At 55.8% G+C, this 140,954-nt stretch overlaps 1 protein-coding gene across 3 annotated transcripts; it reads right to left on the bottom strand.

Annotated features, from left to right (window-relative positions):
• Positions 1-74,536: 74,536 nt before the first annotated feature.
• Positions 74,537-111,848, bottom strand: OLFM1 (olfactomedin 1). 3 transcript variants are annotated; one of them, XM_033123542.1, is made up of 6 exons: positions 111,485-111,799; positions 97,218-97,367; positions 92,066-92,221; positions 89,945-90,164; positions 82,786-82,892; positions 74,537-75,432 (listed from the first exon to the last, which is right to left on the bottom strand). In XM_033123542.1, exons 1-6 carry the CDS (start codon positions 111,578-111,580, stop codon positions 74,758-74,760), a joined length of 1,404 nt encoding a protein of 467 aa, XP_032979433.1. In that variant the 5' UTR covers positions 111,581-111,799; the 3' UTR covers positions 74,537-74,757. The 3 variants fall into 3 exon arrangements, with proteins under 3 accessions (XP_032979433.1, XP_032979432.1, XP_032979434.1); XM_033123541.1 differs by lacking the exon at positions 111,485-111,799 and adding an exon at positions 99,340-99,579; XM_033123543.1 differs by lacking the exons at positions 74,537-75,432; positions 82,786-82,892; positions 89,945-90,164 and adding an exon at positions 90,353-90,670 and having other exon boundaries at positions 111,485-111,848.
• Between the last annotated feature and the right edge of the window lie 29,106 nt (positions 111,849-140,954).

The raw sequence follows: 140,954 nt of genomic DNA, 5'->3' as shown, positions 1-140,954 counted from the left end.
CTGTCTGCTTTCTGCTGCTCACCACTGTCTGGTGGGGAGCTTGTCCACTCAGCTCAGGAGTTGGGAGAACCCACATGCTAACTGGGCACCACCAAAACCCAGAGCCCTGGCCGAAGGCTTCTTGGTTCTGGTGAGTTGGCGGGGTATGGCAGGGTGCGTCACGGCCTTCCTACAGAAGGGTTCCCTCTCTCCTCCCCACCCTGCTTCTTGGGACAAGATTGTGGAGCTGAGGCTGGAGGTTGCCGGCCCCCCAGGCTGCAGGGCGGGCCGCCTTGATGGGCCACGAGACCCCAAACCCTCATTGCTCCTCCTGATGCTAGATTTCGTGGGCTTCTCCTGTGTGCAGCTCACATGAGGCCACCCTGCTGTTCAGTGCTGTCATTGTCCTGCCCCAGCCCACCACTTCCTCGCCTGGTATGGCAGACAGGAGACACACAGCCCACCTGGTGTGCCCCCCAATTCATATGCTGAAATCTAATCCCCAAGGTGGGGGTGTTAGGAGGTGGGGTCTTTGGGGGTGACTAGGTGGTGTGGTTGGAGCCCCACGGAAGGAGCCCTTATGCTGCGGCTCCAGAGAGGTCCCTGGCGCCCTCCGCCCCGTGAGGACACAGTGAGAACCTGCAGCCTGATCTCGGACTTCCAGCCTCCAGAAATGTGGAGAATCAATTTCTGTTTGTTGATAAGCCACCCAGTTTATGGAGCTTTGTCATAGCAGTGCTAAGATGACACCCTCGGTGACCCACTCTGCGGGCTGGTTCGAGGCCTGTGGAGACAGCTTGACCGTGAAATGCCTCCCTCGGTGCCTGTCGGGCTGGGCTGGTGGCTCGGATTCCACAGGGCAGCAAGGGGCCAGAGGTGGAGGGAGCAGGTTTGGGGTCCTTGCAGCACCCCATCTCCCCTCCCATGGCCTACACACTGCCCCAAATGTGCCCTGGGCCTCCCTGGTGTTTCTGAGCTGCTGTCCCTTCTGGGAGCCGAGCCGTCCAGTTCTCTGTGAGACGCCTCCAGGGACACCTATGGCTGAGAATGGGCCGCTTCGGGGGGATACCGAGGCCAGGGCATGGACTGGTCAGCGTGGATGGTGAGGGAGGGGCTTTCCTGAGGCTCGGGGAGCAAAGAGTACCTGAACGTGACACTGGCCAGCTTTAGTAAGGACATTGGTCGAAGGCAGCCACCAGGGCAGGTCAGAGGGGATGCCTTCTGCAAGGATTGCCGGCCCCCTGAGCAGGAGTCCGTGTCTTTCCACTGGGCTCGGGAGCTGCTGTGGGGTCAACACTGGTTCTGGGTTCGTGGCCTTATGGCTTTGAGGAAGGACTTGCCCTTGTGCCTCAGTTTCTGCATCTGCCAAATGGGGGTAGTTACACCCCTCCTCGTGGGGCAGTGGTGGAGATGGGAGCGCGGATGCTTCAGGGTCCCCCACGTGGGGGCGTCCGGGAGTCTTGCCAGGGCTTTTTTTATCTCTTTTGCTCTAACGTTAGTGACTACACTCCATGATGCCGTGGACTTTGTTCCTGGCAGGGTCCCCGGGTCTCAGGGCAGCGTGGTCTGTGCGCTGGACGCCTGGATGCAGCCTGCGGACTCTGAGGCTGGGCGTCACGTATCTCTCCAAAGCTTTGCTTCTCTACTGTAGAGTGGAGAGAGCAGGGTGTGTCCCTTCAGAAACTGCCAGGCAATGCACAGGTGGGGGCCAGGAGCTTGGGGGAAGCATGGGTACTTTGTCAGCCTCCGCCTCCAAAAGCAAGGTCGTTTCTGTTGCACATCCCCCTCACCCCCATTCTCATGGAGCATCTGTTCTGGTGACCTGGGCCTGGGCCTGGCCACTTCGTCATTCCATCCCATAGCTGGAGGGACTAACAGAGGCTCTGGGGAGTGAGATGCACAGCAGAAAGGGACGCCGTTGTCCCCTGGCACTGGCCCCGCTCCTCTCCCCAAAGCCCCTGTTTCTGGGCTGGGACTCGGTGGTGCCCTCCCCACTCCAGTCCCACCTTTCCGTGTCAGCGCTCACGGCACAAACTCCATCCTCAGACATGACTGGGGCCTCCTGCCCGGCGTCCCCACGGGCTCGCTGCAGCCTCTGTAAGCACCACTCATGGCCTGTGGTGCCCACGTGAGTCCTGTAGGACCGAAGGCGAACGCGGTGGCTTCTGCAGAGGGACAGCTGGCAGGGCAGGGACCCACGGGGACGTCTGTAGTGCCAATGAGTGGCTCTGCACACCAGCGCCTTGGGGTTAATTCCAAACAGTTGGATCTGAAACGTGCCTGAAAGCCTGGTTTGATAAATTTCCGAGACGCCAGCCCCGAATGGAGCAAAGGAGGTTCAAAGGAAACAGACCGACTGATCTATTTATGTTTATTCTCACCATGGTCGGTGGTTAGGGGACAGTGTTTGAAGAGCTGTTACTGCTCCCTTCTTTATTCCTCTTTCCCTCTTCCGTCGTCTTCATCTGATTCCCTGGGAAGCTGCTTCTTGGAAACCAGGAGGGGCGAAGCCAGCAAGCTGTCCTTTGTGTCAGTATGTCCCTGAACCCGAGTCCCAAGGGCCCAGGAAGCTGCCCAGGGCAGCCCGGTTGGCTCTCCCCCAGGAGGTGTGGGGACAAGGCACTGCCCCCCAGGAGGTGTGGGGACAAGGCACTGCCCCCCCAGGAGGTGTGGGGACAAGGCACTGCCCCCCAGGAGGTGTGGGGACAAGGCACTGCCCCCCAGGAGGTGTGGGGACAAGGCACTGCCCCCCAGGAGGTGTGGGGACAAGGCACTGCCCCCCAGGAGGTGTGGGGACAAGGCACTGCCCCCCAGGAGGTGTGGGGACAAGGCACTGCCCCCCCACCAGGAGTCAGGATTGTCCTTGGTGGTGCAGGGCCACCAGCCTGGTTGGTGGTCACTGACGGCACTCAATGGGCCCTGGGCCAGATGCTGGGGACAGCATAACAATGGCTACCGGGTCCCCACACCCAGGGGCTCTCAGAACTGGCAGGAGGTGCTGAGCAAGTCAGGCCTTGGGGTCCAGTCTCCGAGGCCCCCCAGTAACCTGGTCCAGCAGGCAGGACACATTTCAGCACACCTTGAGGTCTTTGCCTGAACTTCCGCCCCCTCCCCTCCCCCGTCCCCTGGGAGTGGGGTGCACGGCCCTGCAGTGCCCCTGGATCCACTTGGCTCTGCTGTCCCGTCCCTTATAGACCAGGACTCTGCGAAATCAAACAAGGCGACCACTCCCCAGTCCCGTCCTTCTTTATATTCCTTCTCTTCTGCTAAGTCTGTTTCAGAACAGGAGACACAACACAAAACAACACAAATAGGCCTGCTAGTAAAAGGCTCTGGGGAGGGCAGGCAGAGGGGGCGGTGGGAAGCCTGAGTGTCCTCAGAGGACGGGAGGGAAGGGCAGAGGAGCACCTGTGAGCGTCCCTGGGGAGGATGCGCTTCCATGAGTCTCCAGGTGCCGAGACTCAGCTCGGGGCCAGGCACCGGCATCCAGGAGCGCTTTCTCCCGCCCCAGGGAAGACCCCCGAGAGCTCATCTCCCCCTCGTCTCCCTCTCTTTCTCTCCTCCTCTCTAGTGTGGCTTTTCTCAGCTTTCAGCCTCTCGGGTCCAGGCCGGCCCTCACCTGCCTCTCGACCCCACTGTGAGTGGAAGGAACTGAGTCAGGTCAACTGGCTTCCAGGGGTCCGTGGCCCATCCGTGGCCCCACCAGCTGCTATGGAGGGAGCGGAGAGGGTGAGCAGAGGAGCCCCTCCAAGGTCTCAGCACCCCGTGTCCACACCCGGAACAGATGTGGGCTGCGCACTGCGGGGCCTTGCCCTTGGTCACTCCTAGTCGGCCCACACGGAGGAGCCCAGCCCCCGTGTGGCCCCCGGCCCCACCCAGGCCCTGTCCTTCGTGGCTGGAGCTCCCACCTTGCAGCCGTGGTACTCTCTGAGTAGCAGTTGCCAGAGAAGCGGGGAGTGGGTCACTCCAAATCGGTCTCGTGGAATCTCGGAGCCTCCCTCCTCCCGTGAGGAGCGCACCATCAGGGAAGTTGGGGACCGGACAGTTGGTTGTGACACTGCTTCCATACCTAGAGCTTCACCCAGATGCCCAGCTCTCTAGCGCCCCTTGCTGGGACTTCCCTAGGGTGCCCAGGAGAGGCGGCCACCTCAGGTCCCACAAGGTCCCGTGACTCAGGGTGAGTGCTCCACGGAACAAGGGCTGAGCTCAAGACCAGGCGGGAGGTGGAGTCCTAGGTTCCCACCTGCTGGAGGGTGAGACAGACATCAGGCGCTGACCGTCAGCGCCAGCACTGAGGTTGCAGTGCGGGACGAAGGCCGAGTCCTGTGTGCAGCCGCTTCTCAGGGCCCCACGTGGGCGCTCAGCCATCGCAGCGCCTGGGGACGGACAGGGCATTCTGCAGACCAGGAGACAGTGGCCAAAGGCGGCCGAGCAACCGGCCTGTGCCCTAGAAAAGCTCCAAAGGTAGCCCAGGGCAGCTCTCGCTGCTGGGCCCTGGCCTAGCGGCCATTAATATGAATGTCACTCATTAATATCGATCACGCCTGGGCTGTACCTCATGTCCTCACATGCAGGGGCCACCCCGAGGGAGGGCCACCCCGTTCCTCACACTAGGAGCTGTGGGCAGAGCTGAGATCCCAACTCCAGCTTGGGTGGCCCCATTGCTGTCGCCGTCCCCTGGACACAGCCCTGCCCCAAGCGAGAGACGCCTCTCGCTTCAGCTCTGCCGGAGACCGGAGAGCCTTTGGTGGCGGCCTGCTGGTGGGCAGGGATTGTGGGCGCCTGGCCTGCTCGCGCTGGGTCGGGGCTCTCTGAAGCTCCAGGCGACCAGCTATCACCTGCCTGCCGGCCAGGAGACGTGCAGGGCCCAGCACGATGGCACTTGCCAGCTACGAGGCTCTGAGCCAGAGAGCAACGCAGGTTCAGATCAGCAACCTGAGTGCAAAGGGCCTGGAGTCAGGCCCGGGATTCGGATGCTTTCTAAAGCCGACAGCTCCTTGAAACCAGTACAATAGTTTCCCCTTAGTTCCAGCAGCTGAGAAACGACAAGGCACGGTGGCTGAATCCTAGAAACTTCCTAAACCACAGAGGGAGCAAAGCCCCACCACCTAAAAGAGCAGCATGTGCCGCTTGGAGCGATGGCGGCGAGTCGTGGCTGCTGGGACGGCTGCACCCTCCCCACCCCCACAGGCGGGGGCTCTCTCTGGCCCTCCTGAGCACAGAGCTGCCTGTGCAGTTCCCCTTGTTTTGCCATCCCAGCTCCCCCCATTTCACGGGGAGCAAAGGCCAGGAGCCCAGGATCATACACTGCTGCTCAAGCCCTCAACACTGCTCACCTGTGAGGCCTGCGGGAGAAATTCCCAGCTGGGGTTGGGAGGGATGACAGCAGGGGCTGCTGGATCCTGGTGTGCCCTGACACCCACAGGGACTCGTGAGCAGTATATGCCAGCTGAAGGAAGGAGGGACCAAGTGACCTCATGAGTGTGGCCAAGTGTAGGGAGCAGGCGGAGGGACGGGGTGTGGAGATGGAGGACTCCAGGTGTTTCGGGGACAAAGTGCGACATCACCGTGGGGGGAGAAGCCACACTCGGCCCGAGTGTCAGGGACATTCAGTGAGCTGGCTGGCCTCGGAGGAACAGCTAAAAGAGGCTGGTGAAGAAAGGCCACCAGGAAGCTGGTGTGGGTGTCGGGAGGAGCTGAGCCAAGGTGTGGCAGGGACACAGCGTGAATGCAGAACTGGGGGCTCCTTGACCTGGGGGGTGGGGGGCCAAGGGCGTCCTAAGAAGGGGAGCAGATTGGCCAGGATGTCGTCAACAGGACATCATGGATTCAGGACGCACACTCAGGAAAGAGGCGAAGGGCTCCCCTTCTTCACGGGGGTTTTATGCCCCCCTCACCCTCACCCCAGTCTCCAAATCTCCGAACTTCTCCCTAAAGCGGCAGGCTTCTCTGCAGAGGCCCAGCAGTGCTGGGCTCCTTGCCCCCTCTGGGCCTCTCCTGCTTGCCCCCTCCCCGTACCCTCCCACCCCCCATCCTGGGCCACCCCGTCTCCCCAGCCCCCCCAGCCCCACGTGCTGCCCGCAGGAGGAGCCATCCAGACGCACACCTCAAACGTGTGCAGCTTGGTGGTGTGCACATGGAGGAGTTCTGCAAAATTCCTGGGCTGGCTCATCTCAGCACCACAAGACGCAAAGAGAGCAGCAGGCCTGGCGTGAGGCCCCCCAGCACGTGTCACTCATCCCGGGCGGGCACGCGGCTGACAGCAATCACGCTTTCCGCTGAGAGTGGCTATTTGCTCTGCGGGAAACAGAAATAAATTAAATTTGTCCTTGAGACTCTTCCCACCCAGAGCTCCAGGGTTGCTCTGCCCTTGGCTGGCTCAGCCGTCAGGGACAGAGCAGACGCTGGCTGTGGCCGGCACCGGCACTGCCCGCTGGCACCCCGGCCAGGCAGACGGGCTTTCCTCGCTGATCAGCACACGGGTGTTGGTTCTGCAGGCCTATTTGGTCGGGACTAATGTATCTGCCACATCTTCAGCTGCATGGGTCTCCTGACTTCCAAAAGAATTACAACTGTCATTTTTCTGTGCGTGGAAAAACTCGCCCAGGACTGAGCTGTCTGCCCTTCTCCCTGCCACCTGCCTTCGTCCCCAGCCTGCCGCCCTTTCCTCCTGCCCAAGGTGTGGGCTGTGCTGCCTGGTGGTAGGCTTGGCTCACCCTGAATGGAGCAGCTGAGCATCACGACACAGAGGGTCTGCCCCAGACACAGGGTGTCCCGTCCGGACGGCACTAAAAGGGAGATTCAAGCACCGATGTATCTGGCTTCAAAATAAACTGGCCTGGAACATCACTGGACACCTCACGAAGCTCGCTCTCTCCCGCGGGGGTTTATTGGGCGCCTCCCATGGGCCAGGCCATGTTTCCTGCAAGTGGTCTCCCCTACGCTGGGGAATTGCTGCCCTGTGTTCAGAGGGACACAGGCTGAACAGCTTGTCCGGGTCGCACGTAAGGGAGAGAAGGGCTTCTCTGGAACCCAGACCCTTTAGATTCTGACGTTTGCGTCCGAGCTCTCTTCACTGTGCTGACGGAGCTATGGAAGAGGTGACCTTGAACATCCTTGGGGCCGGGAAATAAAGGGGAGGATCCAGTAAACCCCAGAGAAGGAGAAACAAGCAGAGAACCCCGGGGCTTTAATATGGTGTCACAGGCCTGGCCACAGATGGTTTCTTCCACGTGCTTCCTCAGTTCTCCAAGTGGCCACATCCACTCAAGGGTCAAACCTTGGACACAGTCGGGACAGGGTGGCCAGGGGGAGTGGCTTTCAGTAGAAGGCTGGTTGGGAGGTTTTCAGCGAGCGCTCCCCTCTGGAACTCCGAGTTGTGAGTTGCGAGGTGGAGGAGGGGTGGCCAGGAGCAGTCTGGCAGACTGAGACGCTTTATATTTAGGGAGGGTAGGTGGCCGCCTACTTGCTGAGATTTCACAGGCTCTGGGGGGCCCCATCTGAGCCCCAAAATACCTCCTCCACCTGCTTCTTGGTGCTGGCAATCTCTCTGATAGGAGAAGAGCTTTCTGTTCCTTCGAAAGAAAGCAACTGGCCCATTTGTGTCAGAGCCAACATTGATCTGGTTAAGTTCTCCATCGGGGAGCAGGTGCCAGAGATTTCCAGGCTGGAAGGGGCACGCGAGGCCTTGTCCAGGAAGGGGAAACATCAGGAGCTAAAGACAGTCGATTCTTAATGGATGCCGAGTCCTGCCCTGAGCCAGGCTTTCTGCCCAACGTGAGAGGTGCCACGGGCACATTGCACACATCCTTGCTGTCCAGAGGGAGAGGTGGATGGACTGACAGTCTCACACACAAACCACAGCACATGGTGACATGCCGAGAGAGAGAGAGAAAGCAATGTGCTACAAGGCACACGACAGGGCACCGCGAGTTTGTTGATCCATCAGAGAAGGGCATTTTACCTGAGGCTTTGTGGGTGAATAGGAGTTCGCTAGGCAATGAGAGGGGAAGAGGTCTCCATGCAGAGGGAACAGCATGTGGGATGGCTCGAGGAAGGAAGGAGCTGGTGTGGTAAAGGACCCCACAGAATCTAAGGGGCCAGAGGATGAGGGGAAAGTTGGAGAGATGAAACCGCCTGAAGTTGTTCCACACACACCACATCGCATCTGATGTCTGGGCACCTTTATGGGTGCAGCTCTCAGGCCCACCCTGGCATCGTGTCTCCAGGTGACCCCAGGTGAGTCCAGTGCACGGCAGAGACTGAGATGTGTCGCTATAGGTGAGGTGGAGGATGGGGACTGGAGCAGGGTGACAGGGTCAGCTTGCTAAGCAGTCATGTACCTGAGCTTTTGTAAACTGTGTTTTACCCCCTCATAATAATAAGAAGCTTCAGCTCCTTAGGACAAAAATGCTCAAAGCAGAACAAAAATTCATTAATCCAGACCTAATTATTTGGGAATCTAGAATAGGAAAGTTCTGAGCGCCTGGTTTGATAAACAAATTTGTAAGGTGAAAACGCGGCAATTTTTAGTTTTCTTGAACACCTGAACAGCTGGTTATCCCACCTGTTAACCCTTTTGTGTGAAATACCATGGTTACAGCAGCAGGAATGTTCTCATTGCAAAGGACTGAGACCCGCTTTTTGGGGTACATGGTCATCTATGGGGTGATGAGAGGTGGGATGGAACCTGGGACGGGGCCCTCAGACCTGGCAACCCTACTTCTGTGGCCTCTGCATGAGAGCTGGTGAAGAAAACGTGACCCTGACACTTGGTAGAGACAACAAGCGGGACTTTCTGTAGAGCTGTGGCGACAGGTGTCAGGACGTTGCAGTAGGTGGGGCACTGAACTCGACTCAGCACGAGGGCCACGGGAACTTCCCGCCGAGGGCAGTGAGGGGTTGGAGGATGGAAATCACTAAGGGGAACTTCGAGGCCTCAGGGTTGGGGGCCTCTGCTCACCTGGCCTCAGGGCTTGCTGACTGCAGGCCTGGATTAGATATCGAGGGGCGCAGTGGGACCTGGTCAGGTAGCACAGGTGGGAGATTCTCGCCAAACGGGCTGGCTGTGCCGGATAGAGGGCCAAGGATGAGGCCTAGAGGAAAAGAGGGCTCAGAGGAGCAGCTCTAATGTCTGGTCAGCAGAGCGTTTGTCAGTGTGGCACGGAGAGCTGGGAGAAGGCAAGGTTTGGTGCTGGCGCGGGGAAACAGGCCATCTGTGCTCAGTGTTGCTATCACACAAGTGGTAAACTAACACGTTTTTATCTGGAAATACTCAGGTAAATACATCTGTAGAGTAAAATTTGGAAGGCTCTTTGCTCTGCTACTTGCTCCAAGTAAAGCACCGTTAACCATTTACCCTTTGGTGTGAGTGTCCCCTTCCAGTCCGTTGTTTCTATGCATTTATAAGTGATGTCTGCTGGCTACCATCATCACCACCACCACCATCACCACCATCACCACCATCACCACCGTCACCATCACCATCATCACCACCATCACCACCATCACCACCATCACCACCGTCACCATCACCATCACCACCATCACCATCACCATCACCACCATCATCACCACCACCACCACCACCATCACCGCCATCACCACCAGCACCGCCATCACCATCATCACCACCACTGTGATTATTTACACATGGGATCACGCTGTGCATATCCCATGGCTGATTGATATGTCTCAGGAGTCTTTCACGTCAGTGTGAATAGATAAGTGAAATTTTTCTTAATGTCTGCATAGTATGTATATTATTGTAGGGAGCAAAGCTTTTGTCTTTTTATAGATTCCATCCCCATATTGATGGACATTCGGGTCATTCAATTTTCTACTTTTGCAAATAATGCTGCAATTAGCATGTTTGAACAATCAGTGTGATAGACAGTAATGGCTCCCCTTCCCAAAGATGTCCACGACCTAATCCCCAGAACCTATGAATATGTTACCTTATATGGCAAAAGGCACTTTGCAGATGTGACGAAGTGAAGGATCTTGAGATGGAGAGATTATCCTGGATTATCTGGTGGGCCCAGTGTAATCCCAAGGGTCCTGATAAGAGCGCTGCCAGCACCTCGACTTTAGACTTCTGAACTTCATAGCCTATCAGAGAATAAATTTGTTCCTTCTTAAGCTACTAGGTTTATAGAGATGTGTATTCAAAGATAGATAGAATACATCTATCTCGGTGGCCAAGTATGACTTTCTACAGTCTAGATTCCTAGAAGTGAATTTGCTCAAAACGTATGCTCATTTTACAGTTTTTATTAACATTGCAAAATTGCCCAATAAATAGACATTACGAATGTGCACACACCTGTGATCTGACTGTGCTCGCTTCTCCACACTGGAGCAACACTCGGTATTGTCACTACTTGAATTTTTTGTCAGTTTAGAGACAAAATATCTCACTACTTTAATCTGAATTTCTTTGAGTGATGTTAAATGCATTTCCCCCCTGTGAGTTGCCTGTTTATGATTTTTGCTTGTTTTTCTATTGGGTTTGTCATACTTTTCTTATTTACTTGTGAGGACTCTTCATGTGTTCTAAATAGTAATCCTTAGTTTATTTTCGGGGTTGCAAATATTTTCTTCCTGTCTGCTACTTGTCTTTTGCATTTTTAAAATCGTGTCTTTGGTCAAAGAGAAGAAGTAAAAAAGTTTTACGAGTAAAACATGCCCATTGTTTTCTCACGACTTCCAGGTTTTGTGTTTTGCTTCACAGGTTTTCCTTTTCCAAAAAAGATGAAAACGAACTTCTCTATTTTCTTCTAAAACTTTTACAGTGTAGCAAAATGCTTAACTCTTTAATTCTGATTTTTGTGCGAATGGTATGAAGTAGGGATCTAATTTCTTTCTTCATATTGATAGCAATTGTGTCAATGCCTTTCGTTGAAAAGATTTTTCCTTTTCCCATCGTATTTACTGCATCTTTTTGTGAAATCTTATGTTTGGTCTGTGTCTGGAATTTCTCTTCTGTCCCATTCATCTGTCTATCTTTATATCAGTACCTCTCTGTCTTGATTACTATAACTAATATAAGTTTTGAAGCGGGGTCATGGAAGTCCACTATATTTGATTTTTCTTTTTCCCCCTGAAATTGTCTTGACTATTCCAGGTTCTTTGTTTTTCCATATACATTTTAGAATATGCTTGCCAATGTCTATGAAAAAAACCTATTGGGATTTTGATTGGGATTGAACTGAATCTATAGATCAATTTGGGGAAAATTGATATCTGAAAAATACTGAGTCTTCCAATTCATAACCATGGTCTGTCTTTAATCTCTGTCAGCAATATTTTGTCATTTTCAGTATACAGGTCTTGAACGTGTTTTGTTAAATTTGTTCCCAAGTATTTTATTAATGTTCTTTTACATGATATTTAAAAGGAAATGTCAATTTTTGATTGTTTGCTGCTAGCATATAGAAATAAAATTGATTGTGCTTCCTTGTGTCCTGTGAAATTGATAAACTGACTTATTAGATGTGGTAGGTTTTTGTATATTCCTTAGGATTTTCTACCTAGACAATCCTGTCTGTGAATAAGAACCATTTACGGTTTCCTTCCCATTCTGTATGCATTTGATTGCTGGTTCCTGCCTCGTTGCACGGAGGCCGAGTGTGAGGACATCAGACCACCCTGCCCGGTTGCAGGTGAGTTGTCCTCATCAGGGAGGCCTGCAGAGCCGGGCAGGCTGGAGGCACAGGGGCACCCTGGGGGTGGGGACAGAGTGGGGAGCCCACCCAGCTCCAGCTGCCTTCCTTTAAATGCACAAAAACTGTGCACGGCCCGGCCGGTTTTTTCAGGGACCCAGTTTCTAATGCAAAGGGAACTTGAGGCCCATTATGCCGCTGCTTATGCAGGAATAACGAGGGGAAAGGCTGTAATGGGCAAGCCTGCGTCTAATAAAGGGAAATTTATTCAGTGCCTTCCAGAGAAGCTGCAGCGCTGACTGGTCTTAAAACAACAGTACTGCGTGCCAGCCTGTTGCCGTGATGCAGGAGGCTGGAGAGACGGCCCCGGGCGGCCGCAGCAGCCTAGGTCTGGCTGCAGCTTCCGGGATCTTCAATTAAGCAGCTTCCCAGGACTGGGGCAAAGGCAGGCCAGCAGCTGGCTGTGGGCTGTGGACAGAGAGCCGCCCCAGAAAAGGCAGGGAGTCAAGGGCAGTCAAGGTCGCTCTTCCTCACAATGGGGGCTTCACAGGGAGGTGGCAGGACCAGAGTTGGCTCAGAGGGTGACATTCTGTCACAGAGTGTGGGTCCTGGGAATGCACCCCGAGTGCGGACCCTACTAGATTAGTTTGCAGCTGTCTCACCAGCCAACAGGGCAGATAAATATTACTCCCCTGCCCACCCCGCCCTCCAAGATTGTCAGGTACAGAGCAGGGCCTCCTCGTTGCTGGCGCCTCCTGGAGCTGTGCCATGCAGCAGCACTGAGCAGGGAGACGACCTGCAGCCTCTCCAGATGCCCCTCTGCTTTTGCCGTGGACTCAGAAAGAGCAATGACATCGAATTCTGCGCACGCTGAGCGCTGAGCACTGGCTGCGGGGCTGACAAAGCCGGAGCATGTGGGAAGGCGTCTGCGGGAGGGTGGGGTCTACCGGGTGCCTGAGGTTCCAGCCTGGACCCACTCCCTGGGAAAGGGCCAGGGAATCCCAATCTGGACAGGCAGCAACCACAGCTGGCATTGTCGGATTCTTAGAGCAGAGCTGGGGTAGAAACCTAAGGATGTTGACAGAGGGCAGCAGAAAGTCCCAAAGCCTGGAGCTCTGCCAGGCGCAAATCTCCCAGGAGGCCTCCCATGGGTGTGGGTGTGGCGGAGGGGTGTGGGTGGGGGGTAGGAGAAGGGCTGTCGGGTGCTGAAGACAGACTGGGTCAGAGCTCGGGCAGAAGCGGCCCTCAGGATGAGCTGGCCCAACTGTCCCCGGTGAGGGATCCTGTCCAGGCACTGAGTCTGGGAGGGTGGGGGCCGGTCCCCCTGGCCCTGGGCAAGTGTCACCATGCCCTGGTGACTCACTTTCCATGAGAAGCCTGTTTCACCGTCGCTGAGTTATAAACCGTCCCCTGGGCTCCACCTCACCCTGGAGAGGCCCAGAGGACCTGCTGGTGTTCCTCACAATGGCTTTCCAGAGAAGCGGCCGCCCGCCTGGAGTCGCCCTCTCCAGGGCAAGTCCTCCTACCCCTTCATCAGTTTGTGCTTTTGTGGTTGGATTGCCGCACTCACCCTGTCATCCGTCTCCTGCCCCCCAGCCCTGCCTCCCCACAGCGCCACGGGAATAATCTTTCTAAATTCACATCTGAGCCGGTTACTGCCCTGCTCCAACACCCTCCGTGGCTCCCCATTACCCTCCGGGTGAAGTTCTGCAGCACGCCCTTCCCTGGCTCCATCCTCGGACGTCCTGCTACTTCTCAGGGCTGCTTTCAGGTGCCGGAGCCTGGACTCCTGGGCACCTGCTGCCTGGAATGACATGTGCTGGCCCATGGTCCCCTGCTGGCCTCTGGCCTCTGGACTCAGGCACTTCCCCACGGGGTGTCCCGCCGGCTCATGCAGTGGAGGCGTGTGGAGCAGATCTGCTGAATGGATGACAAAGCTCATGGAGACACCCTGCTCCCCGATGATGGGAAAGCGGGGCCTCAGCGGCAGGATGAAGATGGACTCTTTCCCTTCCTGCAATTTAGGCTCCGGAGTGGGTGCCCCAGGGAGCCCAGCACCCCCGGAAGCCAGACCCCTGGGTGGAGCTGTTAGCTGCTCCCATTCCTGAGGGAACTGGCACAAGCCTAACTCTGGGATCCAGCCCATGGTGGGTGCAGCCTCGGGATCCAGCAGCCGCCCAGCCTCCCCACCCAGTGCAGTGGCCGGGCTCTGGGCTTCGCCACAGAGTGGCTTGTGCTGTTACCTCAATGTGACTTAATAGAAAGGAAGCTGTGTCAGGGAAGGTTCTGGACATCATGTTCTGCAGCTCCAGGGACAGGGGTGCCCTTCCTGACTCCAATAAAAGGAGGGTCCGTGCTGCCTCTGGACAATAGACAGACGTAGCACGGCTGCTGTTGAGGGTGTGTGTGAGCATAAGGGTATGATATGTGCATGCAGGGGAATGCATGTGTGTGCATGCACGAGTGTGCATGTGTATGCATGGGTGTGTGAATGCATGCATGGGTACGCATGCATGCGTGCATGAGTGTACGTGTGTGGGTGCATGTGCGTGCATGCCTGGGTGTGCGCGTGTGTGTACATATTCTAATTTATTTCTAATACATGACCCCCGTGATCTCACAGAGAGCATAAATGAATATTTACCACCTTGTTTCTTTTTTTCCCCCCAAAAAAAGTGATTTCACTGTCTGGTTTATTAAATCTATCTTTATTGCTACAGAAATGCCTTCCGTCCATTAAAATGAGGGCGCCTGGTGCTTCTGAAAACTGTTTTGGCCTCTGGTGTGCCTCCCTGTTCTGGAGGAGGGGAGGTGGGTCACAGGGCTCCTGGATGCATTTTGGGGGCGCTGACATCCTCTGGCCTTCCCCTGGCATCTGCAGGTTGGTGGGGGTGCTCAGCAGGGCCACCCTGAAACCCTGAAGGCCCCACTGGGCTGAGCTTCCCAGCAGCACAGGAGTTAAATGGTGTCCTGCTTACCTTGGCAAGCCTTACCTGGGAAGGCACCTCAGGCCAGGTGCCAGGACCCAGTGACCTCAGGGGCGCATTCTGCATCTGGGAAGCCCACCCCGGCACTGTTCCCCTGGGCCAGGAGCCTTTTGCAGGAGGTCTGGCCATGGGTGCTCGTGACACTCAGATGGACCTACTGCAGTAGCCTAGATGGTGGCCTTCTCTGCCACCTCCGCTCTTGAGCCAGGTGGTCCCCACATCTTCCCGTGAGCCATTAGCATGTCATGGCCGTCAGCATCTGCCTGGATCACCCAGGGGCCAGGCTCTCGGGGGCGGGGCTCTGGGTCTGACCCTGGGGCAGCCGAGTAAGGCCCAGGACCCAGAGCTCCTCAAGGAGAGGGAGAGCCCAGCCCAGGACGCTGGGCGCACAGCCTGACGCCCACACCCTATTTTGCTCTGGCTCCCGGGCCCTCCTCAGGGGGTTGGGACCCTCATCCCAGGAGGTGTGAGTGGCCTTGGCGTCCAGGTCCCGGCTGGGCAGTGTGTTTGGACAGAACAGTGTTCCTCTTCCGAAGTCCTTCCTGTTTCCGTGCGTGGAATAGCTCATAGCACAAGTCGGTCTCACCTAATTCTTGTAAGTATAGCAGTATTTGTGGAGCAGCCGACCCTGTTTGCATGTATCATGTAATCCTCATAGCAGCCCTAGAGGGGGAACTATTATTATTTGTATTTGTAGATGACCAAGTGGAGGTTCAGAGAGGTTAGGGTCCTGGCCCAAGGTCACACAGCCAGCGAGAGGCAGGGCTGGGATATGAACCCAGGCCACCTGTCTCCAGTCTCTACACTGTCCCTCTGGATATGAACCAATCTCGTACTGACTGGGTCCCTCCCAGGGGGACCTTCAGATGCAGGGTCATGATCTCCAATTAGTGATGGGGACACACGGAGGGTCCACATGTGGCCAAGGCTGCCCGAGGCGCTGTCTTTGGATGCCCACCAGATGTCCTTCCTCCAGGGACTTCTGGTCGTCCTTAGCAGCATAGAGGCCAGACCCCTCAGCTGGCCTCGAGGCCTTGCGGTCTATGCCCCTCTGCCCCACCTGGTTTGGGCCCCCAGGAGGCAGCTTTTGCCATCTGGATCTGAGTTTCCCCAGATCATTTGGGAGGAAGGGCTGGACGTAAGACCAGACTCTGAGTGGACAGGTCTACTCACAGCCTCCCTGCATGGCTGGATTTGACAGCAGGGCCCAGTGCCCCAAGGCCAAGTGGTAGCTCCACCCACGCCACCCCACCCTGAACGGGGTTTACAAGGCCAAAGAACAAGGATAGAGGAAGCTGAGCTAGAGGAGTGAGGACAAACCAGAAAGCCCGATCTCATTTTTGAGTTTGCAAACGTTTGTCTGAAATAGAGTCAGAAAAAAAATCAAAACGTGAAAACCTCCTTCCAGATCCTTTTTTTTTGCCAAAGAGAAGGTATTTTCAGATCTCATCCGGCGTCCGCTTTTCATTACGGCTGTGGTGTAATTAGTGTCCGTGGTGGGGTGGGCTGGCTGAGGGCTATATATAAGATGGTGATCGAAACTTCTGGGTTGCCTGCAAGGTTTCTGGATTTGTTTTTTAGACACTGCCAGTTTTACAAGGGCTCCATGTGCCGCGCGCACCGGCATTGCTGGGCTGTACAAGGAAGAAAGTCATTCCTGTGGGTAGCTGATAACAGGTGACGGGCGCTTCACAAGCCTGGGAACTGAGGGCCCAGCTGTGTTGTGGGAGAACAGGCAGGAGCCGAGTGAGGTGCTTTTGCAAAAAGCCGAGGTTCTGCCAAGAGCATGCTCAGAACACACACTTTGCCTTTTGAACCCAGGACGTCTGGGGAGCTTTTGAGGTTACTGGAAAGGCGAGCCATGCGTGCCAACATTTTCTTACTTGTCATTTATGTGTAGATTTAAGTGTGTCCAATTTTTCAGTGTTTTTTATCTTGGTTGAGAAATGTCACCGGAAAACCAGGCTTGGTGTTTATATAACATTAAAATGCACCTCGTCCCCCACTTCCACACTCTCTTCATACTGTGCCTTCCAGATTTAGCAAAAAAACCCCAAAACAACACAAAATGGGGTGCCCAGTTAAATCTGAATTTCAGAGGAACAACCATAAATCATGTCCCGTGTAACCTGTGGGACATACTTACACTAACAAAATTGTTCATTGCTTGTCTGATGTTCAGATTTAACAGGGTGTCATGCAATTTATCTGGCAGCCAACCCACACCCACCCACGTACACACTGTGATCATATCACGCCAACTACCTCCTTCTGGCGCAGCTGCCACCGACCAGAGCAGTCATGCCCCTCTCCCCCCAAGTCTGCAAATGGAGCTTCCAGCGGCCCAACCAATAAGGTCCTGGAATCAGGGTAGAACCTTGTGTATAGCTCATGTTTTGGGGGTCCAGGGACCAGTTTCAACAGCTTCTGAAAGGGCTCTCCCGCTCCTGAGAGGGGCAGCCACAGAGGGACATGAGGTGACAGGCGTGCACGCTCCCGGGGCTGTCTGGATCTGCCTCCTGGGCTGCTTTGCAGGAGATGCCGGTGGGTGGCACATCCAGCCACCCAAAGTCCTGAAACCCAGCGATGTCCCTGAAGGGGTCTGTGGCATAGGCCAGCAGGTGGGGGGTAGGATGTGTACGTCCGCAGGCCCACGACTACCATTCTAGGTGGGGAAACTGAGGCCAGAGCAGGTGAGGGGCCTGGCACGTGTGTGGGACCAGGACGCTCGCTGCCCAGGTTGTGCGTCTCTAAGTGGGAGCTCCGGCCGAAGAGGGGGCCTGGCGCGGGGCCTGTGCTGGTCTCTGCCGAGGGCTGCGCCATGCTAATGCCTCGGTCGCCGCTTCTCCTCCCTGACCCTCCTGCATCACAGCGCACTTGGACAGACGTGGGCTGTGACCCACGCTTGACGCTGGGCACAAGTGTCTCATCGCCGCTGTGACCAGTTACCACACAGTTAGTAGCTTATTTCTTCTCACTATTATGGCTCTAGAGGTCAGAAATCCAAAATGGGTCTCAGTGAGCCCAAGACACGGTGCGGCCAGGCTGGGTCCTCTGCAGGTGCCCGGGACACTCCACTTCCTCGTCTTTCTGGAGGTGCCGTGGCCTCTGGCCGGTGGTCTCTGCCTCCAACTTCAGAGCCAGCCATGCTGTCAGGTCCTTCCCACATCGCATCGCTCCGACTTCCCCCTGCCTCCCTTGTTCACATTCAAGGACCCTTGTGATTCCCTGGGGCCCCTCTGGATAATCCCAGGTCATCCTCCATCTTAAGGTCAGTGGATCAGCAGCCGTCATTCCATCTGCCACAGGCTCTGGGGATTAGGGCGTGGATGTCGGCAGGTTTTCTACCGACCTCCTGCTTCCAGCAGGTCAGTGTGTAACCTCCTGGCGCTTCAGTTTCCACTTCTGTAAAGCGGGGAGAGACACTCACCTGATAGGATTCCGAGGGCTCTGGGGAACAATAGACGGGAGTCACCACGCGGCTCCTGGCCTGTGAAAGGTGCTCAACGCGGGACAGTCACTCTTCTACTCTAACAGGACGGGAGGGAGCTGTGGCCAGTCCGTGGTCATTGTCTGATGTCCAGACACAGGACAGCAGGTGCCGTGAGGGCAGAGGTCACGAATGTTGACCTCATGGTGCTGTGCACAGAGCCTGGTACTTAGTGAATGAATGAATGAATGGATGGATGAATGAATGAATGAATGAATGGCTTGTCGTTCAAGGGGCAGGTCCAGGGGAGATGAGCATTTGTGTTGGAGGATGAGTGAATGTTTCAGGGTGGAAAAGAGGAATTTGAGTCTCCTGGGGCCCCAAAATCTGTCTGTAATCTCACACTGGGGTGAGGATGGGAGTGGGGGAGCGGCCATGCCCACAGGCCCGGTTCCTCCCCTCCTGGCCCCTCACGCCAGTCACTGAAAAGCCCATTTCTTCCCCACAGAAGATACTTAGCTCTCCAGGGTGGCACCGTGCTCAGCAGCACAGGCTCCCCCACCCAGACTCTGCCAGGAGCAGAGTATACCCCAAGAAGGCAGTGCGCCCTAATCAACCCGCTGACCCCAGCCCCTCTCACAGGGCCGCCTCCTCTGTGCGGCTGCTCGTTCCCCACCAGAAGGGACAGCTCCCTGCAGAAAGTGGGCCCGGGACCCCAAACCCTCCCTGTGTTCCGTGAGACCCGTGGGCCCGTCTGGTGGCCTTCCACTGCAGAGCCTGTATCAGCAGGAGATGCCATCTGTCATTCAACATGCACCGAAAGCTATGTGCTGGGGGGCACGGGGCCAGCACCCACACCCTCAAGGCCCCCCCAGTCTTATTTGTCAGGATGAAACACCCCAAGCTGTGTTTCCCCAAGGACCCCGCGCCCAGAGGTTCTGGGGCAATATTAATAGGTAGCTCACACGCCGGGCGTTCGTGGCCACCCTGGAGAGCCCTAGTGACGGGGTCAGGCTTTTCCTGGGCTTGTAGAGCTGCCTGGACCTTGGAAGTGCAGTGTCCTGGTTAACAGCGCAAACGTGGGAACCCGTGAGCTTGGGACAAATCCTAACAACTCACTCACTACCCGTGTCGCCTTGGTGAGTTTCCAAAATGCTCTGTGCCTCAGTTTCCCCATCTGTAGAACAGGAACAAGCATGTCAGCTGAGGATTTGATGAGGTGGTGCTCAGCGCAGGGCTGGGCCCTCGGAATGCTCAGTGGACAGCCATGGTTCTGAGGCTGCAGCATCTCTGAGTGGGGGCCGTCTGGTCTGCCAATCACCTCCAGGCCCTGGAACTTGCCCTCTTATGAGATGACCAAGGTAAAACCCTTCTGTGTCCACCTGGTACTTGAGGATTCTGGGATAGGTGTCGGAAAGCAAGGAGGTGCCAGGCCTGGCTTTGACTCCCTGACATGTTGGGCAGGCCATGGTCCTTCCCTCTTCCTGGGCCTCAGTTTCCCCATCTGTGAAATGAGAGGGCTGGTTCTAACTTCGCTTTCTGGTTTTGAGATTTCATGATCCTGTGAATTCTGGTCAGAGCTACACTGTTGATCTCATATGGAATTATTTTTTTCTCAGGATTACACATTCTTGAATAAAAATGAAATAGGACCTTCAGAATAACTGATGAAATACTTTTTGACCTAACGTTAATATGCCACATCGAAGGGAGGAAAATGAATCAGTAAGATTAAAGACGGTGGGAGCCCAGGAGTGAAACCACCGGGCCAGCGTGAGCCGGCGGGGAGGGGGTGTGGTTTCCATGTATATTTATTTGCTCTGACATTAGTGTATTAAGCTGGTGCATATGCAATTTCACATAAAAACTAACACCAGGGGACGATTCTTCTGCTCGCATGTGCCACTTTCATCACTGGAGCCCTGTCCCTGACGCTGAGGCGCCACGCTCCCCCAAACCCACCCCAACGGCTTAAACAACAGCACCTTGGAAAGTCTTGTTGGGAGGTGAAGCTGGGCTAGGGAGCTCTGGGAGGGAGATTACTGAGGTGAAAGGAAGGAAACCAGGTGGGGACCAGAAGGGACAAGGCTCAGCTCTGCTCCTCCCCGACTCGACTCCGAAGGCCACCAAGCAGGCCCTGTGCTGCCAGGACGGGGTGGTGGCCAGGACACAGCTCATGGAGGGATGTGAGGGTGGGCGGGGCCTCTGCTTCCAGTGAATCGGCCACTGTCCGTCCCATCACGCAGGACCCTCTTCTGACCTTGGCGATGGCATTGGGGAAGGCGGTAAGGGGCTGGTGGCGGCCCCTGCCATGCCCTGAGCTGCTCCGATTCTGTCCCCCAGGGGCTCAGAGAACTCCCCCCACCTGGCTGGTGCCCAGGGCCTCAGGCGCCGGTGAACCCATCCTGCCTGCAGATGGACCCCCCTCCGCGGTGGGACCAGGGGGCTCCACTGTGCCCACTGGGGTTCCAGGAGCCGGAAAGACAGTGGAGGGGATCCACCTGCCCGGCTGCCCTGCTGTCTTTAAAACGTAGCGCTGAGGGAGCGCAAGCCTACAAGGCCCGTGTTAGACTCACTTCCCTCCGGGAGCTCGCAGTCCTGGCAGCGAAGGCAGAGGGGGCTTGGGAGCAACCAGGAGAGCTGGAACGTGCCCTGAGAGGCCCTGCAGGAGACCGGGGGCGACTGGCTTCGGAAGTTCATTAGGCTGCGCCTTACACGCCCAGCAGGGCAATGGGGATGAGCCTGGATGGTGTGCTTCCAGGGCCAGAGGAGGTGGAGACACGGGTGGAGGGGGCAGGACACGCTCAGAAGTGGGGGACTCAGAGACCATTGCCCCTCGGCCGGGGGCCGGCCCTGGCAGGCCCTTCCCTTGGCTGCGTTAGGGGACAGGGCTGGACTAGAGTGGGCAGGGCAGTGCCAGGGTGTACACGGCCAGGGGGTGCCCACTCTCAGGGTTGGCCCAGAGGCCTCTCCTGCCTCACCGTGGTCCGGACCAGTTCTCAGCACAGGTTCTGAGTAAGAAGTTGGCTTCCATCCCGACCTCGGTGTGTGACCTTGAGGAACTATAAAGCCCCATCTGTAAAGCAGGTTGGCAATGCCCACCGCTGGGGGTGGCAGGCTGCGGGCCCCGCCTGGAAGGACCTGGCACGGAGGCCTTAGTAAGCACTCATCACAGGCAGGGCCACACCTGCTGTTGCTATGGTGACTAGTGCCAGTGTCCCTGCAGGACTAGTTCCGTCCTGAGGACACGGCCTGCCTGCGGGGTGTGGGGGCTGTGGGAAGGGTCTCCCCACAGATGGCAGCATGCTTGGGAGCTGAGCTGATCACGGTGACATTAATGCTTGATAGCCAGGTGCTGCCATGGCGACACGTGTGCGTGGTGCTCTGCTCCAACGTGACTCCACGTTCTGTCAGAGCACTGCAGACATAAAAACACCACCCGCCTACTTTTTATGTGGAAGATGCTGGGCTCGAAAGGCCAACGCAGGAGGCACCTTCTCTGATCAAAGCCAGTCTCTGACCCAGAGGCGTCCCTTGGAGTGTATGTATGTGTGCGTGTGCATGTGCGTGTGCGTGTGTGTGTGTGTGTGTGTGTGTACATGCGCACGCAGACACACTCAAGCTTGGAACCCGAGGCCCCCCCTGCCTAGCTCCTGGGCTGGAATAGAAGGGTTTCTCCTCTCCCCACCTGTTTTGTTCATCAAGAAAAACAATAGATGGCTAAGGTCCCTGCATTCATACACTGGAATACCACACAGCGGCACAGATGTACTCATCAACATGGAACAACCCCAGGGCTATGATTAAGTGACAAAGTGGCACTACAGGAGCAGACACAGAACAGGGCAATTTCTGTAAAGTTTTCGAGCAAATGGAACAAATCTCTACACGGCTTAATGACACTCTCATTTATAGTCACGTTGCGAAGGAACGTACAGCGGACCTAATGCCAAATTCAGGATCACGGTTACGTCTGTGGAGCACGGTCCCTTCCCACTTTGAAATTAAGCAGAAAACAAAACAAAACAGAGTAGTGAAGGGTCAAGGCTTACTAACTGAATTTGCAGTTTTCATAGGGAGCCTGTCAGACCTGCCACAAGCCGTTGAGTCTGGCTGGTAGGGAGACAAAAGTCACCCAGGCTCTGAACCGCTCCTGTCATTGCCTTTTTTTTCTCTCCTTTTAATTAATAGATCCTTTTTTTTTTTTAAAGAGCAGTTTTAGGTTTATAGAAAAGCTGAGCCGATAATACAGTTCTGATACACCCCTCTACCCCCAGTTTCGCTATAGCTTATTAGTATTTGTTTTTAAAGTTTGCTTTGCTGGAACTTTTTTCCCACTTTTTAAAAAATTAGGCTTTATTTTTTAGAGCAGTTTTAGTTCACAGCAAAATTGAGCAGAAGGTACAGAGATCTCCCATATGTCTCCTGCCCCCACATGCACGGCGTCCCCCGTGATCAGCTCCCCCACCAGAGTGGGCGTCGTTACAGCTGACGGACTTACACTGACCGTGATTACCCCCCCGAGTCCACAGCTGACAGGCGGGTGCCCTTGGCGTTGCCCCGTCTGTGCGTTTGGACGGATGTCTAATGACCCAGCCTCACACAGAGTGTCTCTCCGCCCTGTTCCGTTATTGAAGCTTGCATTATGCGCTACATTTGTTACAATTGATGAACATTGTACATTGTAAATATATATTGCCCAGTATGTTGTATATATACAAATCCAAGTCCAATGTAGCTGGCAACTGCAGAAACTTGGTTTTGGAGGTTATATGGTGGAGGGGGCCATAGTGTTAAACTCAGTTTTTATCTTCCCTGTAACCCTCTCAGAGGACGTGGACAGAGTGTTTTAACCACGAAGCACTCCCCCTGATCATAGGAAGAGGAGCGGTTCTGCTATAAATCACCAGAAATGGCGCAGGGCCAGTGCTGGGCCGGGTTCTGTGAAAATACAGGAGGAAAAGGACACGTTGCTCTTGCTCCCGAAGGTCTGCCGGGCTTTGTGGGGAAACGGATCGTGCCCATGGAGCAGGGCCAAAGCCCCCGACTGAACTGTCCGGACCACACGTAGGGGGGGCTACCTCACGAAGCGTGGCTCCCACTCTACGAGATGGGGCTTCATATCACTTTCTCTGATGCCCCTACACCAGAAGTGCACGGCTCCTTTCATTTCCATTGTCAACAGCCCGAGCACTCGCCTAGGCCAGGAGGTCACATGCCGGGGGCCAGGCAGGGGTCACGTGGAGGGGCCAAAGGGGAGGCCGGCTGTCTCCATCTGCTCAGCCCCCACTCTGCTTCTGCTGGTGGCAGTATCCTTGAGCTGCTTCTTCCCTCGGGAACCCATCTTGGTGGGACTGCTGGTCAAGACGTTGCCCCTGGGGTGAGGTGAGCACACGGTCCAGGCTAGGCTGACCACATTCTCCTCCCCGGAGCCTGAGGCTGGAGTGGACAGGTGCAAAAGCTGGCAGTGAATGGAGAGGGTGCCTCGGCAGGGCCCCCTGCCCTGGAGAGTCTGCGTGGCTGGTTCCTGCGCCCGAGGTCCCCGGGGCAGCCCCAGCTCCTGACCTCTCTGAGCCTGGCTCTCCAGCATTCCTCGGATGCTGTGAGCTGCCTGTGTCTTGCCAGCAAATCCATTGTCAATTGTCATTTGAGATGGTGCAGCTTCTGCTGCTGGCAGTTACAGGGCTGTGTGGAGGAGGATTCTGCCGTCCGTCAGCAGGAAGGGGTGGCAGATCACTTAGCGATGTCTGCCCTGGGCACGCGCAGTGCTGGCCTGGGCGTCAGGTATGGCAGTCTTGGCCACCTCCTCCATCTTCACGCCGGACGCTGCCAACTTTCCTGGGAAGCCAGCCAGGAAAGTCTAGCCTTTTAGGGAGGCTGATTACAAAATCTCTTTGTAGTTCAAGACTGGTCTGTTGGAAGCCTTTGGTGATTCATCTATGCCCACACCCAAACAGCTCTCAACAATCAGCCTTCTTGGTCTTGCCAACAGGATCTGCTGGAAGATGATGGAGTTAAGAAGCTGAACTCTCCTGCAGGAACTCCCAGACATGCTAATGATTTCTCAGGGTAATTCTACTGACCCCCAGTTCCCTTCAGTAGTGGGGGAAAAATCCATGGTTCTGGGCTGGGATGCGGGAGGCAGCCCCTCCTGACAGCAGCTGCGCCCTGCAAAGCCAACCACCTGTACTAATTCCTGCATCCCATGGCCCAGCTCAGCTACGGGAACAGCCGTGTTTAGCTCTGCGGACCATGGTGGCCACTCTGGGCTGCACAGAATATCCATTCGTTGGCATGATAAATGCCTCTTTCTGTGGGGCGCTCTTGGTTTTCTGCACGGAAGCCAAGACACATGTAAAAGCCCTTTCAGGACACTGATTTACATGGCAAGTACCCGGATTACAGAAGGTCGTATTTTACCGGCTTTGACAGCAGGCCGGCTATTGGAGACCGCCCCTCTCCAGAACTTCGTGTCATTAATCTCAGGCCAGACGCCGCCGGGCAGATTGCATCTCCTGTCCCCTGACGTGCCCCCCTGCCAGGCTGCAGAGCATCTTATCTGTTTTTTTTTTTTTCATTTTCCTTCTAACAGGTTTAATATTTTTGCAAATCCAAGGCTGGGTAAACGTGAGATGGTTTCCAGGAGACGGGCTGTGCTCTCCATACTTCTGCTGTGGTAATTAATTTAGTGGCCCGTGAGTTATGGACCGCAGTGCCTGCCTCTAGCCCTGCTTTGCTCCTGCCTGGCATTGCCAAGCCTCTGAGTTCCTTTCATCAGGATGGGATGACTTCTTCGGTGGCATGTGGACACAGGCATCTGGGAGTCCAGGGGTTTCTGTGCCAGGGCGTGTACCCTTGGTAGGGGTGTGGCTGCAGGGCCGCCTAGTGACCCAAGCCACACTTATGTGCTTACTGCCTCTGGCATACCAGGGGCGGGGGGTGCTCAGAGGGACGCAGATATGAACCAGATGCTGGCTCCATCCTGGGGAGGTGGGGCAGAGCGGATTACGGCCCCGGACAGATGCTCTGAGGAAGTGGATAGGGACCTAGTTGCAGAGGGTGGGGGACGGCTGGGCCTCAGAGGGCAGGTCTGAGCAGGCCTTGAGGTTGGTTCCTGCTTCACCCCGTTTCTGCATGAAGAAACTGAGGCTTGGAGAGGTGAGGGAGCCTGCCTGGGGCACAGCTGCGAGGGGAGGGGTGCGGGCTCCTACCTACATCACGGTCTTCATGTGCACGCATTTGCTCTGGAAGTCATCCAGGTGGGCCGAGGATGCTTGTTGGGGCTCCCATGACGTTTACAAAGGAGGTAATGAAAGGCAGGAAGAGTAAAACCATTGCAGGAGCATGGGCCTGGCAGCCTGAGGCCGGCGGACCCCAGGAACCTGCAAGGATTTGCTGAGCGAAAAAGTGAGCTGCAGTGTCTGTCGCTAGGAAGGACCAGAGGTGGGCCGGCCCTGCGCTCCCCCCATCTCAGTGCTGCCAGGAGCCGCCACCCTCCACAGCGGGGTCTGTGACCCACATGCCCACCCAGGGAGGGGCGGCCATGCCTCTCAGCCCACAGGCCCAGCTGGCCTCCGTGACGAGATGCCTGTAACCAGGGCCCTGGCCCTGCCTCTCACGTCCCATGATGGGACCCTGATCTGAGTCTAAAAGGACAGCACATGCTCCAGGCAGTGAGCACATCTTCACAGGGTGCGTGCAGAGGGTAAGACAGGTCTCAACAAGCAGAGAGAGAGGGAGGGGGACAAGTACAAGCAGCGCCATCCCCATGTCACAGCCGGGAAACCGAGGCAGCACGAGGTCGCCAGGCAGACCAGAGGAGCCTCCGGGATCTCCCTGCTGCACTCACGGGGTCCCAGAGGGACAGAGGCCTGGGAGATGGCCGGTGGCAGCTGCTGTGTGGGCCCAACGCCCTGTCCTCACCTCACCAGACTGAGCACTTGACCTGTCCCCCGGGAGACAGGACGCACCTGTGTTCTACTCAGTTCCACTTCATGTTAGTCATTAATTTAAAAATTGCCTCCAGGAAACATATAAGCGAGACTCGTTGTCCACAATATTATTTTACTGCTTTCTGTCTTTTCTGGGACATTGGGATGAACTGAAACAATGACAGTCCCCAAATGTCACACTGGGCTAGGAACACATATGAGTAAATATGTAAATCCAAAACGTGAAAACAAGTGGAAATCTGTGTGTGAGGAAAACCAGAAAAGCAACGCCGTGTATTTTCATGTTGGGTGATTGTGTTCCCCTGACATGCTGGGTTTAAATCTTGGAGGAGGACATTTCTCCCCTTTGGAGTCATGAAGAAACAAATGCAGCATTTCCCAAAGTTGCCTCGTGGGCCAGCTCCCTCTCTGGGCACCGGTAAGCCCCGCCCACTGCCTCTGGGTGGGCGTGGCCACACGCCTTGCTCTGGCCAATGAGACACTGGCAGCGGGAAACAGTTACTTCAGGAAGGTCCCATGAAGAGTGGGTGGCCAGGCCCATTTGCCTTGTTCCTGGCCCTCCTGTAGGATGACTGAGGAATGTGAGCAGGGAGGGAGCCTCCGTCCCTGTGGTCCCTGGGGTCTGTGCCACCCACGCTGCACGAGCACGTCCCACAGACAAGCTTTTACTTGTAAAGCCATAGCGATTGGGGGGATGTTTGATACTGTGACATAACCTGGCCCAGCCCGACTCATACAAGGTCTTGCCTACAAGTGACTCTGGCGACGAGGACTTGAGAAACGTCGAGTTACCCAAAGTCCAGCCGGAGTGCAGAGTTTCTTAGGGTCTGCAAGCTAGCTGAGTGTCTGAGAGGAGGCGCTCCCACGTCCCTTCATTATCGAGCGTGCTACGGGAAGTCCTGAGCCCACAGACCCCAGGGCTGCGTGGGGCCCCGGGTCATCTCACCAGACCTCCCCGCTGCCCTGAGGGATAACGGTTGCCATCGATTTACAGAGAAGCAGGTGAGGCCACAGGAGAAGGTTCTTGTCTGGTGCCAGCATCCCGGCCTTGATCCCGATGTCCTCTCCTTAGGCTATGTCACTGGGCTGCTCCTGATTCTGGGATCAAGTTCCCTTCGGTGGCCCCATCACACGATAGGCAGAGGAACCCAAGCGGGTCTGATTTTAGATTCCAGTCCTGGGCTGTCTCGGTGAAAACACACCCGTGAAGTCATCATCGAAAGCAAAATGAAGATGTCCTGATGTGACAGGCCACACTCAGCTGGGCTGAGCCAGGAGGCGGAGAGATCAGATGGATGGGGCAGGACTCCCCTGGCTCAGCGCTCGCCGTTGGGGAGGTGCTGGAGAAAGCAGTCCAGGACCAGCCCCACTAGGCCGGGCAGTGAGCCTCTTCGCTGGAGACACTGATGACAGAGTGTGGTGAGGAGGGCCGGGGAACAGCAGCTGGCACTGGCCGTGTCCCTCTGCCCTGCTTGCACTCCCGACCCTTCTGGGGAGGGCCCCATGTCCCCAGGTAGACACTCATCCTTTTTCAGCACAGGACCCATCCTCGTGGGGCCCCTGCAGGTCTGGAGGAAGCTCTGGCCTCCTCCACCTCTGCCGCCCTGAGAGGACCTTCCCACTGGAAGGGGCTGTGTGGCATAGGTCACTGGGTCCTCCAGCGTCCCGCAGGTGAGCAGTCCTGAGCAGGAGTGGCTGCTGGGCCCCCCGGGGCTGCACAGTGTCTGTGTCACGGATCCAGGAAGGTGCTGCCTCCACCTGAGGACTGTATTTGCGCAAATCCCAGCGTCCTTGAAGCAGGGGGACGATGCTTATTTGTCCCAGGTGACAGGGGACTGAAGGCCACGTGTGGCTAAGTGCAGCTCACTGTGGAGGTGCCGTTTATGGGGCCAAGGAAGGGTCTTCTCTTCACACCCCATGTTTATGTCCAGCAGGACAGAGAGCTCGTGAGGGGCCGCTGTGAAAAGAGTGGGGGTCTGGCCATGCTGACCCCCTCAGAGCTGGCTCTCAGGTCCACGGGCCCAGCACAGCCTGGCACCTCCTTCTCAGTTGCAAATATTGTCATTTGAATAAGATTGGTGACATGCTGAACTGCCTGGAGGACCAGAGAGCCACGTGACAGCCCAGCCTGGCAATTCAGCAGAGTCTCTTGTTTAAGGAGGAAGGCTTGGGGGGTGAAGCCTCCTGCCAGTTGCTTCAGGAATGGGCTGTCAAGACAGAGCTGTTTAGGAGAGTTCTGGCAGCAAGCCAGTCCCCCAAGGACCTTGGCCAGGATTCGAGGACTGGGGCTCTAGGTGTCCGTGCCTCTCTCAGGGGCGGGCGAGCCCTGAGAGCCGCTCAGCCTCTGGGGTGTGGAGTGGGTGGCAGAGGGCGAAACAGTTCGGCAGGGCGGGAAGAGTCCAGACCCTCCACTGTGGTGCGGGTAGCTGCCAGCCATGCTCCTGTGGTCAGTCCAGGTGGGCTGCCCAGAGGCGGTGATGGGCAGAGTGCACTGTGTACGCATGTACATGTTGACACTGTCAACAGGCATGCCATCTGTGCCAGGTGCTGGGGAGCATGGTCACCGGGGTAGGCAAAGGTCCTCCCGCCGTGGAGTTCACGCTCAAAGAGAGATGAGGTGAATGAAAAGCAGTAACTAGCATGTGCTAGTACATCCAGAGCATATGGTACTGGGTGCAAAGGGAGGTGGGAGTGCTGGGAGTGAGGGGGACCTAATGTAAAATCGGGGGTCAGGGCAGATCTCACGGGCTGGGGCATTTGAGCCGAGACTTGTGGAAGTGAGGGAGGGGCTGTGCAGCTGATGGAATGTTTTCAGAGAGAGCAGCACGTGCAAAGGGCCTGTGGTGAGAATGAGCCTGATACGCTGGGGAGTAGCAGAGGTCAGGAACGGGGGGCGAGGGGGTATAGGGGAGAGTGAGGAGTGGGCGAGACGGTCAAGGAGCCAGAGGGGGCAGTTCTTGGGGCCTCAAGGGCAGGACTGTGGCCTGACTCTGAGTGAGACAGAGCCGTTGGTGGATTTAGAGTTAAGCTGGGAAGTGATCTGACTCGTGGTTTAAAAGCTCATCCTGGCTCCTTGTTGCGACAAGGCTGGTGAGCTTCAGTTTCCTCTTATAAAGTGGGGGGAACAACCTCGACGTCCCTGGTGTTGGATCAGTTGAGCTTTCATGTGTAAATATCTGGGTGGAGAGCTTGGGGGAAAGCCGGCTACCATGGACCAGGTGGTGGGAGCTGCCTCAGTTTCCCCAACGTGTTTGTGGTCAGTTCCACGACTGACCACAGCGTCCGTTTGGTATAAGAACCTGGGCCTGTCACTTGGAGAAACTCAAGTCCCACCTGATTCGGCAAGTACCTGCCATCTGTACCACAGTCCGACCTGAAGTCCGTTGAGCCAGTCCTGGCCCTGGCGCCGCCGCTCATGTGAATGGGGACCCCGAGAGAGCCAGGGCTCAGTGGGGACTCGGGTAGGGACTCAAACACCTGGTGCTACCGGCTGCCGAGTCCTTCAAACTGTGCTTCATTTTCTTTCTGGACGCACAGCTGGACCACACTTACTCCTTGTGGTCAGGAGGGGCCACGTGTCCATTTTTTGACCAATGGGATGAGGGCAGAGGTGTCTCAGTTCACAGTTCAGGCCTGCAGCTGGCCGGCCATCAGCTCTCTGTCCCATCAGGGCTGGCTTGAGGGAGTCCGAGGGGCCAGGGCAGATCGGTCGTGGGAAGGGGACCTGTCTGAGCTGCCTCCCCAACCACCCACACTGGCTGGTGTGTGAGAATGAACTTCATTTTGAACCTCTGAGATGTGGGGACGTTTGTCGCAGCAGCTGCCTATCTGACTAATACGTACTCCTTACGGACATGTACAGAGGGCTCCCTGGGACACCAGGGAGGTGGCTGCACCCTCTGAGTGGAGCAGTGGGGGAGCAGCGGCTGAGAGGAGGGTGCGTGGGACAAGGTTCTCTCCAGCTCTCCTGCTTTGGGGACTCACTTGCCTTATTGTCCGCTGACCCCAATGGGTAATGACAATGACATCTGCCTTGGGTGGTGGCAGTGAGGGTGGAGGACACAGAGCCCAGCTGGCCCAGAACAGGCCTCAGCAATGGCCCTTTTTATTCTTAGCGTCAAACCCCCCATCCATGAGGGTGGGTCCCGCAGTGAAGGCCTTGGGGACACGAGCTCCACATGGTCTGCCCTCCAGCCCCACCCTAACCAGTGGGCTGACTTCCTCCATCTCCCTGCCTGCCGTGCAGGCCTGTGGAGGGGTGGGTGCTGGCTCCCAGGCTGAGTCCTCCATCCCAGCCTGGTCTCTCGGCCTGCTCAGATACAGGGGACTTGTTCAGCTCTGTCCCCAAACTTCCTGTCCATTGCCCATGTCACCTTCAGGACAGTGGGGACCTCATGGCACAGGGATTATTGTCTCTTTCAAAGAGATAGAGAAACCGAGGCCCAGGTCACTGAGTGACTCTCTCAAGGTAACACAGCCTGACCTTGTGAGAAGCAGTTCCAGGGCTAGCACTCGCCCCCATGACCCACGTGAGTCCAAGGACCCCATACAGCCGCTGCCCCACTGGCTGCATGAGCTCAGGCCAGCAACCTACATGGCCTGAGCCTCAGTTTGCTCATCTGTAAAACGGGGAGACCATGTAGAAACCAGCCTCCAAGATGGCCCCAGTGACCCCGCCTCCTGGTGTCACACCTTGGGTGGGTCCCCGCCCACACTGCACCAGGGCTGGTCTGAGTGACCAGGAGCAGTCTGCAGAGGGTGTTACTTCACTCCTGAGATTAGGTTACAAAAGGCACTGCAGCTTCTGTCTTGAGAGCCTATCTGTCTCTCTCAGATGTCACGTGCGGGGGCAGACGGGCACCATGTTGTCATAGCAGCCCTATAGAGAACCCCAGGTGGTGAAGGACGGGGACTCCGCGACAGGCACGTGAGCAGCGTGGGAGCGGCTCCTCCAGCCCCACTCAGGCCTTCAGAGGAGGCAGCCCGGCTCCCAGTTTAACTGCTACCTCCTGAGAGACCCTGAGCCAGGACCCCCCAGAAGGGCAATCCCCACTTCCTGACCCACAGAAACGGAGAGAGTTTTTAGTTGTCTCCCGTGGCTAAGATCTCCCTCATTGCAGCAATAGCTAATGAATAGGGTCGGTGTGCAGGTCAGTCGGGAGGGGTGTGGGGGCTTAGCTCCCAGCGGGCCCCAGGGTGGTGGCCATGGCTCCAAGGTGTCTCCTTACCCAGCTAATGGTTATCAACCCAGGAACCCGGGAGCGAGCGTTGCACTCGCTTGGCCAAGGTTTGCATTTCCCTCTTCTACAGTGTAGCTCTCGGGTGATTACTGAGCAGATGCTGAGACGCTGCTAGAAGCCACACTGGGGTGTGTGTTGGGTGCATTTGGGGACTTACCAGCAGCCGGCTGGGGGAGGCGGGCATCCTGCTCCCCGCACTCCAGATCCTGATGCCTTCACCGAGCAGCTCGGCTCTTGAATCTGCTCCCTTCGGAGCCGCCGGAGAAAATTGAATTAGTCTGCACGTTTGGGCCGCTGTTGCTTTTACTCCAAGCCATTTCGATCGCTCATTTTTTAATCTCTTCCTTCCATTTCTAAACAGCTGGCAGTTAAGTGGAGCTCAAATGCACATGCAGGCATCACGTCCAGCCCTTCCAGCCCGATCCCCTCTCTTCAGCTTTCCCCGCAGCCAGTCGGAAGGAGGGCTTGGCCCCACAGAGAGCTGAGTGGAGCCAGCGCCAGAAACTGGAGCCTGAGGAAGACGCGAGGTGGGATGCGTACCGCGCACACATGGGAAATCGTGCGGGCGTCTGGGACCGTCGTGCTCGGCTTCCCGTGTGTCCACCTGTGAGACACACCTGTGAGAGCTTGAGCACTGCTGCTCAGAGTGATTGTGGTGCGAGCTCAGTGCTCTTCCAGCAAACACACACCCACCCCTCACAGCCGCTCCGTGGCCGCAGCACAAAGGAAGCCCTTGGCCCAGGGCCCCTGAGGGTTCAAAAACACTCACTATGATGATTCATAACGGCCGATAAAGGTGAGACCGGCACCCAAAATCCGGGGTCCATCTCTGACCACAATGGTCAGGGCACCTGTGGAAAAAGTGGGGCTGGGCTTAGCTTTCTGCACCCCACCCCCACCCCACCCCTGCCGTGGCCACTGCTCAGACCTCTGGGCTGTCTGGTGTTGTCCCACGGCTTCTGCAGTTCGGGCCTGTGTGGGGCGGTCCCCTCCCCCTGCTGGCACTGCAGTCCTTGGACTCACTGCTGGCGTTGACCTTGGCGTGAGAGATGGCGGTTTCTTCACCAAGAGAATGGCCTACCGGTGCTCAGATCCCAGGGTCAGTCCAAGTGTGTGGCACATATTTGGAACTGGGGCCATTGGCTTTTGAAAGCCATAGACGGTACCTAACAAAAGCCGATTCATTTGGGAAGTCATATTCCTTGACTGAAAAACTGACACATGTCAAGAGATTCTGATTAAAGAGCGAACTGGCACTGCGCCGGCCTGCATGGCTCGGAGGCAGGTTAGGGCATGAGGTGGGGCCACCTGAGTGTGGGGAGGGCAGAGAGTGGTGCTGGTGGGGGGACAGAGGCAAGAGATGCATCCCCCCACCTCCAGCCCCCCTGCATTGCTCACCACGTTTTCACCTTTTAATAGATGGGACTATTTTTAACAAGCCTGTCAACACCTCTGTCGTTTTTTATTCTTCACATTGAAAACTGACAAAGATGTTACATGTGAAGAGAGATAAAGCCTCCTTAACAGCACGGAAGTCTGGGGGAGGGGCTCCTGCCGGAGGAAGAAGACGCATTTCAGAAGGGAATGTCCCAGCCCCACAATGGGTTCTGGAAGACACAGTGAGGCCCTGACTGAATCTGCTGTGTGGCTTTGATGTTTGGGGAGGATGGGTGGGGTCTGATGTCTCATGAGGGAAGCGGTGCCTTCCAGGGGCCATCGCAAGGTTCCAGGGGCTGATGGATTCCCCAGCCCTGGACTCTGCATGGGAAGAGTCGGGGCGCTGAGTTCCTGACACACGTTTCTTCAGGAAGAGAGGCGAGGCGTCATCCTGGCCCTCGGAAGGACGCACCGGGAGTGTCCTCAAGGCCACGTTGCTTCTCTGCTGCCTGACTGTGGCCCAGACAGCCCCTGTGGACCCTGAACCCCATCAGGGCACCCACCGCCGCCTGAAGCCTGGGTTTCGATGCCCTTGCAGGACGTAACACGGAGCGCTCCAGTGGCCCAAAGTGGCCGGGCTGAGCCTGGAGGAGGAGAGCGACCTGTCTCCAGAGGTGCTTGGGAGCTGGCGTAGGCCCTGCTTCTGGAAATACTGTGCCGAGAACCTGAGCATTACAAGGGTTGGGGAGGGTCCGTGCCCTCAAACCCTGCCAGCCCTGGGTGCACACGGGCCCAGGCTGTCGGAACCCTGAGAAGATGAGAAAACAGGAAGAGTAGAGGCCTAAACTCAGACCCCCCAAAACAAACAAACAAACAAACAAACAAAGCAAAAAACGGTCTGTTGCTCGTCTTTCAGCCTGGCTTCAGGGTTCAAGGGCACCGAGCCTTGTGCATACAGCAGGCTGTCCATCAAAGCTTGCAGAAAGACTTGTCACCCTTGATGAACGCAGGTGAGTTTCCGAGCTAGAGAAACCTCACTGTCCCTCCCCACCCACCACAGCGTCTACATAAGACGATGGACGCATCTATAACATGGGCGTTTGTGCCGGTGATAAGGCTGCTCGTAAAAGTCCCGACCTCAGCTGGCGCCTTCTCGGGGAGACGGTACGGAAAATAACCAGATGGCCAGAAAGGGGAAGCCGGGAGGTACTTTTTGCTTCTGACCCCAGCTTGTCCCATGTCCCCAGTGGCTCCGAGTCACCAAACCTGCCAAGAGCTCCCTGAGCCTGCCCTAAACACTGGGGCTGTTGGGAGCCTGGGCTCCAGGATGAAGCAGGTGACATTCGGGGTTCTGCTGGTTCCCTGGGGGTGACCTTCCTTCCTTGGAATCCTGTCCCCCATTTCCAAAGTGCAAAAGCTGGAAGGTTTGGGGTTTCTCCCCCACTATAGCGCGAGAAGGCAAGACCCACATCTTCTTCTCTGTCCCGAAGCCCCAGCCCAACACACAGTAGGGACCCCTGGGGGAATTCAGCTGAGCTGTGTTACCCTGTGCTGACCTTGGTGTCAAGTGCAGGCTCATTTCCCACACTCAGGCTGCTCTGGGGCCAGGCCCCTCTCCAGGGTGACTGTCTTCCCTCTGTAACCCAGCCAGTGGGAGCAACCGCCACCTGGAAAGGCTGCTCCATCTCATTGGCCAGAACTGGTCACATGACCCCCTACCACCTGGGGCTGGTCTTCCACCCCAACCCCAGGCCCCAGAAAGACAGTAAAACCAGATCTGGTGAGCACAGGATCTGTTTCTGCCTCTTACATTTATCAAATGAACAGATAATCGGAAAATTGTCAGAGCCTAGGTGGGTGCCCGTTGGTGGGGTGGGGCAATGCTGAGAAAGCTAAGTGATTACTTACAGGATGCTTAGTTCTAAGAGAGCGCTGTCTTTTAAGCATCTGTTAGTGCCTCTTACACTTCAATTAAGTCCTCGTTTAGGACAGCGTTTAAGGGCATTGCTGAGCGAGTGAGAAGGCACTAGGCTGTGGGGATCTGCTTGATTCTGGTTTCCTGGAGAGAGACGCTGTTTTGTGACGGTGCCTCCCGCCTGGGCCGATAGATTGCTCTGGGAGAGACGGCTGGGCGGGGCCGGGGGCCGGGGTGAGGTTCTGATGATGGGTGACCCAAGGAGCCTGGTTCAATTTCCAGCCCTCACCTGCCAGTCTGGGGTGGTCGTCGGCGGCGCCTGCGCCATTTTCCATGCCCTGTCCATCCATCAGGTAAACATGAGGTCAAAAGTGCTTCTCATGTCATTGTTAGGTGAGATGACACACTGAGGGCCGGAGGCAGGGTGGGTGGGGGGATGTGTGCCCTTCTCAGAAACAGAGATGGGCGTTTGCAAAACGGGAAGAAAGCTCTCATCAGACCCCAGCGTCTGATCCAGGCTGGTTAATTCAGGGTTTTATTTGCTGGTGTCCAGAGGCTGCACCCAGGCCTTGCTGGGCCGTGTCCCAAGGGTGCGTGGATGGCTTATGTAGACGCTCTCCATTGGTGGAGCCCTGCCGCTCAACGAGGATGCTATCTGCAACTGCAGGACAATTGCTCAGTTGGGCAGAACCCACCCCCCGCCCCAGCCAGTCTGCGTGCCTTCCCCAAATTGCTATTCCAAAAAGGGACACTGTGCTTTTACTCCCCACCCACCCTACCCCACTCTGGTAGAGGTGTTGCATTTGTGAGCGTGCTTTAAAGAGTGGGCTGCTGATTTCTCTTTGTTGGCAGATAGCAGACAGGGAGAGCAGAAGGCTGTCCCATATGTTGGTGACAAAGCTGTCTCATCACCGTCAGGGACCAGCACCCTCCCCCACCCATACCCCTCCATCCTGGGCCCCTCCTCTCAGGTCCCATGGTCCTTGCCCCTGGGAAGGGCTTGATCCATCCTGGCAGGGGTGATCCTTGGCCTTTCCGGGTACACTGAGTCCCTTGGGACCAGGAGCTAAGTTTAGTGACTCATGTCAGTCAGCCTGCCACACTCCCCTTCTCCAAGGTGCCAATTGCCAGCCTTAAAATAGCTGTATTGTTTTCTTCTGGTTATAAAACTAATCCATAGTTAATGCAAAAAAAAGTTCAGAAAATCCAGAAAGTTTGAGAAAGAACCCTGCCCCCACTCCCCTAAGCTCCCATCCCGTTTACGTGCAGAAAGATGTGCAAATTTGCACAAGTCGGGTGGGTCTGTGCTCCTACTCGTGTGAACGGCTGTTTTCCACTTAGAGTTCTACGGACATCCGTCCACATCCACAAACGTTGTCATTGGGATCACTTCCTTGGTTACAATGAGTCACTGCTGAGAATCTGGCTGGGCGTGATCGGGGTGAGGCAGGGGCCCCTCCGAGCCTCGGTTTCCCATCCAGAAAGTACGGGTCCTGGGCTATAGAGAGACAATCTCCGCCGAGCGCAGGGATTGGCTCAGACCTTGTGCCCACAGCATCCTCTGCGTGCCCACGCCTGCTGGCCCCGCACTGAGTCCCCAGCACGGACCGACATTCGAGATCAGTGCCACCCACGCTGGTGAAGTGCGATGAGCTGCTTTCAGTTTTCCTCCCGTGCACAGCACAGCAGTGACCATCCTTGCTGTGCAGTCTTCGCTTGTTTGGCTGGTTTAGTTCTAAGATAATTTCCTGAGAGATCTGCTGGGTGCCTGGGTCCCTCCATGCGCAATTTTGAATGTTTGGAAAATAGATCACGCATGTCTGATTTGGCTCTTAGAAAGCATCGCTCAGTGCCCAGGGTTTGTACCTGGGCCAAGCAGCCCCGGCTAGGAGGGGCTGGCCAGGAGGCACTGGGTAGACAGAGCCCCGGCTTCCGCCAGACAACACGGCCCTTCAGAAGTGCAAGGCCAGGAGAGGCAGGCACTGCTCTGGTCACCTCTGATGGTTCCTGGAAACTGGAGTCCAATGGAGCCCATCTTCCGGATGATGAACTGAGACCCGAGGAAGGGCTGCCCAGTGGAGTTGCTGAGAGGGCACACGGCCCATCTGGGCCCGGGATTGGGACACCCGGAGCCCAGGCCTCGCCTCTCCTCTGGGCCTGGCCCACCTGTCCTCTCTGTCCCAGCAAGAACATGGCCAATGGGGACTGAGCCTGTGGAAGGAGCGTCTGATTCTGAAAACACGGCAGCTATCACAGGGTCCTTGCTGCTCCCAACGGGTGTCACCTGCTGTGCTTTTCGCACCAGAGAACTAATTAAAATAAAAGAAAACCTGTCAGCCGCAGCCTTGGGAAATAGCATCAGCTTATCAGGGTGTTCCCTGTAATCCAGTCATTAACCTGCTAGGACCCAGCTCGGGTGCCTCCCTAAACAGTGGACAGCGCTGACCTGTGCCACCAGGGTCGGCATCTTGAACGGAGCCCCCAAGCCCAGCTGGTGCCACCTGGGGCCCTGGGCCTGCTCACACCTGCCCCTGGCTGTCAGCGGGAGCGCCTGGTGCAGGTCGTGCCAGCCCTATGGGAATAGGCTTTGCCCACCCTGTTCCCTGTCGGGTCTGGTGTGGAGCTGATGGAGTTATGGGAGACCCACTATTGACTGTCAGCTTTCAGTGCCACTCGAACCTCCTGCGTCGCGGCTGGTGTCCCCTAGAGCAAGGTCAGTGGGGTCACAGGTAGTTGGTTCTCAGGCGCTGGAGACCAACAGGCAGGTGCGTGTCCAGCCGGGGGGCCGCACTGTCCTACGCCACCCACCTGTCACCGTCCTGTGCTCACTGCCCGTAGCCAAGTCGGGGTGGGGGCATGTGGCTCTCAGATAGGATTCCCTCTTCAGATAGGAATCCTGGAATCGGGCCGACCCTTCCTGACAGGTGGGTCCCTGAAGAGACCTTCCTTCCGATGGGACTCAAACAGGCCTGACCCCAGCTTTATTCTGGAATCTTCTCTCCCAACAGAACTTAAGAACGATGCTCCCTGAGTCACCCATCTTCCCCATGTCGTGTTTGTGGGTCACACTGCCTGCAGCTCCTTGGGTTCACGCCAACTGCAGAATAATTAGCACCGTGTAGTCCCGGGAAGATCAGCCAGACCCAGAGCTATCCTCTGTCCTTAGCCTCAGGCCAGCTGCTTCTTACCCCACTCAGCCCCCATCACCGCAGCCAACAAGAGCCAGATGGCCTGGAGCTGGGACTCCCAAGGACACGGGCCCTTCCCGCCAAGGAATAAGGACATTGAATGGAGGGACAGGTGAGAACGTTTTACTAAGTCACCGTGACCCCAAAGCTCAGGGCTCCTTGCAGGCCAGGCCAGGTGTTGTGATGGGACAGGTGGTGAGAGCAGCGGCGCGGGGACACTGGCCTGCTGGAGAGGCTCATCCTGCCCTCCTCGCGTGTGATGGTGTCACCACTGCTTGCTGAGATCACAGATGTCCTGCCCCTGCCCACACATGCACTGTAGTCCTCGCCTTTGATTCCTACCACCCGTGGTGAGTGTCTTTCATGGACAGGGAGAGGGAGGTTGCGACTTGCCCTCGGGCACAGCGGGTCAGCCCGAGGGATTTCAAGGGCCCCAGTGCCCCAGCCCAGGTGAGCTCTGCGGACTCAGGAAGGGCTGGACAGAGCCGAACCCCCTACCCCCATCCCTGCAGCCCCTCCTGTCATGACTCAGCCACAGAGCCCTTTCTGTGCTCCTCAGGCCCGGCTCCAAGTTGTCCCCAGGTCGGTAACAAGAGAAGGCACGAAGCCCTGCAGACAGGAGACCCAGGCAATACTGCAGGGCACCTGGGGGCCTGCAGCAAAATCTCAGGGTGCTTAGGCCACCCTCCTCTCCAGTCAGGTGCAATCAAAGGGTGGGGTTGTGAGTGAAAACAAGCGTGGCTCAGGAAGTCAGGGGCTGCCACTCTGGCTTCTTCCGGCACTAGTCACTCAGCCCTTGGTGGCCTGGAGTGTTTACTGAGCCCTGACACTCTCCTTGGGATGGAGGAGGCTGGGAGGGACATGGGTGGCGGGGTCTCTGCCCCTAGCAGGCTTCCAGCTCCCTGGAGACACCAGACATGCAGGCCAGTCAGCAGCACGTGGCAATGATTTAACCCTTGACCAGTACTGGGGACACTCTGGGGGCAGCTTATACAGGTCCCTGGGCAGTGACATCTTGGCTTAGCCCTGAGATCATCTGGTGTCCCGAGGACTAAAGCTGTCCTCACTCAGAGCTTTGGGTCCAGAAATCTGCTGATGGCTCACTTATGCTTTGATTGTCTTCCAAAAAGGTGCACGACAACTGCTGCTTGTTACTTGTCCCCTGCCCAAGAGGGCAGCGTGTCTTCCAGAAAGAGAGAGACAGAGAGAGACAGGGAGAGACAGAGACAGAGAGACAGCCAGAGGGAGATGGAGACAGAGGAGCGGGGTAGGGGGCACAGTGAGAGCCCCAGGGTCTTTCGGACACTGGGCAACTGAGCTGGAGCCAGGCCTCCAGGCTCCCAGCATCCACCTCGAATGTCAGGTGACTTCCTCAGCACCGAGGTCATTCCTGCAACAAAGGCAGGCCCTGTGACAGACAGACAAGCCACACTGGGCTGGGTCCCTGCCTCCTAGAGCTGACTCCCTAGTGGAGAAACACGTTAAACAACGACTTCATCATTAGCTTTGATCGAAATGATCACATTAAAAATCTTTTAAGTTTATAGTTAAAGAAATTGCATGAACAGGCAAGGTGCTCCCACACGCTGTTGCACTTTCTTTCCCTCTTCCCCCCACCCCACATGCACACACACACACACACACACACACACACACACACAGATATGCCTATTGTTTGGAACTATATGAGAATAAGTTAGAACCACATGGCCGGCCGTTTGCCCTCAGTACATCTTAAGAACAAGGACAGGCTCTCGCAAAGTCACAGTGCAATGACCAAAATCAGGGACCGTCGTTGTCACTGGTGCATCTCACTGGGGCTGTGCCTGCAGGCAGGTGCACCCCAGAAGGGTGGTTGTATCTTAGAGCATCACCTCAGGAGGCAGATGGTGTATTTTCAGGAATATAAGAGAAGAAAAAACACATCTCTTTTATGGTTGCCTTCGTATTTACCCTGCCCCATGCTTCTTCTGTCTCATTCATTCACTTCCACCTAAAATCAATTCCTTCATCTCGAAGAACCTCCTTTCCTGTTTCCTGTGGTGCAGGTGATGGAGTCTCTCAGTCCGTAAATGTCTTTCCTCAAGTTCACCTTTGAAGGGTGTTGTCACTGGGTATAGAATTCTGGGTTGGCAGTGTCTTTAACTCCACACTTTGTGTCCCCATCGCTTCTGATGAGGAACCAGACATCGTCTGTATTGCTCCCTGGTGGACAGTGTGGTTGGAAGGATTCCTCTTCATCTGTGGTTCTCAGGGGTTTGATCATATTTGTGCCGACAAGTCGTTTTCTTTGTGTTTTTTCTACTTGCAGTTTGCTGAGAGTCTTGAATCTGTCAGTTTTATGTTCTTCACAAAATCTGGGGAATTTCTGCTTCTGAGTCCTTCACCTCTTGTTTCTGGCCCATTCTCTCTCATAGAGAGACATGGGTTAGATCTCTTGGTATTTTCCCACTGGTCGTGCAGGCTCTGTTCATTTGATTTTCAAGACTTTCTGTCTGTTCTTCAGACAGCAGACTTCCCGTTGCTCCATATTCCTGTTCACTGGCTCTCTCTCCAGCCACATTCAATCTGCTGTTAAACTCTATCCAGTGAATGCTACATTGCAGAATTAAGCTCTTTAATCCTAGAAGTTCCATTTGATTCTCTTTTATAGGTTCCATTAGTTTGCTGACACTTCCAATCTATTCATTTTTCACAGCCATAACTCTCTCTGAGCACTCAAATATATTTATATGAGCTGCTTTAATGCCTTTGCTGCGAGTTCCAACATCTGGGTCTTTTCAGGGTGAGTCCCTATTAAGTGTTCCCCTCCCCCATGTATAGTCACATTTTCCTGATTATTCACATGTTGAATCATTTTTGTTGTGTGCTGGACATTGTGGATACTCTGGTGCCAACAGTCTGGATTTTGGTGTCTTTCCGAAGAGAGTGCTGGGTTTTGTTCTGATAAGCCCCTAATTCACCGGATTATTTTTAGGCTTGCTTCTAAGCTTTATCAGGGAGGTTTACAGTGGTGCTTCTCTGGGCCTAGTTTAGTCTCCTCCAAAGCCATAGCTTCTCTGGGCTGTTGGTAAATGCCTGGGAATTGCAGTGGGGTCCCTCCATCCTTGCTGGTCAGAGCTTCTAGGTGTCCGAGCACAGCGTCACCCAGAATATTGGTTCTACTCACATCTCTCCAACAACTGTCCTTGCAGGCTGTGTGGATTATCTTCCCATATGGGCAGCAAGGCTTCCCGAGAGTCCTGTGTGGGTTTCTGAGGCTCCCTCTCTGTGCAGCTCCCTGTCTCCGGCACTCTGCCCCCAAACTCCAATCCCAGCCACCCCCGCTCAGCAAAACCACCCTTCTCTGTGTCAGCAGTCACCCCAAATCATCTAGGAAAAGAACACCATGAACAGAGTCCCAAGGGGACCACACGAGGCTCCAGAAAGTGTACCAGGTAGAAAGCCAGAGACCGTGGGACTCCCATTGCACATTTCTCCCTCCTCAGGAGTACAGTTCCGCTGTGCTCCAACCTGAAAACCGTAACCCTCACCATTTTGTTCAGTTTCATAGGTGTTCGTAGCGGGAGGCTTCTCTGGCATCCGTGACTTTACATGGCCAGAGGTGGACGTCCTCTCCTTGATGAGTTTTAAGGTTCCACTGTGGTAAATCCTTGAAGGACAGGAAGCAGGTGATTTGAGAGAGTGCAGAGAAGTTGGGGGGTCAGGAAAATGCTCTCTAAAGAGGAGGTGCTTGGGCTCAAATCTGAGGGGTGAAGAAGACCCGTCTAGCTGAAGGTGTGTGTGTGTGTGTGTGTGTTTCATACACATGCACACGTATGCACATAAGATGACCAGAACCTCATCTTTAATAGAGGAAACACATCTATGAAATGTCTGGTGTCAGGAAATTTTCTTCATGTGTCCCTGGAACTGAAAGGCCAGTGTGAGTGACCGCCAGTGCTTCCCAAATACCACACCCAAAGTGGAAGAGAGAACCAAGATTGTGGATCCCTCAGGGGCAGGGGGAGGCAGGGGACAGAGCCCCAGCCGTCATCCCACTTTCCGCCGCCTCTTCCATTTACCCCAGTGTGACATACACCTTTTATCATTTTCTATGTGTGTGACATGAAAAAGGTTGGGGACCTGGACACGTGCATAGTGGGGAGAAGGAGCCTGGCTGTGTAGTAGATTCCAGGTTGCTGTAAGATGGAGGGTGCAAGTGGGAGCCACTGATGGCTGCAGAGCCGGGAGGAGCCCAGGGAGCTGTGTGCTTCTGGAGGCCACAGGTTGAAGTGTCTTGGTGGCCCTGCACAGGCTCTGAGTGTCCCCTGGCCGATGGAGCGGGCCTCCCACTCATGCCTTCCCCCGGAGCTCTCCTGGCTCATTCCAGCTGCTTACCTGAGTGTCACAGCCCAGGGTGGACTCTTTCGTGGGAATCACCTTTTTTCAGACAAAAGGAACCCGAGTCCCTTGGATGTGAAAGATTTTTGTGCACCATCTCCAGGTGTAACAGCCACTTCATCATTCGTGACCAAGGTGCCCCATCTCCACCGGTGCCCACGGCCCAGAGTGACGAGTTCGTCCCACGCCAGGGCTGCTCTGGCGTGTCAGGTGTGGTCAAGTCAGAAGGCCCAGGCCGTGTGCTCTCTGTGGCCTTGCCGTCCTCTGCCGGTCTGTCCACACCGGGGCCCTGGCCTGGCCTGCTGGCTCCTGAGCCGACTGCCGTGGGCTGGCTGGGGTCTGCTCGCGCTCTGTTGGTGTGGTGTGGGGAACGAGCGTGGCCATGTGTGTCATGGAGACAAGGTTTGCAGGAGGTCGGCTTACAATAGCAGCACAGACCTCACCTGGAGGGTCCTGCTCAGGCCCACTGCCTAGCCTCTTGTGTAACAGCCTGAAAACGGGCCAGAGGGGGGATGCTCCAAGCCAGGGAACACCGGAGTAGAGGTCACCCATGTGGCCAAGCTGGGAGGTTTCTGGAGACTTGGAGCTGCTGTTGGCACTGGGCTCAGCAACTTCAGACTGACAGCTCCTGGGCACTGGCCTGTTTTTGTCAATAAAGTTTTATTGGCACCCGGCCACACCCACTGGTTCACACGTTCTGGCTTGCCGAGAGCTGAGGGTTAGGCAGAGGCCCCAAGCGCTGCAGGCCTCAAACATTTGCTGTCTGGCCTTCCACAGAGTAAGGCTGCCCCCGATATCACAGCCAAGGGAGGGCTCCCCGCAGGCAGTGCCCCATAAGCGGGAGTTGGTTTGCCTTTGGGTCCTGGAGCTCACGTTGGCCTCACAGAGGCCCAGGGTTCACACTTCTAAGGGGGTCTCCCTGAGGCTCCATGTGGATTTCCCGGTCCAACCAGCCCAGGCCCTGGCACCTCCTCGGTGAGCTCCCCTGCCCCCTACTGGCGGGCTGGCACTCCCAGTGGACAAGCTGCCTGGCAGAGGTGTTAACTGCTAAAGAAGGTGTGAGCTGGTAATGAAGGTGATTGCGGATAATGGAAGTGTCAGCTGACAAGAAGAGCGCTAATGAGAGCGGAGGGAATGTGCCATCTCTGTGCATTAACCTTTCAAAGCGGGGGTGGAAAGTCGGGAACCCAGAGATGTGGAGGGACAGGCAGAGGGATATTTGCAGGATGAGGGCAGTCGCTCATGCTCATGGGGGGGGGTGCGTCCTCAGGGCCGCGTGAGGCCAGCGCATACACCTGCTGTTTATTTCAGGAAGCAGCATTTTGCATTTGGAAACGTCTGCGCAGGAAAGCGTGCCTGCACTTCCCAGGAGGGTGGTCTGCCGCGAGCCAAGCCTGCTGGGTTTGACCTTGAGAGGTGGGGGAGAGTCAGGAGCAGACAGATGGAGCCCCCGTCTCTTCACGTTCCTTCCATTGGTAACTGTCCCCTCACTGTCCCTGAAATCCAGAGAAAACTGAGTTCTGAGCATTCCAGAATGTGGCAGGTGGGAGGGCACACCGTCATCTGCCCAGGGAGCTCCCCCAGACCTTGCCGCCTCCATTGTCAGGTTCCTTTCATCCAAAAAGACCCACCTGTCCTCAGGGCCCCCTGTGTGCCCAGCTGAAGCCACAAACTCACAGCCAGAGAAGCTTCATGGATCTCGCGGTGCGGAGAGAACATGGGTGTGAGAGGGAGGATGGGGTCCTGGAAGAGGCGGTGGAGCCTGCTTGGGAAGGACAGGAAGGATTTGGGTAAGCAAAGAAGAGAGGGCAAGGCAGGCCCCACAGAGGAAGTTGGGGCACTGGGGTGTGGGTGTAGGGAGGTGGCGGCTTCCAGTGGAGAGGGAGACGGGGCTCCCGTGCAAAGGTGGATTTCTCACGGAGTCCAGGGGGCGCTTCAGGGGCCCTTGGTCAGGGAGCGGGGACCATGGCCCTTGAGGAAGAGAACTGGTGACATGGTCTTAGTGAGGCCATTTGCAAAAACCAGGAGTCACTTCCAGGTCCTCTCAGGTCACAAGTCCTCAGAGGAGGGGCTGCCCGGTGGCAGACCCCCACAGCCCATCTCGGGACTTTTGACCAGCGGGTTCTTGTAGGTGGTCAGACCTGAGGTGTGGGTGGTCTTCCCCCAGCCCGCGGAGATGAAGCTCTTCTAGCGGGAATATGCCGAATTGTCATTGAAATGAAGTGATTTCAGGACCGTTGGAATATTAATAAAAATAATAAAATCCCTTAAGTAGTTTGTTTTCTGATGGCAGCTCTTCTCGCTGTTTTGAAATGCTCTCGGATCCATGTTTCGGGGCCCTTCTCAGGCTGAGAATGTCAGGCACTGATTGATCGAAATGAAAAATGGCACGAGAAGCGGCCCCTGATTGAGAAATTCTCCTGATAAGCATTTCAATGCTTCCCCAAATTGATTTTAGATAGCAAGCTCCCTGATAAAGTGGAAATTTACAGTCTTGCTGCTGAAATTCCTTCTCTAGTCTATCATCGACTCAACAGATGGTGCTTCTTCAGGCTATCTTTAATAGCCCCAGAAATTAAATTAGTGAAAAATGGAGAAGTCCCATAATATTAAAAGTCATCTGTGGCTTCAGGAATCTGGTGAATTTCCATCCACAGAAGCAATCCTACATGAAAAGAAGCTGGAAATGAGTTTCTGCTGTAAAATGAAAACGCGTATCTGTCACCCACTTGGCTCTTTGGGCTGAGCGCAGGGGGTTAGGCTGGGGCTGCCACAGGGACCTGTCTCCCAACACCCATCCGGGGGGGTGGGGTGGGCATGGCCCTTGCTGTGAAAATGAGGTGCTGGGTCAGAGAGGGATGACCCAACAGCCCCTGACATGCGTGTGGCATCATTCACACCCACTTGGAGGGAGAGGAAAGGGGTGTAACCACTCTTTGTGGCCACTGTGTGTCAGACACACACAGACACACTGTGTGTCAGGCATAGATATCCCCCATATGAGAGATGAGGAAATGGGGCTTAGGTTCTGTCTGTGCCGAACTGTCCCCAGTTTACAAACTGGGAGGGGTACCCCCAGACCCAGGTTTGTGGCCCTCAGACCCCGTCCAGAGACTCCAGCCACACCACAGTGGCCAGTGGTCTGGGCTCGTGCCAAGCTGGGGCCACACGGGCCAGAGCCCCTGAGAGCCAGCTCCTCTTCCGATCAGAGCCCAGTGTCATCCTCCACCAATGGCAGCCAGGGTCCCTGGCCTCTCTCCCCGTCATCACACTGGACATGGAAACTCAGTAGCTCCCTGATGTCACCATCAGTTCTTCGGCCATCTGGTCACACAATCCCGCCTGGAAATCCTTCCCGTGAAACAGGTCCCCACTGAAGTTTTCAGTGACCACGGTTATTTGGACCCAAGCAAATCCTTATTATGACAAAAACCTAGCCCAACGCGCCCTCTCGAGGGAACCGTCTCAGAAGTGTCCCAGCAGCATTGAATGAAAGCCAGATTCTGGTATGCCGAAGGAATGGGATATGCTGTTGACGTGCTTTGGCTGGGGGTCCAGCCCCCACGGAGCCACTAGAATTATGCCAGGGGTTCTGTCTGAAATCCACGAGAAGGAAGCATGTGTCCTACGTCCCCTACAGATGGACTTCTGTTTATCACACTTCCACTTCTATTTGGTTCACCCAGTAGTGTGCGATTTCACTGCTAAGGATCTAACAGATTCATCTTTAAAACTGGGCCAAGAGTCCCCGAAACCTCCTTGGGGTCCCCTTCCTGCCTGATAAGCCCGGCTCCAGTCACACACACAGTGAGTGAGAAAATACCAGGCAAGGAAGTGCAGTGTGCCAAACGCGGGGTCTCCTCCGACAGGCTCTTGAGATCAATCTGTGTTCTGAGGTTCACCCGGATGGGACCAGATCTGTATCAAGGGGGAGGGGGATGCCTGCGCAAGCCTCTGGGCCCAAACTGGGAGGGGTACCCCCAGACCCCCGATCCTTGGAGTGGGGTCAGCGTGCAGCCTGGTGGGGGCAGGGGAGGGACAGAAGCTGCATGGTGTTACCCCCCACCCCCATCTCTTTGCAGCTGAAGAGGAGAACACGTGCGTGGCCCAAACCTGAGTGGGAAATCCGGAGTGGCAGAGCCCAACCAGGGCTGTAACCTTCTTAGAAGAACAGCCTACGGGCGGTTTTTCTCCTTGCCAAATAAAACCATTCTTTCCCCAAACCTACAGAAACACTCTTGTTCCGTTCTTTGTCACCCACCGTAAAGCAGGCAGGTCCTCCTGTCACTTGTTGCCCCTTCCTTTGCCCCCAAACTCATGTTTCCTAGGTAATCGTTACAAGTGTAACAGAAGCTGTTTAAGGAGAGTGAATCCTGCCTTTCTTCGAGGTCTGACGGGCACCCACAGGTAAAATTGTGCTTATTAGCATGGCAAAGCTGGGGGAGCACAGGGCGTCCAGGTTCCGGCATGGGCTGATGTTAGCTGGTTTATTTGCTTTTGTATTTCTAGACGGTGACCCCTCTCTCCGCCGACTGGCACCCCTCCCAAGTGTGAGGCCCTGGCAGGCAGCCCGCTTACCCCAGGTCCTGGCATGGAGAGAATGAGGGACTGAAGGAGCTGACACCTCAGCTGTCCCTCGGCTCCACGCAGAGCCTAGCAGAGTCTCATGGGACCAAAGACACCATCCAGAAAGTACGAGAATATCCAGAAATGGTTTTGCTAAAAAGTGCCCCTCCCTTCCTCAGGCCTCGGTGCCTAAATTCCCCCTTGTGCCATTTCTAAGGCTTTCGGGTCATGAGGTTTTATTTGGATACTGATGTTCCTGGGACCCCAAAAGGCCCCCTAGAAGCTGCCACCCACTGCCCTCCTGGGCAGTGTGAGGTGTCGCTTTGCTTCCCGCCCCGGGTGGAGGCACCTGCTCTGTTTTCCCACTGTCACCCCCCAGCCCGTGGAAGATTTCTGGGAGCCATGAGCAAGCCTGTTCCAGGAAGTGCTGAGCATGTCATCAGGAAGGATGTATTGTGACATTCCTGAAGGTCTGCTAGCAGCCACATGAAAACACTAATTAGCATGTTAGAGAGCTTTTAGCTTGTCAAAGCTAGGAATCCTGGAATTCCATCACCATCGTGCAGGCGGGGAGAAATCCAGCCAAGTGTTAGAAAACTCAGCTCTCCCCACTGGGGAGCAGGGGCGTGGGGAACGGGCCTCGAGGGCTGTCTCCCCGACACCATCTTCAGGGGGCCTTTCTGAGGACATCCTTGCTGGGCTGGTCTTGCTGGGGTGGGGTCGGGGGCTGCGAACGTGATTGAGGGGCTCCCAGACCAGCAGAGGACAGGCTTATTGCCACGAGAAAGTCCCTAGGCCGAAACCTGGTGCCACCAGGCAGAGCGGCACTTTGCAAGCCCTAGCGTGCATACAACCCCTTGGGGTTGGTTCTGCTAAATGCAGTTTTCCTGGCCCACGGGCTGAACGCCAAGTAGCAAGGACGTGGGGTGTCCTCTCAGGCCTGTGTGCACGTCTGGAAAATGGCAGTAACGAGACCCATTGCAACCATGTGCCGTGAGGCGTCAGTGAGTGTGGTGTCACAGGCCCGGCCACTGCCTACGGCAGTAACAGCGTAGGAGAAGGAATCCATCCTGGCTGGGGGTGGGGCTGGGAGGACAGGCCAGGGCCAGTGGAGGCTGCGGCCAGTGGAAACCCACCCTATCTGGGCGCTCCCCTGGCCCAGCACTCACTGGCACTTACCATCCATCTTCTGACTGAGCAAACCAAGGCCCAGGGGCCTTCCCGGAGGGGCCTGTGCCGACGGTCCTTCCCCACCAGGGAAGGGGCCCGGCCTCTCTGGGAAGGTGGAGGCTTGTCTGGGAACGTCCAGTGTCCAGCACGGTCCATCCAGAGGTCACGTGAGGTTGAAGGCTGGGTAGAATTGCTACGTCTGGAAAAGTAGATTCAAACTGGACTGTGAGAGGCCTTGAGAGCCCCCGGGGGAGGCAGCGTCATACTGTCCTGGGGGGGAGGGTGCTTCTGAACAGGACCCATCAAACCAGCCCCTGGATCATGTCAGTGACCATTCATTCATTCGTTCAGTCATTCATTCAGCCACGTCTGCCTGTGTCCCCGGGGGGCCAGTCCTGTAGCAGGAGTTCGGGGTCAGCTGTGGTGAGACTGACGAGGCCCCTGTTTCCGTTCTCATGGGGACAGAGAGACTGTCACCACGTAACAGTGTCATTTGGAGCAGCTCGGGGACAGCTTAGACTGGGTGGCTAGGAGCCTGAGGCATCGTGCCCCGGGCGGGATTCCGGCCGACTCAGGGTGCGTTTTCTGGAAAGACGCGGTGCCACCCTGGGTCTCTGAGACGTGGAGGTCCCATCGAGTCCCTCCCGTCTTGTGTGCTCCTCGGGAGCAGGGGTTGGTCATGCTGCCTTGCTCACGCTCGGGACCCCACCCACCCAGCCCAGCACCCGGGACCCAGGCGTGCCAAGTGAATCCTGTGGAAATGAGCAGCTTGGTACCTTTCTCCTGGTGGTGGGGGCAGGGTGGGCATTAGAAGTGACCGACCTTCCCATCAGTGCCAGAGCTCAGAGGCGAAGTGGAGCCCCACACTGTCTCCAGCCTCCGGGCCGAGAACCTGGAGGTTTCCTAACCTGGAGAAAGGGCTGGAGAGGGAAGGGCCTCTGACGTCTGCATGGCTCGACTCCCCTGCGTGACAGAGAGAGGCGCCCAGGTGGGATCTCACTCCTCTCCTTCCTCTAGACTTGGCGTGTGACCCGTACGCGCATCTCGTGCCCTCACTGAGTGTCCGCCTCTGGCTCCTACCTCTGTGGGTCAGCTCTGTGGGCCTCACTCAGGGCCAGGCGGGAGGGCCAGCAGCTAGCTGCGGCCAGAAGGACGGGTGGAACATGCGAGGCCTCTTACGGCTTGTCTGGCCCTGGCTGGCTGTCACTTTGGCCCATATCCCGCTGGCCACGCTCACCATGATGCCAAAGAAGTGGCTCCTCTGACGGGGTGGGCGGGTGGGGGGTCTTTGCAGAACAGTAACCTCCTCCAGCATCAACTCCACTGCTTCCCACACGTTTCTGATTCTTGACCTGCAATGCCTGTCGGAGGTCAGGGGCTAGAACTGGTGTCGTAAATGCCGGGCCTCTCGGCAGCCACCTCCCCGGGACTCCCCGGCTGGCACCCATTCTTCCTGAGCTTCCTGGAGCCCCGACCGCTGCTGGGGGTCGGGAAGCTTCTGATGTGCCCTCAGACAGCTGGGAGGTTCGGTCACCTGCTGCTCCCCATTCACCCCGAAATAAGTGAGCTGCCTCTGGGTGGCGTCCAGGAGGTCCCGCTCCCTCTGAGCTGTGCAGGGTTCCGGGCCCGCTCATGACACAGGAATCCATATCCCTCTAGGTGTGCTGTCCCATCGCCACCATCTATTTAACTTACACATACTGTGGCACCTCCTCCTGAGAAAAGACGTGAGCAGCGATAAATGGGGCTCCAGCCCCAGAGCAAACGCCCCAGGTGAGTAACTTAGAGCCATAGTTGCGGAATCACAGGCAGACCCTGGAGGCACAGAACGCGAAGGGAAAGATGCCCCAAGGTCACCCGTCCTCCTGGCTCCCACAGCCTGGCTTGCTGGAGCCCCATCTGCTGTCCCTCAGCAATGACACCAGAATGACCACCCAGAGGACCTGGCAGGGAGCAGGGGAAGGCCAGGAGGAACTGGGGAGAGTCCCGAGTGTCTGTGGAAGGAGAGAGAAGCGAGGTGCTCGGAGCTGGAGGCACGCTCGGTCACCCGCTGGAACTGCGTCCCCGCCGTGGAGAGGCCAGGCCTGTCAGCTCTCTGGCCAGGTGCCTGAGGCTAAGAAAGAAAAATGACCTGTCACATGCCTCCTCCCAGACCCCACAACAGCAGAGCTTCAAGAAGGCACCATGCGATGCTGGCCACGAACCAGGCTGCCCCCACCTCTCCGTGGCCCAGGCCAAACCCTGGTGTGTGCAAAGCACTTTCCACCTACCCTTCTCTACTGGTTCCCGAGACTGCAGCCCCTGAGGATGTTAACGTCACCCCAGCTGGCTGGCAGGAGCCCAGCTTAGAGAGGTGACCCTGCAAGTGAGGCGGGGCCAGGTTGCGCCCCCCAGGCAGGCCCCTGCTGCCTACTCTGCCCCGCCCACCGCCCAGGAGAACGCAGCTCCAGTCCTGGCAGCTGCAGCAGCAGCCAGGCTGGCAATGGAGGGACGCTCCTCTCTTGGCCCTCCACACCGTGGCAGCCACACCGGGCTCCGGGTGCCAGGAGACCCTGCCTAGTGACACAGCAGCACAGGCTGTGGCAGAGCCCGTGCCTTCGGAGAGTTGGCCTTCGCAGAGTTTATAGGGGGCGAGTGGTCTCCACTCATCGTGGTGATGACGCTCATCTCAGCAGGAAGAAGACCGGTCCTTCCTCCTGGGGATTAGGACGGGCAGGAGTCTGGACGGCCAAAGGACGTGTGGAGCGAGGTGAACCCAGCCCTGTACCGTTTCCCCACTCCCCGGCTTGGCAGGCCCAGAAGATGCCTCCTCTGTCCTCTGGAGGCCCAGTCCCAAAGCTCTGGGAGGGGCCGCGCATGGTATTTTCATGAAGTGTCTTTTTAGAAAGGTAGAGAAAGAAAGAAGGAGGGAGGGAAGGAGAAAAAGACGGAAGGAGAGGGGAAGGGAAAGAGCTAAAATGTCTCCAATTGAGGCTTGTTTGAGAGGAGCCACCCCTCCCCTCCTCTCGCTAGGATGGACTTGATGGGGTTTGAGCTCTCACCCTCTCCGTTATTTCTAGAAGTTTCTGTCCTTGAAGGTCAGAGCCAAGACCAGCTCCACGGTGCTTGTAGCACTGTGCTCGGACTTCAGGCTGACTCTGCTGTAGCTGCCTTCTCAGGAGGCAGGTACAGAGCGCTGCCCAAGGTCTGGGGAACCGTGGGACCTGTCGGGGGCCCCACACCCTAGTGATCGCCAGGCTGCGAGACAGGGTTCAGGGAGGCAACACGGGGCGGGGGCTGCGACGCGCCTGGTCTGCGGTCATGAGACGGCACACCTCACCTTTCAGAGCCTCCTGCCCCCCTCCTTCCAGTCCTCCAGAGCAGCCGGTGAAAGTCCCAAACTGGTGATTTTCAAGGAATAAAGAGATCATCAGCTGTCCAGGACAGGCAGGGAAAGCCCCCCCAAGGCCTGGTGGGAGATGCAGTGCCCTGGAGGGGTCCCTGCAGGGCTGGGCTCAGCCAGCAAACAAAGACGGGTGTGAAGGCTGCGATGCAGCCGGGGTCCACCAGGTGCCAGGCACTGACTTCCAGGCAACCGGGGGTCCCTAACTCTCACTCCCCGCCCCCTTCACTGATGAAGATGCAGCCAGATGACCAGGACCCGGGCGTTTGTCTGCAGCTGACACGGCAAGGAGCTGCCGAGGACTCAGGCTTCCCTGGCTTAATGCCTGCTCAGAACCGCTTCACCGGAAGAAAATGCCCCAACTCAGCCCAACTCAGACCCTCTTGCCTGTGTCACATCTGCTCTCATGGGGCTGACGGCGTCCTCCAGTGGCCGGCACTGCTGCTGGCCTGCTCACTGCCTTCCCTGCAACACGAAGAGTTTGTTTGTTTGTTTGGCATAGCAACATGCTTAGCTGTCGATATTCACAACTACACGTCCCAGAACCTACACTTGCCCTTGAGGCCAGTTCTGCGGGAGATGTAAGCAAGCGTCCGGAGGCCGGGCCCCTGTAAAAGCTGCTTTCTTGATCGGAGGAGGCAGACTCAGTTGCTCCTATCTTTTGTTCTTCATCCTTCTTCCTTCCTCCGGCCTAAAATGTGTATTATGCCTGTGGCTGCTGCAGCTCTTTTGTGGCCAGGAGGCTGAGGTTGGGTCCCTGATGTCAGACCTCTGGACTTACAGTTATGTTAAGTGAAATAAAAAGAGAGAATCTAGATACGTCACTAGGGTCAGCTTTCTGTGACATATAGCTGACGGTCACCCCACCTGGTCCCCCCCGCGCTGGACCTTTCACGAGGGAATGCAGTAAGCAACCTTTCTTAGTCTGTGTGGGACGAAGCCTCAGAAACTGCTGGTTAGGACTGAATCGGTCCTTCTGCTGGCTCCTTGGGCTGAATCTGTTCACAGACGGGAGCATGGGACAGCCAGCTTAGCTCTGGGTGGTGGGACTCAGAACTGGGGGACCTTCAAGGGAACCCCGTCTCCTGCGCAGAACCAGCAGGCGCCATGTTCAACCTGGAAGTTCATGAGGACTCTCCATACATTCGGCTGGGAGCTGCCAGCATCAGGACCACCTGGGGAGCTTACACACCCGGATCCCTGGGCTGGCCAGGCTCTCCTGATCAGAACCCCTGGGCCCTGGAGGCCAGAACATGTGTCCGGAACAAGCCCCACCCCTCCCCTAGGTGAGCCCGACACCCCGGCGGTGTCAGCGCCCTGACCTTGTCCAGTCCCATTATTCCCTTGGGGAAAGGAGGTCCGGCGTCCTACGTGGGCAGCGCAGCGCACACACAGCCCAGGCCTCCCCCTCCTGGCCAGGGCGTCTCCTGGGACCTTTCCAGGGAAGGGGCCGCTCAACGGCTGGCTCCTTTTCCCCACCTGGAACGAACCTGACATTAACTGGCTGGAAAGGAAACTGCTGTCCTTGCAGTTCCCGGCAACGTGCAGCCCATTCGTCTTCCCTCCCCGGGTCAGACACCGGCCCCCAGGCCGCCAGCCACGGCTTTCCCACCTCGCTCAGAGCGCATCCTCCTCACCCTTCCAGGTGCTTGTGCGAGCGTCCCCACGTGTGTGTGTGCGTGCGTGCGTGCCTGTGGGAGACTGCATGGTAGCCGGCCCCGTGCCCTCTGCACCAGAGCAGGCTGTGGAAGGTGAAGGTGACCCAGGACTATTTTATTGAGCAGTTAGCAGAGACATCTCCAGAGACAATCGCTGCGTCTGCTCGAGGTGCTCAGCCTTGAGCTGGAAATCGTACACCCCTCGTCTGGGGGCAGCCATGAAAGAGCCCCGTGAGGCAGGGCCTCGCCGCTCCATCTTACTGAGGCTGAGAGGAGGCTCAGGCTGGCGATAAGACTTGCCCTGCCGGTGTCCCAGCTTGGAGGAGGGGCTGGGATTTGAACCCAGGACGGCCTCGCTTCCCTAAGCAGGGCTGCTGGCCGTGGTGCTGACACGCTTCTGCACACGGGGCGCAGGCTCCCACGGGCAGTACGTGATGCCTCCAACTGTCACACCACTTCAGGGAGTCACCTTCCCGAGTTTCTTCTACTCAGGAGGAAACAGGCTCAGGGATGCTGAGCTGCCCAGGCCACACAGCGGGAAGCGGAGGTCCTCAGTCCCCCAGGCCTGACTGCTGCCCCCGCAGGCCGGCCCCACCCCACGAGCTAAGCGCCTGGGCCCCACGCTGCACTTGGCCCTGGGGATTTAGAGATGACCTTGATGTGGTCTCATCCTCAGAGGTGTCACTGTGACAAATATCATGCAAAAGCATGGGGAATGGGTCCAGGGAAAGAGACAGCGATTCCCACACCAGACTTGCAAGTGCGGGAATGACATGCCGCCTTTTGATAGCAGAGAATAGGAGATGAGCAGCTGGGAAGAGGGACAGCACAGGCAGACGCAGATGTGTGGGGGTGCGGAGGGCCTGGGACTGGGGGGCGGGCTGGGAGTGGGGCTGGGAGAGAAGGCTGCGTGACCCTCAAGCTCTGGGGTCTCACCTTCCTGTGACCGCAGTGCTGATTAGGACACAGCCACAGCCTTCGGCCACGGCGTTCTGCATCTCTGCTCAGATGATCTTCACGTACACGATGGCATTAGCTGTATTTTCCGGAATAGTTACCCCTGACCTCAGATAGCACGTCCTGGCCAGAGCCTGGGTTCACACTCCCTTACGCTGTTCCCAAGTCCAGTGCACTGAGCCACCAGCAGGAGCAGGGACCAATGTGCTCAGGTCTGAGTTGGAGGTAAACTGTCTGGAACAGGACTGAGGATAAAGGAAAGGATGTGGGAGGGCTGGCGTGACAGGAGAGGACTCGGGGAGCAGACCACAGGCCCCACGGCTGAATCGAATCAGGGTGCAGGCTGCCCACCTCTACCCCCTCAGCAACTGACAAGGGGCCTCCCTGATGTCCTCAGGAGGAAGGACAGAGGCCAGCAGGAGCCGCCCCCCACGCCTGGGAGGGGCGGTGGGAATTACCTGGAAGAGGATTCTGCTCCAAGGGGAGCGGTGGCCAAGGAGTATCCCCAGAGCCACACTGGTGCTGGCACAGTGGGTGTGATCGCAGCTCAGGGAAAGTACCCCGAAACCCAGATGGGGAACAGACTGCAGCCTCCCGGGAGCTCTGCCTTTGAAGAAGCCAAAGCCTCCTGTTTTCACATGCAGACGGATTTATTAACTGAACGAGCACTGAGCGCCTGGTCCTGGCACTCGGTGGGTCCCTACCTCAGGGGGTTCCTGGCTCCGGGGGCTGCAGTCCTGAGAAAGCTGTGTGGGAGGTGACAGGGAAGAGGGCTGCCCCGCCTCGGCGGGCAGCTGGGGCAGGGGAGATACTTAATGTTCAATCAAGTCGGTCCCTGGCAATTTTACTGGGAACTGAGGCTGTATCTTTGGACAAGGGAGGGACAAGTGGGCTTGGACCCTGTCCCTGCTGTGGATGACGCAGGCTCCTTAGGCCTTCACTTCCTCCTCGGGGAAAAGGGGGCAGGACGCCCAGTCGTGGGTGTATTCTGAAGAGGTGAGACCTGAGACCTGGCTTGTCAGCAGGACAGTTACTCTTCCTGCTGTCCCCCTAGGGCTGCCCCATCCCCTGCTGGCAAGGCCACCCCGTCACGATCCGGCTGAGTGCCTGGTCAGAAGCCAGGTGCGCAGGTGAACACCAGGAGAAGCAAGGCCGGCCAGGCCGAACCAGGTGGCTGTCACACGGCCAGAGGGCCAGCTGGCGCGGCACCCTCGGGGACCCGAGGAGGTCGGGCACAGCCCGGATTCATGGCCGCACCCTTCCCAGGCTCCTGGCAGGTACGTGGGTGCACCTGGCCGGGGAGGGTGGTGTGGACAGGGGCTCCTCTCGTAAACAAGCTGGGATCTCTTCCTCCTCCCTGACTACGAGAGGTGAAGGTGTCTGCTTCCCGATAATCTTTGTGAGAAAGCGCCATGGGCTGATGTCATTAAGTGCGTGTGTCTGGTTGCCATAGTGCTTCTGCCAACGCCGGGGCCCAGTAGCCAGCAGAAGTGGGTCACACGTCCTCCTGTTCCTCGCTTGTGGACATAGGTAAAACAATGATGAACCGAATCCAAGTGGTTGGTGGTGAGCTCGCACCCCGGCTGCTCCCGGATCCGCTGTAATGAGCTTACGGCCTGACCAGGCGCTCTACCTGCCCGCGAGTCACCTCTGGGTGCCAGTTTATCTCTGTCCCAAGGCCTGGTGGTGGTTTCTGCAGTGGACACAGAGCATGTGCCACACACCGACGCGGAATTCCTCCAGCAAGTCTGACTCCGTGACTCCCAAGGTGTCTGTTGGGGTCGCGCTGTGACAGACAAATGAGGGAGCCTGTGGGTGCTGCCGGTGGTGGCTTGGTCCAGTGAGGAAACATCTGTACACTGGATTTGTGTTGGCCCGGGGCCAGGGGAGCCCAGCAGGGACTCTGCTCACACTCTGCCTGGAATTGCACAGAGCAAAAGATAAGCCTACAGCCCACCTGCGCCAGGTCCAGAGGACGCAGAGGTGAATACACGTGGTGCTGCCCTCCCTCCTAAAGAGGAGGGTGGGCTAAAGCTTTTGCAGGCACAGAGGTGCTGGGAAACGGGAAGGAAAAAAGCACGCTATAGTGGGGTGAATGTTGGCCCGCCAAACACATGCCCACCCGGAGTCTGTGACTGTCACTTTACTTGGAGTCTTTGCAGATGTAGCTAAGTGAAGGATCTTGAGATGAGGTCATCCTTGATTAGGTGGTACCAAAATCCAGTGACAAGTGTCCTGATAAGAGAAGGTCAAGGAGAGAAGAGAGAAGCGGAGACCAGGTGAGGATAGAGCAGAGGGGGAGGGATGCGGCCACAAGCTGAGGAATCGCTGAGCCCCCAGGAGCCGGGGGAGCAGGAGGGACCCTCCCCTAGAGCCTCCGGAGGGAGCACGGCCCTGCCCACACCTCGATTTCGGACTTCTGGCCTCTGGAACTGGGAGGGAACAAATTTCTGTTGCTTTAAACCACCCAGTGTGCAGCAATTGGTGATGGTGGCCCCGGGACACTGACACACACCCATCCCACATTTGTGTCTGTCTCTCAGGAGTTGTGCTGACTCCTGGGGGGCATCTGTGGGGGAGAAAGAGGCTGCCCAGAGCTCAGGAACGTCTGGGAGGCACACCGCTGAGTTACATCTTTTTGTGCATTTCTAACGTCTCTGGCCTCAGTGGGTGGAAAGAGCTGGCCTGGGAGTAACAAGGAGGACGCAGCTGAAAGGACGCCAGGAAGCACAGGAAAGCAAGGCCTGCCCGCCACAGGCTACGGGAGTGTACAGAGTCTGGGGTAGGCAGCCTTAGAGGGAGCCCAGGCTCTGACCTCTCCCGACTGTGGGGTCCCTTCTAGGAGACACTCCGTGAAAGTCATGGGCTTGCTGAGGGCTTGCGGTGAGTCTCACCACACAGACTCTGCTTCTAGAGCTCATGTGCCAGTAGCGGGGGTCGGTGTGGTAAGTGAAGAGATAAACAAACAGGCAAGGTCGCCGCTGGGAGCAAGTGCTGGGCAGAGAACTGACTCGGGCGGGATGGCCAGGCGGCGAGCAAGTGGGGTCCAGGGATGGGGTCTCTCAGGAGCTGACATTAGGCTGAGATCCAGGGACAGGGGAGACGGTTGGGAATATCCGTCCTCTCACCGGAAGCTGCTTATCTCACAAAAAGGAATCTATGACACGGCTTTCCTCAGAAGCCGAGTGACAGCACCTCCAGGCAGTTACAGGACCATCCCATCCATCATCCCATGTATCCTCAGCTCCCGCCTCGCCTCTCTGGGAGAGGCAGCTTGTTGCTGTGCTGGGGGGACACCGAGGCACGCGGGTGTGTGTGGGGGGGCCATCCCTCCCCTGTGTGCCTCCCCGTGCTCATCATCCTGTCACCTTCCGTCCCCTGGCAGTGCTGTGTGTGCGGTGCCGTGTGGGAGCGGGGAGGGCACAGGGGTTCGGGCTGAGCGATTGACGGTCCTTGGGCCGCTCTGAACTCTGTGCCACCCAACTCTCCCACATGCTTCCCACTGCTAACGAGTCTAAGCTCTCCAGCTGGAATTGCCACCAGGCTTCTGAAGCTCTTCTGGAGATAAAAGGGTCATTCACTGAAAGCTGCAGATGCGCAGGGTGGCGGGGGACAGGAGTGGGAGTCGTGCCTGTGATGTCCCCCTCCGTGACCAGCCCGATCACGGGCTCTGTCTGCCCCCTGGCAGGACCTTGCCCGAGGCTGGCCATCAGTCCCCATCTGAATGCTGGGTTTACAGACTTAGAAAGTCCCTGAGATCTCCCCAGGGGGGCGCGGTGGGATGAGGAAAGCAGGCACTGGGCCTGGGTTCTGGTCCCGACATTGCCTGTGACCAGCTGAGTGACCACAGGAAGGCCCCTCGCTCTCCAGTCCTCCGTTTTCTCACCAGCAAAAGAACCTCTGTCCTCTCGGCGGCCATGAGCGTCCAAAGCGCCAATGAGAGTGAAAACGCTGCTCACGGTGCGTTTAAATATAAAGTACACAGTACAGCCATTATTAGGAGACTATAGGAGCACACACGGAGGGCTGTGCGTGGGTGTGTACACACACACACACACACACACACACACACACACACACACTCTGCATTTCCTCCTCCCTGCTCCCCATCTTTCAATCTTCTCATTGCCTCGAGGACATGGGGGCCCTTGGCAGTCGCCCACGCTGCCTTTGTGAGACTGGGCCCTTCAGCCCCGGGCAGCACGTGCCAGTGGGTAAACACTCGGCTTTGTCCTGCAAAGTCCACTTTACTCAGAGTTTGGCAGGCAAGGAGGTGGCAACATTGTTTTACTAGTAAAACAGATCCAAAGCTATGGTTTTATATTTTATTTATATATGTATGTTGAATAGACTATGGAATATCCTGACATCTTGAGATGATAAGTGAGATCTCAAAGCACAGCTGAGCCCAGGTCTGGCCACTTGAGGCCACGTCTCTGACCAGCTGCGTCATCCTAGCCAGCAGAAGCTTTGGTGGAAAAGCCCGTCAGCCAAGCACCCCACTTTTCAGTGGGGGAACATTTCCCAGCCTCTCTTGCCTGACAAGATGTGACTTGGTAGTGACCGACGGGATAAGCAGAAGTGTCATATATCAGCAGTGGGAACTGTCCCAAACAGGCAGTTGTTGAGTACCCTGTGACCTTGTTCTCTGTGACATCCTCCATCCTGCTGCCTGGGACCAAGAGACGTGATGGCTTGAGCTCAGGCCACCATCTTGAGCCATGAAGACAAAGGCCACACCCTAGGAAAGGCAGAGGGGAGGCTGGAACCGTCTGGGTCCTGGTAGCTGAGCTGCCAAACCATCCCCGGGCTGCCCAGGTCTAATGGAGAGCCTCCCTGAAGACGTGGCATTTCATCTGACGCCTAGAGGGTGACAGAGCATCGGCCACCTGGAGTGGAGAAAGCATTCCCGGAAGAGGGAATGGCTTCAGCAAAGGCCTGATGCTCGGAGCAGGATGTCAGGTCCGAGGAGGGCTGGAGTGTGGGGGGCGTTGGGCTGGGAGGTTGTGGGGGGCATAGGGTGGGAGCCGGTGGCCTGTGCACCCAGCATCCTGATGGTCCCACCTGCCTCCTCCCTGCACACCTGTCCTCAGGGTCCCACTCTGGTCCTGTGCACCTGCCTGTGAACTCAACAGGCATCCTGGGATGAACCCCCAAACGGAATGAGAGGCTCTGTTCCCTGAGGAGGGGTTTCTGACATCACGGAGGGGAAGTCTTCGAGGGCAATATCTTCCCACTGAACCCCACCACTGGCCAGGACCAGGGGAGCCCCAGAAAGGAGGCCTGCTTGGAGTCCTGGGCTCAGTCCTGTAAGCTCCTCAGGGTCTTACAGGAAGAGCCTCTGTGGCTGCTGTTGGTAGAGGGGGCACCTTCAGGCATGGGGGGCTCTCAGGGTCAACGTGTTGTGGCATTGCCACCGTCCTCCACTCGCTGGTAATGGCAGTGTGTCCTCCCCAAGAAAAGGTGGTGGAGAGGCTGAGAGGACCGGTGGGATCCAGGCAGGAGCCAGGGGTCTGGGCAGACTCCCTCCCTTCCTGAGCCTCTGTGCCTGTGCTGATGAGATGGGGGTGGGAGGGGAGGCCTGGAAGATGGGCAGGTCCAGCGGGCAGAGGACCTGGCTGCACAGCCTCATCCTGTCTGTTACACGTCTGAATGGGGTGCAGGTCCCCCTGGTGTGAGCTCCTTGAGGGGCCAGATGGGTTTGGTCTATCCTTGAGTCCAGCCCCTCTACCGTTTGGCCCAGAATGGGCATTTGTTAAGAGAGCCATTTGAAGTCAAATGCCATCTCCTCTGCTCAGGTCCGTGCTCTAACCATCCTTGCCTGCCTCCTGCAATCTGGCCTCATCTGTGAATTCACTTCTTTCACTGGGCGCCCGCCCAAGGTGTCACTCAGCCTGCTGTCCTCACGTGTCCTCATGGCCAGAGCTTGTTTACATTTTAACCAGCACTGAGCAAATGCCAGCAGATGTGCCCCTCAGGCAGAGGTGAAGGAAGAGGGGGTAGACACAGGAGGAGGGAAGGTGCTGGACGTCCTGGGTCTGCCCTCCAGGAGCCGACAGGGCTCCTAGCGGGAAGGGCAGGCTTGACTCACCAGCAGACACCAGGGAGGTGGCGTTTTCTCCACTCTGCTCTTCCTGTGGGGGAGGGGTGGGGCCTGGGCTCCTCCCTCTAGGGGGCGTCCTGCACCCATCTCACCATCTGTGACATGCAGCCCCCTTTGGAGCCCTCTGCCAGGCCAGGAGAACGGGCTCACGTGGGGGTGACACTGGCCGAGCTGCTGTCAGCGGGTCAGCAGGTTTTTCCATTGCCTCCTCTTCTACTGTCCCCAACAGTGACTTAATTAGTTCTGTTTTTCCAAGCAGGCAAGTGTGACTCAGTGCTTTCGCTGCGTCTAAATTTGTCGCCAACCCCCAGGTGTCTCTTAGTCTAATCCTTGGGGAAATTAGATCACGGGGTTAGAACAAGTTAGATGGGATTTCCAGCAGCTTCTGGCTTCCAGGTAGTACCAGGCCGGGTTCTGTCAGACAGACCTGTCTGCTGGGCTGGCGGCTCCAAGCGGCTGGGGCCAGGATCACAGAACAGGGGCGGCAGGAAGCCAGCCGCGCCCTCCCTCCTTCCCTGCCCAACTCTCCGTCAGTCCCTTCCTTCCCTCCCCTTCCATTCCTCTCTGTCTCTTCTCCTCGCCTCGCCTCCGTCTTTCCCCTTCTCCCACCCTCCCCACCCTTCCTCCTTCTGTGCCAGGCCTTGTGATGGGGGTTGGGGGGACGCAGCAGTGAATGAAGGGTTGGATGTAGCCCCACCCTCGTGGACCTTGGCAGCAGGCCCGGCAGTAGCCAGCCTCCTGGTGACGGGCAGACACACAGAGGTGAGGTGCAGGGGCCGTGGGGGAGGCGCTGGGCCCCCCCCACCCCGTCCACCACCCCAGCCTTTGGGATGCATCCCCCACCAGGGCCCCTCACGTCCGTTGTGTAGGGTGACGTGGCACCAGTTTTGTTTGGATGATCAGGGAGACCCCAACGGCCAGACGCGACCTCAGGTGCCCCCTCCCCAACACACCCTTTCTCTGCCCAGTAAAAGCACCTGTAACGCCCACCTGTAGGAAGTGGGTGTGGCTCTGGCAGGAGGGAGAGCCCAGATTTCCCTTCTTTGGGAAGCAGCCTAAGCAGGTGTCTGAGCTGGGGGCATCGCTGGGCCTCGGGACAGAGCTCCCTTTCCTCTCACTTCCCTCCCCCGACCACACCCCCCCACCCTCTCTGCAACCTCCCCCAGACTGAGGCGTCAGTGGGTGGGGCGGCACGGAGGGAGCTGCAGGAGGGTCCTGCGGCTGCTGGAACAAATGATACAACCGTGATAGCTTAAAACAACATGCATTTGTGCTCACAGTTCTGCAGGTCAGAAGCAAGTCCTAAGATCAAGGTGTCGGGGGCTGCACGTCTCGTGGAGGCTGCTTCCTCCTGGGGGAGCACCCCTTCCGGGCCTTTCCCAGGGCTGGAGGCCTCCACGCCCTTTGGCTCATGGCCCCTTCCTCCAGCTTCGAGGCTGCAGGGTCTTCTCTCCTCCGATCTCTGCTCCGTCCTCACGCCTTCTCTCTGACTCTGACCTCCTGCTCCCTCTAGTAAGGACCTTGTGCTGCCCCTGGGCCCACCGCACCATCCAGGGTCGTCTCCCGTCTCAGGGTCGCTAACTCGATCAGGTCTGCCAAGTCCCTTTGGCCGCGTGAGGTCACGTAGTCACGGGTTCTGGGGATTCGGACGTGGGCATCTTCTTCTACCTGTGTGACCCGGCCCGACCCCCATCACCCCAGCTTCAGCTCGCCCGAGAATAGCACCCCTGGATCCCCAATAATGCCCCTGGCTGAGGCTCTGAGGGGGCTGACCCCTATGCAGGCCGGAGGCGTGGGGCCACCCGCTGCTGGATAAGCCGGAGGTGCATCGCTCTTTCATTTCTGGTTGTAAAACATAATTACAGATATAGAATAAATTACATGTTAACACGGGTGATTACACCCTGCTTCTCCTGCCATCATTAAGCAGCTAAATAATACGCCGGATACTCTGAGACAGGCGACGGCTGGCGGCACGGGCGCCGCCAAAGGGGAGAGGAGGGGGACGCCAAAGGGGACGGAACGGGGGCAGACGTGAGTCCTCGCTGCTGCCCGTGGTCGGGGGGCCTCTGACTCCGTTCTCCTGCTCATCCCACGGGCACCACAGGAGCAGAAGAGGCCCCCCAGTGTCTTTTGCCAGGGGTCCGGCTTGTCACTATCCAGTTCTGAGCCCCGCCTCCTCCCCACCCCGCCCCTCCTGGCCCCGGTTCGGTTTTCTGAGAAAACGTGTTTACTGTTTATCCAGAGAAACGAAAGCGGGAGTCTTTGCATTCGCCGGTGCTGGGTGCTGCGACAGTGCCCCGCGTGAGGCACCCCGCCTTCCTGATCCATCGCTGCCCAGAGGGAAGATGGACCAGGCAGCTCTGGCTCTGGTTTGACCTTCTCTTTGAATTTCAGGAGGCAGTTAATTTCCATTTTCCGGTGTGGACGTCAGAGTGCTGACCCCAAGTTCCTGCTTCATGGCCACACCTTGCCAGCCCTGGACCCATCTTCTTAAAAATGCCAACATGGTCTGTCTCCTGCCCAGAACCCTCAGGGGTGCCCACTGCCATCCAATGTCTTTCAAATTTGTAACTAGCAGCACAGGAGGCCCCTGGAAACGACAGGCATCCAGAAGGGGACGGCTGTGCCTGAGTTTGGGCAGGCCGGTGCCAGGTCTGCTGCTGCCCCAGAGGAGGTGCCAGTGTGCCCGAACCCCGGGGGAGGTGACTTGGAACTCTTGTCCTCCGCCTTAGCAGGCGCCTTTTAGAAACCCGCTCTCCCTTCCTTTGCTGGGCGCTGTTCTGTCCCCACAGCCGCCTGGGGGACACCTGGGCCGGCTTCTCTCACAATTGAGAAGTCAACCATTTCACGTCCAGAAAGAGAGACCGAGAGTCCTCGTCAACTCACCCCCGCTCCTCTCAGCCCCGATTTATAGAGCCAGCGGGCCCCACGCAGCTCACTGCGGCCGGTATTATGTCTCCTTCATGTGCACAATCCATTTTACAACTTGTTTAAGAAGTGACAGGAAAGTGTACACTCTTCCCCACGTAGAAAATCGACAAGCCCAGCATCTCCGATCAATAAAATCATATTCTACTGGCTTGGACACGGAGGCTGGGTGGTTGTGGGTGGGGGCTCTGTCGGCGGGGAGTGGGTGGGGCCGTCTGAGCTGGAGAGGTTTCTGGCGGGGGCACCACAACCCAGCTGCAGGGCTCCTGCAGACCAGCAGATTGTCCTAATAACACTCTGGGCAGAGGCTGCTGGGGGACTCAGATTTACACAGCACGGGGCTGGGAGGGACACAGAGGTCACTCGATCCAGCCCCTCCCTCCATACAGTGGGCAGGTCTCCTCACCCCACGGCTCACTTCCTCTTCTCTGCTTGCATACCACCAGTGCCGGGAAGCTCGCCACTGGGGGAAGGCTACTGATGCAGCAGCTGAGAACCCGGCTTGTATCTGGCTCCACCTCTTAAGGCTGAAGGAATCTAATCCTTTCTCAGCCAGAGGAGAGGCCAGAGACTGAGGCCAAACCGAGGTGGCCAGTCCAGCCCCTCCCTGTGACGCCTGCCTCGGCAGGCCTCGCTCTCAGCTGCCTCCTTAAATTCTGTACCCCCGGGGCCCCACGCGCCTCTCCCCAGTCCTAGCCCTGGGCCTCAGTTCCCTTCATCATATCCCATGTGGGCCCGTTCCCCTTATCTGGACTCACACCCGTCCTTCCCAATCCTGCCGTGAAGCCCCTGACTCCATAGTCTCCCGTGAAAACAAACTCGGGGCCTCGAGCAACGGCCCAAAGTGGCCATGGGAGAACTGGGCCCTCTGGCCACTCCCAGGCCCTGAACCCTCGGTTCTCTGAGCAGATGTTTGGGTTTAGGGATCTCTGTGCTCCCTGTGGCTCCGGGTGAAGCTTTCCACGCAGCAGGCGCCCAGGGGATGGAGCCCCAGAATGTCAGAACAGAAAGGCCTTAGATCTTTGGGCAAAACGTTCTGGTTGCTCAGAGGGAGCAGTGAGGGTGTGCAGCATGGCCTTGCCCAGGCTCAGCAAGCCTGCCGGAGGCAGGGGGACCCCGACCACTCCCCGCTTCCTGGGTGTGTGCGTTTCCCACTTCTCACACCTGTGGTCAACTAGAAGTTGTGGAGAGATTCTCCCAGGCAGGACGGCCATGCAGCGGCACTGTCCACTTCCCCAGGACTCCACCCAGTGGCCCTGCCGCCCTCACCGACAAGTGGGAAAGATTCCAGACCAGACCCAGTGGCTGCACCACCCTGCCCCGCTTACACGGAAAATTCTAGACCCCGGAGGCGTTTGCCTGGTTTGTTTGTCACCTGATGGTTTTAGTATCTGTACGACCCCTCTGCTCCCACTTCTCCCACAGGGGTGCCTCCGTGTTGGGGCAAAATGAGCTGCACGGTGAAGCTTAAAGGCAGTGTGCTTGGGGATGGCTCAAGCTCGCTCCAGACCCCAGGCCAGGAGCACCCCACTGGGGGTAATTGTGCAATGACGGGGGTTGCATGATTCCAACGAGGCATGCGTCCCAGTAGCTTGAGCAATTCATCTCCAGGTGTGTTGGTGAGACCGTCAGAGCAGGCGGGTGGAGGTCACAGCTCCAGCTTTCCCAGGGCCAGGGACATAGTCTGGGGCCGTTCACCAGGGGCTCACGTGAGACAACTGGAAATACGACGTAATCCGTGCCAGCGTGATCTGCTGGGCACTACAATGTGGCCCCTTGGTGTGAGGCCTGGGGACCCAGTGGTCAGTGAGTCACAAGGGCCTCTGTTCTCTGAGAGCTTGCGTGGTAAAGTGGGCAGCTGGGAGGCGGACGTCAGCCCGCATCCCTGCAAAGCCTGTGGAACAGCGAGCGAACCTGTTCGTAAGAGAACAATTTACGACTATTGTTCTTGAAACAACTGGTTGCATCTCATGAAACAATGTTTCCATAACTCACCACTAATTTGTTTTTGAGAGCAAGCTGAGGAGTCTGCTCCTGTTGGGATCTGCTGTCTGAGTCCATCTCGCGCGGTGCACGCTGACTCAATCCTTCATTTCTATCGGCTGCTCTGAATAATTCACACACTCTGAACGGCTTCTCACGCCTACGGCCCGGACGTCGGAGGGAGACGCTGCGCTCGGGGGCTGAGGGGGAGCGGAAACGTGCCTGCTGGCGTCCTCTCGCCGTCCCCAGTGGGGGCCTGCAGTGATTTCAAAGGACAGCAAAGCAAAGAGGGTATGTGACAGGCCCCCACGTCCCCCAAGAATTCGGGGCCTCCTGGGGTCCCCTCTTCCCTTCTCTGTCGTGCCTCTTAGTTTTGAGAAGCAGGAAAGCGATAAGCAGAGCCTCACCCCGTATGCTCAGAGAATCTGTGGGTACCGCAAAGAGCCCGAGGGGCCGGCGTACATCCAGGGAATGTACACCTGCTTCTCATCCCCACAGGCTTAGTGCACAGCGAGCACCTCCGAGGACGACTTGTTGGGTTGCAGTGGAGAAATGATTTGTGTTTCAAAGGCCCATTCCCAACGTGAACCAGCATTCCTGCTCTCGGCTTTCGTGGGACTAACTGTACACCATCATTCATTCATGCGGCGAATGTTTATTGAGCACATATTATGGGCAGGCACAGAGCTGGGCCCTGGGGACGCACAGAGGTGAGCGTCTCCCGTAGAGCTGTCTTCTACAGGGGCCGACATGGACAGACACTCACCGATGAGTTCATGGACACCCAGCTGTAGGCAAGCTGACCTGCAGCTGGAGAAGGGATAGGCCACGTGAACACCCGGGACAAACGTGCCGGGCAGAGGGATCAGCCAGCACGTGGGCATGAGGCTTCAGTCACGTGACGCTGGAGACAGCACCAGGGGATCCAACATTTGCAGTTTCTTCTTGAATGTGTGGCCTCGTGGCTCTGTGATGGGTTATCACAGAACAACCGCTCTGTGGGATGTTGAAGCTGGTCCGTGAGAGCAGCAAGGTGCTCAGCGTGGCCCGCCTGTCCCCGAGGCCCGCTGGAGGTCACCTGGCCACTGCCAACCTGAGCTTCCCAACCTGTGTGACGGGTCACTGTGATGACAAAATGAAGTTGTGAAGTCAAGCAGCTCAGCCTGGAGCCCGGCACACTGCGCTCAGTACACAGAGGCGCCGAGGAACAGCTGGCCGGGCCCGTCAGCGCCCAGCACCCGTCTCGCGGCCCCGCGGCCCCACCCCACGGCCCCCAGCCCCAGCGCCCATCTGGCCACCCCGCCCCAGTGCTTTCAAGGCTGGCTCAGGGGCTCATCACGGTGATCCAAGGGTATGTCCTGTTTGAATCCCGTTCTACAGCTTGGGAGCCTACGTCCCCTGAGGGTCGTAAATGGCCATCAGCACAGCACCGGCCAGGGCTGGAGCTCCCCAACCCCGGTCACACTTACCTCCAGCACCTACTGCCTCTTCCACTGTCCAAGAAACCCTCTTGGGGCTGCATTTGTGGGTGTCCCTTTTGGCTTCCTTTGTGGAAAATGGCTCCCCCCAAAAGCCCATGCCAAGGAGGACAGCAAGAGAAAGTGAATGGTCAAGACTGGGGTGTTTCTTACCCCAAAAGCCGCCCTTCAGATTACTTTAAACTTGGGTTTATAGACTTGTTAGGGCTCAAAGAGGCTGCCTTTTTTCTATTTCATTACATCTGCATGGGTGAAATTAGCTGCTGCTTTTGTATCTGAGAGCTGCAGACTCGTGAGCACCTTCTGGAATTATCTCTCTGTGCTAGACAGAGGACCCGCGAGGGGTGGGGTGTCACATTTGAGCCTGCAGCATGCAGCTGGGTGCACGACAGCATTTGTGGGATCCCCGTCCCAGGGCAGATTTCACACCAGCCTTCCTGGGACTAGTGCAGCAGCCATCAGCCTTCTGGGAGGAAGGACCCAGGACACTCTCGTTCTGGCTGCCGTCAGTCGTGTTTGAAGCTCCAGGATTCACAGGCCAGGCCTGCAGCCGCCGAGCTGCAGTCAAACTTTAATTGGATGTCTCCTTTCCCGGCCCTTCCCGAGTTATCGTCAGCTTCTCTGGCTGACCCGCTGCAGCCACTGTTTTTCTTCTTTATTATGTTCTGCCACAGCCAATTTAGCGGACACAACAGGCGCCTGTGTAAGCCAGATGAGCAGCCTGGAGCTGAGAGCAGAGCCCGTCCCGCTAATTAAAGGAGGCGGCAGCAGGGCGAGCAGCCTGGAGGGAGGGCAGGGGCCACAACGCCTGCGGGCAGGTGGGCACCCCTGCCATCTCTGCTGCCTCGGGGACAGCCAATGGGGTCTGTGCTGGAGACGCTGGCCAGGAACATGCTTCTCAGGAGATCTGAGCCAGCCATTGGTGTCCTTGAAGCGAGAAGCTGTTGGAGAGAGAGGGGCGGGGAGGGGGTCCTCCAGGAATCACGCAGGAATTCAATAAGCAAAATGAAGCAATGAAGAACACGTGCTGCACCGTTCTTGGTGACCTTATTTTCAAGGCTTAGCGGGCAGGAAAAGATCAATAAGGAAATTACTGTTTCTTTTCATGGCGTCAGCTGCTGAGGCCTCCCAGCTTGCCACGGCCCTCCCTCCCGGGCCTGACTGGAGAGGAAGAAATCACCCCAGGGTGGGGGCAGAGGGTCCATCCCAGCCAATTCTGGAAACTCCGGCCACTTAGAACACAGTCGTGTGACACCGCACCGCTTTCTCCAGGCAGGCTCCATTCAGCAAGGGCCCCAGACTGGGTGAGTGGTAAGTGGATCTAGCCAGGTTTGCCACTAACTAGCTGTGCTAACTTGTTCTGGCGTTAATTACTCTATCTGGGCTTCTCTGTCCTTACCTGCGAAGTGGGGACAGCAGTGGCTTCAAGGTGGCGTGAAGGGCCGAGGACACAGGCTTCACTGAGCAGGAGCGGGGGTTGGGGAGGGCCAAAGCCTTCTTTTGTCTGAGGCCAGAACCCCTGAAATCAGCCCAGGTGCTCCCGCCGGCCCAGGCAGAAGTGTCATAGAGCTGCGGCCACATTTCCCAGAATGGGGGACGTCTGCCAGTACCACTGGAATGCCCCCCTGCTCCCTCCCACCAGGCCTGGGGCAGGTGAGGAGGCTGAGGCCCCAGGCGGGGTGAGCGTGGTGCAGGCAGGTTGGGGTGTCGCACCTGAGCTGTGCCCTCCCTCCTGCAATGGCTCTGGGCTCGTGTTGGGCTGGAAAGCCTGGAAGGCCGGGGCCGGTGGGATGAGGCCTTGGAAGCAGAAGGGTCCCCCGGAAGTAGGCTGGGCGCATCATCGCTCACGTTTTCCCAGGGAGGAGCCTAAAGGCCGACAGAGCAGCTTCCAAGCCTGCCTTGCTCCCCTGCAGCTGCTCTGCGCCTGGTGGGGGCTTGGAGTCGGCTGGTGTATGTGCACATGTGTGCACGTGACGGGGCCGTGGGATGGAGGGCACACAGAGGGTGGGTCCACTCCCCCACCCGGTGACTCCCAGCCAGGGTGGAGCAGAAACAGATGACAGCCCTCGGCCTTTGTTGGCCAGGCCTCGCCTCCCTCTGCTGTCTTGCTCAGCACCCGGCGTCCGTGACTCACCAGCAGCCGGGGCTGGAGGACAAGCCCGGATCCTTGCCGGGCACACCGTTCTGGCACTTTCTGCTGCCTGCTGTGTGATGAATAAATGTCCGGTGACTCACCAGCTGAAGGACATGACGTGTGTGCCAGTGTGGTGGAAGGAACAGAGAGTGGGTCCAGGGCCGGCCTGCCACTGACCACTGGGCCCTGGCTACTGATCAATCTCCTGTGCCAACTTCTGTAAAATGGGGAGGGCACAGCGCCACGTCGGGCCAGGGCTGCCTCTGAAGACCTCACCTGCTTGAGTCCTGGCAAAGTCTCGGGGTTTCGGCGCTGTGTTTGAACGCAGAACTCTTCAGAGACACATCATCCCAAAAGCATGTTTCTCGTTGCTGATCTGACAAAATGGGTGAAGGCAAACATCCTGCTCAGATTTAGTGATGATCCCGGAGACTTTACAATCACAGGGGCAGGTGTCACTGTACACACGCCTTTAAAGAGCTCTTGGAAAAGCACGGAGGGAGTGCCAGTCACAGAGGTCACCAATAGTCACCTGCGGGCAAACCCCCGCCCAGGTTATATAAATGGCTCTTTCCAGGGACAGCGTCGCAGACTCAAAGAGAAGAGCCCAGAAACGGGGCCAAAATATAGGGGACACTCAGCGTAGGATTCAGTAGTAGGGGAAAGTCGGGCTGTTTAATAAATAGTGTTGGAGCAACTGCGCAGCCTTTGGGAAAAAACTGGCCCCGCACTTCACACGACATAACCCCAAAGGCACTGCCATCGCAGTGTAAGGAGGGAGCCCAACAAGTAGCAGAGAAGATGCCTCTTCACTGTCCTGACTGACTCAGAAGCCAAAAGCATTGGAAGAAGGATCGATAGTTCTGACTACATTAAAAAAACCAAAAACAAACAAATGAACAAAAACCGAAAAACCACACCACTGACATCAACAGAGATGATACTTGCAACTCACAGACTCACAAAGACTAACTTCCCACACAGAGGAAGAGCTCCTAACACTTCCATGGGGGAAAACACAACAACTGAGTAGGAATAAGTGGGCAGAGACATGAACTGAGAGCTCAGAGATAAATACTGCCAATGGCCGTGACTCTAAATAAGAGAAATAAACACTCAAGCTTCTGGGAGCCTCCAGGTCCTACCTCCCAGGCTGGAAGACTCCCACAGACTCTCCAAACACTCAGCGGGGAGGCCAGCCGGCACTCAGGGACCCTGCCAGGAGGAAGGGGACCTGGCGCAGCCGCTGTGGAAGGAAATTCAACAGCATCTGGCAAAATAGCAGACACCTGTCACGTGCAGATACATGACGCGACTTTGCATAAGGGTATTCACAGAGGGAAGGCTCTAAAGAGCAGCGTATTGGAAACAACTGAAAGTCTACCAAGGGCAGGGGGGCCGAGCATAAACCCAATGCCAAGTGTACACGCTGGAACACCACCCAGCAAGGAGGGGGAGCAAGGCAGAGTTCCGTGTTCCTGCATCACCTTCAGGGAATATTGTTACGTGAAGACAGCAAGATACAGAGTAATATACAAGCCGGGTGCATTTTGTATAAGAAAAGTGGGGTGCGGGCACCAATCGATGCCTCTCTTTGTGGTTGGGTTCAAAGGTCTCCATATCTCATTCTCATCGCCTGTGAAAATAATCTCTAACAGTGGATTTATTAAAACAAGAGCGTGATGCAAGAGGCCCTTTTAGAAACATTTCACCCACAGGAAACCAAGTGGAGCTTGTTCTCCGGAGACCTTGTCCTCCACACTGCAGGTCTGGGCCACCAAGGAAGGGACATCTCCTCTGATGGTGAGCGGACCGTCCCGCTGCTCTGCCTGGGCCTGATGAGGAAAAGCATTGGGTGGGCCACAGGCTCCGAGCTCCTCGGGCCACGGGGCAGCCCTCCTCCAGCGTGTCCAGGGGTTTGGCCTCACTCCTCAGGTTCCCAACTGTCCCCACAACCGGCTCTTCCCGATCACTCGTCTTTTACCTCCACAGGTGGCTGGACAAGGATCCAACCCCAATTCCCCTCCCTGCCAAACCCAACCCCTGCGCCTTGAACACCAAGGAACCGCTTGTCCAAAGTCTGGGCTCAGCACCTGCCCCGGCACCTACCCACCTTCAGGGACCCATCCTCAGAGAAGGCTTCCAACACGTCTCCATGTCGGCCAGTGCTGTGTTGTGGACGTGGACCTTCACAGGTCAGAAACTCAACGGCCGGACAGAGTTTCCCGTGTGTGGACAAGGAGCTTGGTGCCTCCCCTACGGGGTGGTGTGAGGTCAAAGGGACGCATGGGGGTGCCGGGATGGGTGCTAACGCGGCTTCTCAGTGTCCTCTGTACTCAAGCTTCCACTGATAACCTTCAAACGGAATTCAGTTAGGCGTCCCAATAGGAGATAACAACCTACCCCCGATCCTGGCGTGTTCAGCTCCTCTCAGGTCCCTTCTCACAGACGGAGGCTGGTACCTGCACGGCAGCCCTGCGCTGCCTAAGAACCCCCGAGACGACCGCTGCACCCACAGCAGCTGCCTCCTTCCCGCTCACTTGTGCAAGTTGGGACAGGGAGAAGAGCCACCCTCGCCGCACGCCTCCCATAAACCCCACACGGGCGTCGTGATGCTCCAGGAGCCGGGGAAGAATTCCACGGGCACCTGTGTGGGGTCACCCGTCACAGGCCTCCTTCGGGAAGAGGAACCCTGTGGATATCAGGAAGATTCCAGCCCAGCTGCACGCAGAGCTGAGCGTCTCAGGCTCGGGTCTCCAAGGACCCCAAAGAATTGCTGGATTTTGATTCCAGGCCAAACTTTTAATAAAGAAAATTCATCCACAGATGTTCAGTTATTGGAATCTGGGAGATTCAGTGGCAGGCCGGCTGTTTGATTTGCTTGCTGGCGGGACTATTTTTCTTGCGTATTTAATAACCTTGGAGGAGTGTTTTCCCTACTAAGTACTCGGTCTGAGGCAATAAATCCATCCTGGACCCATCAGGTCATTACTTTGTCTTCTGGTGACTCAGAACAGGTATTTGTACATCTGTGGTTTCCTCTGTCACGAAGGGGAAGTTATGAAGGGATCGGCCGGAACTGCGGCTGTAGTTACAGGAGAGCCCCTGCTGATTGCGCTGGGCGGGGCGCCTGTCACCTCAGTAGCTGGTGGCCTCGTGGAATTGCCAGCTCCTGTCTCTCACAGGAGGATGTCGTGTGCCATCTCACTCTGTGATGATGTGTAAGCGTAAAGGGATGAAGACGCCCCCACTTGTAAAAGTTTTAGTTGCAGGCGGGTCCAGTGTGAGGGCCTGCTTCCGGCTAACGAGGCTGATTAAGGATTAGGCGGTCCTTCCGTCCCGCCCCTCCGCTCCCCACCTTATTGTCACAGTCCCGGAGAGTGACAAGAAAGGACTTTTGGATTTTTTGGGCTTGGGCTTGGTGGATCCCAAGGACTGTGTGGGTGCAAGAGTCATCATCACTGGGAAGAAGGGACGGACGAGAGCCCACGAAGAAGCAGCGACTGCTCCTTGGAGATGGGGAGGAGAAGCTTCTAGAAGGTGGGACCTTTGTCATTGGAGCTGGGAGGGGAGGAAGGACAGCAAGGAGGACACAGCAGAAGGCACCAAAAGGCTCCAGAACGCAGTGGGTCTGGAGGTGGGCCCAGCAGGGAGTGGGCAGAGGGAAAGGGCAGGGTGCCCTGGGGTCAAGAGACGGCATGTGTCAGGCAAGAGGCAGCACGGTCTCCCTGCAGTGGAGTCCAGGAGGCCTGTGAGCCGGGAGCCAGGGGTCCAGCCGTGGTACACAGCTGTGGCCCTAAGCTGGGGGGGAGGAAGGGTCCCAGAGTAGCCCAAGGCCAGGCCAGGCAACTGCCCCTCCCCCGACGCTGAATCTGGACCTGTTGGCCAACAATCACCAGCACGTTTCCAGAGTCCCCTCGGGTTTCCCCCCGCCTCCTGCCCCAGTGGTTTAGGGTTCACCCTATTTTTCCCCCAGGGGAGCTGACCACCATCTGAGGACATGAGGCCATGCCCATGGAATCCTCCTGGTGGGGGAGACTCAGCCGGTAGCCACCCCCTTCTTCAGCATGATATTTGACCAGAAGGGGGGAGGGGGAGAACCGGGGAGCCTATGCCTTATTTTTCGTCCCATCTTTTCCCAACTGTTGGCCAGAGCTGGATCACAAGGAATGACCACGCCTGACAGGGTCCCCACACCCCCCGCTGCCTCCTTCCCCGACTGGCTCCCTGTTTCAGCGTCTCCAGCTTCTGAGTGGGCTCAGGGACCTGTGTCAGACATCCTCAGACTGACTCCACGTGTACCGAGCACTGTGAATGTCAGCTGTGTCTAAGCGCCACCAACAACCCGCCTGGGTACTGGCCCAGCTGTCTTTCCAGGACAAACGACAGAAATTCAGGAAGATTGTTTTGGAAACATGTCGGCTTGTTTGCTCACTCGTTTGAATGCCAATTGGGCCAGGCTCACCGAGGCTGCTGGCTTTTCCCAGTGCCCACGTCACTGCCCTGCTATCCATTCAGCCAAGGGGTGCCAGCTGCCCCAGAGCAGAGGGGAGGGGAAGCAGGCGGGCGGCTCCCACGCACCACGCCACGCCTTGGACCTCTAGTGCTAAGCTAACGGCTGGTCCCCAGCGCTGTCCTGTGAACTCTGACATTGTAATTTTTCTGGCTGGCACGAAGCCCCAGGGCACTCCAGATGGGCTCAGGACACTGAGATCTGGCTGTCCTGTGGAGACCTCAGGAGTGGCTCAGAGGCAGAGCCCGATTTGGCACTGACGGGCCTGGTCCGTGTTGGCCCGGGTTCTTTGAATACCCTATGGCCTCTCTGTTTCCAAGGCCTGGGGATCCAGATCCCAGCGGGGGCCAGCTGCTCACCACAGGCCCTGGGGTTCCCTTCACCCACTCTTTAGCAGGGTCTCTGCTGGCACCACCTGTCACATCTAAAGCAGGTGCCTGTCCCAGACTCTTTGCAGCTGTGACCTTGGGGGACATTGGCAGGCAGAGGAGGTGGAGGTGGGGTGCCCAGTGCTGCAGCCCTGGAGTCTGAGTCACCTAAGGGGGGAGGGGACCTCCAGATGACCTTCAGGCTCCAACTTTTCAGGGGATGGGTGGTTAGAGCCCCCACAGGGAACATTAGAAGCCCCACAGGGCATGCTGTCTTCCAGAGGGAGGGATCTTCCTTCCTCTTGGGGGACCACTCACATCCTGGACTATATCTGCAAGGATCTGAAAGAAGTCATCATTTTTAAAACCCTCAGAATGACAAGTGAAGCAAAAACATCTCCTAATATTTTTTATTGTTCCTTAGATAACTGGAGAGTACAAAGTTCCCCTCTTTTTTACTTAAAAAATGTACTTTCCTCACACGGACGCCCTTGGGGACATCCCTTCCCATGGGAAACGGGTTTTCCCCTAGAGGAGCCCTTCTTATCCGTGGTTACATGGTTTAGATAATTGAACAAGAAGAGAATAATTCCTTTGATTATTATCAACACGAACTTGATGATCTCTCTATAAGGGTGAACACTGATTATTTTTTTTCTTTTTAGAAACAAGAACCATCCACTTACTGATCCAAACTACGGCACTGCATTACAACATCCATTGCATAAACCGAATGCACAGAGTTACCACCTCAAGGAGACAAGGACAGACGTTGCACAATACACTACGGGGAGGGTGGGCACCGCGGCTGTCTGTGCCACACACGCCGACCACCGCGCGGCAGGTACTACACATGGGTCCACGGGCTACTGGGGTCTCAGCGCGTTAATCTAAGACACAACACACAGTCGAGGAATAGCCGCTGTGATGGGTACAAGCTGACCTAGCCTACGTGGACCCCTCTGGATGCCAAGCGCGGCCCGGGGGGGCTCTCGATGACACACAAATAATCCCGTCCATCGGCACCGACCATGATCTAAGGAAAGGTCCATGCGATCCTAACAGTGGGTTGTTCTCGGGCGCGAATTGGCCAACAGTCATTGCCTTACTTCTTTAGTATGCTATTTGACCAGAAAGGGGACTGGGGCGGTGATGGGGACAGAACCGGGGAGCCCTGGGCTGCAGTTCCAGCTGCAAAGACGGGGGTTTCTTCCCAAATCCGTCGCCCTCCGGCCTGAGCTGGAGAAGCACGGAGGTCATGCCATCACGCGCTGCCGGACTCCACGTTGCTGATGCGTTTCCAAGATTAGTATTATTAGTATCGTGAGTGGGTTTATTATTTTTTTTGGCAGCTGTTTCACAGGAACGTCCACGCGGGTGAGGACTCGGACCCTTGGTGACTACAACTCATCGGACCGGATGACGTGGAAGAGGGTGACGTTGTAGAGGACCTGGTGGCCGTTGTTCCAGGCGTACAGGGCCCGGTCCTTGGGGTTGTAGTCCAGCATGGAGATGTGCGAGTACTTGTTCTGGAAGGGGATGTCTATATACTCGTAGGTGGAGGCGTTGGTCTGGTAGGCGTAGTGGACCTTGGTGCCACCCGAGTAGCCATTGGTGACATAGAGGGTCCCGCAAATGATGAAAGCCTCGCCAGCACTGCGCTTGGGGTAGCTGGTGTTCCAGGTCTGCAGCACCTGCAGCGACACGGGGTCCAGCTTGCTGACCACGATGTTGCCAGCGTTCTGGTTGGTGGCGTAGACGGCCCACAGCCCGCTCTCGTCCACCATGAGGTCGATGTCCGAGTGGCCACCCCAGGCGTAGTGGTACATGTTGTTGTAGCCGGCGTAGTCCAGGCTGCGTGTCTTGAGGATGGTCTCTGTCTTCAGGTCGAACCTGATGATGATGTGACTCTGGAACTTGTTGAAGTAGATGGAGCCATTGTAGACCACCTGCCCGGTGCCGGACCAGGGGTGCGGGAGGCGGTGGGACGTGAAGTTGTCCGTGGCCATGAAATCCAGCATGGATCTGTACTCGCGGACAAAGCGGTTGTTGTGATAACCGTCCATGTACCAAACCTGCAGGCAGAGCAGACTGGTTAGCAGGGGATGGCCCTTCAGACTCGCGATGTAATTTACGGCTCGGCCAGAGGGGCTGAGAGGACCAGGCAAGAACGATGAAGACTACACAATGTCATGTCCTTCCCCCAAACCCCCAGGGCACGCTTCCAAAGGGGAGAAGACTATTTCCCCCCCGAGGAGGAAGCGCCCACTTTGGCGAAAGGTCGGGGAATGAAGTGTGGGAACTGACAGCCTGGGGCACCCCCAATTTCCTGTGGGTATGGGCTGCTCTGCACCCACATGAGTGGATGGTAAGGAAAACCATGATGGGAGCCCAAATTGAGCCCTCTGTTGGGGTGCCTCCAGGCCGTGGGTCTGCGGGCACCTCTGTTTGGTCACTGCCCTCTCCTGGGCCAAAGGCGCACAGTAGGTGCTCACCTATTTGAGGAAGGAAGGAACCCCATCAATGTATGAAACCCCAGGCCAGCAAGATGGCGTTGAAAAGAGCATGGCCGCCTGGGCCCTGGCTGAGGACACACTGCCGGGCAGCTCCTGTCTCAGCGCTGACCCACACGAAAGTCACCCGGAAGGGTGGTCCCTGGCACCCAACAGGCACCATGCGTCAGGCCTCTTGGTCCCACCTTTCCATTTCTGGCACAGCAGGCGGGATTGAGTCATCCCGTCTGCCAGGCAGAACGTCATTAATTTGGCATTTGGGATGCTGTGAGTGTCATCACTCTTTGTCACACCCAGTCCGGGGGAAAGTGACTATCCAAGAAGAAAGTGGGCTCCTAGAGGGCCCTGACTGTCGAAATCAACCAAGATAATGAACCCAGTCCTGGCCCATTTGGGGTGACGGAGGAAGAGATGTCTGCTCATTGCTTAAATGACAGTTGACTCGAAACTGTCTAGACTTTGTACAAAATGCTCTAGTCATTTTCAACCAATATGGGAGCAAATTAGAAAGCAACGAGTGAGTCAGGAGAGTCTGCTGGCTGCCACCACTGCCGGTGCGTCTGTCTGGCAGGAGGACAGCTGTTCTACCCATCTTGTGCCTGTGAGCTGCAGGGTGGCGGACGGGGCGGCAGCTTTCCGAGGTGGCATTCATTACACAAGCGTTCAAAAAAAAAAATAAAATAAACACCAAAAAAATTAAATAAATAAATAAATAATAAAAAAAGAACCAAAAAAACCCCCCAAAACAACCTTGTTCCTGAGATATCCATTCAGATGTGCTTTTAGTTTTTAACAAGATTTAAAAGGAAAAAAAAATCCCCAAACTGGGTCTCACTTGAGGCTTTTAGGGTTTTTAGCCTCCGCAGACCAGCCCTGAAGGATGTAGTCACAGATTAGAACGGGGTGAGAGCAGTGTTTCGATGGGTGGAGCTACTCAGGGTGGGATGCAGGCCCTTCCCTGACCACGTCGCCCAAAACTGGCCCTCTTGCCTCTGCTTGACTATCTCCTGCGACGGGAGCTCACTGCTTCTTTCAGACGCAGCTCAGAGGACGTTCCTCACCGAAGCCTCCCCTGGCCCCTCTAAGGAATGGCCTTGCCTTATCTCAGTGCCCAGACACTTTCTGAACCTGTGCAAACGTCTGCCTCCCACACGACTGGTCCTTTGATAATAGCACCGGTCTGATGTGTTCCTGTACCCTCAGGGTCCAGTGCTTCCTTTCTGTGTGTGGAACTGGGTCGAATCATAATCAAATTACTAAAGACTTTTAAACCGCCTGTTCCTCCTGTAAACTGGCAAACTGGACACAGGGCACAACACTTCTAGAAAATGCAACTTAGATGGGAAGGGAAAATCAGTACAAGGTGCTGCACGTTTAATGACCAGCTCTTGGCCTGGAGGCTTTAATCACTGATGAGAAGCCACCCTGTGCAACAGAGAGGCGTGTGCTTGGCATCTCAAGGGTCTTGCGATAAGGGCCCCATCTTTCACTGAGGGCTCCCCGTCGTCTGGGTGTGTGCACTCTGGTCTCTTCCTTCCTTCCTGTCCAAGTCCCAAGTTCAGAGGTAGCCTGTCCCATCCAGGACGCCTCCCCAGCTATCTGTGTCTGACCTAGCGGCCTGGGCCCCGCCCAGAACAATTACATCCGACAGCTGGGGCTGAGCCAGGCCTTTGTGTTTGGTTAAAGCTTCCAGGGGCCTCTACTGTGCAGGAAGACTGGGAGCGTAAGCGGCTCACCGTGGACTTGACCACACTCAGCCCTTTGCAGGTGTGCTCGGCCTCCGCACGTCTGGGTCCTAGCCCCGCCACGCTTACTTAATTGATTTGAGTTGTAGCCTGGCACCAAGATTCGCAAAATCTGCTCACAATTTATAATGTACAAGGCGAGCTGGAAACCGCTACTGTAGCGACAAAGGAAGTATGTGTTGCCGGGTCCTCTCCCTACGTACCCCCCAGGGGCCAGCCCAGCCCAGGTCCAAGGCCAATGTTCCACCAAGGCTGAGCTGCACTGGCTCCTGCACAAGTCTGGGGGCTCAGCTCCCGGCTGGAGGCCAGACCCAGCCAGGGTGGAGCCTGGGGGCAGCTTCTCAGCTGGGCATGTGGGCATCACAGCCAGTGGGGTCCTGGGCAGCACCTGCTGCTCTGTGTCTGGGGGGGCAGCCCCAAAGAAATGTGGGCTTTCAGGGTGCTTTAGCGCTCCTATTTCCTGGAAGGGCTACGGTTCTTTGCATCAAGAACCAAGGTCGCCCAGTGAAGTACTGGGAGCAGATCTGGGTGCCTCTCTCAAAGGAGGGGGGGTCCAGAGGTGAGTGCCAGTGGCTGCTGGGTTCAAACCGGGAGGGCCCTGGCCACAGCTGTGGCCAGCGCGTGTCCCTCCTCCCCGCAAGCAGCGGGTGGCTGCATCATTCTTCATTCATGCCGACAGAGGCTGACCAGGGGCTGCCCCAGCCCCCTGGCGCGCTACGGGCTAAAACCCCGTTTTATAAGAGCCTCTGTGGCTGTCAGTGCCACTGTTCACGGAAAGACCGCGCGTCCGGCCCTGAACACGCAGTGCATGCCTTGACGCGGGCTCATCCCCGTCTGGCATTTCCTGACCTTGGCCCTGAGGCTCAGAGAAGAAAAGTGTCTGAAGGTCAGACAGCTGGCCAAGGCGACAGGGAAGTCCAGACCCAGGTCTGAGTGGTCTGCCCACAGGAGACACCCGTGTGCCGTGACCTGACGGCTCTGTGCCACTGCACAGCTCATCTTCTCTCTATACAGGCAGTGGGGGCGTGATGGCTGGCCCGGGACGAAGCCGGGGTCGACCCCAGGCCCTGACAGCCCACAGGACGCCCTCGGGTCCAGCCGAGGGAAGGCCGATGGGTCACATCCCCTGGTCTTGGGGTCCCTGCTCCTCCCCGCAGCCTCACCCTGCCCTGCACCAAGGCTGGTGGGGGCTGGGGCTGCCTCCTCACGGGCCCCTTCTCTTACGTTGTCTGTAACCCTCGGTTCCTGGACACCGCCTGCCCTCGGGGCTGGCCCACGTCCCTGCCCAGGGCATCCATGAGGCTCCCTGTGCCAGAAAAGGTGAAGTAACACAACCTGCTGACTCTTACATTTGTAAATGCCACCCGTTGGGCGCACGAGGCCAACAAGCTCATACGCACGCCCACCGCGGCCGCCCGTCAGAAAGCCGGGTCTGCCGCATCTCGGCTGCGTTTGGTTCCACATGGCCGGGTGCACTGGGAACGCGGGATTCTCCTAATCGTCTCTATTATTTTCTCTGCTTTTCAGTGACGAGGAGGTCTCGGTTAAGGCACGGCAGGGCAAAGGGCACCTGTCTGGCACTGAGTTGGCGTCGCCGTCCAGATGCACCGATGTGGCCAGGGGGGTGGGAGGGGGCCCTGCTCAGGGGCCACTGCGGGGAACCTGGGCTGAGTGCGCTCCTCCCTTTGGGTCGTCAGGCCTCTGTCACATGTCCTCCTGACAGGACTGCTGACATCAGGGCGTCTGGGCTGGGAGGAAAGATGCTGGGAAGGGAGCCGTTAGCTGAACGGGGGGAGCGGGGAGACTTCCCTGGGAGCAGAGGGTTACACGGAGCAGGGGGAGGTCAGCGGCCCCAGGCCGTCCCTGCTTCCTCAGCGGGGACAGAAGGGGGCTGCTGCCGACTGAGCGCCTCACTGTGCAGGCTCTGACCGCTGACCACATCAAATAGTCCGTCAGATCAGGTGACCTTCAGAAGAAGGGATTCTGTACGACCCTTGTAAAACGTCTGCGTGGCTTTGACACCCTTTAGATGACAGAGAGGAACTTTTATACACTCAGCTCAGCTCACTGCTGCTTGTGACAATACACCCCTCTGAACATGAACTTTCTGGGGGTGGCAAGAGGTAGCCGGTCTCCTTGCTCATGACGTCTGGTGTGAGAGGGGCTGGGGCACCCACGGCAGAAGCAGACCAGTAAAAAGAAAGTGGACACCGGACTCCAGAAGGGCCCACAGGCAGAGCTATGTGCCGTAGCACTGGGGAACAGGGTCCCTGGAGAGCACATGGTCTCCTGGGCCAGAGGCACAGCCTGGCAGGGTATGGGGACGAGATCCTGGCACCAGGGCGAGAGCTTCCAGAGCCTGGGTACCAACAGAAACACATGGGCGGGTCATCGCTGAGAGAAGGCGGCTTCTGGACTGCCCCCTCCCGCCCCCCACTGCCTGGTATAAGTTGGTGCTGAATAAATGAGTCAAGGAAGGATGGCTGCAAAGGCATACCCAGCTAACCTCGTTCAAAGAGCTCAGCGCGAAGGTGGCAGGACCTGACAGCTCTGCTGCTCTCCTGCAGCCCTTTACCCTCGTGGGGCCCCCTCCAGGGGTCCTTGGGCAGTTTCCTGCCCCTCAGCCCTTTGCCACACCCCTCTCACCACGCATGCCCTCCCTTCGTGGCAGCCTGCATTGAAGCTGACATTGATTTTTTTTTTTTGAGCGAGTTATTGGTCTCCTGCGTGTGTGTGATCAAAATTGGATGGGAGAATGGAAAAAATCAAACGAAACAAAACAGTCTTCCAGATCAATGGCAGGACCTGGGGACGTGTCACTTGGCAGCTGTGCCGAGCTCATGGCTCAGAATGGCCCGGGCCCAGCTTGGGGTGGGGCTGCCAACTGCCCACAGTGCTCTGAGCAGGCCCCTGGCCTCCACCGCCAGCCAAGCTCTCTCCTCCCTTCCCGGGGTGCCATCAGCTCCCCGAGAAGCCCTCCTCCTCCTGCCTTCCTTGCACAATCTGTCCATCACCAGGGCCTCCTTTTCTGGAGGGTGATCAAGTCATCAAGCAGAAAATAGATGTCTAATTATCAAACGCATCCATCACCACCTCGACATCTTCACGATTCTACGCCCGCCCCGTACGGGGGAGGCAAACAGCGGGCTTCCGGGAGCCCCGATCCTTGGTGTCTGAGCAAAGATAAATGACTGGCCCTCTTGGAGACAAAGGGAACTGATATTAAATCAGGGCTGAGGCATATTTTCAGTGCCAGATACAGGCGGAACCACCCAGATTGGGTTCCTTCTCTGTAGCACTAAGGTCAGGGGTTCTGGCTCACGGACCCCAGGGGGTCTGCCGGGGCTTGTGGGGTGTGTGTGGTGGGGTGGGCAGATTGCAGGCAGGAGGTGGGGAGAGGGCAATTGGGGGGCGGTATCAGGAGACTCAGCTGGGAACGCCAGTGCCTGCTCTAGACATTTATTCATCAAACCACTGACCAGCCTTTCCGAGAGCCTGGGTCAGTCACGTGACCCTTCTGGACCTGGGTTTTGTCATCAGTCCAGTGGCGATGACAACGGTCTCGTGCTGGAGGGTCGCTGGAGGCCCAGAGCAGGACAGGCCTGCAGCGCGCTCAGGCGAGGGCCAGGCCCACGGGGGGCTGTGTGTGGGCCCCGTCACTTCCCCTTGTATGTGGGGAGTTCCTGCACACCCCGAGTGCCTCACCAGACCCGGGCACACAGAGCTGGTCCCTCAGCGTCTGCCATCGTCTCTATTTACTTCCGTCTTATTGTCACTATCACCAGCACCTTCAGCTAGAGCCTGCTCCTGACCAAGCGCAAAACAGACGTGAGGTTTTCCAGATGGGATGTGGACAAAGGAACAGTCGGGGTAACAGCCCATTAAATTGTTAGGAAACTTGTAAGCACCAGCTAGTGGTCACGATGCAGAAAAGGAATCAGAAACAACCTTCCCCCCAAATACCCGAACCCATCTCTTCCTTCATTGTATCCGAGGGTGCAGAGTGCAGCCAGCCCCTCCAGAACTGCCCACTGGCCAATGCGGGGATGAGCGTCTGGGAAGACGCTGGGGGCGAGACGGGCGCTGGGGATGAAGACCAAGGAGGAGGCTCCCAGACGCCCGCCAGCACCTGTTCCCTCTCCCGCTTCCCCAGAAGGAGGAAGGGTGTTAGAAGCACAGTGTTACCTCACATTTTAACTACAAGAGGTCATGCCTTAGGCTGCCTTCTAAATGGTGGCATGGGGCAGGGTGTATAGAGGTTGGAAATCTCGGGACAGAGGGACCATGCGTGACCCGTCCGTTTCCATTAAAAATCCTCCAGACCTCAAACTTCTCAGCCTCTTTTTCAATCCGGCTCAGAGGAGGAATTGAGTTGTTCTTTTTTTTTTTTTTTACGGTGCTAATTTTCTACATGTCCTGCAGGACCCTGAAGGGAAGGGGGCTGAGAAGCAACGCTCCAGGCTACTGGTCTGCTCGCTCTGGCGACAGTGGTCAGGCTGGTGGACACCAAAGGACAGCGAAGCCCAAGCAGCTTCTCTCGCCCACTGGGAACTTGGGCGGAATCAGCCCTTGGCGGACACTCCAAAACGCGGCTGTCAGAACGCCCAGTGGCCGCGCAGCCCCGCCATTCCCCAAGGGGCCAGAACACCAGCCCCCCGCACTCCCATCAATCCAGACGGTGAGTGTGCTGCTTGTCTCTCTCTTCCTTTTTAGGATTTTACCCAGGTGGGAAAAGTCTAGAAAAAAGGAACCTGGCCTCTTTCCTATATCAAAAAGAAGCATGAGTTTCCATCAGCCATGAAAGGAATGGCAAATGAAATACAAATGAGATGTCATTAAAACAAGAAAGGCTAATGGATTCTCCTCCTGAGCAGAGGCGGATGGGCGTGTCTCAAAGGTCTCAGACTCTGAGCGCCACCCTGCCTGAGGGACACACGCCTGGGAGGGCAGTGCAGGGGTCTGCCACTCCTCCTCATATCTGTCCCCGTGGTCTGTGACTGGTCGGCACAGGGACCTCAGCAAGGGAGGACAAACCCCTGGGGGCACCAAGCTCCGCTCCGTCCACAACCTCTGGTTGCCAGGTAGGTGGGCGTGTTGACATCAGCGTGAGAGCTAGACACTCAGGGGTCCAAATGACATCAGACCCAGGCCCGACCAAGGGGGCACTTACCCTGTTATCACCTTCTGGGGCCAGAGGGTCTGTCATCCAGGACCCGAACCTTGAGCCGGAGGTCTTGATGGTCACGGGATCACTTATGCCAGTCAGCTTGCCACACGCTGGAAGAGAGCCAAGAGTGAGTGCCTTGGCCGACCCGACTGCCCACTGGGGGAGGGTGCAGGGATTCCTCTGGCCATCGGTCTGCGATGGCTGCTAAATGGGCGGCACCCCAAATCCCAAAGGCCAGAGAAGGCGCCCTTCCCCCAAATGGAGCAACGGAAGCCAGGGAAGACGAGGAGGAGGGGCCACTTCCCAGGCCTCCCTCCCTCCCCATGGGACCTGGGGGGTACCAGAGCAGCACTGCTGGGGAGTGGGGTCAGCCTGCCAAGACTCAGTTTTCTCCTCTGGGAAATGGGGACAGTGGCAGCTTGGCCTCCTATGTCTGCTAGAGAGAAGGCACTGGAATCACCTGGCAGGCTTGGGCACGTAATGAGGCTCCAAGCAGGACGCTGTGCGAGCCACGATTCCTTCCACTCGGCAGGACAGTGCGCCTACTCTGCTCCCTTCCGTCAGTTAGAACCAGACAAGGAGCAAGGGGCGGCCCACCAGCCCCCCACCCCTACAGCCTGCGGGCTTTTCCTGCAGGGTGAGAATGTCTCTTCTGCCTGGAGGAGGAGCCCAGAGGTTGGAAAGCTGGGGCGCTGCGGGCACTGACAGATCGGGGGGCATCAGGACGGCCAGGACATTGGATGTGACCTCGGGGTCCCCCCGCCCCCATCTCCCAGATGGAGGCTGGAGATGGGGTGGGATGGCCTCAGGGTGTACCATCCATCACAGGCAGCTGGAACACAGCACTTCCGACCCAGGCCCCGCCCTTCCCACAGCCCGCAGGCCTCCCAGGCTGCAGCTGACGGCCCAGGGTGGCCAGCACACCGTGCAAAACGCCACTCCTCCCACCTGATGCCAACCTGTGTGCACAGCTGCCAAGGTCCGCAGAGTAAGCGGATCTCAGCCAGCCTCGGGGCCCTAGGAGCCGATCTCCGTCTTCAGGTGGGAAATGGGCGCCTTCCCTGTGGGGACGTGTGCCCTCCTACTGTCCTCCCTTCCTCCTGCCCAGACCTGCGTGTCACTTCCCCGGTCTGTACTGCTCTACTGACACCGAGTTAGCGTGTGTACACAGCAGTCTGCAAAGTTCAGAGAGGACCCGGGCGCTTTCCGAAGATTGTTAGTGACCTAACCCCAGGGCCCCGGTTTAGCCAGGATGGTCCTCAAAGTGCAGCCCCAAGGAGGTGCGCGGCCTGGCCCACCCCACCTCTGCATGTTTGGGGTGCCTCCTGCTCTCTCCTTGAACTTTAAGTGGGGTACGTCCACTGGTAGCATCACACAGGACTGGGAAGACGGACCCTCCTGACCCCGCGCCCAGCTCCAGGCGCACCTGCTCTCTGTTGGCAGGAGAACACGGATCTGGACAACTTGGAGGCTTGAGGATGGACTAAGAGCTGCCGCCTGCAATCGGAACGGCTGGCTTTACCCCCAAATTCCACCAAGTCACGCTCCTCTGCTCCTCACCCCCAGAGCCTGCTCCCAGGCTGTTGCCTCTGGCCCAGATTCGAAAAAGAAACGCCACGACTATTTTTACTCATCTATTTCTTCTCTGGATTTCTGTTGCCTGTTCCGCCTTCAGGAGGCATTATGGCCCTTCCCATGTTAATGCCATCCCTTCTCGGCCCCGGGAGGCCAAGCTTGCAGCCCCGGGAGGCCGGTGGGCACATGGGTGTGGGTTGCGGCTGAAAATCACAGCAGGTCTGCTCGGGCCTGCCCACCCCTCCCCCAACTGTGGGAGGAGAGATGGAGGAGAAAGGAAGTGCAGGCGCTGTCCAAGGTTAAGCAGCGTCTATGGCCACCAGAAGAAAGTGGGTGGGTTTCTGGAAACCCCAGGGGGATTCCTGGATCAATTTTTCACCCCACTCACCTCTTGGGGAATGGGGGTGGTGTTCCCTAAGAGCTTCCGGGGCAGGTAGGACAGTGTGGGAGAAGCACGGCCTGGCTGGACCCTCTGCACTCTCTTTGCTCCTATTGGCCCTGGGGGAGCTCTGGGCTGCCCCCAGGACGGTGGGCCCTCTGAGCTGGGTGGGAACGGGGAGATGCTAACAGGGGTCGTTTGACACCATCAGCAGGCCCCCTCTGGCCTCTCCCTGCATCCAGAGGCCAGCGCCCACTAAGAAGTCATTGAGCCCCTGTGGCTTTCTCATGCAAGGCCTCCTCCCGCTGAGCCAGGGGACAGTGGTCCTGTTGGAAGTCCTGAGAAGCCATTGCCCCCAAGGTGTCGTGGTCTGGGGCACCACGGGTGGAAAGCCTGCTGGTTTCCCATCCAGAGCACTTGGTGGGTTCTGGTCATTTCTCAATACGATGGTGACTCAATGGTACTCTGCTGGATGACCTCCCCCAAAGGAGACCAGACTTCTCTCCTCCATGTCACACTCTGCAGGTGAAGTGAGGGTCGGCACCCCAACTCAGCTCACATGCCTGGCCGTGAGCCTGGTCTTCCTGCCCCCAACCATTGTTCAAGCCACTGTTCCACCTGGAATGCCACCCCCCTTCCTACCTGTCTCCTGTGGCTTGACCCAAACTGATGCTTCTTCCAGAGACCTGTCCCTTCTGACCCCACCCCCTTGTCCTCACTGACCTGTGCAAGTGACCACACATTTCCTGGGGCCTCAGACATGAGTATCTGGCTCTTACTGCCCCAGGCAAGAAGCTTAGTGCACTCGCCCACTTCCCCAAGGCAGCCTGGGGGGTTGTCCAGAATGAATAAATGAATGAGCGAATGACTCATCCCTCAGGCGCTTGGAGGTGATGATTCACCTCCCAGAAATTCCTCGTCCGTCTACTGCTTCACTGTCTGTCCCAGTAGAGGGAACGGGGGGCAAAGGAGTGCGGCCCAGGGAGATGGTGTTCCTTGTCTACAATGACCGTGCCCACCTCCGAGGTGGTTGCGAGAATTACAGCACTGAAGCTACGGAGAGCTTCGAGAAGGATGCCTAACAGGGAGTACACGTTCAGTGCAGGCCCCACTATTATCATTATTGTGACTGAGAATGTGGAGAAAATGGGGTTCACCTTCAGTCAAGTCCAGGTCATGGCAGCCTTGGGCCATGGCACCGTGTCCCACACATGGTGGACCTTGCGGCCTGTGGCCGCAGAGAAGAAGCTGGTGCCTCGGGAGACAGGCCGCAGATCCAGGTCTGACCTGCAGCCGTATCAGCCCCACCTTCCCCGGGCCCAGGTCTCCCTTCTCTCTCACCCAAATGCCCCCGGGCACCCTCTCCCAGCCCCTGGAGGAGCCTTCAAGCCACAGGTTAGAGCCGGTAGAGAAAGATTCCAGCTGGCTCAGGAGCCCCGCTCTTCAAACGACGGCTGCATGCTGAGCACTCCAGGGCCGAGGGGGCTGGAGGCCACAGCGCTGCTCCGTCCAGACTGGTTCTGATAAGACCTCTGGAACTGACAGGCTCTGTGAGGCCCTCATGGCAGAGCCGGGCGGTACAGCCTTGGCACTTTCAATTCACAAAAATGTCCCTTGTCACTGGTGCTCAGGGTGTGTGCAGGGGAGGGGGGTGAAGAGGAAGGGCTTGGGCAGCCCCGAGCAGGTGCACTCACAGGAGGGCTGAGCTCCTGGATGGCACACCCAGCTGGAAGGGCCTGGCACCCTGAGAGCCCAGGAGGTTGGCACCTTGCGAAGTGGGAAGCTTGGACAAAGCAGTGACCCTGCAGATGAAATCGCCACCTCTCGCTGTTCCTAGAAGGAGGCTACTTCTGAACAAGAGCCAGGGTGTCTCCAAAAGGTGCTTGAACAGGTCCAGGGTGACACGCCCACAAAGGGACTCAGGCCAGAGACCAGACTGAGGGGGCTCGTTGCCCCACAGCAGGCAGACTGGGTCCTGGGAACACCCCCTGGCCTTCGGGCCCATCTCCCAGCTTTTATCCCTTAAAAACAGGGAAGAGTGAAGCCAGAATATATAAGAGGTCTAGAGGTTAAGAATTTCAGGTTCAAGTTTCCAGGTGGACCATCAGGAAAAACATACAATTCCATGGAGAGAGGGATTCAAAAAAAGAAATGGAAAACAAACAGAACCTGCTTTGTTCTGTGTATATTCTGGGGCCAGGAATTGTCAGCAATATCGACTTGAAGAGAAGGTGTGACACAGAGAGAGACCTCACTAAGTGCACTTTTGGGGAGCGGCAGCGAGGCCCTCTTCCTACTGTTACACCAGGAAGGTAACCGAGACGCTGTGCACGAGGGAACCTACAGGCAGACTTCATCCCGAGGAACCAAGGAGCAGAGGGGCGGGAAGGAAACTGCAGCCACTGAGCTGCTACGTTGCTACGTCATGCCCCAGTCCTCCCAGCTCAGGAGAGCTGTCTGCACACCTGGTGCCACACAGCAAAGGGCTGCCTCCCTCTGTTCTACGCTGGCCAGCAACCTCAAAGCAAGGAAACAGGATGCTAAGACCCTACCTATTTGCAAAGCTAAAATACAGACTACATTAAGAAGCCACAAGATATGAATTGGGTCCTTAAGTTACTGAACTAGAATGAAAATCTAGGAGAGAAGCAGAAGCAGCTCTATCCATGTCTGTTGTCTATGGTCTGTCATCTATCTGTCTATCATCGACCTTCTATCTATCTGCATACCTACCTATTCTACCTACCTACCTACCTACCTGCCTGCCTGCCTGCCTATCTACCGGCCTATTGTGTTTCCCTGAAAATAAGACCTAACCGGAAAATAAGCCCTAGCATGATTTTTCAGGATGACATTCCCTGAACATAAGCCCTAATGCATCTTTTGGAGTAAAAATTAATAGAAGACCCGGTCTTATTTTTGGGGAAACACGGTACCTACCTACCTATCCTCCCACCACCTACTCTGCGCCGGGCATAGTGCAGAGCCCATGACACGAATGACATCTGTGCACTCACACAGTAACCTCAGGGCACAGGAACTCTACACCTTCATCTTAGAGACAAAGAGGTAGCTGAAACGCGAGTCGTTCCGTGCCTTCGGAGAGTCACACAGCGGTCGAGTGGCACTGACTACTTTATGACACTGTTCCCCCAGCCTGGGGTTCTCACAATTTGGTCCATCTGAATAAAGCGGGTGCTGGTTAAATGCTGATCCCTGGGCCCCACCTGCAGACTCAGCGGGTCTATCTACACATCAGCGTCTCTTGAAGGAAGACTGAAATGCAGAGGTGAAAGCACATGGCTGCCTTCCCACAAGGAGAATGAGGAGAACGCAGCCTCCGCGGGCCTAGTTGTCCTCTCTTTACTCCCCAATCAACCATTTAGCAGCCGGGGGTAACCATGTGACAGAGCCCAGAGCCTAAACCACAAGGTAAATCCGTCCAGCTTCTAAAAGCAGGACAGGCACAGCCAGGAAGGCTGCGCGTCCCGAGAGGGTTGCACCGCCCTCAGAAAGACCCTTGGCCTCTCACTGGTTGTAACACTTTGCTCTGAATTTCCATTTTGCTCCCTTATTCATTAATCGGAAAATGTGGGGGGTTAATCGTGTTTCTCCCTGGTTTCCACAGCCTGTATATCAGGGAGGGAAAACACCACTGGTGGGGCAATAGATAACACATAAAGCCCCCTCCCCCTCTGGATTCTGCAGAGCCAAGAGCGACCTCCCAATGGGCGGGCAAGGAGGGTCTGGAGAGAGACTGGTGGGCTCAGGGTCATTATGGGCAGAACCCCAAAGACGGTGCCCAACCTAAACAGTCATATAGCCTCGTTGTCAGGAATAGAGCCTTATAATCACTGACATTTCAAATGTCCCACTGACTCCTGGAATGTCAAAATGGAAAGAGCTGGTAGGTACAGCGCATCTAGCCCAGACCCCTCCTGGGACTGTCCCAGGTCACCCAGCCCGTGACACACCAGGACTTATGAACCCTGAAGCCCATCACTGAAAAAACGCAGCAGACACTCTCACATGTGACACAGCCAGAGTGCACACATTAAAGCCGATCAGTTCTGCAACTCCCAACATATGTCAGTCTTCTCTCCAGGACTGGGGAACTTAAAAGTGTACGCCTTTACGGGGTACCGAAAGCAGCACGGAAAATGATCTAGATATGGGAGCCTGTTCAAACAAAGGTTGGCGGACTCTATTTCCATGCCCTCTGTAGGCTCTCTCTTTCACCTGACCACAGCAGTAGGGATTTAAAAAGTATTTATTCTTTTGGGATGTTTTAAGTTTATAATAAGGTATTTGGAGTGCCTGTGTGTGTGTGGGGGGGGAGGATAAAAGGGGACCCAAGGTAGAACATCACATAAAACCAAAGGGAAGTTTCCTCATAAAGCAGAATACCCCGAGTTCCTCAAAAAAGTATATGCATGAAAACAAGCAACCTTTATCTTAAAACTGGTGGTGAGAAGGGCCAGCTTCTCTTTAACAGGAAAGCCTAAAAATGGAATTGAGACTTAAAATGTGCTACTTAAAAGTGGACTCAGACACGAGCACGCTAGTGTTTGTTACAGCAATTAACAGGAAGGTTGATAAGGCAAGTGGATGTTCAATCACAAATAAGAATTCAAAGGGGACGCCCCGCGTCCGGGGTCCTTTGGGGAAATTGGAACACGAGCGAGGCACTCGTCAGCTCACAGGCTGTGGGAGGGATTCCTTCACTCACTGCACGGCAAATCTTCCTTCGTGGTGTGACTGAACTCGTTCTTTTTTACTCAAACTTTGCATGGTGCAGCGTTGGACAGGCTTCCTCAGCCCTCGTCCTCAACCTGGAGGGAACCTGAGATATATGTTTCCAGCCCTCGTGTCTTAAGAATTCGCCCCAACACGCAGACACACACACACACACACACACACACACACATTCTCCAGATGGTTTGCGACATCTAACATCCTCCTATTTTTGTCCAGATGTGCAACTCAGTGGAGTCTGTGACTGGCCTCTGCACAGGGTGGGACAAGCCGCTCGCACGGGTGCAGACTGCCCTCTGCTCTCTCTCCAGGGAGCCCTGCCCAGGAGACCTAGTCCAGCCGGCACCTCCTGGAGCCAGGCGGGCGCTGTCCACTTCAGCACCACTCCCTGAGCCTGCGCGTGAGCCGCGGGTGGGCGGGGCCCCGCCCCGCCCCGCAGGGCGCTGGGCCTACCTAGCTTTTGCATGCACGCACGGAGCCTCTCCTCAAGATTGGACACTCTGCTCTGAAGTTCTTCGTAGTCATAGGCGCCAATTTCCTCTTGCAGCTCGTTAAGCACTGACGTCAGATTCTGGACCTCCTCTTTAAACTGCAAAACCAATTTGGCATCGGCCTTGTACTCTTCCAAGACAGGTATCAAAGGCCTAAGTTCATCCATTTTCGCTTTTATCGCCTGCAAGGTTAAAATAAGCTGGGTTCAGTGCGATGCGTGCAAAAACTTGTAACACCCTGCCTTGGCCTGGCTTCTCCCTAGGTGAGGGAACTGTGCACACTCCCGCTTTATTTATGGATTTATTTATCATCTGGTCCAAAGGAGCTAGAAGAGCATATTAAACAGTCTTCAGAACACCATCATATTTGGGAAAGGTCTTTATTGTCAGTTAGAATGCAACATCTTAAGGTTACATGCTTTAAGTCACATACACAAAGTTTCTTTTTTTTCTTTTTCAAAAAATGCATTGACAAGGGTTCAAAGTATTCATGAAATGCAGCTACAGTCGCATGCAAATAGAGGATCCTGGTTGTATTCAAGGTTCCTTAGTGAAATGGTGCTAAGAATTGGAAAATAATAGTAAAAATGCAGGGTGCAAAAAGCTGTCTGGCCCTCTTTCATGGTTACATGGAAATGCACTGCTTCTTCAGTCATTGCAGCATTGAAAAAACGCTTTTAAGTTAGCCCTGCAAGCAAGAAAACGAAATACTGTTGAAGATCTACCTCACTAGCCTGCCTTAAACAGACAGCCACTAATAGACAAATATTTTCACGGTCATTAAAAAAAAAAAAAAAAAAAAAAATCACACTTCAGTGCCAGAGTTAGTCCAAACAAACGGCTTTGACAGTTACGTAGATTCCCTCACAACTATTTCAGTTGAACTTTTTAATGCAATTAAAGCATGGTAAAAGGCAACGGTTGCTTTTCTTCCCCTAGAGCCACGGTGCCCCAACGTGGGAGCTGGGAGACAGCTGGCTGTGTGGACAGTGCCTGCAGAGATGAGCTAGCCCTGGTCGCTGAAGACACCCTCCTCCTTAGAGGAATCTGACTTGGCCCCAGAGAAGGGAATGCTGGCCTTTCAAGGAGAAACACAAACTCTTTTTGGTCAGGCAGGTCGAGGTCTCTTTCCAAGACAATTCCTGATGACACATCAGAGGGAAAGACAACACGTCCACCTGCCTCCAACCAGAGTGACTGCCCATTTCTCCTCCGTAGGATCAGGCCTGCTGTTATTTTATTCACCGTATAGATTTATAACTTCATTAGCTTGCCATTTCGTCTATAAAATGTATTGCTTTTAAAAGTGAATTTGTTCTTGCTTCATCAAAGGAAAACATTAGCATTGAAAGTACAGGAAGGCAGAGCGTCAGCAATTTCTAGCCAAGCGGGGCTGCGCAATTTGACCCGTTCATTTGCATCTGGGCTAGATTTCTAATTAACATGCATGTATACCTTAATTAAGGTGCATATAATTTCTCGATGTAGTAATTTGCAAGCTTTGTCAACTCTAGGGGTATATATATACATATTTATACATATGTATATAGAATTTTAGGTCCAACAAACTCCGGCTTTCATGTCCAGAGTTACCTGGAGAAAAGGAACACTTACCACGAAGTGAGAAAGATGTTGATGTCTCTCTGTTTCTTCCCTGTGAATCTATAGTGAGCTGTGTCACAGCTAAATTAGGTCAGATGTGAAAAACTGCCCTGAGTGATCCCTGCCCAGACACGGCTCTGATCAATGAAGCTAATCCTTGGCTAATGGGATTTACGTGCAGCAGCTGTGGAGCGACAGGGACCCTTGATGTCCCTTCCCAGCTAATCTATGACTTGGCTGGAGAAGCTCAGGACTGGGGACCCGTGGCCTCAGAAACTAATAGGACCTGAAAACCACTGTCCAAGCCTCCCCCTCTATAAGGTGTCTTTCGTCAAACCAGGGCGAGGGGAAGTTGCCTCTGACCCCAAAGCAAAGAGCAAGGCTCAGGGCTCGTCGTGGCCCCCGACTGCTATTTCTGGAGGGAAAGGGGAAGCGTGATGGGGAAACAAGCCTGGTCTCGGAGGAGGAGGAACACGCGTACCTTGAACTGCCGGGCCAGGTGTTGCTTATGACTCTCCTCCACCTGTTTGAACTTGGACTCCAGCCCTTTCATCTGGTTCTCCATCTTCTCCACATACTGCAAGTCCCTCTGAGTCCGCCGGTCCAGGACCTCTATGGATTGGGACATGTTTTGCACCTGTCAAAAAGGCAACAGGTTCAAGGAAGGCGCTGTGGCAGGTGCCAGACGATCTTATCCGCCTCCTAACACGACAGTGGCCTTTCCACATGGCCGCCACGCTGGGAGCCGGGGAGGCCCATGCATTATTTACTAGTTAATCACCGGCACCACCGGGGATTGCTAGGACCAAGCGCTCCCCGAACACAGCAAATTGGTTTGGTAAACATTCCCTCTGCCATCTTCCAGCCCGTGTTCTTACAGCCAAGGATGCAAACGGAGCAGGGGCTTCCCGGTCCCCACTGCTCATAGTTCCAGGCACACGGCTTTGGGTGATTCCTTTTCTGTGTTTTTCTAGGGGTGGGGGGACGGCTCCTCGTCTCTTTATTCTGCAGGATGAAATCAGTTCCACACCAACGAAGATGGACAGCACTGTGGGGTTTCCCTCACCTCGGACACTGCTTCCCTTTCCCCCCAAATCTCACCGGGAATCTCTCTGAGAAGGTCAGTTGCAGAAGGAAGGAACAAGGGACTTGCCCTCCCTGACGTTGCATCGGGCTTCCTTCCCCCACCTTGTGCGCCATCCATCACACCCAACAATATCATAGGTACATGACTGCTGTGCAAACAAGTTCATTCGGAACCAGAGTCGGGAATCAATCACCCAGCAAATGAAGAATCACTGTTTTACATCCTTCCAGGCAGATCTGAATTGAGTCTAGCCTCAACATGGAACTTTAATATTCAACAGGGTTCCAGGGAGCTTAAAAGAAAAAACAGTTTTAGTGCAGCCACCTGCCTGTGCTTTTTTATTTTCAGGAAACTGGCTGTGACTCTGTGCAAATGCATGTGGGCCGGTGGGGAGGGGGATGAGGCTTGGGATTGCCGCAGTGCCGTTGGAGCGTTTGCTCAAAATCTAACCCAATCACGAGGGAGAAAGACACCTCCATAACCGCAAATCTTCATTTCTGACTTTTTGCTGAGTTTGAAAATACGCTCCCTTTTAGGAACAAAATCATTTGGGGATGAGGCTTAGCTTTACCTGGTCCGTAATAAGAAGAGATGGTAGTGTGGTTTCCACTTCTTACTGTACATCCCCTCCCCCCAAACAAAATAAAATAAAATAAAAGAGACACCACCAAAAGGCTTCTCGGTGGGAGAAAAGCCTGGCATTGCTCACCTCGGTATTTAAAAATGCCTGGAATTTTCTGACTTGTTATTTGAAAGCAACAAACAGAAATTCTGCTGAAAACTTCAGGCTTGTCTAACACAACATGTGGGTGCCTTTGACTCTCTCCGATGCTTTCTCTTTAGACTTCTCATAGGAGCTGAAATATATTAGCTCTGTTACCGTAGGTCTCCCTGTTCCCTCTCACCGGTCTGATTCTGTCACTTTGAATAACTGCAGCACTTCTTTTGAGAAAAGTTGTAATGTTTGGTTTTCTTCATCCTTCAAGGCCCAGCCCATATGGCACCTCCGCCAGTGAGGCCTCCTTGAAGCCAGTGGTGGCTGCTTAAGACTTGGAAACATCATCTTGTCGGCACAACGCCTGCACACCAGTAACCCACACACCTGTCTTAGTCACCTTGTTGGACAGGAAACTCATGGGGGAGGGGGACTGGGCCTCGTTCACCCGTCAGCCCAGCACAGCAGTCAGTACCTGGTGTGCAGGGTACCCTCTGCAGCCAATGGCTGGGAGGAAGGGACACAAATGGTGGCTCCAGTCAAGCCCAGCCCCCTCCCCAGGGGATACGATTCTAGACATGAAGGCAAAACCCACAAGGCTACAGGTTACAGTTTTCTGAGCGAACAAAGTGACTTCGGTCTCATCCTCTAATAGAGGGCTGGCTGCACACAGCACTGGACTTTTCATGTGCCAGAGAAGCAATGCTTTTAATGAACTTAAAATTTTAAAGACTAAACTTTAAACTTAGCAAATAAACGTTAAAGACGCCATGCTATGCAGTTGCCTTATGACAAAATATATACCCTCCCTGCCTCCAGGTCTTCCCTTCCTGAGCTCCTTTCTGGCCAATGGTAACACTGAGGTGACACTCGCCTGCCATCAGCTCACCCATGAGAAGATCGTGGTCTGCAGCCCCCTACCTGACATGGTCCCCTTAGGGCTTGCCCAATGTAGCAGCAGGAGCTAAGACTGGTGGCGGGGGCAAAGCGGGCGGCAGACACCCCTGCCCTGGAGGGAATAACTACCTGCTAACATTATATTTATGGAATACTTTCAGTGTTCCCGACACTGCTGAGCCCTCATGTTATTTATCTCACCCTGGGAGGTGAATGCTATTTCGAGTTCCATCTTACACATAAGGAGACCGAGGCGCAGAGAAGTGAAATAACTTGTCTGCCCTCACACCGCAGCCAGCCACGCTTTAAGGCCTGGCCTGACTCGCAACCCCACACTTTGGATTTCAGGGCCCTGGGCATCTTCAAAGAGAGCTGAGCCAGGGTCCCTGCCCACCTCGTGCACTCTGAGGGTCTCCGATGGTCCGCAACCCTGGCCACAGGTCAGAACCAAGGGGCAGCTGTGATGTTCTGATGTCAGGTGTCTCCCAAGGACTCCAGGCCAATGAAAATTACAGCCCCTGGGCTGGGACCCAGGCTCTGCCTTTGGAACTCTGCAGGTGGATTGTAACATGAAGCCATTGTACAGAAATGGAAGTGGATGGAATGTGCTCAGTTGGGACTCCAGCCCCAGTGACAGAACACAGGCTCCCCGGGATCCTGCATGCGCCCTGTCTGGGCCTCCCTCCCCCTACCCCCCACAAGAAAAGGAGGGAAGAGAGGGAGCATCACACGGACGCGGAGGGAGGGTGCAAAGGATTGGACGCTCTGTCCCTTAACACAGAATGCATTGGGCAGAGAGGCCTCTTACCACAAATGACTTCTGCCCTCTGAAAGCAGAGTGCCCACCAGGGTATAAATAGGGCTGTAAATCTTTAAGCAGTAATGCTGTGGCATAAACAGGCAGGACTGCTCCAAGGCCTGCCGTCCCAGGGCTCCTCGAGCTCTCTGGGACCCATTTCTGGCTTTCTGTTGCCTCTCAGGGGCTGAAGGTCCCGGTCTCAGCGCACCACCCAGCCCCCAGCAGTCCCGGGGGCCCCTCCAAGCCCTACCGCCCTCCTCTACAATTCTAAATAATTAAAGGCTCGATTAGGCTTCGGTCTAGTTTGGTGTTAATAAATGTTTGTGGATTCTGTGGAGTGCACTTTACTTTAATTCTCTTTAAATGACTTATTCGGGTGGCTAAAGGACAAAGGATACTCTGTTCCGTAAAGGGGAGGAGGCTCTAAGAACCAGGCCCTGCCCTGTGAGCACGCCCTTCTTCTACCCAGAGAAACAAGGGTGCCTCCCTATACCCATTCCAGGTGGGCAGTGACTGGAACACTCTGGGAAACTGAGTCCAGAAAAGGGACCTGCTTTGCCTGTAGTTGTGTGAGGGTTTGTGGTTGAGCTGGACCCGAACTGAGCAAAACTGACCCTGGCCCCAGATGCCGGCCTCCCACTGGGCTGCTACAGCCGGCCGACCTCCCCCACCCACCCACCCAACGAGAGTGGCTGTTCTTCTAGCACAGGCCCCACCCACCCACCCAGGCCTCCTCCAAACTCCTTCACTGCGGGGGGGAAAAGCCTTTGCTTTACTGGTGTGTGTGTGTGTGTGTGTGTGTGTCTGTGTGGTGTGTATTTGTATGTAGTATGTGTGTAGTGTGTGTATGTGAGGTGTATATTTGTGTACAGTATGTGTGGTGTGTGTATTTGTGTGAGGTGCATGTATTTCTGTGTGTGTGAGATCTGTATATGTGAGTATTTGTGTGTGGCATGTTTATTTCTCTGTGTGTGTGTACTTTGTGTATGTGAGGTGTGTGCAACTGTGTGCAGTATGTGTATATATCTGTGTGCAGTGTATGTTATTTCTGTGTGTGCAGTATGTGTATAATTTGTGTGCAGTGTGTGTATGTGTGCATTTGCATGTGGGGGTGTATGTGATGTGTGTGTATTTGTGTGCAATGTGTGTGCTGTACATGTGTGTATTTGCGTGTGGTATGACCCTGTTCTCTCAGGGTGTGAAGGGTCCCACATATAAAGGACCCCTCTCCTTGGGGGAGGGTGATGAGTGGGACAGAAGGGACCACCCACTTCTCCTTCCTCCTTCAGTAACTCCCAGGGACGCCGACACTTGGGTACTCGAGAATCCAGGGTTCTTGGGGTGGGAAGTGCCAGGAGGTGAGGTGGCGGTGCCATCAGGAGCAGCAGCTTCCGGGGCTGAGGCCACCAGGCCAGGTGGGCAGCTTGGACCCACGCTGGTTCCCCTGCAAATGGGCTGTTTGTGTGGGGTACGTCAGTCCCCCTCTTGGGACCCAATTTCTACTTCCTGAAATGGGGTGAAAAATCTCATCAACTTCACATGGTTCTTGTGAAGATTAAATGAAATAATGGATTGACAATGTTTATGCAAACTGCTCAATGCTGTTCCCAGGTGGGTTACAAAGGCGATGAGGTAATTTGCTTTGGCATCAGGAGTGCATCCACCGTGGGGAACACCTGGCCTGGCTATCGGCCAAGGGCAACCACTCAAAGGCAGAGAAAAGATCCTCTTGGGCAAAATCCAAGTGGGTCCCAGGTAGCTGCTTGTGACAGAACTCTCAGGTCTACAGGTGACAGGTATCGCTCAAAGAGGCAACATGTGGGAGAGCAGCCCTGCATCCCCTCCCGCCAGGCTCACGTGGCTCCTGAGTGAAACGTGCAGTGACTGGGAGGGTCTATTCATCTCCTCCTGGGCCACTGCTGCGGAGTCTCCATCTATTCATTCATCCATTCATTCATTCATCCATTCACTTACTCACTCATTCATTCCCAGATATTCCCAGTGGGACATGCCAGGAGAGAGCAAGGCCTTAGAGCTGGGAAGGACCCTGCAGGCCAGCCTCGCCTTGCTGCTGGTGAGGGCACAATGTGCACACACGCACGCACGTGCACACACATACACCTGCACAGACTCACCTTCTCCAGTAGCTGCCTCAGCTGTTTTGTGCGGGCATCCCGCGAACACATGGTCTGCTGGGGGGCGACCACTGTGCAGATACACCTGCCCTCGCTGTCCTGGGCGGAGCTGTACACCTGCCAGCTCTCCTCAGGGTTGGTGGGCAACACCTGGAGAAGGGGGCCAGTGGGGTAAGGGGGGGAGAGAAAGTGAGAAAGGTAGGGCACCAGGGACCAGCCCCAGGGAAGACTCCCCATGTGACCCCGGGTGGGGAAAATAGAGAGAAATGGTCTAAAGACATGTTCTGACCACAGGGAGGAAAGGGTCCCTGAGAACAAAGAGACCTGCAAGGTCCCTAGGGCTGGAAGGGAGGCAAACAGGCACGGCTCTTTAAATTTTTTTAAATTCAAGGGATTTTTACATTCAAGGGACACTGGAATTTAGGCATCTGACCGAATCGATCTGTTACAAAGCAGGGTGAGGCGCCCACAGGCGGCGAGCTGGGAGAGCAGTGAGAGGCAGGAAGGCAAGTGCTGGTTGACTCCTAGTGGGCACGTAACTGAGAAATAAGATCTCTCCACAAGGTGACAGAGGTGGCGGGCACAGCCTCGTCTGCTGCTCCCTGCCACTCGGAGATGAAGCACCCACCATAAGAGCTGTGACAGCCGGGACCCGGCAGCTTGTTAGCCCAGAGCTGCCACCCTGAGCCTGGCCACCTTCCCGCCGGCCGCCTGGCACAGACTGCCCCAAACATGCTGAGCTTCCGACTCTGCACCGGCTGCCACCCACCAGGCATTTGGTGGATGTCACCAAGTTTCTGGTGACATGTTGTGCAGGGATCACACCCAGTCTCAGTCCTGAGGTGTACCCAAGGGCCACCAAGAAGCCAGAGCTATGAATGGCTGGTGTCACCTTGCAGCCCAGCTCAGGTAGTCCTGACTGCCAGGTGCACAGGGTGAAGGCCCGAACGAACACTCCCTGAGCGCAGTCCCTGCCCACTCCCGCGGGGGCCCTGCAGCCTGCCCAGTCTCCTCAGGTCACCTCCCTGCTATTTTTAGGACTGGAATGGGGAGGAGAAGTTGGGTGGGCAGAACCTAGAGTTCATTTCATTCATTCCCAACCCCGGCAGCTTAGGACCAGGAAACACTGCACGTCATTCTTTAAACAGCAGGCGATAAGGGAGGGTCTTAGGAGGGGGTCACCCAGAGGCCTCCTCCCAGGTCTCTGCGCCCTTGACAGCAAAAAGGGAAGCAGAGGGAGACTCGTGTCCTTCACCTCTCCTTTCAGCTGACAGGGAGCCGGGCCTGGGGCTTCCCCCTGCCCCTTCCTCCCTGCGCCCTGCTCATCGCTCAAGGTGGTGGCAGCTCAGCCTCTGCTCCAGCCGCTCCAGTCACCATCATAAGTCAGCCTTGCCCAGAAGCGGCCCTGGCAGCTCGCCTCCTCCCCGCAGGCCTTGAAGAAGGAGGCATGGCGGGAGGGGTGCGTGGAAGGCGAGGGGGTGAGCCCCGCAGCGAGTGGCTCCCAGGGGCTCCCAGGGGAGCGGCCTGGCCCCTCTACACTCTCCTCTGATGGACCTTAGGGTGGGGATGGGGTGGGGGGAAAGGCGTCTTGGGACTTTGGGATGCGGAGGCGGACGAGGGTAGGAGCTCCCAAGCCGGCGGCCAGGGCGGTCCAGTCCGGCTTTTACAAAGTAGGGCGGGCTTTTTTCAGAGCCCGGAGCGGACTCAGCCAGACTGGGCTCCCGCGGCGGCGGCATCTCCACCCCTTACTTGCTGAGTGACCTTGGACAAGTCCCCAAGTCCCCTGCCTCAGCGTCCTAACCTTATCAGTGAGGGACTTGTTATTAGTTGAACGAGGACTCAAGTCTGAGTCCCTGAACTGGCACCCCCCCCTCCCGCCCCGCGAAGGAACCAGGCAGAGCAAGGGAGCGTCGCCCGGGGGCTGGACCGCGGCGGGAGGAGTGCCCCGGCTGGGGGCGTAGGGAGCAGGGTCAGCATCACCGCGCGGAGAAGCCGAAGCCCTGCCGACGCCCTTGTGCCTGCGCCCGGCTCCCCGCGCGGTGCCCACCCAGCCCTGGGTTGGGAGTCGGGGGAGCGAGGGAGGGGGCCGGCGAAGGCGGGCGGCGGCGGCGGGCACACTTACGCCGGTGCTGCGGTCGAGCGTCCCGCCGCTGGCCGCCGAGAGCTGGGTGGTGTTGAGGCCCACCAGCGAGGGCAGCGTCTGGGACATCCAGTTGGTGATCATGGCCATGGTGCTCAGCACAACCCCGATCTTGAGCAGCGGCACCGACATCGCGCCTCGAGTGGCCTCCTGTGCCCGCGCCGCGCCGGCGCCGGCTCCGCGCCCCGGGCAGCCTTCAGGCGGCGGGCACCGCGGCGGGCAGGGGCGCCCGGCCGTGTCCCCGCGCCCCCTCGGCCCGCCGCCGCCCGCCCGCCGCCGCCGCCCCGCACGGCCCGGCCATGGTGCGCCGCCTGCGGGCGCAGGGAGAGTGGCCGCCGCCGGCTGCTACACGCGTCCCGCCGCTGTCCCGGTGCCCGGTGCCGCCGCGTCCGCCGCGCCCTCCGCTTCCCTCCGCGCGCGGCCGCCGCTGCCGCCGGGAAGGGCCGCCCGGCTCTGGCTCTGAGCGCCGCGCGGGCTGTGCGCGGGGGCCGCGGCCGGGAGGCGGGGACAGGGCCGGGCGGCGGCCGACGCAATCTGCCCAGGAAATGGGTGGATTTTTCCTCTCGGCTCTGGCTCCCCGCCGCCCCCTGGCTGCTGGCAGCGAGGTCTGCAAACCTCAGTCGCCTGGAGTTGGGATGGGGTGACTGGGGAGGAAAGACACACCACCGGCCCCTAAGTCATAATATTCCGCCCGTGCCGCGCGGCGGCCTTAGCTGCACGGATTGGTCACTGGTCCCCACTCCACCCCCACCACCGGCCGGGCTGAGCGAGGCCCCGGCGCCCTTCAGAGACCACACTCTCCCCAGCGCCTACTCCACCCCAGCTGCTGGGGACCTACTTCACAGGTGGCTTCAGGTTCCCTGACAACCCAGAGGGTGACCTCTTGGCTTGCTCGGAAAGCAGCCCTTCCAGGGTCTCCAGCCCCAGCTCTGGGGGAAGGGAACGAGGTGTAAAGGGAAAGGCCCTCCAGGGAGCCCTGCAGACAGGCGCGGTAAGTAAGGCCTTTGGAAGGCAGGGAGTTTCCTGGCAGGTGCCGGCACCCACCTGTGCAGGCTCCCGGGCGTGGGTACCAGAGATCTGCGCGCACAGCACAAGAGCTTGGTGTAGGTTTGGGGTCCCCGCATTCCAGCAGGGGAGCTAGAAGGGCCCCACCCATGAGCAGTGTGGTGCGGGTGCCCCCCCTCATCCGTGGTTGGGGGGCAGGGGTGGAACCACAGTCCTGGTGCCCAGGCAGAAGGGTAGGGTAGGATGGCACGAGCCCCCAGCCCTCTGCAGCCTCAGCGCCGGAACACATGTAAGTCGCCTTGAAGGCGCAGGCCTGAGTGGCTCAAACACCGTAATAGGGCTTATTTCTTCTAAATGCTCTCAGCCATTTGGGAAGGACCATCCTCCATCACTTCCTAGACTCTTTTCTGCCTGGGTGAAAATTTATCTCCATTCCCGGATGGACACTGGCAGGAAGGAGCCAGCCTTTTCGATGCCCACCTATGATGGACACCACCTTCCTAGGACACTACTTCTCTGCTCCGTCCCCATTTGTAAAAGGGACTCAGTAACAGCCAGCATGGTCCTGGCCTCAGTGTTGGGTGTGAGACCCGCCAGCTGCAGGGGTTTCTCTGGTTTGTTTTCCTGATTTAATCCCCGGGATCTGTGGCAGCTTCTGGGTAGGATGCCACGAACCCCAACTGTTGGGGAAGGGCGCCATCTCCCAGTGCGAGCTGGTACTGCAGGCTCCGCGCAACCAGCCGGGCCACGTTACACCCGTGGGTGCTGGAGGCAGCATTCACCCCACTGCCCCTTTCTCTTTCAATGCACATTCAACACAGATTCAGGGACACGGGCCGCTCCTACCCACTTCCCACTGCAGAAGGACGGCGACCGCTTGCTTACTCAGCCCAATCCCATCTACAAAACCCTCAGGCGATGGTCTCAGAAGCTGCAGGTATTTAATTCCTAAATGTAAGATGTGGGTGTGGTACAGAGTGCTGCAGACCCCAGGTCAGAACCGAGACAGGGGATCGCGTGCGCTGTGCACCCGGGACAGATGTGACGCCAAGACAATAGGAGCAGATTCCCAGGCACTCTCCATGGCCGGGCACCGTGCGTGAACAAACACCTCCTCACAACCGGCCCAGTACATGCCGGAGAAAGGATCTCAGAATGAGCACTCTGTGCACACATGCCGGCGCTGGGCAGCCTGGGTTCCAGCCCGGGTGCTGCCACCTACTGGCTGTGGGACCCTGGCCAAGGTAATTTGACCTTCTGTGCCTCAGTTTCCCCATCTCTTAAAATGGGCTTAATAATAGTAACCTTCGTCTCCCGGCATTGTGAGGATTAAGTGTTAGTGCAGGAGCGGGCATGCCCCCCACTGGGGGGCGCCAGTCCTTGCCATCCCCACTTTGCAGGAGACCAAACATGCCCAGAGGAGACCCTCAGCTGAGTGATGAGTGGCAGAGCAGGATTCAATGTCTCTGGGGACCTCTCCAGCTCCCTTAAGAGCTGCTTTTGCCTAAAGACCATGGACAAGAGACGCTGTGGATATGGCCGTACACGTGTGGGGGTACAGTCGGATGTGAGAATGCCTCTCAGCTATGTGCTGGGAAGGTGATGCCCCAGACCGGCAGATACAAAGAAAAAAACTCCTGGTTTGAAGAACTTCTGGTTTGATTTCATGTCAGTTATGTCCCACAAGGACTTCCAGTTGGTACTTGAAATTTGAAGAGTGCCAACGTGGCTGGCTTCTCGCTTCTCAACGGAGGAAAGGAAATCCAGGTGGTTTTCTACAATGAGGCTGAATGCTGCTCTGAAGAGTGGCTGGCAGACTGGTGGGTGGGCTGCCATCAGTCCCCCAGGCCCGGGGACTCACTCCGACCCTCTAGGGGACAGGCAGTTAGAGCAGACCAGCCCAGAGGTTTGAACCTCTCTTCTATTAGGTTGGTGCAAAAGTAATTGTGACTTAAAAGGTTACAAATAATTGTAAAAACCTCAACTACTTTTGCACCAACCTAATGTTTCTCCTGAGTTTGCGGTCCTGTTGGGGAGTCAGAATGGACTTACGCATCCCCTCAGGGTAGGCTGAGAAGCAGCCTTTTAAATGTGGCTTTGGGCGGCTGTGGGTCACACTGGGCTTGTCAGCTGTGGCCTGCACCGTGGAACTCTTCCGCCTCCCTGGGCCCTAAGCTGACCTGAGAGCTCTGGGAGGAAAAGCTGACTCACACCCACCAGGCTCCCTTTAAATCCCGGTCTTCATTACTTGTCTATGTTTATAGGGAATCGAACAGAGACACGGTTCTCGCTCCTCCCTCCCAGATGGAGTGTGTGGACAGGACAGGGGTGTGTGTGGTATGTGGCCTGCTCACCGCCCAGCCGGAGCCGGCATCGTGCTGCTCGAACCCACGGGGACATTCGAGGTAATCACTTCCAACTCCTCTAATGCCGAAGCAGAGTCCTCTCCAGGGTCTGGAATCTGTGATTCCGGAGGAGAAATGCTGCTTTTAACGCATGTGAGAGGGTCATCCGAGAAGACTTGAGCCAGTGCAATTTGATTCAGGATGCTACACGGTATTTCCAAAAGCAAACTATGGATCGCTGAAGAGTGAAGGCATTTCAATCAAAGGGTCCGTGGTGTCGGCGAACAGCAAGTCTGCTTAAGGAGGAATTTAAACCCAAATTTTCACACAGCTTCTTTTTGCAACTGAGTCTCTCATTACAGCGACTGAGCAGGTTCGTGGCCCAGACACCCTCAAATTAACTGCACGATGTTCCTTTATCCTTACAGGTGCCCATGGGGCGCTGCTATTGCCGGCTGCACCTAGCAGGTGAGGCTTAGAAAGATGACGAGACCGTCTGAGGTCACAAGGTGAGCTGGCTACCCAGGGCCAAGCTCAAACACACGGCTCACCTCTGCCCTTCACATGCCACGGCGTCTCCGTCAGCTCAGCTGAGGTAACAACATTCCACCGACTGGTGGCTTGGAAACAACAGACATTTATTGCTCACAGTTCTGGAGTTTGGAAGGCTGAGGTCAAGCCCCGGCCAGGTCACGTTCTGGTGACAGCCCTTTTCCAGGTTCACAGTCAGCGCCCTCTCGCTGTGTCCTCATGGGCAGGAGGGGCCAGGGAGCCCCCCGGGGCCCCTTTATAAGGCACTGAGTCTGTTCGTGAGGGCAAAGGACTCCCACAGGCCCCACCTGCTACTGCCCTCATCTTTGGGGATCAACATAGGAATTTTGGGGACACACAAACATCCAGACCATAGCACACGGTCACCGGGAAATCTCACGAATCCTGGGAGGAGCAGAGTCTGCGTGACCACAGATGCCTACACAACTCCACAGTGCACGGGGGCCCAGCACACGCATTTCTGCCAGAACATTCCTAGGCCCTCGTCGCCTACGCCTGCCCGTGGGAAGGCTGTGCGCTGCCCCTCTCCACATGGTTCCTGGCGCAGGCCTGCAGTGCTGGGTCACTGGTCATGACGCACCGGACTGGCCAGGTTTCCATCCTCATGCCAGCCCAGCCCATCCCTGACCTTGGTGGGCTCTGGGCAAGTTCACCAGCACGCATGCAAACCTCCACAGCCCCGTTTCAAAGCTCTCAAAACGAGCACTGATGTTACCTGTGATGCATCCTGCTGCCTAAAATCCTGTCGCTCTTACAAGGGACATGCACACATGTGGTACTGGGGCAGGACCCAGTGAAGCCCTGCAACCGCTGTGACACACATCTGATGTCTCCATTCCACAGACAGAAAACTGAGGTCCTTGGGGTCGAAAGTTGCCCAGGTCCGGCCAGTCCCCTTGCTCGTTGGCAAAGGGACATCCCCTAAAGGACAAAGTTTGGATGCCCTTTTGCTATTTAAAAATATGCATATTGTTTTCAAGCTATTGTACATGGAAGGGGAGAGAAAGAAGAAGGGAAGAAAGAGATGGAAGAGAAAGAAAAGGGGATGGAGTGGGAGAAAGGGGGAGGAGAGAAGGAAGGTAGGAGAAAGAGGAGGTGGGAGGAAGAGGGGAGAGGAACTGGCGCCACATGGAGCTGCTCTGCTCCACACGCCTTGCACGTGCCCTTTGCGCCCCCTTCCTCTGCTGGGGAAGGACATTCTTGAAGCAGGAAGGACTGGTCTCGAGCCAGGCATCTTCGGAGGAGCCTGCGGTGTCCTGGCCCCTCTCCCAGCAGCCATGCAGGACCACCACGGGCAGTCTGATCCAAATGTCCCCTTCATTCCACCTCCTGTGGCCTCGAGTCTACACAGGGGCAGACATTATTGTCCCTCATGTCCTTCCTGTAAGAGGATTTTCCTCCTGGAGGCGCCTTGCTGGGCCTCCCTACTGACGTCGGGCGTGGCCGTGTGGCCTGACATTTTGGCCAGAGGAAGGCGAGGGGACAGCTGCCATGTCTGAGCAGCTTGCAGTCACATGCGTCCCTGCAGTGTTCCTGCCCGACCTCTGCCACGTGTGAGGAAGACACATGGGCCAGAGCTGGGCCAGCCCACCTCGACCCCTCCCCACTCTGGGCCCCTCCCATACCCTGCTCTCCCACTCTGGAAAGTTCCACGCTGCCTTCCGAACTGTTGCCTCAGACTGGCTTACGTCCAGACCGCGGGGCCACAGGTCCGTGTTCTGTCAATCGCCCAACAGAAATGGATCCCATTCTGCGTGGCACTTTGAAGAGCATGACAAGATAATTCAGTGGGCATATCGCCCTCTGGACTGAACTGGTTTCGGGGACCCCACAAACATTACCGCTTCTACTTTCCAGGTGAGGAAACTCAGCACAACTAGCTGAGAAGGATAGTCTGCTTTCCACTGAATAAGTAGTTGATCTTGACATTAATTAATTGACGCCAACATGAATGAGACGTGGATGTCGCTATAAAAACATCTAAGAGTCCACTGTGGGGCCAGCCAGGGATGCAGGCAATGCCCAGGATGCAGCATTTGGCTGGAGCAAGCTCTCTGGTGCTGCTTGATTCTAGAGACTGAGTTCCTCCGCCCTCAGGGCCATCACCACCATCCCACAAGGACGAGGGTCCCTGCCTGCTGAGCCGGACGTGGCCTCGGAAACCTTCTCAGCCACCTCCACCAAAAGTTGCTGCTGTCTCTGGGGGAATCGCCTATTTTCAAGTCCCAGGAGTTGCTTATGGAGTGACTCGATCATGCCACTCACTGACGCCCTCTCCCTAGCTGCCACTCACATTGATTCTGCCCCTGCGTCAACAGGACAAGATTCGGGCCGGCTGCCCGGAGCGGGAGCAGGTGGGTGCTTTTGCGGGGCAGGGACACGGAGACTCATATCTGAGAGCACAACCGTTGACAAATGGCTGGCTTTGCGTCTTTTGACTCCTGTTAAGCTGTCAGACTTACAACCAACACCCTGGGGTGTTGAGTAAGTTATTTATAATATTTACAGATCTATCTCTGCCTTTTCTTCAACCCTCAGACACCCAACGCATCACCTGAAGCAAGTGGGAGTTGCTTGCTCTCCAGAACCCTTGGTGACAGCCACACAGCACTACACGCCATCTCTGCTGGGAGGTCTGGGCTCCGAGGGCTTCGGGAGTGCTCACTAAACCTGCTGCGTGGGACTGAAGAGCGCTGGGTGAGCGTCTCTGAGGTGACACTGTTGTTACCTGAGCACCTGCTTGTGGACAAAGGCTGGGGGTTCAGCATCCTCCCATCTTCCACCTGGACTCTTCATAGTCACCTGCTCTCTTACCGACCGCCAGCCAGATGTGAAATGTCATTGAACTGTATATAAGGATTGTACGGGCCAAATGCCTGTTGCCTGGGTCAGGCCGAGCAGGGCCCGTGTCTTTTGAACACTGCTGAGAGCAAAGGTACCGTCTCCCACTGTCACTAGGCATTTGTCAAGAGATCTAACCTGGGTGCCGAAGGAGGGGAGCCGGTGTCCGCGAGAAGGCCTTCCTTGGACCCGGAGCCACAAGCTAAGTACAACTTGGTCCTATTTCTGAAGTCTTGGGTGTCGGTTCCTCAAGGGTGAAGGGTCTCGTTTGAGGTCACCCATCCTTAGTGGTAAGAAGGAATGATCGCATTCTGGCCCCGCCAAATACTCCTCCCTGTGCCCTGCTGTTCCCCTACTAAAAAACCAAGTTTCAAGGTCAGTGGCAGGCGAACATCTGGCCACACAGCTAGATGGACGGCTGACCGGGCCCTCAAACATATCTCTCATGGCTCAGCGTGCTCTGGCTTCTTTACTGGTTCTCAGTGACACTGAGCCGTTTTCTGTACTTTTTATTTTCCTCTCTGTCTTAACAAGAACCTGAACTCAGGTGTCTTGGATGTCAGACTGACCTGAGACTACACCTGGCCTCTGTCATTTACTTCTGGGCCATTAGGCAGGTTCCTTAACCCCCCTAAGCCTTGGTTTCCTCATTTTGAGAATAAGGACAATGACAGAGGGTTGTGGGGACTGTCACGGCGTGAGCCAGGTTAAGCTCCAGGCAGGGAGCTCGACACGTGCTAACCCTCAGAAAATACTACCCCTGACTTCTGCTGTTACCCCTCAGAGCCTCACGCTCCTGGCAAGTTGCTTGTATTGTAATAATCTAGAAAACGAAGCGGTGTGCATTTCCCTTTCTTTCCACTCTCTCCTCCCCTTGCCATTCCACGTGAGAGGGACCTTCTGGCTGCTGGCTTCAGAGTGGGAAGCACGTCCACAGAGCATCTTCAGAGCCCCAGACTGGCTCCCTCCCTTCAGCCCGGCTCTGGGCTCTGGTTGCCATGCATCTAATTCAGTTTAGCTACTAATTACTTTTGTATTACTTTACACGCTGATGTTAATACTGATTACAAGGCCTGATAACTTTAGTAATAAATACCACCCAAGGCAGAAAATTACCTTTCTTTTTATTAGGGAAGACTGGAGTCAGTGGGATGAGAAGCAAATTGCTTTCGGAGACGAAGCAGCTGCCTAGGGTTGAGGACTTACGGCTGGAATTGGGAGTGTCCCTCTCCCGTGGAGTCCCCTGGGGCAGAGGCCAACTTCAGTGTGAATGCGGAGTACATTCCATGTGTTCTGAACTGTGTAACTGGTTCAGGAAAAGACCCCAGGGCTCCCCGAACCCCCACACCCACTACCACCAACACTCAGTGTCCAGGGCAGATGTGGCCCTCGACGTTTAGCTGGGGGAGACAAGAGGCAGGGGCAGATGGACAGGAAGTCACTGGGTCACCCGGCCCAAGTTTAGGCGCGAGCACGTGACAAAATGTGGGTGTTTAATTCTCGTTACATTTGTTCAGGGCAGCGGGTTGGGGTCTTCCACTGTAGAGCGAGCTAAGTCTGAAAACAAGAGAACAGACGTGCAGCGATGGGCCTCAGCGGGGTTCTGGGGGGCTAACGCCATGCCAGTCCCGCTGTGACCCCCGCCATATCCGTACTCAGCACCCACCACACCTGCCAGATGGCAGCCCGGGGTTTGCGCACCTCTCTATTCAGGCGCCTACACTGGAAAACAGCTCATCAAAGTTGGGGCCGAGCACACAGCGGTCACCCCATAAAGCTTGAAGGCACACGACAACCACAGTTGGCACTCAAGGAGCTCTGTGGTCATTTACAGCTGGAATCCCACCAGGGTCTCCCCACGCCCGGCCTGGGGTTATCGGGGCTGATGAGAAAGGCTCTGCTTTACTCTTAAATACAAATTCTCAGCACACCTTTACTGAGCCCTGTCTAAGCACCAAGGTGTCCCTCCCACCCCCGTCCGGCCACCCGTCTTCATGCTTCGGCTTCTGTGTGCAAGCCCCCTTCTGCCCACCTGTTCTTGCCCCATCTTCCTGCCCTGGCTCACTGCTGGACCCAGATGCAACCATGGGGCCCCGCTCACACGTCACCCTTCTCCACGGCTTCCTCCAGTTCCCAAGGCAGACCTCCCTGGGGTCCCACTGGGTTCAGACTCTCGTGGCTCTTCAACAAATCATTACGGCAGGCCCTGAGTGTTCCCACAAAGCCCGTCAGCCCGATGCCAGATGGTGAGCCTCGGACTCGCTCGGCATCGTAAGCCCAGGTTTGACCATGTTAAACCTGACCAGCTGACATCCAAGAACTGTGTGTGGAAACAGGGACGGGGGAGTGGCTGAAAGAATGGCACTGGGGTTTGTAGTAGGGAGACTTCCTCTAGTTTAATCCTCCTTGGTCCAAAAGGGTGGAAGTTCAGGCTGAGAGGTCAGAAGCTTCTCCCAAGGTCACCAGACTGTGCCTGGTGGGACTGGAGTGAGAGGAAGGGCAGCTAGGTTCAAGGTCCTTGTTACAGAGCTTCCCAACCCTTTCAGGCCATCCCATACAGGGAACACGCTTCTATCTGAGGTGGGCCGGGAGCTTGGGGAGCCCTAGCACTGTCCCAGGCCCCCCAGAACAGAGAGATCTACTCCTGCCCATCCTGGCTGGGAAACTCCACACGATGCTTCTCAACAGGTGCGAAACGCCAGCCCTTTTATTGAAAAATCACAGAACAAGACCAAGGAAAACGTCTTTCTGTCTGATGTCAAAGTTCATCAGGGCCCACAAGCCTGGCGCGTAGTAGGCCATCGACCAACAGTTGGCATGTGATTGAGTGGCTCATCGTAAGCGAGCTGTCGGGAGGACCGATGGCCGGGCCATGTGCTCTGCTCCCACGGCCCGTCTGTCTGAGCCCTTCCGGCAGCACTGATAACATGCAGGTAAAATCTGTACGTTCCTGACTTGTTCCCAACCCGACGCTGGCTAAGCCATAAGCACAGCGGCTCTGGACCCTCAGGTCCCTTGGAAGGGCCCTAGACGTGAGGACGTGGCTATGGGAGCAGTCTACCTAAAGAGGGAGAGGAAAAGGATGGAGGGGACAGACACCACATAGCTCAGCCGCCAGCGCTCTGTTCTCCGTGCCCTGACGCCCAGAGGTATTTAATCCAATTACAACGGAGGGACCCTGTACTGTGGCTCCCTAGGGTCGAATCACTTTGGGATCAAGAAAGCAAGATTCTTCAGCATGGATGTCCCCACGTAGCCTCCGATTCAGAGCAATCCAGCCCTGCGTCCACACCCACACCCACTCCCACTCCTGGGCCCCACCCTACAGGTCACTGCTAAAGTGGCCCGACAGGGTCCACCTGGGCGGGACCAAGGCAGCCGCTCTCTAACTCCTCCTCTAAATCCTTCTCGTTGGAGCGATTTCAGCTACTTGAGCCTTTCCTCTAAAATCTCACCACAATTACAGACAATAGGCCTCCCATGGAAGATTCTGAAGGCTCCGAGGTGGCACAGGGAGGGTAGGGCCCTCCAAGTGCAGTGGGGGGAGGGGAAAGGAGGGGAGGAGGTGCCTCCCGGCTGTCGGGCTGCCCTGAGGGACACATCCCCCTGCGAGATCCCAGGCTCCGCTTCAGGAAGAGGCACCTCCCAAAGAAAACATTTCCCTTCCTGCCCCAGGGGAGGGCTTCAGGGCAGGGGAGCTGACCAGGGTCCTGATGGGACAGTCAGGATGCAGGGTGACGATGCCGGTGTGTGTGTGTGTGTGTGTGTGTGTGTGTGTGGTCTGGCCGAGACTCAGATGGCCTCCACTGTTAGGATACATGGGCAAACACTCTCACCATGGAGACAAAGCTTCCAACTGAAGCTGAACCAAAAGTTTTTTCGAAGAACAGGGATCTTTAAAAAGACGTGAGGAGGAGAGCCTATGGAGATGTATGCGGTGGTATGGGGACAGACGCTTAGGGCACCTGGAGGTGAGAAGCCCGCGAAGGTTTGGAGACCCTCAGGGCAGCCACTCCCAGGGCCACCCAGCACCAGCCACTCTTCTCCAAGAAGTCTACACAAGGCACAAGCCGTGAGTGGCTACTTGCCTGGCTCCTTCATGCCTGTGTGCTCATGTCTGTGGGGTGTGAGTGTGCACGTGCACGCATGCACCTGTCCATCCGCAGGGCACAAGCCCGCCCCTCGGCCAGGCCTGCCCGGCCACCAAGAGAACTTCTCTCGCAGACCCCGGCTGCACCTCTTCAGGGCCACTGGCCATTGTCTGGGGCCTCCGAGGTTAAGTGGGACAGCACGCTGGCTGAGGCTGCACTTTCCAGCAGAGCCAGGGAGCAGGCAAGGGCTTCGGGCAAAACCAGGAAGCTTGTTCCAGAGCTTTCTCTCCTGTGATCCACCTCGCACCCTCTCTTCTCTCTTTTGTTTCCTCTTTTGTTCTGAGGGGGGGGGTCGGGCATCTGGGGCTTGAGGCTAAGGTGTGGGCTGCCCTCCCTCCTCCCGGACTTGCAGGTGCAAAGGCCAGCGTCTCAGCTCAAAGCATGGCACAGTGGCACCATCGAAAGGGCATTTTAATGTCACTGCCGAGCAGCCTGGCTCCCAACGCTAACAGGCTCTCCCCAACACCATGGTGCCAAAGCAACACAGCCAACCCGACGCTCACAGACACCCTTCCTCCTCCTCCCAGACCTGCCAGCTCAGAAACACATTTTTAAAATGGAGAATACCAGCTGGAGACAGGCTTTCTATTGATACATTGTTCAGGGGATGATAAGCCCGCTCGAAATGCCCAGAGGTCCCCACACGCACACGGCAGCTCGCCACTCATACTTCATGCTGAGCATGTGGCCACAACCCCGGCCCCCCCCCAAGCCCTCCACACTGAGCCCACAAAACACCCCAGCCCGGCACACCCCACCACCTGCCCTTCCGGGTCTGGTCTCAGTGGCACCATTGCCATCGCCTGCCTGGGGAGCGCCAAGGGCAGCATTGTAACCAAAGGCAGGGACGTTTCAGAGGAGCGGGCTGTGGGGGGTTGGGTGGGAGTTAGGTCAGATGTACCTCTGAAAACACTGGGGGGTTGGGCATCCTGCTCTGTCTCCCCCAGATAACAACAGCAGCTAAATGACCCCCTCGCGCTGCCATTGGAACTTCTCGGCAGGGAGTAAGGGGCCCGCTGTGCAACCTCGCTGGGCCAGGGCTGGGGGTCCTGGGACGCTCGGCGCCAGTCTCGGTTCGTCTGCACCCCACCTCCCTCCACCCCTACCGCGGGGCTCGGGCGCCGGGGCAGGGGGCACCGGCTGCGCGGAGCTGCTCCCCGACTTTGTCGGGCTCGCAGGGGGCCGGGCGGGCGCCTCGCACGCACGGAGGAAAATGGCGTTGAATGCACGTACTTGAGTGAGTTCGGTGCCCATCAGGACGAGGAAGAGGAGGCTGAGGAGCTTCCGGGCCGGTTGCATGTCTCGCTGCCACCTCCAACGTCCTGGCATGCAGGAGCCTGGTGCTCGCCGGCGGCGGCGGCGGCAGCGCGGCGGTGTGGACGCGGACGCGCTCCCGGCTCTGCTGGCTCCGCGGCGGCACCTGGTCGTGTCCCCGAGCCTTCAGCAGCCGGAGCCGGAGGCGCGCGGGATCTGCTGCGCGGAGCCTCCGCTCTGCATATTGATCGGTCCCAGCTCCGCGGCCCCGGGCGGGGCGGGCCGGCAGGGCGGGGCGGGGCGGGCGGCCCCTCCGGGCCCCTCCTCCGGCGGCTCCCCGCGCCCCGCTCCGAGGCGCGGCTCGCCGGCGGGTGCCAAAAGTTTGCTGGGAAGGGGCGGGGGCGGGTGGCGCAGAGGGACCCGCGCGCCACAGTCGCGCGCGGGAGCAGGGAGGGCGGCGGCCGGCGGGGAAGCAGGCTGGGACAGGATGTGACATCAAAAAGGCGGGGGAAATTTAACTCGGTGAGAAAACTCCCTCCTGGCCTGCGGCAGCTGCCGCTGAGGTCCAGGCCCCTCGGATCTGGAATCCGGACGCAGGAGCGGCCAGTGCTGGGGACCCTGGCCCTCCAGACTCCATGAGTGGACGCAGAATGCGGAGGGGTGAGTGGCAGCTGGGGTGCAGGCCTAGGATGAAAGTCTTGGCATCTCCAAGAGGTATGGAACAGAAAAGCGGACCGTGTCCTCAGAGGTCACTCTTTACTGAGAGAACCTGAGGCTCTGACCCAAGAAGGAGGTTCTAGGGCTAGGGTGGGGGTGGCGCACTTCCCCCAGGCAGCTTCCCCCAAGAAGCCTTGGCTGGCAGGTGAGCGGAACCGAGGAGAGTAGCTCACCTGCCAGGCGGTGGCTTCCTGACCCCTGAGCCCCGCCCACCCTCTTACATCCTGCCCTGGGGACCACCTCCCAGTGGGTGTGGAGAGGTGCGTCCTCCCTCTCTTTGTCACCCTGTGCTCTGCTTTCAAATGTGCTTCCAGCCGGTGATCCCAGTCTGACTACAGGAGCTTGTTTTGAGGGCAGCATTTTCCATTTTAATTCCTCATTTGGGGGGAGAAGTCCCCAAGCACCTTTATTTTCTGAGAAGGTGGGGTGGCAATAGGCATCTAGAAGCATGTCCCATTGTTTAGTGTTGAGTCTTTGGCAAACAAACTCTATAAAGAACATATCTACCAGCAAGAGTCTCCAGACCCAATAACCCCAGGAGGAAGAGCTGTAAGAGTGATGTGGCCCAGCCCTGTCACATCACAGAAGGGGACACTAGAGCCCTGAGGCAGGGTGGAGGGTAACTCAGGTCAGGTCACGCAGGGCGTTCCAGAGCAAGGACAAGATGCCAGCTCCTGCAGGGTCACCATGCCTCTGGGCACTGGGGGAGGGCGCTGAGCAAATGTGCCTTGAGGAGAGCAGACTGTGCTGCAGCAGCCACGCCTTCCCTCAAAGGTCTGCCCTCTGAGCCCCAGAGGGCAGAGCGGCCTGGACAGGAAGCAAAGATGGGCTGGGCTTTAAGGGGCGGGCTTTCCCACCGGGAGGTGTTCAAAGCACAGAGTTCCTGGTGGTCTGCCCTCAGCCAGGGTGGACCTGAGGTTCTGAGATGAGATGGTGCTGGGAGAACAGAGAAGGCGAGCTGTGGGAGTTCTTTTACTCTCTGTCCCCTCCTCTCTTTTATTGACCCAGGAATGAATGAAAGAAAGCTGTTTGTGAGCCCCTGTGGCCCTGCACGGGCTGAGAGATGCAGCAAAGTGTAGGCAGAGAGTGTTGCATTTGGAGCTGGAGGGACAGTGTCTGGTCGTTTCTCTTCCAGGTTGTGGCTCACAGCCTCAGTTTCCACTTCTGTAGAATGGGAATGAATGCTGCCGACATTGCATGTCTTGAGAAGATCCAATACAAGAATGGGTAAAAACATTTGAACATTGTATTTTAAAATCTTTGATAAAAAACATCGAGAGAACTGTGAAGAAGGTGCTGAGAGTGCGTTGAGAGCCTTTGGCCCACCAGGCACCCCACCTCTGTTTCTCCCTTAGCCTTTTGCCACTGTCCCCAGTGTGCAGAAGAGGACAGAGGCTCAGAGGTACGCGGCATGGTTAGGGAGCTGGGATGCGAACGCCCGTCCTGGGGCGTTTGTTTCTATGCGACGAGGAGGAAGCCGCCTTGATTTCCTCGCATGGACTAAGATCTAACACCCAACTTCAGAAGGATCGTCTTTATTTTTGAATCCTGCTTTTGGGTACACACCCAAAGGAAATGGATGCAGAGTCTGCAACAGATATTTGCGCCCCCATGTCCATAGCAGCCTTATGCACACTGGCTCCCAAATGGAAACAACCCAAGTGTCCGTCGACGGATGACAGATAACAAAACGTGGTGCATTCACACAGTGGAATATTATTGAGCCTGAAACAGGAAGGGAATCCTGACCCATCTTACCACATGGACGCACCTTGGGGACATCCTGCTGAGTGAAATAAGCCAGTCACAGAAGGACAAATGCTATATGGTTCCACTCACAATATGTGGCATCTAGAACAGGCAGATTGATAGAGACTGACAGCAGATTGGAAATTGCCAGACACTGGGAGTGGGGGCTGTGGGAAGCATGGGGAGTGATTACTTAATTTCTGTTTGGGTGATGAAAAAGTGTCAGAAAAGACAGTGGCGATGGACACACGATACGGTGAATGTAATTAATGCCACTGAATTGTACACGTAAACACGGCTAACATTGTACCACATATATATGTACATATATGTATATATATGTGTACATATATATATAATGTTTACCACAATTGAAAGAAATAATGATGTATTATACCAATAACCTTTGATTTGTACACTTTAAATGGGTGCATTGTCAGCTATGTGAATTATATCTTAAGAAAGCTGTTTTTAAAACATGACAGACTCATTATTCTATCACGACAAGGAAACAGGATACAAAGGAGAACACAATAGCAGGAGCCCACTCCCCATAACAACCTGCGTCGTCACTGGCTGGGGGTCGCCGTACAACCCACACCCCGACCCTGTGACCGCGAGCAAGCCGCCTTCTGCGAGTGGGGTCGATGAGGCCGGGCCTTCGCTGCCTGCTGAGTCGAGTGAACGAGTCGCAGCCGTGGAAATGCCAGGACAGTGCCTCACGCACAACCGCGAGATGGTCCCGCACGTGCTGTGCCACTCAGAGGCCCTGCATTGCACTTGAACTTGACAAAAGGACCGGACACCAAGGGGAGACTGAAGAAATTGCTAACTAAAGCTGGTTTATCTTCACCACATGGGATGTTATCCCCTAGAAGAACGTTCTAACGTGGGAAAGAAAGTCCAGCAGACCGCTCACCGTCGGCCTCAGACGCGCGTCGACCGCGTCCTGGTCAGAAAGACGGGCGGTTGTCGTGTCCTCTTCCTCTGGCCTCTTCTTTCCCGTCTTTGCGTGTTTAGTGCTTATTTTATTTTCACATTGTCGGGGTTTGTAATGTTTATGTTCCGTCCTGCAGCCACAATCCTCTTGTCAGTGGTCCCACTTCTAGATTTAGGGGGTTTCAGCGCCCCCTCCCGTGCCACCAGCAGGCTCCCCTGAGTTTTTCGCTTCCCTTCACCCCTGTGGGTGGTCTGAAGTCAGTGACACTGCCACCCCTCTGTGCTGACCACCTTAGATTCTTGTCTTTCCTCTTACCCACTAGCCTTCCCAGCTGGGGTTCCATGAAGCTCCTCAGAGCGGTGGCTCCAAGCAGAGGTGGGTGCGTGCCAGGCTCTGAGGGTCCTGCTGGTCTGGGGTGGCTGCCGTGTCCCTCACACCAGCCCTGAGCCCCTGAGTTGTGCTGGGATGTGGCCCAGGGGGTATGGAGCCATCAGGCCCTCCTTTGCTCTTCAGCTGGTACAGCAGGTCCTGGGCACCCCCAGCATCCCATCTCCTGCTGTCTGCCTGATGGAACTCGGCCAGAGCGCCAGGAAGGAGCCTCAGGAAGCCGCCGGCAAATCGATATGCTTCCTGCTTCTTTAAGACAAGCCTCTCTCCACTGCCAGCCTCATTATAATGTGACAGAGCGGTTGCCAAGGCAACGGCACTAACTCTCCTGTCTCTGCAAATTTCCTAGCAAATGGGGCCAAACCCAGCGAGCTGTCAGGCACTTGTCTCCCAGCCAGCAGGATGCCCGGCCTTCACCCTCAGCCCAGGGCCTCACAGGCTCCCTGCTGGCCTCAGCCCTTCCTTCTCAGCCTCCCAGCCCAGACTGTCCTTGTGAAACTGACACGCATGAATTGAGGACCTACTGTGTGACTGGCCAGACCAGACAGAGGACCTCCTCGGGGCTGCAGGCACCAGCCCGGGCGACGGTGACAGACTTGTCCCCACGACTCACAGCTGCATTCCCTCACTGGCTCCTGGGGCTGCTGTGCCCTTCAGCTGGTTTCTAACTCTTAGGGGTCATCAGGGAAGAAACGGGCACCATCCCTTCGCTCCTGGACACGGAGTAGTCACTTCAGAGATGGTGCGACCACACTGCCGTGACCATTCTTAGCTCTACTGTGTGTTGGCCCGTGCTAAGGCTTATATGTCTCCTCTCACGAGACCCTTGGGGCCTCCTTTGCAGGTCTTCACCCACAAGCTGCAGCACCGAGACCCCCACTCCGTTGGCAGCCGTCCTCACGTTCCCCATGCAGGCAGCACCCCTCCTCCTTGTCCCACTGGGATTCCAGGACTCATCCTCAGAGCCCCCCAATATCCACCCCCACCACCGTGCAGACTGGTCCCACTTGAACTCGCCACCTTTCATGAGGCGCCCGCCTCAGCCCCCCGGCTGACTCCTGCTGCTCTCACACACGCCCTCTCCCACGGCAGACCCCCGTCTGATGGCATGATTCTGGCTACAGAAGGAAATCAGGGCTCGGAGGGGAGGGGCTCCTGTCAGGAGATCCAGGTCACAGGCCCTCTGCCTGGCTGTCCCCAGAGGATGGGCTGCCCCGTGGAGCACCACCCTTCCCCCCATACATGAGGTCCTCTCTTCTCTGCGTGACTGCGCTCATCACCAGCATGAAAGGTTGCCGTTGGTCCCTCTTCAAAAAGAAAACCTCTTTCCCTTTCACCCCTGCCCCACGGCCCCACGGCTCTGCTCCCCTGTACAGAAGTGAGGTCTTCCCTGACTGCGTCCACATCCTCCCCTCCAGGTCTCTCTCAGCCCAGTTCCCAGCAACTTCCAGGTTGTCAAATCGATGGTCAAAAATGAGTCTTCATCTCACTTGAAAAAGTCAGCAGCACTCGGGTTCCAGATACATCCCCATCCTGGAGCCCTTCCGTCCTGGGACCCGGCAGGCCACTCCCCTGTGGGCCTCATCAGGCTCCTGGTTGGTCCTCCCATCTTCCCACCTCCTGGAGGTGGGGCGGTACTGCTCTGCCCCCCACATCTCTGTGCCAGGCACTTCCTCCAGGCCACCACGCTGACCACTGTCGCTGATGTGTCCCTGCATGCATCTGATGCAGCGTCCTCCTGAACTCCAGACTCGGAGCCAACGTCCATCCCGACAACTGCCTGGCCATCTCATCATCTCTCGTACCTGACACGCTGACCACACAGCTCTGTACGCCCCCCTCCAGCCCCGTCCGTCTCCTCCTGCTGCTCCGGCCAACAGGCCAGGGGACACGCCTGGCTCTCTGGTTTCTTTCAGAGCTCACATCCCACCCGTCAGCAAATCCCGCCAGCCATCGTCCACATCATGCAGGATTCGCTCTCTTTTTCCCACGTCCACAGTTAGCAGGGCTGGTGCAGCTTCTCTGCCATCCTGACCCTGCGATGTCCTCCATCCTCTGACATGAGGCCCCTGTCGCCGTTTGAACTTGTCCCTTCACTCTCCCAGCTCAGTCCTCCCCAGCTGCGCTGTCGTCCTGGGGGCCCTGGGATGCACCAAGGACATGCCTGTCTCAAGGCATTTGCATTGCTGATCTTCTCAGGGACCCTCTTGTCCCCAAACCCTGCATGGCTCCTGCCCTGGCTTCCATCAGGTCTCAGCTGAGATGTCATCTTCCTGGGAAGCCATCTCTCTCTAGCTCGCGACTCTGATTTATCTTCTTCTTCTTGGCTCTTATTACAGTCAGATGTAATAATATTTACTTGTTTAGTTTTCTTCTCTGTCCCACTAAAGCTTCCTGAAGGCAAAGCAGATAACGTCCACAACTTTTGGGACCGAACTCGTGTCGTGCAGCTGCTGGAACAAAGGACCACAGACGCAGGGGCTTAAAACAACAGACAGGCATTCTCCCCCAGCTCTGAGTCCGGAAGCCAGAAATCAAGGTGCAGGCAGGGCCATGCTCCCTCCGGAGGCTGTCGGGAGGGTCCCTCCTGCCCAGCTCAGGCTCTGGTGGCTGCCCGTGTTCCTTGGCTCGTGGCCACATCACGTCCATCTTCAAGGCCAGCGTCTCCAGACTCTGCTCACCTTTGCACCACCTCCTATGTGTGTCAGATGACCTCTGGCTCCTCCCTTAAGGAACTTGTGATGGCCAGCAGACACTCAGGATGGCCTCCCCATGTCCACACCCTTAACTTGGTCACGTTTGCAAAGACCCCCTTTGCATAGAAGGTGGCATTCACAGGGTACAGGGAGTAGGATGTGGACTTCCTTTGGAGAGCTGCTTTTTCAGCCTTTGGCAGGGACAGAAAATAAACAGCCAAGCAAATGAAAGAGCTAGGTAAATATTGATGGTGGGGAGGCTGCAAGCCAAGAAACAGGATGGTGGAGCTGGAGGACGTATGGGGAAGGTGGCTGGGCAGGCCCCCTGAGGAGCCCATGAGAGGTGGGCGGCGGGGGGACGTGTGTCATGGTGACTCTTGGGGACAGGAGAGAGAGAAAGGGCCGCTGTGGGGTGGGGTCCCACCTCAGTGCCCCTTTGTAGTGGAGAGCCACCAGGGGACACTGACAGAGCTGTTACCCAACAATTAACTTGTGCCAGGCACTGGGCTAAACTCTTCTGCTATCTCCTCCCTGCTGTTGTTTCATTTTACATGTGAGGAAACTGAGGCAGAGATGAGGGAGTCACTGGCTCAGTTACAGGGCTGACGTGGCAGAGCTGCCTCAAACCCAGGAGCCTTGGGGTCAGCGTGGGCTCTCCCCTGCCTGCTGCCCTCCCTACAGCCGCCCCGTCCTCCTAACTCGGTCCCACTGGGCCCCACTCAGCGCCAAATCTACATCTACAGAGACGCACTGCCACAGAGGCCCAAGGTGTCACCTGCCCCACTGTCCATTCCCCAGGGTGCAATTTGAGACAAAGACACAAAGGCTATTAACGTGCTGGTGAAGATCAATGGTTTAGGAAAAAAGGCAAAATGAAATGACGTGTCAATTTCCACGGTCTCTCAGGCTAGCGTTCTGTCAGCAACAACAACAGAAAACCTGGAGCCCATCAGAAATTCTGTACCAACCTGCAATTTAGGAAAAGTCAGCGAGGGCTAAAAGTCCGCGAGGCAGGGGACTGCCGGGCCTGCCCTTTTCCCAAAGCCCTTGTTTAGGTAAAGAAATGTGAGGCTGCTGCCTGCAGTGGGGGGAACCAAGCGCCTTCGGGGTCACGAGCAGTGACCCCAGAGGGAGGACTCGTGGGAGGCCTTCCCCAGAGGCTCCGTTTCCTGAGTGATGGATCGGCGTGAACATGGCCCAGCATCACGTGTCCTCGGCATGTGCTCAGAGGACACAGACTTGGGAGAAGTGCAGGAGGGGCTGGCACAGCAGAGATGAAAGTCCTTGCTCCCGTGCGTGTGGCACAAGGTGGCATTTCACCCACAGAGACTGGTGCACTGCCTCTCAGATCTGTATGCATTTATTTCTTTCTCATCCGCCCATCACCGTGAGCCTCCAGCACACGTTGAACAGGAGTGGTGCGAGCGGGGAGGCTTGCCCCGTTCCCAAGCTGACAGGTTCAGCATTTACCACCGTTAAGTACACCGTTAGCTGTAGATTTTACATCTCCACCCCTTAGAGCCGTTGGAGTCCTCGTCTCCATTCACCGAGGGTTTTTCTTATGATTTGAGGTGTAATTTGGTCAAATGCTTTTCTTGTGTATCTGTTGAATAGATCATATGATGTTCCTCCTTTATTCTGTTAACGTGGTAAATTACGGTGATTAATTTTCAAATGCTAACCATCCTTGCATTCTGAGATCAACCCTACTTGGTCATAATGCATTGTCATTTTTATGTGTTGCTAAACATCCTGAGTTGCTAGTTTTGGTAGGGTCTGTCTTGTCTGTGGTCATAAGGAACATTGGTTTGTAGTTGTTGATTTTTTCTCGTACTGCCTGTATCTGTTCTGGTAGTAGGATTATGCCGGCCTCAGGAAACAAGTTGGGACAGTTCCCCTACTCCTCTGTTATCAGAAAGGTGTGTGTAAATTTGATGTCATTTCTTCTCTAACTGTTTGATATAATTCACTAGTGAAACCATCTGGGCCTGGAATTTTCTTGGTGGGAAAGTTTGTTTGGTTATATTTTAAAACTCGTTTTTAAAAATAGCTATAGAGATATTCAGATTTTTTCTTCCATCTATGTACATTTGGGTAAGTAGTATTTTTCAAGGAATTTGTCCTTTTAACCAAAGTTGTCAGCTTTGTTAGTATAAAGTTATTCATGATAGTCTCTTATTAAATCTTTTTTTTAAACATTTTTAAAATTAGTTTCAGGTGCACAAAACAATGTAATAGTTAGACATTTATCATTTATATCCCTCACACATCCACTACATCTTTAATGTTGTTGAGTTTATTGGCATAAAGTTATTCAAAATATTTTCTTATCTTTTTTCTTATCTTTTTTAAGATCTGAAGTACCAACCATTTTTTTTATTCCTGGTATTGATGCGTTGTGCTTTTTCTCATCTTTTTGCTTGGTCAGTCTAGCTAGGGTTTTGTCAATTGTTTGATCTTTTCAAAGAATCAGCTTTCGGCTTTGTTAATTTTCTCTATTTTTGTTGGTTTCTTATTTCTTTCCTTATCTGTATTATTTTCTCCCCTCTACTTACCCTGGGCTGATTTTACTCTTCTTACTTCTTGAGGTAGAAACTTAGGTTATTGATTTTAGACCTTTATTCATTTTTGATACAAGCCATTTAAAGCTATAAATTTTCCTCTAAGCACTGTTTTAACTGCATCCCATCAATTGTCGTATGTACTGTTTTAATGATCATTCAGTTTCAAATGTTTTCTAATTTCCCTTTGATATCTTCCTTGAGCATGGATTGTTTAGATGTTATTGGTCTCCATAAGTCTGGGAGTTTCCTAGTTATCATTATTGATTTCTAATTCAATCCCTTTGTGGTCAGAGAACATAGTCTGTGTGATAGCAATTCTTTTTTTTTTTTTTTTTTTTTTTTTTTTTTTAGTTTCAGGTGCACAAGACAAAGTAATACTTAGACGTTTATCATTTATATCCCTCACACTGTGTGAACCCCCCTCCCCCATCCACTATCCCTCTGACATCGCACACAGCCATTACATTTCCACTGTCTCTATTCCTAATGCTGTACTCCACTTCTTGTAAGTATATACATACATATATATATATACATATATGTATATATAATATTATAGTTGGCATTCATTATTGTTCAGCTTCAGGTGTACAGTGCAGTGATCAGGCATCTACATCATCCCTGAGGTGGTCTCCCAAATGGGACACGTGTCCATTGGATACCCTACAAAATCTTTACAACATTATTGATTACGTTCCCCAAATTAATTTTCAAAACCCCGTGGCCATCTTGTGGTTACTGACTGTTTTCTAATCCCCTCACCTTCCCCCTTATCCCCACCCCCCTGCCCATCTAGCAACCCTCAGTTTTTCCTCTGTGTCTCCAAAACTGTTTCTGATTAGTTCATTCACTTATTCTCTTCTTTAGATTCCACATATAAGTGAGATCATATGGCATTTGTCTTTCTCTGTCTGACTTATTTCACTTAACATAATGTTCTCTAGGTCCATCCATGTTATTGCAAATGGTAAGGTTTCTTTCTTCTTTATGGCTGCATAATACTCCACTGTATAAATGTACCACAGTTTCTTAATCCAGTCTGTGTGATAGCAATTCTTTTAAATTCAGTTGACTTTTTCTGTGGCTCGGAATATGGTCTGTCTCGGTGAGCAGACTGTTTGCACTCAGAGAGAATGTGCATCTTCCGTTGTGGCCGTAGCGTTTGATACACATCAGTTATAATGTTCAGGTCCTGTCTGTCTTTATCGCTCTTCTATCAAATGCTGGGAAAGGGGAGTTAAAATATTTTACTACTATGGTGGAGTTGTTTTTCTTCCTTGAGTTCTGTCATGTTTGTTTCATGTAGTTTGCGGCTCTATCATCAGGTGCACACACGTTTATGACTGTTGTGTCTCCCTGATGAATTGGTCCTCTTATCTTTATGAAACGCCCATTCTTATCTTTGGCAACACTCGTTGTCTTGGGGTCTGTTTTATCTGATGTCCATGACTTCCATTTATTCTTACTGTTTGCATGGTACATATTTTCACCCATTTACTTTCAACCTGTTTTTTGTCTTTATGTTTAAAGCGCTTCTCTTGTAGACCGTATAGAGTTGGGTCTTGCTTTTTTTTCTTTTTTAAATCTGTTCTGATAACCTCTGCCTTTTAATCAGAGTACTTATTCTATTAATATTTAGGCGTCTTGTTTGATATTTTTTGTTGGTCTGTTTGTTATTGTTGTCCCTTTGCTACTTTCTTTCCTTCAGATCATTTGTTGGTCTGTTTGTTATTGTTGTCCCTTTGCTACTTTCTTTCCTTCAGATCATTTGTTGGTCTGTTTGTTATTGTTGTCCCTTTGCTACTTTCTTTCCTTCAGATCATTTGTTGGTCTGTTTGTTATTGTTGTCCCTTTGCTACTTTCTTTCCTTCAGATCATTTGACTGTTTTTTAAATAATTCCATTCTAATGAAGCTGCTAACTTTTAAGTCGTGCATCTTTGCATTGTCAGTTTCGTGGTTATTCAGGGCTTACGATACACACTCCGGATGTTTCAGTCTGCCCACGGTTAACACTGTACCACACTGCCAATTACAGGTCCCTTCACACCTTCATTCTTTATTATCATTGTCAAATGTGTTCCTTCATGTACACTGTAAGCCCAAAGACAGTGTCCACTTTTTGCTTTAACCAACCTTATGTGATTTAAAGAAATTAAGGGGAATATAGTCATTTTCTGTTTCCCTGTATACCTGTCATTTCTTATGTTCTCCATTCATTCTAAAGATCCATATGTCCATCCGGGTCCTTCCTTCTGTCCCTGGAGCCCTGTAGCTTTGCTTGTAATGCAGGCTCCTGAAGAAGGACGCTGTCCACCCACTGAAATGTCTTACTCTTCATCGTCAAAGGCTCCACTCCTTTAATTGGAATTCTTGGGTGCGAGGTTTTCTTTTCCTCTCAGCATGTCGTGGGTGCTGCCTCAGATGTTACCCAATTTCACAGTGTTTTTCTCTCTCTTCTTCACATTGGGTGATTTCTATCATTCTAGATTCAAGTTCACTGATAATTTTGTCCAATCTGCTAATTAAGCCCATCTGGCAAATTTTAAAATTTATGATGTTTTAATTTTTAGTTCTAAAATTTCCATTCGGACACTTTTTTGCATTTTCCATGTCTCTGCTTGAGTTTTTTTATTTTTTTCATTCATTTGAGAGACTTTTCCTTTTTCTCATGAGCATAGTGGCAGATGGCTGTCATTGTCTGGTAACGCCAACACGGGCTCCATCTCAGGGTCTTTCTCCTTGTATGCACGTCCCATTTTCCTGACCCTTGGAGACCGTTATCGCCCTGGGCTGCAGCTCTGTCTTCTGTGGTATCGCTCCAGGGACTGGCATTTCTAATGGGTCGTTTACTCAGTTAGATCCGAACCGCCAACTCTGTCCTGCCTATGATGACCGAATCGCAGTTCTCAGTCCAGCTTCTGTGTGCTCCTCGCACGTGTACTTCGGGCTCCAGCAAGAGTCCCCGGCAGGACTTTTATACAGAATGTGTGCCCCCTTCTTGGCTCTCTCCTTTTCTGGGTCCCTCCTAACTGTCCGGCACCCCTGCCTGCCCAGCCTCCTCCTGCCAGGATGGCGGCTCTTTCCATCAGAGCTCCCACTGCCCGGCACTGCCCTGGTGACCGCCACCCGATCCAGCCATCTGGACTCAGCTGCAGAGAACGAGACTCGCCGCATGCATATTCTTCTTCCCATCCAATACTTGCCTGCTTCTGTCTACTCCACAGAGGCCCCAGCTAACTCTTTTCTTGGGTTTATCCAGCATGTATAGCTGGTTTTTGAGAGGATGAATTTGTTAGTTTATCTGTCCTGGGAATGGAACCTGGAAGTCACCCCTTCTTTTGAGGATGCTTTATCACCAACAGGGTCGTTTTACTTCAAATGCAGTCAGTCCTGGTCCCTTTACAGCTCACAGGTCAAACTTTAACTTCTTTTATCGTTGACCTCCAGAAGCAGCCAGGTGGTACTTTGAAGACTCTGTCTGGAAACTCCAGACAGCTCACTGAGTTCATTAAGTCTATTTCTGATTTTCCACGAAACTACAGGCAGCCGTGGTACGAAACGTGCTGCTCTGGCACAACGAGACCTCACGCCGCCAAGGGCATTCACTGCCCTTCCTTTACACCCGTGATGTCGGCCTGCTCGACGTAGTCCCTTACGTGCCCATACTACTGCCACATGCTTTCATCTTGATCAACAGTCTTCCCAATGCTTCTCCAGCTTCCTCTCGCCACCTGGCATCAAAGCCAATGTCATATGTTTTAGGTGTTTGTCACGACAGCACCCCTCTTCCAGGAACCGTACTACATTCTGGCACCTATCAGGCATAATAACTTACCCAAACTTGGTGCTTAGACAACCATTGTTTATGTTGCTCACAAAGCTGTGGTTTTTATCAGGGCTCAGAAGGGACAGCATCAGCTTGGGCGGCTTGAAGGCTGGAGAAGACTCTGCACTGGGGGCTGGACTCACCTGCAGCCTCGTCACTCACACACCTGGCCATTGTTGCTGGCTGTCGGCTGTGACCACAGCTGGGGCTGTTGGCCGGAGCATCTGTACATGGCCTGTCCATGTAACTGCTTGGCGATGGGGTGCCAAGGGCAGCCTTCCAGGAGAAGAAGGGAGACGTAAGTGCGTGGCGTTTTTGTGACCTGGCCTCACTTCCTCTGTACCCTACTGGTTGAGTCTGCCCAGATTCCAGGAGAGGAAACACAGGTCACACCATGAGATGAGACGGGGTGCCGGGGGCACCATCACAGTGCAGAGAGAGCTCGGGAGACGGGAGTATCGGGGTGGCCACATTTGGAAAATACAAACTGCCATGGGGAGCATCTCAGGAAGGGAGAGTGTTAACCATTATTCATGAACGAGCAGCTATTCCGTCTTCTGCTTTAAAGGGCTCACAATGGATTGTCCAAAACAGTTATTTTTCAGTCACCTATGCTGTTTGGGCTTTATCCTCGCTGCTATTCAAGGTTCCTGGTCTTCAACTAATAGTAATAACAACCACTGTTACCATGGTTATTATCGAAAACAGTGCTTACATCGTAATTATTAAAAGCCAAGGGCTTGTGAGGGCTTGATGGATATCAACTCACATAGTCGTGTGTCTGCCAGTTGCATCTGAGAGACAAACACGCAGTCCAGGACCCGAGCCTGCAAACCGTGTGACGGGTGGAACATGCCTCCTGGGTCTCCAGATTCATTTCCTCCCCACTGCTGTCTGCTCCCCACACTGGCTGTCCTGAGTGTCAGGTCCCCTGAGTGCTGTGATGCCCCCAGGCATGCAGGACTCAGCCCAGCATTACAGTCACAACGGGAGCAGGGTGACGAATTGTCATCAGGCCAGGCCTGTCTTAACATTGTGACCTGAGGTGAGAAGGCACGGAGTGGCCAGATGAAGGCTCGGTGAGAAAGCAGAGCAGTGGTGACAGGGGGTCATTTAGCTGAAAATATCAGGGTGATTCTTTCCAGCTCCGGAAAGTTGCTCTGAGTCCGATCAAGAAAGACGGGCTCTTTGGCATCCACTGGAAGTTCAATCGCAAGCTGCAGAGAGCGGGTGGTTTCTGGAGTCTGGGGTCTGGAGCAGGCGCTGGACAGACAAGGCAGAGTCATGACGACAGGCCCACCACCCAGCTGCCTCGAACGCTGCAGGCAGTGGCTCCCGCAAACCAGGAGCGTGGGCACGTCTCGTCTGTGAGCCTGTCCATCCCCACAGCCAAGACCGGGCAGTGGCCCTTGTCACGGCCACCTGAACCACTGTAGTGCACGTCACCCTTCCCTGCCCCCACCCCCATCTCCCCCATGTTAAATCCATCCTGCCGCTCTGTGTCACCCTAGGAGTGGCCTTTCTCTCATACTAGTTTGCTCTTTGCCTTGTTCAGTGTTCACAAGTGTCATGTGGGATGTCATGCGGGGTCTCTGGTCCCGCTCCCCACATAAGAACGCAGGACGTGGTGAGGCCAAAAAGGAACACCCACGGAGCCATAGGTAGGGGAGTCACACCACTATATTCTCTCTGGCGGCCGGGTGAGACATACCAGATAGGATCCACACGATCTGCAGTCCACTGTCCACTACTCTGTCTGCCAACCAACCAACCCCCTAGCTCAGCCACTGCAGTTATGTCAGTGGCTAAGCAGTAACAGCTGATGGTCAACTAGTCACAGCTGACGGCCATCTACTCCCCAAGCCAGCACCTTTCCACATGAGGCCGAGAGCCTGGAAACTGCTGTCTGGGGCTCTGTCCCCACAACAAGACAGGGGTCAACCTCCTCACGCAGAACCTGATCCCTGCCCTCCCGTCTCGGCATGAGTGGGAGCGGCCACTCCCTCTGCACGGCACTGGCCCTGTGGGGTCTGGCGGCCACCCCCATGCAGATCCTGTGTGTATCTCCTACTGCATGTGGCCACGACACCCAGGAGGGCTTCTTGCTTTCTGGTCACAGAGAGTTTTCACTCCGTTGTCTCACTCTTGAACGTGAACCAGAAATGGGGTGGGGTGTTAGTGATGGTAGGCAGCGTGGTCTGTGCAGTCAGGCCGGCAGAGACTGTAGCGCCCAGGACGGTTTTTCTCCTGTGATGGACACAACGTGGAGGAGAGGTTTTTGGATCAGATTGATTTCCTTCCTGGAAATGCGAGCGGTGTTAGCATGAACCCCCCACAAACCCACTGGGGCCCGACCCAAGCCTGGCCAGGCAGAGGTGGAGATGGCCAGGTCTCCCTCCTGCAAATGCGGTGGCCAGCCAGGCTTCCCGAGGCACGTCTCCCCGGATCCAGCTGTAAGTCCATAATCAGGGAGCGATGATTGATTTACGTAATAGACTGTGTTCTGTCACAGAGACAGAGTATTGATCGAGTGGTTCGATTCTCCTAGCAGGTGCAGGTCATTCTGTCCCCATCTGCTGCAACACGGAGAGTTTATTCTTCTACCAGCCAGCGTTCTCCATCGGGCCCCTCACCACTATGGGGGTGGTCATGGAGGATGCAGGAGGCTTGCGTTTTGTAGGCCAGCGGCCTTTCCTCCCTGTCCTCTCCCTCGGCACCCTTCTCTTCAGGCATCTTCCTGCTGTCCATGCTGCAGGAGAAAATAGGCCCATTAATTACCCACCCAGGCAAATTGGGGAGTGCAAGGAGAGGAGCTGAAGCAAACAAGAGTCCATTCTTAGTCGAGTCCCGTTGAAATGGATTTTTCAGAGCTTCACATAGTGCCGTAGCTGTGGAAATGCAGGGTAGTATGCGATGAGGACAGAATTGGGGCGCCCGGGCTCCATTCAGGCTGGCTTCTGGCTCATTGCACTTCTCAGGGTGGAGCTGGGTTCGGGCATCTTCCCTAGGCCAATGCGGGTGGGCGACCAAGCGGTGTCTGCATTGCGAACCCCTCTGCTGAGGTTTGATCCTGCACGACCCCACCAAGAGCCCGGTGGCACAAACAGGATGGGGACATTTGGGCTCATTGTCCCCTCTCCAAACTCTGGTGATCCTCCACCCTGCTTTGGATTTACCTAAACAGATCCCTGTGTCCTCGGGAGGAATGGCACCAGCGAGAGGGAGGAGGAGAAACAGGGGCAGGGGCTTGGCACCGCGGATCAGGGAGAGAAGTGAGGCTTAGGGGTGTGAGTGGAGAACTGAGAGTTCAGCCAGAAGCAAGGGCCTCCTTCTTTCTGATAGACATCCAACCACCTTCCAGAGTCAAATCCACATTGCTTCCAAAATGTCATGGCATGCTCCGACCGCCACTAGTATTGCTGATTTCTATTTCTAACATAATTATTGAGCGCTCTTCCTGGCTTTTAAAAGCCATTTATTTGTATGTCTGTTTCTATTAACGTTTCATTCATGTGCTTTCCCTATTGTTTTCTTTTTTTTTTTTTTCCTATTGGGTCCTCAGTCCTTTTCTCATGGATTTGTAAGAGACGTAAGTGTTGAGGAGATTAACCCTGTGTCGCATGTTGAAAGCTCGTTATCCTTGGATTCCCACTGGCTTGTGACTTTTTTTGCTGTGTAAAAAGATTCCATTTTATGACAGGATATGTATTCGTTTTTTCTTTCATGGATTCCTGGTTTTAGCTCCTCTCCACTATAGGGGTATATTTTACAAAATCATATATGATGAGTTTCCTTCTCATCAATGTATGGCTTCATTGTTTATAATTAATTCTTGGCTCTTGTGGAATAATTTTGGTGTAGGGAATAGGACAGAGACCTGTGTGAGCCGGTTTGTCCCAGCTCCCTGAATATACCAAGTGTTTCCAACTGACTGGACCCCAGCTTTATTGCAGGTGGATTTCCGGGCCTTTGGGTTTCCTCTAGATGCCCGTCCACTCGGGACAGTTTGTCTCTCCACGCAGCAGGGCCAGTCCACGGTGATCCCTGTGCCCTAAGACATGTCTCGTGGCTGGTGGGGCCAGGGCTGTGCCTCGTAGGTGACTGTATGCTGACCAGCCCATGCGTTCGCGCTGGCGTGTATGTGGGGTGACCTGTGCAGGGAGTTGTTCCCCTGCCCCTACCTGGGCTACCAGGACCAGTCATCAAGCATGGCACTAAAATAGTTCCCACCCTGGCAGACAATGGCAGACCCTCAGCAGCACCCACACTGCCCTCCACAGGCGGCAGTTACGGGCCGGCCCTCAGACGCGGACCCTGGAGCCAGGGCAGTGGCGCAGTGAGCGCTGGGGGGCTCCAGCCGGAGAAGGGTCTCATGGGCTCACGGGTCAGGCTTCCCTGCTCCAGTCCCACACGACCTGTCTGTCCCCCTGAAGTCCTGCCAGCCTGTCCCACATTGCAGGCCTTCAGGTGACCCACAAAGCTCCACTAAAGGACAGTGTGGACTTCTCAGAAACAGCTGAGGCCGTGGGGCAGGCAGAGGAGGGTCTGGTTTGGGCAGGAGAGCCTCTTGTCCTGAGTGAGGCTGGCCAGTCTTACTCCCTCCTGGATTCTCAGACCCCTTCTCCCTTCCGCTCAGCCTTCAGGACAGGCCTGGGTGGGAGGACAGAGGGTGGCTCTGTGGGGTCGCAGGTGTACCCCGTTCTCGCTCTCTTGTATGTTCCCTCAGCCAGCCCAGCACACAGGTGGGGGGGACACAGCTGAGAGAAAACAGTGACTGTCCCTTCTTCACCCAGGGTCCAGCCTAGTACCACATGCTATCGCCAGAATGATGGTGGCGAGAGCCCAGCCCGCAGCAGCTCGGTGAAAGCCAAGGGACTCAGAATTGGGTAAATGACCCCATGTTTACACAGTGTGGGACATTCAGCTTATTGTGATGGCCTTTCGTGGCAGCTGGCAGATGCTGAACAGGCGCCTGTATCCTTGGCCCACAGCACGGCAGGGCAGGTGGCAGCCAGCAAAATGCCAGGCCCAGCTGTTAGCTGGCCTCACGTGTCCCGGCCCTCCCTGCCTGCTACCACACCACCACCTGGGCAGCCTCTGTCCTGCTGGCTCCTACTCCGGACCGTCACTCCAATGACAGCTACTGGTCACTCCTGCCGGCACGAAGCAGGATGCAATGCTCGTCTTACAAACGGCCAACAGTGAGAACCCAAAAGAAAACCTGTCCTTTCCCATCTGTCCAGACCGTATGCCTTTTCTCTTTTTACCCCAAACCAAGTCCAAAGAGCTGCCTGACTCACTGACCCCAGCACCCTTCTCTCCTCCACCCAAGGGCCCTGCCCCCACCTTCCTCACCCTGCACCAGCACGACCTCCACTGACCTATCTAATCTGGTTTTCTCCGGGACATCTATGACAATCTGGTGTGATGGGCTGAAAAATGACCCCAAAATCGGCCCTCGCCCTAAGCCCTGGGACCTGAGGGTGCTACCTTACATGGCAAATGGACTTTGCAGATGTGATTAAGGATCTTGAGATGGGAGACGGCCCTGTTATAATCACAAGGGTCCCCCTGAGAGGAGTCAGGATGATGGGACCAAGTGACAGAGGTTGGAGCAGCCACAAGGCAAGGAAAGCAGGTGCTACCCAAAACTGAAAAGGCAAAGAAGCAGGTCCTTGCCTGGGCCCTTCACAAAGAACCAGGACACCTGGACTCAGCCCCTCCAGGGCTGTGCTGTCATGAGCCACCAGCTTGGTGGTGATTTGTCACAGCAGCAGCAGGAAACTCATACGTCGCATGTTGTCTATTTTATTGCTGATTTATTTATCACCCCCCCGACCTCCGGCACCCCGGTAGAATGCATGCTTAATGAAGACAGGAGTTTGGGTTTGTCTTGTTCATGGTTTCATGCCTGGTGACTAGCACAGTCCTGGCTCGTGGTAAGTACTCAACAATCACTGCCATTCAAAAAAAGGTGAAGTGGAAAATGGCCCTTAAGCATATGAAAAGCTGCTTACCCACCCTCACCACTGGAGAGATACAAATTAAAATGAGAGGGAGGCGCCATTTGTCAGTTATCAGACTGACAAAATTCTGGACCTGTGACAGCCCACTCAGGCATCCTCATACTTTGCTGGGACGAATGTGTTTTGAAGTGAATTGTGTCCCCCAGAACTTAGTATGAAGTCTTAACTCCTGACACCTGTTTGGGAATAGGGTGTTTGCCAATGTAACCGAGTCAGGATGAGCTCACGAGGCGCCACGATCCAGTATGGAGGCCGAGACGAGGGAGAAGACGGCCGTCCGAGGACAGGCCCAGATTGGGGTGATGGATTTGCAAGCCCAGGAACGCCAAGGATCACTGGCAGAAGCTGGAAGAGGCAAGAAAGCGTCTTCCCCACAGGTGTCAGAGGCTGTGTGGCCCTGCACACACCTTGACCGTGGGCTTCTGGCCTCCAGACTGTTGTCCAAGCTGCCCAGGGTGTGGCACTTTCAGCGCAAGGAAACAAACACAGAGCGTAAAGTATCATCCCTGTGGAGGGAAAGCTGGAAGTATCCAGCAGAAGTGCTCTGGCAGCAATATGACGTGACGTAGGCGTGAGACTCTCTGTGAGGGAGTGGCGAGGACGGCAGGGGACGCCCTAGGGTGTTGCACGCAGCTGTACAAACAAATCAAGTCTCTCCATCCTGCCTGGCAGGACCACACGGACGTGTCCCGGGGAAGAGGGAAGTGTAGGTCAGCGTGGAGGGACCCCTAATCTAAGAAAGGTGATACATGCAAATACACAGGCGTATATTGTTACTTCTATTTTATAACGGGGAAGAGTGATTTTAAAATCTGGTGAAATCATTATTTACGTATGGTGGGAAGCTGGCCTTCTCTGCATGAGACTTCTTGTGCATTATTTCAGGAAACTTGAAACACTACGTACACTTACAGGCATCTACCATGCCCTACGGATGAAGAGGCAAAACGATCTTAAATTGTTTTTGGAAACTTAGTTTGGTGCAAAAGTAACGGTGGTTTAAAAAGTTAAAGATAATTGGAAAAACTGCAATTACTTTTGTACCAACCTATTAAGTTGTTAATGAAAATACTGACATTGACATTGTTTTCTGAAAGTATTATGTTGGCATACGGGGGATGCAGAGGCACCTAGTGGGACAAGGAATTGTAAATAAAGATGAATGCAACATACAAGATGAAACAAATCACATAAAAAGCCAGTGATCCTATATTTCCATTGGAAATACTATGACATTGTGATAAATATATTTTCTCATAGAAGTCTGTGTGTGCGCGCGCACATGTGTACGTGCATGTGTGTGTGCATGTGTGTGCACGCGTGTGCACATGTGTCGTGCACGTGTGTGCACGTGTGTGTGTGTGCGCGTGTGTGTGTGTGCGCTCTGTGCACTGAAAAGGCCGGGAACAATGACCAACTCAGTAGCGCTGAGCACCCCAGCACCCAGACTGTGGTCTCACATACCATTTCCCCACTAATAGGGCCCAGGGTGCTTTGGAGAGGTGGCTGATCCAGTTTGGGGTCAGGGACCCCAAACAAGTTGCCCCTGGAGTATCTTATGGTACAAAAAGCAAGGGGGGTATCAAAGACAAGGGGTTTCTGTTAAAAGGACGCAGCCCCTGCCCCCTCCATGCCTTCATGAGCAGTGTACACCTTTCCTCACCATCGTCTGTCCATTGGCCAACTACTGTTCCTGGAGTCACACTCAGAGCAGGAAATCGCAAATGTCTTTCCTCACAAATCCTCTCGGTGAAGCACATGAAGCCAGCAGCCTCTCTGTGCTGTGAACTGAGGTGCCACCTCGGTGCTGCAGCTCGGCCCTGAGAGGGAACAGAGTCTGCCTTTAGGGAGGTGACCGGGGAGAGAGGCCCAACGGGTGAGCAGGACGCAGCATGATCGTTGAGTGTGCTGTGCAGAGCCAGTTCAGCCCGGAAGACCCTCAATCTGGGAGAGGCTTGGAAGAAGAGTTGGAAGTAGAAAAAAACACTGAAGAAGGTGGGGACACGAGAAGCCAGGCGAGAGCGCCTCTCCCTTCCTCGTACCATGGGGTACAGATCGTGAGTCAGTTCTTTCCACTCGCTGACAAACGGGCGAAGCGAAAGGGACCCACACCTTCCTGTGGCCACATAGCACAGGTAGAGGCTGGAAGGAATTTTCCGTGAATAATTAATGGTGACTGTTTCAGTGTTATGTGATGGAAGTGGTTTTTGGTGTGCCCTCGTTTTATAGTCTTATTTGCTGGTACATGCTACAGAATTTTAGATGGATGCATGTTTATATTTCCCTCGTTGATATATTTTTCGTTCTACTTCAAATGACATGCTGTACGATACATGAAAGCGAACAACGTTTCATCTTTAAAGGAAGAATGCTAACTGGCCTCGCAGACACAGGTCTTTCCCACTCGCTCTCAAGCATGGATTCCCCTTTGCACCCTTTTTACACAAAGTAGGTGCCAAGTAAAATTTTGGATGGTGGTTGAAAAGGCATGGAACCTGGAAAAATGCCGTCCAGAAGTCCCAGAGTCGTGCATAACTCAGTGAACAGGTAGCCTTATTTTGATTGGGTTTTTCATGGAAATCCAGTTCAGGGAGAAGAGGTAAGGTGGGTGGCAGAAGAAAGGATCAGGCCCTTTCTGAATACAGGGTCAGCGCGGGGTCCAGAATTGACCTCCAGACAAAAGCACCCAGGGCTATGTAAGGTTGATAAGACTACACATTTCTTGTTCTGATAACGAGACCCTCGGGAAAAAAAGGCAAAACCTAAAAACCTCGATATATATCGCTATCTCGTTCATGGGAGACCCGACTCAACTCTGACCACTAGGCTTCGCCAGGGCCGGAGGTGGGCATGGCCTTGGGGCCCACAGCTTGCGTGTGGTTGTTTCTTCTCCTTTCGTGTTTGCCAAGGCCGTGTCCATCTGGACTGAATCTTCCCAGGCTCAGCCCCTGAGAACACGGTGGACACAGTGTCCCCTGGAAAGGTCACAGGAGAAGGAGGACCCAGGAGCCAGGGACATTCAGAGGGATGCAGAGTCCCTGGGTTAGATCGGAGACATGGGTGAGACGGGGGCACGTGGGATTTGGGACCCCAGTCCCCATCTGAGACTGACTGACTTCGTACAAACTGAAAACTGATTTGTAAGAGAGATAAAGGTTTTTTTTTTCTGTTTTCTTTTTTTTTTTTTAAAGCAAAGCGTTTTTATGAGGACATAGCTCAAAGATGCTCCCACCACGTTGATGATGAGACAGTTTGTGTTTGAAAATAATAACTAGTGGACTGAAACATGTCAAACGTGTTGCAAATTCCTGAGCTCAGAACTAAGCTAAGGAGAGCATCCTGCTTCCTGGGGAGACTCAGAGGCACCGACGTGTCACCCTGGAAATGGGTCAACACTGGGGAGAGCCAAGCACCCCTCTTTCCTTTCCTGTGGGGGCCGAGCCTCGGTGGGAATGTCCTTCCTTATGGAGGTCCTCCAGCCTGGAAACGCCGAGTGCGAGGGAGGGAGCAGCACCCCTGTGCAAACCCCAGTGGAACAGCTGGTCGACCGAGGCCACGCTCGTCAGTAGCTGCTGGGGCCTTCGGGAGAAAGGCCGATGGGGTCTCATAGAATGATGAAGCCCACATTATCTTACCCCCTAAAAAGGGACAATCAGGCATCGGGTACCCCTTCCCCATGTTTCCTGCTGCTGGGATGAGCTTGACACTCTTCGGTTCTTCTCGCCTGTCTTCTCTACTGGGTGGTGGGGGACAGTGAGACAGACCCCCAGTGATTATAAAACCTGGGCTGGACACACCAAGCTCTTAGCCACAGAGGTGTCCTCCCACCGCTCTCCCCAGCGCTCCGGCTTGCCTGTGGGGAACCCTGTGATGGATGTTTAGGCCGAAGGTGAGGCTGCTCACTCCCCACACCCAGAGGGTGGGGTGTGTGTGGCTTTGGGGTGCAACCCGCCCTAGAGACAGGTGACGTCCCACGTTCCCTCGCACCTGCCCATGCCCCAGGCAGGGCCAGGCTGGCTGGCAGTGATGACACGCTCCAGACGCTGCAGTGTAGCCGCTTACTGCACTCCAGGCAGATAGAGACAAAGTAGTTTGCAAATCAAGGTCAATGGATTCATTTATTGATCAAACAGCTGCCTCTTACTTTCCCTCCCAATGAGGAGCCTTGCCTTTCTTCGTCCTCAAAAGTCAGCCCAAGGTTTCTGCGGAGAAGGGGATTCCAGTCTGCCAGAGCCCGTTGGCACCTGGAGCTGGCTGCCCTGGCCACTGGTCCTGGGGTCCGAGCCAGGCCTTGCTGTGGGCAGGCTCTGTCTGCCCAAAGCCCCAGAAGTGGATTTGCTCTTCTTCTCTACAAAACGGAGCCTCTGTCCTCTTTGAACCCCCTCTGCACCCCTCCTTCCCAGAGCCCCACACCGGAGGGTCCTACCCAAGGCTCCATGCCGCTGGCTGTCCCATCTTAGCGCCTGAGTCTCTCCCAGGACGAGCCATCAGCCACTGTCCATGGTGACCACTGGTCAGTCCCTCTCATATGCTGGCGTCAGTCATTCGTTATTCATTCATTTATTCATGGAGTGACCATTTGACGAGACAAGATTGAGTACGGCTTTGGTGAGAAAAGAAGTCTCCACTGGACCAGAAGCTGGGACCTGGCTTGGGGCACACCGGCCACTCACTGGCTATGTGACATGGAACACACTGCTTAGCCCCTCTGGTCTGACTTTCCTAACCTTAAATGGGGGGTAATTGCAAAATAAAAAGTAGTTATTTTTCCACTTTAGGGAAGAAAAGAGTCAATGAGATGATACGTAAAATGTAAGCACAGACACTAGACTAGCTATTATTGAAGTAAAGCAGAGAACAGCCAGTGTTGGCGAGGCTGTGGAGAAACTGGCACGGCCGCTGTGGGGGACAGGATGGGGGATCCCCCAGATGCAGAACCAAGTGGTCACACAGTCCTGGCCGCACTTCTCAGCATGTACCCAAAGAACTACAGTGGGGTCTTGAACAAACACTGCACACGCATGTGCACAGGAGCGTGTCCACAAGGGCTAAAGGCGGAAGCAGCCTACGTGCCCCTGGACGGAAGAGGGAGAAATATGGTTCCATCCACACGGTGGCGTGTTATTCAGCCTGAGGAAGGAGGGACGTCCTGACAGCTGCTGCAACACGGATGGGCCTTGGGGATGTTATGCTAAGTGAAATAAGCCACTCTCAAAAGGACAAGTACTGTGTGATTTCACTCACCTGAGGTCCCCAGAAGAGTCAGATTCACAGAGACAGGAAGTAGCCAGTGGGGGCCGGGCTGGGGAGGGGTGGGAGTGAGTGTTCAATGGGGACAGAGTGTCAGTCTGGGGAGACGAGAAAGTCCTGGAGATGATGGAGGTGGTGGCCGCACGACAGGGTGACAGGCCTAATGCCACTGAGCTGGCACCGAAACGTGGCTGAGATGGTCAGTGTTATGTTGTGTGTGTTTTTCCACAATAAAAGTGCTGACAGAGCCTGACAGAGAGTCAATCCGAGTGACTGGTGTCTTTTGAGATCCTGGACCCTGAGTTCTCGCCAGAATTGGGGATGGAGCTTGTGCCCAGAGAAATCCACAAGCCACGCGGTGTGACTCTGAAAGGATAAGCGTGCCCACCTCTTCCATGGGAGGACTCCGAGAATCCACGAAGCTCTGACCCACCGTCGCTGTTGGCCGTTGGGGAAGCAGCGGGGAGGAGAGTGAGGTCACCTGCGCGCCAGCTCTGGGAAGGCTGCCAGGTCGGACTAGATGAGCGCGTGTGAGCGAGGGAGGGCTGCTGGCCGTGGGGAAGCACCTGCGATTCTGCCAAAACCTCCTGGAGAAATAAGTTCCTGCTTTTTGTCACCTTCTTTCACACACTTCACGTGGGCCAAATAAAGAGGCCGACGTGTTAACGACCCAGTTCCCAAGTAGCCTCTTTTACAAGGAGCTGTTTGTTCAGGCTCAGACTTCGCCCCAGGAAGTGACACGGGCTGCCTCCATCTTCATCGTTAATTCACTCCGAAAATCCTGCCCGACTGCACCGGCTGCCCTGCGCTGCATGCATGACCAGGCCCAGGGGCTCAGAGACTGTAGGACAAAAGGCAGGGGGTGGTTTGAGGGTGGGGGCACCTGGTGTCACCAACGCTCCCTCCTGGACGGCTCCCTGGTCCTCCAGACGCCGCTTCACTCTGGTGGAGGTTTGTGCCTTTAGTTGGAGCTGCGGACCCCTGCTCACCACAGCCCTTCGCGCCCCGTGGTTTCCAAAGTGCTGTTACCTCTCTCACCCTGCTAAGCGGCCCCAGACAGAAGGAAGCCCGGTGCTCAAATCTATACATATCTGTGAAAGAAGGACAGAGGTACGCGCTCAGCAGACTTCTGAGATGGCTGGGGACTGGGAAAGGAGAGGAAGAGACTTGCCACCAACGCAGGAGGGTAGCGGGCCCTGCTCAGGGACAGTCACCCCCCTGAATAACGGTGATGTGGCTTACAGGCAGGTAGGAGGCAGACCCCCCCGAGCACAAAGGCCACGGGAGTGACACAGGAGCAGGGAGCAGTGGTTAAGGCCTAACCCCGAATGGCAGGGCAGGATTTGCTCCCACTGGCCTAGGAAGTGTCCCCTTAGTGAGCGGTGGGAGGAAGGCCTCAAGGCTGGGGACGGCCCCTGCCTAGAACCAGGGGACACTGCGCCCAGCCGCCGATAGACCTGCCCAGGTGGGACCCCAGAGGTGGGGTGGGATCCAGGCCTGTGTGGGGACAGGACACCCCGCCTCTCTGTGCTCCCCGCCACACGCCCTGACCACTGTCAGCAGGTTGGCTAATTTCCGAGATGGGGAATTTGTCTGGTTGCCGCGTGGCCCGTGAATTGGCCGCTCCTGGGCGTGTGTCCTTTCCTGGCAGGAGGGTGCCAGAGAGGAGAAGCAGGCGGGCAGCACTGCGTCTTCCACAGGCTTCTGGCAGCACAGTTTAAGTTGATGTGAGTTGGCTGCCTGCCCACAAAGGCAGATTGTCTTCAGTGGCCTGGAGAAGAGTGACAGGCACAGGTCTTGAGTGCAAAGGAGCGTCAGAGTGGCGGCCATGCAGGGAGGTAGTGAGGGACCCAGGGGGCCTGGGAGCCCCTGGGATCTGGGCTGGGGGGGCGCTAAAGGAGATGGTTGGACGTGGGGGAGGCCCCGTTCACGCTCACACCAGGCCCGGTGGGCAGGGTGAGGGCACGAGCTGGCGGGTCAGAGGTCGGGATCAGCAGAGCTGAGCCCGGGGACCAAGCTGCCTCACGACTCAGGCCCTGCCACATCTGTGCCTCCCTTTCCAGGGCCCGCAGGGCAGCGGGAGCCCAGCCTGGGCGTGAGGAGGGGAGAAAGGTTCCAGGGCACTCAGACCCGCCACCCGCTCAGACCTCATCCTCGCAACCCTCTGGGTGCCAAAGCGTGGTTTTGTGGCCCACGTCCTTTAAGGCCCGAGCCTGGGTTTGAGGAGGGACCACAGGCAGGGCTGCAGCACCCACGGCCCCGTTATCCAGCCCTTGTCCCTGGACATTTAGCCCATTTCCGCCCTTTTCATTTTAACATGATCCGTGAGGAATGGCGCTGTGCCTGGATGTGTGGGCACGGCCACCATTGTGTGCTAAGACCAGACCGCTGGACGCGGGACCTGGCGTGGACGGGGCCACTCTGAGCTGACGTGTGGGACTTTCCATCAGAGCCTTCAGGAGACAGAGTCTGTCTCAGATTTAATGGTGGGATTTTAGGCACAGCCATAGGGCTGGAGTACAGACTTCTTTACTTGGAAAAGCTCCACTTTAATCCCATTTTCCACGGGCGAAGCAGCTCCCAGCCAACTTCTCCCCAGTGACAATGTGGATGGGACATCTCATTTCTGCTGCCTCGGGGGCTGTGGCAGGGTTGGGTGTGGGGTAGGTCGGCTCCAGCCAGAACTCACAGTCTGTTGGCTCAGTTCCCAGGAAGGTGAACGCTCAAGCTGGCGCACAACCCCTGCCATTCCCTCTACGTCCACAGGACTTGGCAAGTCGTGATGGACACACTCGGGGTGGTTGGGACATGGCAGACGAGATTCCTGAACATGGCCTGTGCTGGAGGGACAGCCAAAGCCCACCGTTACATACTGCCGGCTGCCCTCACTGAATCCCGCCGAGCTTCAGGAGAAGCTCCGGAGAGCGCCGACCTGGAGCCAGTGCCCCGAGGGTTCTGGCAGCTGCCCCCTGGGATGGACAGACTGTGCCGGCTCACCTCGTGGCCACATCGCCATGCTAACCGCTGACCAAGGGCCCACCAGGAGCCCTGCCCCACCTGGCCCCACGCTCTGTGGCTGCAGAGCCTGGGAGCAGCACAGTTACGTGGCCTGTCCACGTGGCCCGTCTCCGGAAGGAAGTCACAAGCACAGCCCACACTTGCAGAGCGGGGAGTTGGGCCGGGGCAGTGGCCCACATTATTTGGAATTCTGCAGGAGAGATGTCTCCTCTTCCCCATTTATTGATTGATTCAGTCATTTCCCATATCAGTGTGGACTCGCATATTTATTTTATACTTTGAGATGGAACCCGACACGGCTTTATTTTGTTGTTCAGTTGTCCACTTTTGGCCACTGGGAGCTCTTTCCGGTTGGCTCTGTACCCTGTTGACCGGTCCCCGTCATCGTGGGTGTGTGTGTGTGAGTGTCTCATTGCCGCCTGGCACTATAACATGCTCCCATCTCCTCTTGCCCAGCCCTAGAATCAGCCCTTTCCCCAAGGAGCCCTGGTCCTCGGGATGGAGATGGGGTTAGAGACCAGGGTCCAGGGCGAGCTTGTTGTCCTGGGGAGGGGCTGTTCCCAGGCCCTCTCAGCTGCAGAGCAAGGAGGTGACGGTGTGCCTCAACCCGCGTAGGTACACAGGTCTACACACCTTTCTAGACATGGCCTCTGTGCTCTGAAGGAACCATGGAAGGAGTCAACACAGTAGAATGAGAGCCCTGGTAGCCAGGTAGAGAGTGGACCAGGAGAATGAGGTTGGAGCCAGGGAGACCTCTGAGGACATTTTGACCTTCACCTTGGGGGAGAAAGGAGGTGGTCTGAGCGCAGCAGTTATGATGGGGAAGGCAGGGAGACGGTGGGGCTCATGGATGCCGGGGAGCTTGGGGGACAGGTCTGGGAGTGGTGGGAAAGGCAGGGGGTGGGGAGCTGGCCAGAGTGGTCCTGGGGAGAATCGGGAGACACTCTCCAATCTGAGGATGAGGGTGCCGGTTCAGCGGGATTCACACTGGTCCAGGGTCCCAGGTGAGGCAGACCCTCCTGGGGGAGCAGCAGGCAGGGCCATGTGAGTCTCTGAGTCTGTGAGGGAGGTTCCTGCACATGGTGTGCGGCTGGCCCAGCGACCTTAAAGACTGTGTGTCCTCTTTGTCCTGTGGAGGTCTGTGGGTTTTAACAAATTCATACACGTGTATCGACCAGCACAGAACCATCGAGAACAGTTCCATGACTCATAAAGTCCCCTGTGCTGCCCTTTCAGTGTCAACCTCTCACCTGCCAGTCAAGCCCAGGCAGCCACTCATCTCTTTTCACCCCCACAGTTTGGTTCTTTTCCAGAATTTCATACAAAGTGCTCATGGACTCAGCCGTTGATGCAGTCGGCTCCCAGGGCACGGCTGGCTCCAGACCAGGCACCTGGCTCACCTGACAACCCGGCGAGGGGAGGCAACCCGCCTGGTGGGACCTGGTCCCTGGCTGGTTCTTCTCGGAGGGCGACCGAGCCTCCTCCAGCACCATCATCTTCGTGTTCAGAGCGCCTATCCATGCAGGTTCCCGGGCCCTGCCCAGCCCCTCTAAATGAGCCTGGGCAATGCTCCCCAATGGAGGTTAGGCTCATTCAGCTCCCCGGCTCGCTTCCTGCCTTTGCTTCCACCCCGGGCAGTTTCCTGCTGTCCATGAAGATGCCACCCCCACACTCGGAGCCCCTCCCAGTAATGCTCTATCCCCAGTTCACCCTTAAAGACGGACCCCTCCCTGCCAGGACCTGGCCCCACCTCAGCCCCCTGTGTAAAGCTTTCTCGGACCCTCTGCTCAGCAAAGTGCCTATCGGCTGCGTGAGTGCTAAGATGAGACGGTGACATAGATTTGTCACAAGTTCTGGGAACAAATGCTCTTCACAGTTCTTAAAAAACACCAAAGCCAGTGACAGGGGAGAGGGGACCAGCAAATACCTCTTTAGCCCTCACTTTGAGGTTTGTAGGTCAATATTTCCATTTCAAGGAGGCAGCTGTCAGTTTTTGCCTGTTAAGGGGTGGGGGGCGTGGAGAGCAGCTGGCAGGCCCTGCCCGGCAGAGCCCTGGCTCTGGCCACGGCCAGCAAAGGGAGAGGCGTCCATTTGGAACACAATACTGAACAGACCCAAGTCACCAAGGGCAGTCAGGGAGCTGCCTGTGACAGGAAGCAGAGGGACAGCTCAGGCTCTTGTCTGGAGAGTGCTCTCAGGGCTGCTGGGCGTTGCGGGTCCACCTGTGTGGCTGGGGGTTGAGGGCGCAGCAGCAAACCTGGTCCCAGGAGCTCTG

Source organism: Rhinolophus ferrumequinum, chromosome 12, assembly GCF_004115265.2.
Source record: "Rhinolophus ferrumequinum isolate MPI-CBG mRhiFer1 chromosome 12, mRhiFer1_v1.p, whole genome shotgun sequence".
NCBI classification, from domain to species: Eukaryota; Metazoa; Chordata; class Mammalia; order Chiroptera; family Rhinolophidae; genus Rhinolophus; species Rhinolophus ferrumequinum.
The sequence above is the reverse complement of the archived record's forward strand: the minus strand, read 5'-3'. Positions and strand labels throughout refer to the sequence as shown.

Excerpts from the sequence above, each read along its gene's own strand:
- OLFM1 (XM_033123541.1), bottom strand. The coding sequence starts at position 99,489 with ATGTCGGTGCCGCTGCTCAAGATCGGGGTTGTGCTGAGCACCATGGCC. Across the intron at positions 92,222-97,217 it reads TGAGGCAGCTACTGGAGAAG|GTGCAAAACATGTCCCAATC; the intron begins GTGAGTCTGTGC and ends CCTTTTTGACAG. Across the intron at positions 82,893-89,944 it reads TGCGTGCATGCAAAAGCTAG|CGTGTGGCAAGCTGACTGGC; the intron begins GTAGGCCCAGCG and ends GCTCTCTTCCAG.